The 144,179-nt window shown below is 39.3% G+C and overlaps 2 protein-coding genes across 2 annotated transcripts; both read right to left on the bottom strand.

Annotated features, from left to right (window-relative positions):
• Positions 1-29,743: 29,743 nt before the first annotated feature.
• Positions 29,744-64,959, bottom strand: LOC149314777 (cytosolic phospholipase A2 epsilon-like). Its single transcript, XM_089523519.1, has 19 exons — positions 64,881-64,959; positions 60,028-60,164; positions 57,548-57,676; positions 55,880-55,920; positions 54,831-54,873; positions 53,193-53,250; positions 52,568-52,737; positions 52,168-52,254; positions 49,886-49,923; positions 48,987-49,122; positions 42,770-42,906; positions 38,884-39,106; positions 37,491-37,605; positions 35,729-35,866; positions 34,980-35,087; positions 34,097-34,288; positions 32,218-32,387; positions 30,956-31,139; positions 29,744-29,952 (listed from the first exon to the last, which is right to left on the bottom strand). The coding sequence occupies exons 1-19, from the start codon at positions 64,957-64,959 to the stop codon at positions 29,744-29,746; spliced, it is 2,394 nt and encodes a 797-aa protein (XP_089379645.1).
• A 16,186-nt stretch (positions 64,960-81,145) lies between these two features.
• Positions 81,146-142,627, bottom strand: LOC149314776 (cytosolic phospholipase A2 epsilon-like). The gene is made up of 21 exons (XM_089523518.1): positions 142,505-142,627; positions 137,886-137,975; positions 128,706-128,778; positions 123,086-123,222; positions 117,312-117,443; positions 112,796-112,836; positions 109,639-109,681; positions 107,770-107,827; positions 104,640-104,809; positions 104,448-104,534; positions 102,238-102,275; positions 100,039-100,186; positions 97,048-97,184; positions 95,810-96,032; positions 94,419-94,533; positions 91,464-91,601; positions 90,717-90,824; positions 87,655-87,846; positions 85,138-85,304; positions 82,293-82,479; positions 81,146-81,436 (listed from the first exon to the last, which is right to left on the bottom strand). The coding sequence occupies exons 1-21, from the start codon at positions 142,625-142,627 to the stop codon at positions 81,222-81,224; spliced, it is 2,622 nt and encodes an 873-aa protein (XP_089379644.1). The 3' UTR covers positions 81,146-81,221.
• Between the last annotated feature and the right edge of the window lie 1,552 nt (positions 142,628-144,179).

Below are 144,179 nucleotides of genomic sequence, written 5' to 3'. Positions count from 1 at the left end.
CTTCTTGCTGAGTTAATTGATTGAAAATGGCTTTTCACACTTTGAACTCAGTGGTGAAGCAGACCGATGGCTTGGAGTAACCTCTGGTCATTCTGATTGGTGTGGGACTGCAGTGACCAGATGGCCTGCTCTGAAAGTGGGCCACTGGTGTGGTCCAAAATGGGCCTCTGGCAAGGAGCGCTTTTTTCATGCTCCTTTTTTCAGGTGGCCCAAAGCTGCTTTAGGTGGCCCTGGTGCAGCTTACAGCAGATCCAGAAGCATGCATCGTCTGCACATCATACCCTCAAAATGGTCAGAAGCTGTTTTTGTTTGCCCATGTGTTTGGGGCCTCAGTTTGCAGTGACTGGAATACATTGAGGACAAAAGGGGGGATGGGAAAAGGAGAGAGAAACTGGGAGTCATAAAATTAGCTGAAAAAAATGAGATGGCAGAATTAATTGGACTGCTCATGTCGAACTGTGACACTTGGAGAGTATGTTTTGGAGAACTTACATCTGGTTGCAGCTTCCAGATATGGTAGGAGCTTGGGGGTGGGCTAAACATTTGGAGGGGGGGTTGGCATTTTGTGCAAATCTTGCAGGACTCTTAGGAGCGGCAAGTGAACTTTCTTGGACATTTTTCTGAAAGTGTGTATACACAAGTGCTTGTAGGCCTTAAAAATGGGGCTGGGCATCTGCATTTTCCTCACCCTGGAGTTTAATATTGACAATTTTGTTTCACTTCCTTTCCTAAGGATTTCTAACACAATAGTTGCCCTTTTTACAACAATTACACAATAAGTCATGTTTCAGTCAGGATATTCTGTTGCAACTTGAAGAACCCTTTCCTGGTAACACATTATCAGCTCAGGCTGTGTTAATATATATGTAAAGTTTGGATTTTTTGCCTCTGTGTGCACTGCTTTGTATGTGCTTGCATGTCATTCATTTGCTGTTTTGATGCTCATTCTCCCACTTTGGAGAGATTCTTCTTGAGTTTGTTATTGTCCTGTACTGTTTTATCAATCCTATTTTTGTTGTCAGCAACTTATTTACCTTTCTGCTCACATCTAATGCCAAACAATTTATGGAAAAGTTAAAAAGTAGCAGTTCTAGTATGGATGCTGATATGTTTCCACAATTCATATTCCTGCATAACATGAACTCTGCATCCTGAAATTGCACTCATGTGGTCTGTAACCTCTTCTGTTCTTATCACAGGAAGTCTGAATTTACTCAAGAGTTTGTGATGAGGGAAAGCCTTTTCAAAGTCTAAATAAGCAACTGGATTACTTTATCTACCTACAGGTTACACTTTGAAAGTATTCTAGTATAATATCCAGTCTCAAGAAGAGTCTTCAAAGCTCACTATTATGTTACATTTTGGTTGGTTCTAATAAAAGTATATATCCTGCTGATGTGTTGATCTATTTATTTAGATGAGCCAATGAAGTAGCAAACATTATATATACAATGATTGATCCAATTTAAAGCCTTTTCCAGTCCTTTGCAGTGAATTTTTTATTTTTATTAAAAAAAACAGTGAATTTTTATACATAATATAAAGAACAGAAACAAAACAGAAGGAGAAAATAGGCTATGAACATGAGCTAGGCATATATATTAATATAACCTGAACATATCTTTATTATCTTGGAGCTGATATCTGTAGCATGCATGTTCATATGTAGCTAAAACAGTAAGATCTTCTGACTAGTAAAATGTTGAATGAGGAATATTTATCTTTCCAACCTTGAAATTTAAATCTTTTAGCCATTGTAAAAACATGCAGCATACAATCATGTTGACCAAGAGGTAAATACCAGGTACCAGGATATAATTTAAAAGTTTATGTGCATCTACAAAAGACTGATTTTCTTGTTACAAAATTCATATGCTGTATTACTTCTAGCAAGAATGAATCACCACTGAGCATACTTATATGCAACAAGGAAGCATAATCTTTATTACATCATGAACATTTAGTTGAAATAGTGGTGTCCAATATACTTTAAAAAATTTGTTGTTGTTCTTGTTGAACCGAAGATATTTTTAAGTCTGAAAGCTACAACAGTGTTCTATTGGTTGATTTATAGAGGACAATCTAACTATTTATTCTACTCAATTCTAAATTAACACAAAAGATAGCACTGTTCAAAAAACACTTATTAACTAGATTTGCTGATTTCAATTAATTCTTTTGACACAACAGGAAGAATACTAAGGCACTTAGAAGTGATAATCCATATAAAGACAACAAAAGGCACTGCAGTTGTAAATAATGAGATAGTGCACCTGTAGATAGCTGCAAATATCTGAAAAGTAGACTGCAATATTGAGAAGGGCAAGAAACCTTGGTCTGCATCTATCAATTGCTACAAAATATAATTCTCATGATCAATCCATTTTTTTTCCTATAAAAAAGATTGTTTTACAAACATTCAGATTAGGATTATCCCATAGTTCAGCATGACCATATAGAAGTAACTGTAATTACTTATTAGCGAGTATTGCAGCTAATATTTTAAATCAATATTTAGTAAATGGATGACTTTTTCTGTGGTATCCCTGTTGCATGTGCTTCTGATTATTTTTTTTTTAAAAATGGAAATGAGATAATGAAATTGTTCCACAAATAATATATTACTGCTCCTATAGCACTCTCAAAGTAAATAAATGTCATGATAAAGGCATAGGTGGCCTCCTTTTCACTATTGAGAAGCAAAACATTCAAACCCCCAACTTAAGAGGGCTTGCCAAAGCCAGCTAAGCTGGAACTACAATTTGTTGGATGGTGGTCTAAAACAAAGTCACATATTGAACTTAGTGGAAAGGAAAATGAAGAAAACGATCTAGGCAAAAACAGTTTTGATGTCTAAATGAGAAAAAAAATGTAACACCAGACATCTACAAGTCCTAGCTCAGATGTATAACCTTTAATTGTAGCATTAGGACCAACCAATTTAGTTTGCATGGGGAAGTTTCCCCTTTAAAATTAGATCATGAATATAATTAAAATCCTCCTCTCCATCTAATTATCATATATAGACATATATAGTAGTCAAATGGCAGTCAAAGTCATGGTAGTCATGAAAGGTATCAGGAGAATGCAGCATCTTTAGCTTTTGTAGAATTGTGATTTATATCAACCTTTCCACATCATTACTGAGCAAGTTGATATTTATTTGTTACTAAAGGATTATTCTCCTTCAAAAGAGCAACATCAGTTTTCAATTTCTTTAGCTTAACCAGAGACCCTATTTTTCTTATTAAGGATCTTTAGACCTCTAACCCTCCATGTAATAATATTTACAGACATGTTATGTTATAGAAAATATTCTTAACAAAGGAAGGGAAAGCCGGCCCATATGTATATTTGACGTATGTGCTGACAAGTAACAGTTGTGTTGAAAAGAAGGGAGCACAACAACAAAACCAAAACAAAATAAAGGAAGAAGAAAGAAAAGAAAAACAAAAAGGAAAAAAAGATACAGTGCAGTGCTTCCAGGCGGGATAGTGGCATTCCCATTGCATCTCATAGTCATCCCCAAACCTCCAGTCTGATCTGTCAAAAGCAAAAACCATCATTTTATTAAGAACCGTTATAAGTCTAGGGTCTTAGTGTTTGAATGTATTAGCATTTCCACAAACAAGGCAATAAGATATAAGAAAATACTAGAAAGGATACATATAAATAAAAATAAAGTAGTGCAAAGTGAGGATGAAGTGAAGTAGTGAAATCTGATCTTAATCTTTAAAAATATTACAGTATACACTCGACTATAAGTCAACCTCATGTACAAGTCAAGGGTAAGTTTTGAGGCCAAAATTGTGGATTTTGCTATGACCCGTGCATAGGTTGAGGGTAAAATTTATAGGCATATAGCAAAGGATCTAAAGGATAAAGCAAAGCAAAACAATGTCAAAGAAATTACAAAATTCCAGCAGACATAACTCTTTGTACTTACTCTTAAGACTGGATGGATGAGAGAGTGGGGGGGGGAGCGTCAATACCTCACATATTATACTCTTGCTTTTAACCAGGAGATGGTTTCTTCTTTTAAATAAGAGTTAAGATACAGTACTTGCATTGACCCATGTCAATTCTGTCAACTCAGGTTTTTGGGTTGATTTTTTGACCTAAATTTCTAGACTTATACATGAGTATATACATTAAATCTTTTCAAAAAATAATAAAAAAAGAAAAATCTAGAAACAAAATGTCTGCCAGCAGTTTGAGAATGACTTGGACACAAAAGACAAAACAAAAAAAGCCAGACCAAAACGCAGAAGGAAAAACTGCTTAGAAAATGTATGAAGGCCAATGGCACTTCTCAGTTCTTTCCTCTCATCTTTTCTTCCATACTGACTAGCCAGTGGGGTGACAGCAGAGAGCTATGCTTCAGTGCAAGATATTATTTTGAATCCACAATGGTGGCTGGGATGTTATAGGCAGAAGACCATCTGTTAGAGAGCAGAGGGCCATGAAGGACCACATGCACACGGTACAAAAATGCCTCAAATGCCCCCTAGGAACGCAGGAACTTATGCCATGTTTTTTCTCTCACAGAGCATTTTAGGCCTCAGACAGGCCATTTTTTCAGCAGGAGAGGAAGTCTCTTTGTGTTCACTTCCTGTTTATCAAAATGACCCCCCCGAACCTAAAATGGTCTTCCCCCAAAGTAGTTAAAATGCCCCCTCCCATGGTCCCTAGAAGGTATTTGAAGGCATTTGGAGCCAATGCTTATTTTCAACAAAGATTTTGGCCCCAAGGATCACAAAAAATGGCTTTCTTGGACCACATGTGGCCCATGGGTTGCACTCTGCCTACAGAACATAAAGACTAGTCTTCCAGTGCATTTACTCTAGTTTTCTGTCAGTGTTTTACAGTGATACCATGCCTGCCCAGTTACTTAGGACAGCATCTTTCAGTGTAGAAATTCTGTTCTCTACAGTCCAGTTTTGAATGAGGATACTATTGGCCTATTTAAAAGAATAGCAATAGATACCTTGGCAGTTTTTATATCTCCAGTCACTGGTTGGGGAGTACAAATCTCCTTCTTTTTTAGTTGTTCTTCAGTTTTGTCAGAAAGATGAGGTTTGAATTTTTGTTAGGTTGACTTCTCTTTTTAACAGGCTCTCCTCTTCCTGCATTTAAGACCAATTAACAAGAACTTAGCAACTTAAAACAAAACAAAAAATCCTGATTTCTAAAGTACAGGTATGGTTAGTTAATGATGTTGATGCATTCTTTAGCAGAAAATTTGGATAGCATAGGCATAGTTTTTTGTGGGTTTTTTGGGCTATGTGGTTCTGGAAGAGTTTATTCCTGAAGATGCCAGCCACAGATGCTGGTGAAATGTCAGGAATAAACTCTTCTAGAACATGGCCACATAGCCCAAAAGACCCACAAAAAACTAGGGATGCCAGCCATGAAGCCTTTGACTTCACACAGCATAGGGTTAGGTTCCTATACCACAAAATAAAGAGCAGCTGATCATGTTTTAACAAACTTTCCCTTCAAAACTAACAATATACACATGCAATATGAAACAACCAAGCCAGGCAAGCCTTGGATAAGTAAGCAAACATTTTGAACCTTCTAGAGATCATTGCTGAAGGCTTCTTCCAAAATGCATTGAGGGATGGGGTTTTCCCCACCACCACCTCCCACTTTTTTATGATTTCCATTCTGGTGGTCAAACTTATACATCAATGCTTTTTAAACATGCTGGGGGATACTGGTGAGACAGTTCAACTTGCTTCCAACTTTCTCTCTGTTTTGTTGTTCATGCATACTCAGAAAGGGATTCCACATGCAGTTTAACTTGGCCTGTTGTAGGCAGATACACACAGCAACAGTAGAATTGCCTATAGTAGAATTCCAGTCTTCCCTAGCTCAGATAGGGAGTGGATGAGAAATGAATTCAATCAGACCTTGAATCTTGACCTCAATTATTTTTATTGCAAAATGGTAAGTAATGTGTTATAATTACAGGCCACAAACCTGTGAATAAAGCACATGTTAGATAGCTTAATACTAGTCCTTCCTTCTGTAAACCTTTATCTGAATGTGGTGGTTGTAATATTGAAAGTTTCACCGTGATACAATCCAAAGTGTTTTTATCTTCTTTTTGTTCACTCATGACTGCAGAATGGAATGCTTTCTCATATCCCTTTAGACTTAAATTCATATATAGTTTCTCATTTGTGTAACTTCTCTGTTTTTTTTCTTCTGCATATACAAAAAAATAGCTGGAAAATGCTGATTAAAATGGTATGATAGAACTACATTAGTAGGTGTGTTGTGATTTATATAAAAAGAGAGTTCATAATAGCATTCCTTTACAACATTCCTCTTAGAAAATTGTTAAGAAAAGCTCTGTAAATAAACAAATAACTATTATAAGCAGGTTCTTTGAATACTGAAGTATACCACTCTAATATTAGAATGCACATATGTAGTATTCATGCACTGTATAAGAGGATCACCAACATTATTGGAGCTCAGTCTTATGGATATAAGAATTAATAGAAATATATTACCCCAAGCAAATGTATATAGAATTGCAAATGCTGAAATGGGTACTTCCATTCTGACTTTTTTTCTTCATGAAAGAAAATGAATATTTTTGAAAGATTAAGGATTGTATCTAAGGGCACATCCAGGCTAATTAAAAAGACCAGAAAGTACCAGATTCTGTTTTTGTTCTTTCTGATTTTATTTTGGAGACCAATATAAATTTTGTTTACTCCAAAATTTTTGAGCACAGAGTCCAGTCATACATGGAGAGAGAAATGCTAGAGATCCAAGTGGTTAATGAATTGTACAAAGGAATTCTAGGGAAAAAAATCAGCATGTGCTTTATAGACTACAGCAAAGCATTTGATTGTACAGTCAGCCCTTGATATCCACGGGGGATCCATTTTGGACCCTCCTGCAGATACCAAAATCCGCAGATGCTCAAGTCCCATTGTCCTTAAGGGTAACGGGGCCATGTGGCTGCACCAACACTGGGGACAATGGGACTTTGCACCCCCAGCCACCTGAGGTCCATCTCGCCAGTCTCATCCTGGCAGGGGGCTGCCTCCTCCTTCCCCCTCCTCCTCCTCCCTCCTCCTCCCCCCCACCACAGCCACCTCTTCCGCCCTCCTCCTCCTCTTCTGCCTTACTGCCATCATGGCCACCTCTTTCTTCCTTTTCCTCTTCCTTCTCCTCCTCTGCTAAACCCCCTCCCCCATGGCTTGCCATCCACAGACACTGGAATCTGCAGATGGCAAGTCTGTAGATACGGAGGGTCTACTGTATAGACCACAAAAAATTATAGACATTCTAAAAGTCATGGGAGTGCTACTACATTTAATAGTCCTGATGAGAAATCTATGCCTAGAAAAAAAAGATACTGTTAGAAGAGACTATGGAGAAACAGACTATTTCCCTGTTGGCAAAAGGTGCTCCTTCAGTGCTAAGTCGTGTGGACGCAGTGCTGGAAGAGCGCCATGATGCCATGTGCCATGTGGTGTGGTGTACATCATCATGGTGCCCTGGGGGTGGAGCCGGGGCATGCATTGTCTAGATGCTAAGCCCTGACTCCGCCCCCAGGCCGGCCCAAAGTGCTGGCCTGCACAGGGCCTAGGAATGGAACAGGAGGAATGAAAGAACTAGATAAATTCTAAACAGTACAGATATACAATTAAGCACCAAAGTCAGAATTGTCCAAGCCATAGTATTCCCATCACCATGTATGGATGTGAGAGCTCGATGGTGAAAAAGAACAGATAAGAAAAAAATCAATTCATTTGAGATGTGGTGCTGGAGAAGAGTTTCCAACACCAAATGCAAGGTGTTTGTCACATTGGCTTTGCTCTCTTGATAGACTCAAGATGTAACTTTAAGAAGGTGGATCTTATTGCATTTCACCATGTCTGGGAAGCATGCAGCCTGTTTGCAACCCTGGCTTCTGCCACATCTTTTCAAGAGTATGAAAATCCCATTTTTGAAAAGATGCGGGATGAAACGGGTTGTGTACTCCTCGGTGACGGGGAAATGCAATAACATCTTTCTTAAAGTTACATCCCACATCGATCACAGGAACAAAGCCAATGTGATAAACTCCCAAGATTCTTCCCAACTCTGTTTTACAACACTAGAATAGAATGATGGGAATTATAATCATAGAATCATTTTCTAACCCTTCTGCTTTGAATTTACCTCTTTCCCCTCTTATTTCATGCAGAAGGATATCGGCCAAGCCAGTGGGGGATTTCTCACTGTAAGAATTTACTCCAGGCAAATATGGAAACCAGACTGTGCAAGGTCATTTAAGGGATAAAGCTAGATAAATAGAACCATAAGTCAATCTGAAAGGTGTGAGTGGAAGACTTGTTTCTTACCCCCTTCTATATTTGTGCAAGCTTCCAACTCAATTCAAGGCTGCTCCCCACCTTACATTTATTTAAGATTCTCTCAATTCCTCCCCTTCTCAGTCCCAGAGACACTGTTACCTCTAACATTTAGATTCCAGGTTCAAAGACCTTGTCTCAGCCATTGGCCAGACAAATGCTGTTTCTTCTTTCTCCTTACTTTCAAAGAAAGAATTGGAGTCTTCACAGTATTCTATGTGTAAGTGCATTCAAGTCACCTGTAAATTTATGGTGGTCCCATGAATTTCATAGTATTTTCTTGGGCAAGGGATACTCAGAGGTGATTTGCCCCTCATATTCATTGGTGGTCTCCCATGCAAGTATTGACTAGGGCTGACCCTACTTAGTTTTGAAGATCAGGTAGGATCTGTTAAGTTTAGGTGCTCTGAGACCAGTAAGGGAACACATTACATGATTAATTACACATAAAAAGACAATAAAAACAATACACTGAAGAAATATATCATAGTGATGAAAGGATAATAGACTTGTTCAACCTCTCCTAGCTAGTGTGTTCTTCCTCATTAATACCTTTGTCATCTTGATGTTGCTAGGCCACATGGCTCCTGATTTTCATCTGTGAAATGTTGACAGATAATCACGATGCAAATTTTTGCTACAGGTCCTTTGGTGTTCTGAGTTCTGAAGCCAATTTTGTTGTCACTTGAATGTTAATGTTAATCCATTGAAAAGTTTGGGATTATATCTCAGCTCTAAATCATGTCCTAAAAACATGATGGCTGGGCATTTCTTTCTGGCACTATTCATCAGATTTCCTAAAGTCAGGAAATGACATGTAATATTTTGATATCACTCCTAGGTATGTCACACCCATATTGCACCTTTTAAAAATTAATTTATCCTCATATACTATTGTGAAATAAGTAAGTGAAAAGGAAGGATGAATGGACATAAGCTTTGCATACAGTTTCTGGTATTTCCAGGTAATGCCATTCATTGTAAACTGGGTGTGGGACTTTTTGGCCCTCCATATGTTTTTGGCTTACAAACTCTTATCAACCCCACCCCACATGGCAAATAGTAAAGGATTGTAGATGTTGCAGCTCAAAACATCTTGAGATTGTTATTGACAGTACTAAAGACAGATAATGGTTTGATGGGTTGAAAGAAGCTGCTTGGGTTCCTCTTCATTACATCTTAAATGAAGAAACTGTATTACTCAGAGATTAAATAAGTACATATGTGCCATTTGCCTCATACTACAGAGAACTACATGGGATTTCCCCAAGCATTATGGGAAGACTGATACGCATAACATTGGTATCTTTTTAATGTAACAGGTTCTGTGTAATCTTGAAGAACAGCCTGACAAAGAAATTAACCAGGTTTCTGTTACTGTTTTGTTATGGCAATAAGAGGAAGGAGAGGTTTTGCCTGCTGAAGACCAAAGACTAGGGCTTCTAAAAAGGAGACATTAATCCTACGGGAGGCAGCATAAAGCAAAAATAATTATTCCCTAAGTGTGAAAAACTGGTGTGTCTGCACTTGCAACCCTATGAAGTAGGACAAGCTATAAGCAGAGATTGGAAAGTTAAACAATTCAGCAGTTGATTCAGTGAGTATACTTTAGTCTATTTTAAAAAGTAAAACTAGAGTAGACTAATTGAACCAACTGTTGAAATCAACAGTTAAATTTTATTACTTCAGTGGCCCTACTCTGGAAAAACACTGCATTCATCCTAAAGTCAGTACTGGCAGTCCTGATGACATACAGCTACTTCTGGGGGGAAATGCATGTTTTTATGCCCTTAACACCTTAACACCACAATCCCAGTGTATCACAGAAATCTCAAAATGACTTCAGGTTCTTTTGACATGTGAACAGCTGGATTGGGTCCAGGGCCGGCTCTAGGTATTTTGCCACCCTAGGCAAGAAATATTTTGGCACCCCTGTAGCCCTTCATAATTATTTTTGCTCCTTGATTCCTGCTGTTTTGTTTGTTAATGATAAACATGACACAAAACTTAGGTTCCAATCTTTCGTCATGGTATTGAGAATTAATCAAAAAGCCAATTAGATTTTTACAGGTTAAAGACTTTTTTATTGCGGTGATATTTGGAATGGAGACTAATGCATACATATTCCTTTTGCACGCTGGAAGCATTATTCATTCTAATCATTCTAATCTGGATCCCATCCCCATGAATTTATGGGGTAGTAGTGGTCCATCTATGACCCCCTAAAAACTAAAAATCTTCACCCAAGGGGCAGAAAAGGGTGTCACAAGAAAGAGAAGAAAACCAGTAGAGTCACCAGGTGAAAGGACCAGGGCTGCAGTTTGACACCAATTTAGGTGCCCTTGGCTCCCACAATGACCGGCTGTCCTAACCGCAAAGGAGGACAAGGCACCGCAAAATGTAGGGCTTTCAAGTAAAATGGAAGACATGACCAAATAAAAGCTGAAACCCCTCATATAACTATAAATCCATGCTTCTTAGTGATGCTCAAAAAGGAGGAAATTTTTGGAATTCCTCCTGGATAGAAGACTGAAATGTAAGATATACCCCAGAAAAAGAGGACAGCTGGTCATCTTGCTGGTTCCATGCTATGGAGCCCTGGGATTTGTAGTTTGTTGTGGCTCCACTGCTCTCTGACTGAGAAGGCGAATTCTCCTCCAAAAATCAAAATCCCAGGATTCCATTGCATGGAGCCAGGGCAGTTAAAGCGGTGTCAAATCGCATTATTTCTGCAGTGTAGATGCAGCCCATAAAAAAAGAATGGGAATGGCTCCAGGGCAAGAAAGAAAAGACACATAGTAGGCGCAACTACCAAGAGTGGGCAAGCCACACTCTCTCAGCCTCAGAGGGAAGCTTCTCTGAACTCATATTGCCAAGGAAACCCCATGGCAGGTTTGTCTCAGGGCAGGGCAGACCTCCTCTTCTTCCAGGACATGTCCTCCATTCCAACCTTTTGTCCAGGAGGTATTCTAAAACATCCTCCATTTTGAGCATGACTAAGAAGTATGTATTTACATTTCTAGCAGTGTTTGAAGCTTTTCTTGAGTCCTGTCCTCCCTTTATCTTGAATGTCTTCCATTTTGTGGTGCCTTCCTTTGCGATGAAGACATTTGGGAAGAAGACCAAGCTTTTAAAGCATATTGTTGGAGCCAGTGTGGACTAGTTGTTTGAGCATTGGACTATGACTCTGGGTACAAATCCCACTTCAGCCATGGAAACCCACTGGGCATCACACTCTCTTGGCCTCAGAGGAAGGCCATGGCAAACCTCCTCTGAACAAACTTGCCAAGGAAACCCCATGAAAGGGAGGCCATGAGTCAGAAAGGGCTTGAACACAACAACAAACAACAACAACAAGGGGATCTGGGAATCAGAGAAAAGGGTGAGTGAGTGGGAAGGGAGGCAAAAGTGGGTGGATAGGGAAGGAATAGGGCTAACGTCTGAGAAGGAGGACGGGGTTATGGGAGGAGGGAGAAATGGGGCCATGGCAAACCACTGGGTAACTTTGGGGGAATCACACTCTCTTAGCCTCAGGGGAAGGCCATGGCAAGCCTTCCCTGAAAGTCTCTCTCTTGGCAAGAAAGAGAGGGAGAGAGGAAGGAAGGAAGAGAAGAAGACGGAGGGAGGGAGGGACAGGAGGAAAGAAAGAGGGAGGGAGGGAGGGAGGGAGGGAGGGAGGGAGGGAGGGAGGGAGGATGGAAGGAGGGAGAAGGGAGGCGCTCTGGACTCCACAACAAACTCCAACTCCCAAAATTCAATAGCCTTGAGCCAGAAAGGGTTAAAGCAGTGCCAAAATGGGTTAATTCTGCAGTCCCGGAGTTACAGAGTGCAACAAACTTCTTCCCCCCTTCCAGCCTCAGCAAGAAGCTCTCTCTCCCTGCTACTCACAGCACTGCTGGTTGCTGGCTGCTCTGCTTGCCTGGTTCTATGACCCTCTGGCTCCAGCCACTCTCTCTCTCTTTCTTTTTGGCACCCCCTACAGTTTGGCGCCTTAGGCAACTGACTAGCTTGACTATATGGACGAGCCGGCCCTGATTGGGTCTGATTCAGCCAAGAACTACACCATCCCACTTTCCCACACTGAGCAGCACAGGGAAAGGGATGGCCTATTTTTGGGGCTGCTGTCGCCGCTTACTCACATAGGCAGAATATCCTTGGAAAGCCTGCCTGGTGTTGAAGGCTTTCACGGCCGGCATCCATAGTTTTCTCTTCCAAGATGCCAGCCACAGGTGCTGGCAAAACGTCAAGAAGAAACTCTCCTAAAACATGGCCACACAGCCCGAAAAACCCACAAAAAACCCTGCCTGGTATTCCGCTGCTTCTGTTGAGGACAGAAACAGACACCTGGACTCTTGGTTGATCACATGTATGGTTGGGTGTTTCTGTCCTCAGCAGAAGAAGTGGCACACTAGACAGGCTTGACAAGGAGCTGCTACCTGTGAGAAAACAGTGGTGGCAGCTCCAAAAATGAATGGGCCAATGGAGCCAATGTGGTATTGCCTCAGCTGGCCCATGTATACAATGACATGGCATCACACTGGGTTTATGCCGATGTTTAAGATCACTATCATGGTCAGTCCAAGGCATAATAGTCTGGACTGATCCCAGGTTAAGCAGCCAGTGTAGATGCTATCTAGATGAATTTACCAATTGGATTTGGGTCATTGTTCCAAGGCTTTCCAAAATATTTAGGGGCAAAACAGACTGCCCAGACAGAGCGGCTCCACACTGCTTCTGGGAGCACTGGATCAGGCCTGTAGCAATCACACATTGTGTGCCCGATCCGGTGCTTTGTCAGCCCAAAAAGGGCCAGCAAAATGCCACTCTTTCTGAAAGTAGAGAAAAGTTACTCTAGCTGCGGCAGCAGCGGCTTTTCACTGATTCTTCAGCACAATGTGTCGAAATGCTGCACTGAAGAAGGGCCAATTACTGTAAACTTCTTTTTTTGTCTGCCAGATCAATCTGGACTCCCTTTCTACCATTGCACAAAAGGTATTCTGTTTATTATAACGGATTGCTTGAAAAAGAAATAAAAGCCTTGTTAAAACATTTGATTTGCTTACTTCCATTTTACCACAAAGGGGATATATTTAACTTTACCCATTTTGTCAGTCTTTTTAAACATCTTTCCAAATGTTTTCATAGTTGTTATGAAATAATAAACTGTTTTTTTTTTGTGGTTGTAACTCCCAAATATTTAATCATCCTTTTTTCCATCTTTAAAATTTGAAAAAATAGTTCATTATTCTCTTCTGAACTCATTTTTAGTCAGCAATTTTGTTATATCACAATTCATTGTAAACCTGTAGCATGTTCCAAATGCCTCAATTTTTTTTCAGAAGAATCTTCATTGAGTGCAATGACTCCGCCCACAGGCCAACACAAAGTGCCAGTCTGTATAGGGCCTCTGTCATGTGGATGGAGCCATTATCACAGGCTTATAGAGTTCTCTTTTTAAATACTCATCCCTTAAATCCTGTTGTTTTGTCTAATATCTCTCATCCGGGTAGCCAATCCTAAAATAAACAACCCTGTCTAGTCTCCATTTGTATTTCAATTGCTCTTGTTGCATTTCCGTTTATTAAAATCTGGGCCTTTTGAACTGAGTAAATTGTCTTTATTTCCTGACTAATTTTTTTTATCCAAGTCCATTCTCTCCAATACTTGAAATAAGTAAATTCAAGAAATATTATCAAATGCTTTCCTAGCATCTAAAAAGATCAGAACAACCTTTTGCCATTATGATTTCCAAAGAATTCAGTAATATTAAGAAATGTTCTTATAGGTTTCCTTAATTGTCTTTTTGGCATAGAACCACTCTTATTCTGGATATTCTGGGGGGGGGGGGGGGAATAGTATTTTTTGTAATCTGCTAATCACGATGGTAGTATATATCTTATAATCATTATTTAACAGTAAGATAGTCCTGTAATTCTTTGTTAATATCTCATCTGTATTTTCTTTATGAATCACTGTAATATAGACACTTCTCCATGAATCTGACCTCTGCCCTTTTTCTAACTACTCAATACACACCATTTTAATGGCTAATGTAGCTCATCTTCAGATTTCTTGTATAATATTCTACAGTACATCTTGGCCTGCTGTTTTTCTAGATTTAATCTTTTTAATGTTTTTAATACGTTCCATAGTTGTCACAGGCCCATTCAAACTTTGGTTTTGTTGCAAGTATAATTTGTCCAATTGGAGTTTATCCAAATATGTAAAGTCAAAGGCTTTCATGGCTGGCATCCATAGGTTTCTGTGGGTTTTTCGGGCTATGTGGCCATGTTCCAGAAAAGTTTCTTCCTGACGTTTCGCCAGCATCTGTGGCTGGCATCTTCTGCCAGCCACAGATGCTGGCGAAACGTCAGGAAGAAACTTTTCTGGAACATGGCCACATAGCCCGAAAAACCCACAAAAAATTATTTATCCAAATAGTCTTCCATATCTGAGATTTTCTCATTGTTGCTCACATATAATTTTCTCCCATTACCTCCATTCAGATCTAGTAGGTACAGCCAGTGTTTGGATTAAGCCAACCCTCAGGCAATGCAAGAGAATAAAATTACTCCACTTTGCAATTAAATACATTTATGAAGAACCAAGGAAAGAGACGTTCAGAAATAGTCAGTCACTTCTAAAATAAAATGAACAAACAAACAATTAGCTAGCTATGATCTTGGAAATAACTCACCAAAGCAGCTTTCATGAGAAAGACATCCTTAGAGCATGTTTCCTCCACTGGTGAGGAAAGCTGCATCTGGCTCATCCTTTTTTCAACTACAGAGCTATTAAAGGAAAGGTAATGGTATAGGAATGCTGCTTTCTTTTGCAACAGTGGCTTCTTCTTATGTTAACCACTGCATATTCATGTTTGGTTTCAGTAATGCCTTGCCAGAAAAAAAAGTGAAGAGTCAGCTTCAAGAGAGTCTGAAGCTGTCCTGCTGCCCAAAAGGACAGCAGGTAACAACAGCATCAGTAGCACCAATAAGGTTGTGGTAGTGGCTTTTACTTTAACCAGATTAGAGAAGAAGGAAAGATGGTTGCTGCTTCATCAGGAAAAGTCTGGAGGGAAGATTGGGAGGGAACCTGATACTACTGAAGTGGAGGGTTCCTGTTGTCCAAATCCATGGAGAAATGGCACTGTTTGAGATGGAAGAGGGTGTGTGTCAATGTCCCTAATTTTTTCTTGTTACTTGTGTTTTGGCAGTGCTAGCATAGCATGCCTGTATTCTGTAGTTGTTACCTTGCATGCCCTGCCATGAAGTTAGGGGTAGTATGTATTCAGCCAGCTTTCACTGGTTCACTGGAACTGTTGGTTAAAATTGTTACAAGATGCAGAGGCTGGAGAGGTTAAAAAGAGAGCCAGGAGTCACAAAGGGGAGGAGACGATAGAGACTGCAGTGGATAGAGAGGCAAGAGTGTCAGAGGGAGGGAAGGACTGGATCCTTCAGAGCCATGGGGAAGAGCTGGGATGGGAAATTATTTTGAATTATGCCACTGTATGTATGCATGTCATTTCCTACCTCACTTTCTCTCTGTATCAGTTAGTGTGAGTTTATTTGTCCTTCATTTGGTGGTTTGCAGTTCTTTCTGTTTCCCCTGTGTTTGAAGAGCTCAAGTTACAGAACCTCTCACCATGAGATTTTATGATATATTAATATTAACAGATCAGTAAACCAGTAAAAAAACTTACAATAAATCTATGTTTTTGCAAAGAAGACCCCACTGTGTGGGAGTGGCAATGGGGTGAGACTGGTTGTGGTTCACCTTCTGCTTGAAAATTCTAATTAATCTACTTGTAAAATACTCTACTGTCTCTCACATTCTCCCACACATTTGGAAGTAAGAGCCAGTTCAGATAGCCCCAATGGAATCTAGGAGGATGTGTGGGGACAGGGTTCGGAAGAAAGAGGAAGGGAAGTGAGGCCAGTTGCTCTTTCAGAAGAAGGGAGCATACATCATTTATCCAGTCACCCTACAGGAAATGAAAGAGTGGAGTGTGTGTCATTTGTTCAGCCACCCTACAGAAAATGAGCGAGTAGAGTGTGTGGGGAATGGGTGGGATTATTTTTCTTGATTGTTAGAATGAATGAATGAAAAGGGTTGTATTGGTCTGGAATACCTTGGTGTGTTAAGTGTGCAAATTAATCCCTTTCCCATACCCCTTTGCACCCTGCTTCAGTGGTCATGTCATGTAGGGAGGGAGCTCAGTTGTCATGCTGCACCTCACCTTGAACTGCCCATCTTTCTTCATAGTACCTCCACCACATGATGGCAATAATCTGTCCCCAACAGAACCAGTGTGGTGTAGTGGTTTCCTGGTGGCCCTGTGAATGAGACGTCTCCAAGCCCCTCTATTCTTTACCTCTCTACTCAGGTCCTGCATGCTCAGGCCCATGGTCTCCCTGATTGTGTCTATCCATCTGGCATGTGGTCTTCCTCTCTTTCTACTTCACTCCACCTTCTCCAGCATCATTGTCTTTTCTAATGAGTCATGTCTTCTCATGATGTGGCCAAAGTATGACAGTCTCAGTTTAGTCATCTTGGCTTCCAGTGAAATTTCTGCCTTGATCTGTTCTAGGATCTATTTGTTTGTCTTTTTGGCTGTCCATTGTATCCTTAGCACTCTTCTTCAGCACTACATCTCAGATGAATTAATTTTCTTCCTTTCTGCTTTCTTCACTGTACAGCTCTCACATATGTACAAGGTAATATGTAATACAATGGCTTGAACAATTCTCTAACTTTAGAGTTCAGCTGTATATCTTTATACTTTGGATTTTGTCTAGTTCTTTCATAGCTGCCCTTCCCATCTGTAATCTTCTGATTTCTTGACTGCAGTCTCTGTTCTGGTTTGAACGTTTGATCCAAGGTATGGAAATCTGTTAACTATTTTAATTTTCTCATTATCTAGGTTGAATTTATGTGACTTCACTGTGATCATTATTTTTGTTTTCTTTAAGATTAATATTAAGCCTCCTTTTCCACTTTCTTCTTTGACTTTCTTTAGTGATTGTTCCAAGTCTGTGATTTTTTCAGCTACTAGTATGCATATCTTACATTGTTGATATTGTTTTCTCTGATCTTCACTCCTCTTTCTGTGCCCAAGCCTGCTCTTTGTATATATTCTGCATACAAGTTGAACAGATAGGGTGAAAGTATGCACCTTTGCCTGACCCCTTTGCCAATTGGGAACCATTCTGATTATCCATATACTGTTCTTACAGTAGCCTCTTCTCCTAAATATAGATTCCTCATCAGGACTATGGTCCAAAACACACTGCAGAAATAATCCAGTTTGAGACTGCTTTAACTGCCTGGGATCAGTGCTAGGGAACTCTGGGAATTGTAGTTCATTGTGGCACCAGAGCTCTCTGACAGAGAAGGCTAAATGTCTCATAAAACTGCAGTTCCCTAGCATTAGAACAGGGCAGTTAAAGCAGGGGCTTATCACATGAACTTATAGCAATGCCATGATAGTCCTGACAGGTCCAAAACACAGTACAGAAATAACCCAGTTTGAGACTGTGAAGTTTATCATATGAGCTTTAAAACCAGCTCTAGCCTCTCAGGCTGGAGCTGGGATGCAGGGTGGAGGTGGGGATTATTACATGCTAAACCGCTGCCTGCCATCAGCCCGGGTCCAAGCCGGGTCCCAGCTGTGCTCTGCCAGAACGTTTTAGTAGCCAGAAAGCTTCTGATTTTTAAAAAGTGCTGGCGGATGCGATAATCCCTGCCTCCATTCCACATCCCAGCTCCAGCCCAGGAAGCTGGAGCTGGTTTTAAGGCTCATGCGACAAGTCTGCAGTCTCAAACTGGATTATTTCTGCAGTGTTTTTTGGACCTATCAGGACTATCATGGCCTTAGGTTTGCCATAAGTTGGAAATGACTTGAATGCATACAACAACAAAAAACACCACCAACTTCTTTGTGTCTTCTCAGTGTTTAAAGACCTCAGGTTACAGAACCTCAGACCATGAGATTGAATGGTACATTTAGTAATATTAAATAAATCTACTTAATGTTAGTTAATACTAAAAAAAAGGAAAGAAGCAAGGTAAAATCATGGTTAGTCTATTTTTCAGGTTTAGTATCATGTTCACTAGGTTGTAAGAAGTACAGGTTGGGCTGCAAAGTCTTCTGACTGTTGTTCTTCTAAGCAAAAAATGAATAATGAATTGTAATTAATAAAAACACAAATTAGAAAATTTAGTAGCTTCAGGCCTCACAATCCTAGCTATGCTTCTGCTGGAGATATATATGAACTTTGAGGGCTGGAATTAGCTCCTTCTTTCCTAATTTGATCAGTTGTACAAGCTGTTGCATAATGAAAAGGGCAGGATGCAAAAGTATCTAACTTCCAGCCTCTGAATTTCTCTTTTGTCCTTGCTTTAACCACCAACCCTACAAAAAGAGGGTCCATTGCCTACCCCCATGCCACACAGAGCCATCTTTCCAAAGAAGAGAGCAAGGGAAGGAACTGTGAATTTGCTGGTTCTTCTGTTTCACCACCTGAGCAACCATCTCAGTCAATATGAGAGCAGGAGCCAAGCCCTGGACAAGAGGCCTGTTTCTTTCATTGTCCCTCATGTGCCCATCCTCATCTACTAGGGAAAATGTGTTGCTCTGCAACAGAAACAAGAACAGAAGTGAAACCCAAACAGTGGCCCCATGCTGAATAAACAGTATTGCTTTACATAAAAGAATAGATTTTTTTTTTAAAAAAAAGACATTCCTCCAATAAAATATAATTAAACACCTGACTAAGATAGTTCTCCTATAACTAGCAACTGTAATTAACACAAGGTTTCCTTTGTGTGTCCACACCCAGAAATACCTCTTCTAGTTAAGTATCTCAGATAGAGCTCATACTTACTGTCTCCTTCCTTATGTTAATTACATATCAGGACCATGAGGTAAAGAGTAGCCAAATGCAAAAGAAGATAGATCACCCAAGGTGCAACAGTTTTACAGAAGAGGGATTTCCCCCAGGTATCTCTTGATGGAGCTGCCAAAATGAATCCAAATCTTTTTTTGAACCCACTGTCTCTGAAATGGCAGGATGGACAGAAATATTTTAAAATATCAATACAAAATAAACGGAAAGAAACAAGGCAAAATCATACTTAGTCCAATTTTCAGGTTTAGGGTTATGTTCACTAAGTTGTAAGAATGAATCAAAAAGGCCATATGACAGCAATTTAGCAGACCTGATGTTACTTCTTAAATGCAAAAGAAGACTAATGGCTGAAGCAGATGGCCCAGAAGGAGCAGCCAGAGGCAGCTCCAGCCCTGATAGAGCAGGGACCATGAAGCGGTCTGCCAGCAGGAGCAGATTAAATCCACTCCTGAAACATCCAGCTACTGCCACCTCAACATGGCTTTAGAGAGGTTTCCAGCTGCTTTGGGGGCAAGCGTTCTGAAAGTGTCCAGAAATGGATGACCAAGATGGTGAAAGGTTTGAAAACCAAGTGCTATGAGAAAAGGTTTTAAGGGCAGGATATGTTTAGCCTGAAGAAGACTGAAAAGTCATGTGACAGTCATGTTTAAATATCTGAAGAGCTGTCATGATGGAGAGAGTTTGTTTTATGCTAGAGGACCCAATGCAGTGGCTTCAAATGAAAAGAAAAGGGATTTTGACAAAATTTTAGGAAGAGCTTCCTGACAGAAAGTTTGAGACTGTGAAGTTTATCATATGAGCTTTAAAACCAGTTCCAGCCTCTCAGTAGAATAGATTGAACAGTAGAATAGATTGTCTCAGAGGGTGGTGGACTTTCATTTACTTTCTTAAAACAGAGATTAGATGGCTACATTTCAAGGGTGTTTTAGCAGTAGGTTCCTATATGGCAGGCAGTTACACTAGATGGCTCTTGCCGTCCCGTTCCCCCCCCCCCCCCCCCCCAATATTATGATTTCAAGAAGCAGACACTGACAGACAGATGAACTGTATTTATTTTTAACTGAAGCAGTACTTGGGTCATAGTGATTTGGACTGGCTCTCCTTCAAGGTGATTTGATTCTATATGCATCAAGGTAATTGAGTGCTCAGAAATAAATTCCAGATAGAGTTTAGAAGAAATGTTACTTTGGATTCCAACTCTCCAGAATCTCCAACCAGTGAGACCACTAGCCATACTGGTTCAAAGGTTTTGGAAAGTGTCATTCAGAAAATAATGGAGTTTATCACACGGGAGGAATTTCTCTTAATTTTGAATGAAAAGAAAGTGGGGCCAGAACGCATTCACGTGAATTGGCTAGTTCAGCGAATTTATGTAAATTCGAATTGCGTTCAAACTGACTTCCCATTGCCCGAAAATAGCTTGCCATTGCCCGAAATTGCATGTGATCACCTCTCACGCAATAACGCAAAACCCCATGATTGCGTTTGGACTGACTTTCCATTGCCCGAAATTGCATTTGGTAGTCTATCACACAATAACGTTAAACCCCATGATTGTGTTTGGATTGCCATTGGATTACACTTCCAATTTCCCTTGTCTGATAATGTCCAATGTTTCCACACTCTGGTTCTAGCAGTTTGAAGTATTTACCTAATGCCCACCTGGCTCTAATGTTGCTCTCTTTTAGAAACCAGGCATCTAATATAATAAAACTTACCACTTTATTAATACTGCTGTAAATGATTTTTCATTTTTTTACCATGTTCATTTGCTGGAATGTACTTCATTATCAAGAATATCTGAAGAGCTGTGCTAGATGAGATGAAACCTTATTTATTCCAGCATTATGGGAAAACCACAAGCAGGAGAAAAATGCAATAGTAACTTGGGACTTGCAACAGCACAAATGATTAACAAAGCAAAGCTAACCCACAGATATGAGGTCTGGAGAGGTTTAGGGATATAGATAACCTCCTATTGGAGTTCTACCATGTTGGCCACAGAGACCTCCACTACATACATTGTTCTGCAAGTGTGATTGTGCTGTTGTAAACTGGAGAAGAACATGGGGCCGAAGTGAGTTTGCTAGTTAAAAGATCCATTCATTTGCTGAAGATATCTAGAGTTTCACTCTGAGATAATATTGTGAAAGACATTTTTGTGTCCTATGTCATTCTTACTAGGCTGTTACGTACCAGACTGTATATCAAATCATGGCATGTTTATTCAGCAACAGTTGACACAACACACACATAACAATCCCAGTATGATGCTTAGTAGGCGTTGTTGTGACCGAAAGTGTCATTTGACCCACTATAAAAGAATTTCAGATACTTCATTTAATCTCTGTTAATATGAAAGTTCTTTACTCTTCATTGTTACTCATACTTATTTAGGGATAAAAATCCAGTCATGATGACTCAGATACTAGTAACAGGAAAAAGGTAAAGAGATTACATATTCATAGGTGTGCAAATACATCTCTGTATAATCAGGGTTGCCCTATTCCCTAGGGTTGCACTACATTGTGAGTTCGACCCCACAGGGCTCCAGATTGACTCAGACTTCAGTCCTTTTGTAGGTTAGTAAAAGGAGTACCCTGCTTGTTGGGGCCATTGGCTTAGACATTGTAAACTGCTTAGAGTGCTGTGTTCACTATGAAGCAGTATAGAAATCTAAAGTGCTAAGTGCTATTATTATTCCATCCCTTCAAAATCCAGACATCCAATTTGCATATTATTATAATTAACAGCTTATCAGTGTTACCTTTTTACATTCTAATTATGTAAATTCAGTACATTAATAGTTACATTTTTCTGCGACATTTCAGCATCGACACAATTTTTATAGTAACTATTAAAAACTATAACTAAATCAAAACTCAGAGCAATCATTTTGAGAAAAATGATACCTGTTTAATGCTGAAACTGCAGCATTGGAACTTATGGGAGGAGGAGAGTCAGGTGGGCTTTCCTAAAACAGGTTTGAACAGCACCAATCAAATTACTTGAAGGGCTCCAGGGACTCACATGCTTCATCCAAAGGTAACTGGGGAGGGGGTCATGAGGTTGACCTCCTGCCTGAGCAAATCATCCACCACATGCTCTTCTCTTTGCAGTTAAGGTAAATATTACAGATTGTAAATAGTTTAAATAAAATGGCCCTATTTAACCCAAGAACAGTGTCTGGTCTCATTATTTCTGGATGGGACAGCAATACGCCACCCCGCCTTTCATATTCCTGCTGCCAACTCTCTAAAGAAGTATTAACTTCATGAAGCTGCCAGTGCTGATTTAAACAGAGGGCAGGCACTGATCACACGCGAAGGGCAAAGACATTTCCAGCATGAGTGAATGTTGATTTGAGAGATTTCTTCCTTGAAGATCTTATCTGCCTTATCTGATGCCTTATCTCTAACTCTGCTTACTCTGTTCAGATCAAGAGTACCTCTGATGTGGCTAGATGTAGGAGCTGTTGGCAGTGACACTACCTGAAGAGACCTTGGGCATATATTCATAATTGATTAATACAAGAGAGCTTGGAAGCAACACATAATGAGTGATAATGTTATCTGTAACATGTTATTTGGGGTAACAGGCCACAATGACACACTGTGTGCAAAGTAATGATACAACTGTTAGTTATTTTGGAGGTTTTTGTTTGTTTGTTTGTTTGTTTGTTTTTTTGTAGGATACTGATTAACTTTTACTCATTATTCCTAAACCATTGTTATTTGGAGAGGCTACTTGGCGGCATTTGGTGAATTATGGTTTATTTCTTCAAAAACCAATTAAAAAGTAACGCATTATTAAAGCATCATTGCATTAATGCAAGCAACAAGTAATACAAACAAGCTGGTGTTTCTTTAAGATGTGTAATTTTAAAAATGGTTCCAAGCTCTGAAATCATAGCAAAGTACTTGACATCAGAGGAAAGAATATTTTAAGAGGCCAGGAGTTACAGCATTATATTGGGATTTGGTAGTGTTGTAAAAGGCCTGTTTAATTCTTCTCGTTCCTTAAGGGGCAGGTGGAAAATTTCATGACTCTTCTCCTTCTTCACAGAAAGAGATATTTCAAGTTGATCATCCCTCTTAGGGAAAGGTGACGCAATCCTGACAAACTGAAGGATCATAAGCAAACATTTGCTCAAATTATGTGAGTTAGCGCTAATGCCATTTGCATTATCCTGTGCCTGCTGCAGCTTTGATCTCTCCCCAATCTCTTTATAATCTCTTATTTAAAGCAAAATGTACTTATCCTCAATGGATAAAGTAAACACATATAAAATCCAGAGATATAGTACAAATAAGGAAGATTTATTGTTTTTGCTCAGAAACAATAAAAGTTAAATTTTTGAGTACAACTCTCTGAATCTCAGAGCCATTGTGCCCAGTGTGGGGTTGTATTTTTTGTGTTCTGTGTTCATACAGCTGCACATAATATGCTGTATATAATATGCTGGTGCCAAGTGGAAATTGTTAGAACTGCCTTGTGGCACCCTCCATTTGGGATGGACTACTCATCCTGAACTACCAACTACCAAGTTATCTGAGGATTATGGACTTGTAGTTCAATGTAATTGGAAGTCCCTATACTGGGGAACATGTTAGATTTTTTTGTGACACAAGTAGTGTTTTAATAGACTGTTCTTGTTTCTATGTTGTTGCAACACCACACAAAAACAGATGGCCATATTTTCCCCCAAATTTCCACCAACTCACCCTGCCTCATTTCCTCTGAATTTAGCTCTAATTGTCAAGGTAGCTCTAGGGAAATGAATCTTTCTAGGATCAGTATATTGCTCTGAATTCTGCCTCTTGTAATACCACTTTATAATGCAAACTTTACAAAAGGCCTGCTCCCAACCAATAAATAAATAAATAGGAGAAAGACAACAAATGAACAAACAAACAAACAAAACCCTGGACATGAAGGTACTGGACATGAAGGTACATGGCATTAAAAGAATATGAGAAAATAACACAAAAATTCCTGTTCTTTTCATTAAAGGTACATTAGAAGGTAACACAGTAGTCCAAAAGTTGTTCAAAATGAATCCTATGAAAAACTGCCTATTTAATATTGACTCTGGGAGACGGGTCCAAACCCTGCTCAGCCATGGAAACCTTCTGTGTGTCCCACTTTCTTAGCCTCAGAGGAAGACATTGGGAAAAAAACCCATGCTGGATGGGGGTTTCTGGGAGTTATAGTCCAAAACAGTACATTTTCAGAGTTCTGCCTAGGCTGGATTACTCAGTAAACATCCACACATCACAAAATATTAACATCAGCATCTCCTCTGTGCCATGTTTGATCATTATTCAACATGGAATTATAAGACCATCAGAATGTTGAGGGACCCAGCAGCCTTAACCAGCATGGCCAATGGTGAGACATATTGGGAGCTGTAGTCCAACAATGTATGGAGGGCCACACAGCTCCTATCTTTGTTGGATTGCATTAATGGAGCTTTAAAAAGTTGAGCTACAAGAAGAGATGGAAAAAGTATATATGGAGAAAAGTATGAGATTATGTTTTTATATGTTCACAGGAGGACTCTGCCTTAAATCTCAGAGCACCCTTGAGCCCTGGATTTGAAGAAAAAGCAGGGTATAGAAGATGATGATGAAGATGATGATGATGATGATATGACAGAAATTTATATTGCTTTTTCTCTACAGTGATTTTTTTTCTATGAACATATCCGAACACTCCCTTTAATTACAAAGTTGTATCTGGCTGTCTGACAATATTTGATGTGATGTGATTTGTTTGATATTTGATGTTTTTAATTTGTTTTTTCTTTTCTATATGGTAATTTTAACTATTTCTCTTTTAATTGTTATTATTTTAGAATGTACACCTTGAGCAGGCTTTTATATTCTCTCTAATTTTACCGACTTTTACAGCGCTTTAGAAATAAAGTTTAATAATAATAATAATAATATTACAAGAGGCAGAACTCACAGCAATATACTGGTACTAGAAAGATTCCCCGTAGCTACCTTGATAATTACATACTGTATATACTCATGTATAAGTCTAGAAATTTTAGCCAAAAAATTGTCCCCAAAAACGTGAGTCGACTTATCCATGGGTCAATATAGCTACTGTAAGTATTGTACTTCAACACTTATTTTTTAAAAAGGAACCATCCCCTGCTGAAAGACAAAAATGTAACCTGTCCTGGAATCACTGGTCCTCTATTTTTTCATCCATCCAAACTTTATTTTCAAGCACAAATAGTTGTGCCTGCTAGAATTTTGTAATTTCTTTGGCATTGTTTTCCTTTGCATCATTCTTTATATCCTTTGTTACTTGCCCCTAGATTTTACCCTCAACTTATCCATGGGTCATATCAAAATATATAATTTTGACTCCAAAACTTGCCCTTGATGTATACATGAAGTTAACTTATAGTTGAGTATATATGGTATCCTAACACTGTTCAAATTGATTTATAATCAGACAGATAGAATGACTCACAGCTATTTCTGTATCTGTTTACATGGGGAAGGGGCATATTAATATGAAATCTTCATCACATGAAAATTATAAGAACATTGGCCAGGGTCTAACCAAAAATATAGCCTGTGTCACAGAGAACCATATGTACAGTTAAAGCTATGACTGGCTTTTTCCTTGCAGCTTTTCTCCCTCTGCATTGGGAGAGGGGACACAGTTGAGTGTTTTACTCTCTTAAACCAGTGAAGTATTTGGAAGAAAAATGCTTTAAATTTTAAACTAAACATGTCTTGTCAGCAGCCCCCATATGTGTTAAGTGCTCAGTCTAAAAGCCTGTCTGAATAGTTGCTGCCTGCTGAGAGGCACTGTTTGAGTAAGGTACAATGGGCCCTTGGTATGTGTTCCGGATCCCCAGACAGATACCAAAGTCCCATTGTCCTCAATGATGGTGCAGTCACATGGCCACGCCCTGATTCGGGATAAATGGCATCCCCCCGAAGCTTGCCTTGCTGCTTTTACTGCGGTGGGCAGCAAGGGCTGCCTGTTATTCATCTTCCTCCTTTCTCTGCCTTCCCTCTGCTAGCTCCTCTTTCTCCCTGCTATTCTTCCTCCTCTGCCTTTCCCCTCCACTGGGTCTTCCTCCTCCTCCTCTTATCCCCCCCCTTTTGTCACTGCTTTTACTTCTCTTCCTCCTCCTCTCTTCCTTCTCCCCTTCATTTCCTCCCTCCTCCTCCTCCTCCTCCTCCTCTTCTTCCCCTCACCACTGCTGCCACTGCTCTTTTTCCTTCATCCTCCTCTTTGCCACCCAAGCCCCCCTGAAGCCTGCCTCATCGCGGGATCACCATGGCAAGTGGCAACAGTCAGCTTCCTCTTCCTCCTCCTCTTCTTTCCACCACCACCTTCTTCCTCCTCCTCCTCACCCCGAATGCCGCCACCTCTTCTCCCTCTTCTTCCATCTCCTCCTCACCCCACCAGCTCTTGCCGCTTCCTCCTCATCTTCCCTGCCTCCTCTGCTGCCTCCTCCCCACAGGCTTGCCATCTGTGGATGCTCAAATCCACATATGGCAAGTCTGAGGATCCAGAGGGTGGACTGTATGCAATAAAAATTGAATTTTAAATTGAATGCTTGCTTTGTTACTTCTTTGCAAATGAATATATCTGAAAATTTCCACACTTCATTGAGAAGCTGGCAGTGGCTTAGTAGTTAACACGGCAAGTCTGATGATCGGAAGTGCACCACTGGCGCTGTGCAGATGTTGCGCAGCACTTACGTAACAATGGCGGCACCCATGTATACAGGGCACCGCCATTGTTGCACCCTCATCACGTGCGAGGGTTGCGGGGCAGGTGGGTGCTCTGCCCTCAGCCAACCCCTAGCATGTGATGAGGGCGCCTAAAAGGCCCATATGTACTGGGCCATAAAGAGACTGAGAGAGAAAAATCCTGCATGTTTAGTGAACAGCAATGATAATAGATTAAGAGTCACATTCATACTTGGTAAAGCCTGAGCCATGAAACTTACCAGTGACCTTAGGCCAGTCACATTGCCTTATCCTGGCCTACCTCACCAGATAATTTTGAAGACAAAATAGGATGAGAGCTGTGTGTACTGCCTGGTGTTCCTTGGAGAAAGACAAGAAAGCTCATTCTCCTTTACAGCCTTCATACTTGTACAGTACTTCTTTTGTCTGTCAATTCTGTATTTAGCTACCAATGTGCAGTAATGCTGTCAGGGTAGTGGAAGCTAGTTTTGGTAGTAACCACTCTCTAGGGGACATTCCATCTATTTATTTATTAATTATTTTTATTTATTTATTTTACTTATATCCTGCTCTTCAGTCAAGGCTATCAGAGCAGCTTACAAATTGTTAATTAGACATTTCCCTGCCCTCAGGCTTACAATCTAAAGAGACAAGACACAAAAGGGGAAGGGGAAAAGTCCAGGAGATCTTCTCTCCCTCTGATTCCTGGACCATGGTAGATGGACTCTTACTCTGATTAGGACCAATTGGGGAAGGCATTGCCCCACCCTCTCTTTCCCTCAGAGGCCAGGATGGAGTCAGATGCCTTGTGGGGAGGCTCAGTGCCTTTAGGGAGGACTGATGGCATCTCAGAATGCGGCTGCCATGGGACCCTCATTGAGGAATTCTGGGGTAAGATAGCTACCATATGATGAACGTATTTCAAGACCATTTGTCTTTCCTCTGTCTTTCTGGCTCTCTCTCTTGTTTCCCTCTGTTTGTGATATAGACGATGTTCTCTGTGTAACCAGCACTGATTATCTCTGGAGAGATGTGATGGATGAGGCAATTTTCTTTCAGGTTTGAGGTTTCCTCTTCTTCCTATCCTGGGCTCACAATTAGGAGCAGAAAATGTCTGTACAAAGCTTTGAAACAGCAGGACCACAAACAATTGCATGGCTATTACTGGTAGATTAGCATCCACCAATTCCCACCACAATGTTTCATCTGGGAACAATACTTCATCACAACCTACTGTACCAATACTACTGTATGGAAGAGCTATTCAAGGAGGTTTGTCTGAGGACTGATTCAGGTCTGCAGCAAACTTTCAGGGGGAAATAAGAAACTGCTGTAGTTAACTGTATGCCTTTTAAAATTGGCAAAGACTGTAGCAAGAGAATTCCATCCAGCCTATGTTGACCAATTCATCAATGCTGTTTTGCCTATACTTGGAGAAGTAGGTTAATGGTTCTATATCACTTGGTTGCCATCTTTAGTATTTAGTAAGTATTGCTATGTCTTTTGCCCCTTGACAGTTTGTGAAACTTTTTAGTATTTGGTTCAAGGTATAATATAGTTGTAGTCTGTTTCCAACCAAAGTTGATTTACCTTGGCCCTTCTCCTTGCCCACATTATGCCATTCATGTATTTGATTACTTAGAATGCATATAAAAAGGATGACAAACACAAATTATTCTTACTAATATTTATTTCCACATCTCAAGAGTATAATAATGAGGTAGTGTGAAGATGAAGGCTCTTAGATTTCCTCTTCCTATTTTTGAAATGCATACTTACACAGAATGTTCATAATGTATCTGCAAAGTGATTGTTGGTTAATGCTACCTTCCCAAAAAGAGTGTCATTGACCATCACTAATAATTGTATTTATCTCATTGTATATGTCTGATGGTTTACCTTTTAATGTTGATCATTTGATCCCCAAATCATTTGCTAGAATAAAATACAGCTGGCCTGCCCCTTACGTGGGCTTGCCTTCTGCGGACTTGAGCTCACATGGAAGGCAAGCCCCAATCGAAACAATGGGGTGCGCGCACCGCAGCACACCATGGTGTGCCACAGGAGCACACTCCATTATACTGAATGGGATTTAAGCATACACTCAATTCCCCTTATGCAGGAGGGTCTGGAACAGATCGCCCGCATAAGGGATGGGGCGACTGTATATAGGAATAAGGCTCCAATCCTATATCAATGTGCCTAAATGTTGACCTGACTGAATCCAGTGGGATTTACTTCTGAGTAAACATGCACAGGGTTACACTGCAAGAGTCCATGAAAGATCACTGAATGTTGCTTCCAAATTTCAACATTGTTCACAGTAGCACCAAATTTAAAAAAAAAATGAAACTCCAAAGTTGTTCCTCTGATATAAGGCCTTGGAGCTATATTATTGGTTATGCATGATGACTACAGTATCATGTTCCTGAGTTAAGTCATATAAACAATAGAACTGGCTGCAACTAATGTGGAGAATTAATACAAAGGCTATGTGGAATGCAGATATCTAATCTTCTGACTTAGGTAAATCTCTCACAGAAGCAATGTGTATGCTGGGGAAATATGATTTATATTAATGCCCTAAATTAGATTGCTTTGTCCATTTGGCATCCTATTTTGGTTGGATCAAAGTGGAGTTCAGTTACATTTATAAGCACTTGAAGAGTTTGGGTCCACAAATTCAGCATATTATTCTGCATACAAAGGTTTTCAATAAAGCTAACTATTTCTTAAGTAGTTTTTTCCGTTCCACTGCTGTCTGCAAGGCCTGTAGGATCAGATGTTGGTTATTCAGAATATTGTATTCACTCAGATCCACTAGCTGATCATACTCTTCTTTACTGAATGTCAGTGAATATGTAGAGTAGGGGGTGCAATTACTGGAGACATCAATCTCGCCATATTTCATTTCTGACTCCAAGCGCTTTACACCTAAAGAAACATTGCAGTAAGAAAAAGCTTTTAGAATGGAATTTGCAAAAATAAAGATCTTATACATTCAAAAGCCACACAAACACTCATGTACAGGATATGGTTGTGAATGCTTTTAAACTGAAGACATTTTTAGAGCTGAAATTCCCAGTTTTTATGGTTCAATAGCATTGCTAATGGTAGTGTTCAACTGGATGCATCAAAGCTATGAAATTAGGGCCCTAAGTACATGTTGTACTTAGAGCTGTTGGACCAGTGTGGGTGGATTGATGGGTCTTTGTCTCAGAACTGGAATGAAGAGACATGTTTCCCCAATGAACCAGTTTTTCTGAGATTCTAATGTTAGTGCTTCACTACTATTATGCAGTGAATCCCACTGACCATCCCAAAGAGGAGTGTATCTTCATGGATATAATATTAGCTAGCAGTTTTGTTAAGAAAAAAATATGATGACACAAACTGACAACTGTATGTGAGCTTCCCTTATGTGGCTGTCAGCTTACACTGAAACCGTGCTACAATTAAATGAATGGCATGCACACTGTGCCATGCCCCCTTCCGTGAGGGGGGTCCATAATGGATCCCACGCATAAGGGAAGGGCTGACTGTACTGAATACCTTGCACCTCTGATCCAAGTAGGAAAAAGTAACACACTTGCGTTGAGGATGTAAAGTCCCATGAAGTTCATGCCCAGCAATAGGGGAGGGATGTGCTATTAAACCCTGTTAAAGTTGCTGGAGTCATTTGTCAAATTTAACCATTTATCAAAATATGGTATTCCTTAATCTTCCGACCTGAAAATATGCAATCACCACCCTCAAACTTATATTTCTTGCTCTACTAAGTTTCAAAATAACTCACTGAGCTGTTTTTCTAAGTATGTTGTAGTACCCCTAACCTCTTCCTTCAATTGGTAATGGCAAAATGATGCTCATGTTTCACACTAAACAGAGGGTTGAAAATGTGACATTATAATAGATAATAGTAATATTGGCCGCGTACCAGGTGCTTTATAATAGCGAAAGGTATCATTCACTTGTGGAAAAAATAGTAATATGGGTGCATCCATATTCTCTGCATCTTCAAATAAATAGCATTCCTTCAGATGGTTGTCATCTTCCTTCGGCACAATTTTGGGAAATGGGATTCCTTGTTCTGCACAGTATTTGCATGATTGCTTCAAAGGCTAGATGGGAAAAAAATAGAATGGCAAATAGAAGGTAAAGATTATTAGGACAGCAGATTGGGTGGGATAGCATGTTCTTTTCTTTTTCTTTTCATTTTTACCTTAAGTCGGTTTAGCTGCAATATGATATATCACTTACTTGTGGAGTAACATTTTCCTTTGCATAAAATAGATTTTCCTATTCCCGTTCATCAAACATAAAAATACTTGTTACTTGTAATTAACTAAGATTAATGTCTCATGCTTGTTTTCTTGTTTTCTTTGTTTCTTGACTTCCTTTGGTCTCCTTGGTTAGTGCAACTGTTAAAGTTTACTTACTGTATATACTCAACTATGAGTCAACCTCATATATTGAGGTCAGGTTTTGGGGCCAAAATTATGGATTTTGCCGTGATCCATGGATAGGTTGAGGGTAAAACTTGGAGGTTCCTTCAGTGTGTATGTGTGTATATGACAAGAGAGACTCTCATTAATGCTTTTTGCTTCATCGTTTCAGCTTTTGTTTCATCCAGACCTGCGGGTGGGAGGGGGACTCTTAAACAAACATCAGTATCAGGACTCTTTCTGCTTGGCTCCAGAGAGAAATAAACTCCTCTCCACACCGCATTGGGAAATCTGAAAGAGCTGTTATCACATTGCCATACTGACCCATAAATAAGTTGACCTGGGATTTTGGAGTCAACTTTTGGACATAAATTTTTAGACTTATGAATATATGAATATATACAGTACTTCCTATTGCTGTATTTATCTTTTTAAATAACTTCAGCTTAAAATTCATATTATTGTATGCTTGAGCTATTTTGGGGATTTTGGTAAACACTGCTTGATGGATTATGAGCTGAATCTTTCTGAACACCTTGTTTTACAATAATTTACTATCAATTCCCAGTCAGTTCTTATTTATTCCTATGATTTCCCATCTATCCAGTTGATTTGTCTGCCCATCTCTATAGTATCTAGAGCTTTCACTAACATGGGATACCATGTTCTGAGGAATTGTTAAACAACCTGTGCATCAATACAGAGTGCTTCCTGAAAAAGTAATAGGTGAAAAGCTACAAAAGCTACATCTCACCAATGATTGTGATCCTGCACTGTAATTTAAATGTAGGATTACATCCACCTTCCTCTCTTTCCTCAGTAGAGGTGCAGAGCTAGTATTGATGAAGAATCCAGTATCTTCTAGGAGCAAGTAGTCTTCTGCTTGAGTCAGCTGGTTGGGTGAACAAGAGTCTAGTACAGTATCTAAATGGGAAAACAGACAAGAGAAAAAGACTACATCTTAGTTCTCATAGACAGTTATGTCTGAGGGTTTAAAACTGTTAATTCAAGTTTTTCTGATTTCATGCAAAACCTGAACAGTTTGCATATCACCAAACACAATACTCATAGTCCCACAGTTTACAAAGGATGTGGGATGCTGCATGAAATGTTGGATTCCATCTGTGACAGCAGGTGATTATGCACAACCAAAGTATCACAACTAAACATTTGGTATACATTATATTTTCAAGTGAACTTCATATCCAGGGATAGCCATGTTGGCCATATAGCAAAGTACAATAACATCCAAAAGTGACAAAACAGTGATACCTTTATTGAGACAACCAAAATGCACAAAATACATGTTGCAAACCACAAGCCCCTTTGTTAGGTAGAGAACACTGAATTTCTCAGGAAGCTGAGGGGATCCTAAAGAGAGAACTAATGGCCTATTGGAAGTTTTTACCTCCAACAGAGATAAAACATTTTTCTTTTAAAAATGGGGCTGTATTGGCATGTTTTACCTTAATAATACCTAAAGATTTTACTGAAGTAAAAGCATAGAGGCTTCTTGAGAAATTCAGTGTTGTCTGCCTAACAATGGGGCTTGTAACCTCATAAAGGATAGAGGCAAACTGGATCTCAAAAGGAGTATCTTTTTGTCTTGCTAATGGAATTTAAATTTTATTTAAAGATTTCCAGTACACACAAGGCCAGAAGGATGAGGGATCTGCCTGCATGAATATCCCGCCATACCATCCGAACTGAGGACAACAATCACAACATCTTGACAAAATACAAGCCTATGACTAGCATCATCATATGTTTCCCTACTGTATGATTTTTAACACCTTTGCATGATGAAGAAGCCAGTGGAGCTTCAAAAGTTTGCAACACGTATATTGTGTATTTTGGTTGGCCCCCCCCAAAAAAGGCGCCAGCAGGCCTCCTTTTTTGGGAGGTCTGTACCAGGCCATAGATATGCTCTATCTCTTGCTCCAGCTCCTGAAAACCACCTTAAAAGCCAGTCAGCTGTCCTGAATGATGGACTTATGCTGCACTGATGAGCTGGTTGTTGCAGGATGATGTGACCACCTCCCTCTACCAGTGATTGATGGTGGGATGAGAAGTTGTGACAAGACCCCACAGGGGTCCCTGTTTCTACTTCTCATGCCACTGCTTCTGGAGAGAGGGGGCTGGTAATATCATACTTCAGCACCCTGCAGACCATGGCCACAGAACTCCATTTCATGGGACAGTACTGGCTTTCAAGGTGCAGTTTGGGAGCATTTAGTGACATTGCTATGGTATTACTATAGTAGACATGAACAGAAAACAGTTATATGGTCATATATCAATCTATGACATTGTAAATCACATTGTATAACAATCTGTAACATTATAACTAACCTGCTGGGAAAGTATTTTACTATTGTATTAAGCCACAGACCTGAAATCAGGCTATGTTACTGCCACCTCCTGTATTAAGTCCCATGCAAATAAAAGAAAAGCCCATAGCAGTATGTAGTGCTCGGAGAGATGCACTATACAACCATATAATGATTAGTTCATCAACTGGACATTTGAATGGAAAGTTGGTGTGGGGAGCCTTGGTTGTTTTATGCAACCTGGCCATCTTTCATTGCCTATTTCTGCCTTAAAATATCCATTTGAAAATTAAATGAAAATACCTTTCCATCTGCAGAATTTGTCATTCTGCAAGTAGCTATTATCCAACTGAAGACCTTTCACAAAATTGTGGTAATGGGCAACGGAGAGGCGATCAGTAAGTACATCTCTGAAAGCACTGGAAAGTGGTCCAGCAGGTGTGTACAGATGTGCCTTTTGCTCATGTGGCCTAGAAGGTAGTTGAGGCTCTTCATCTACAAAATAGAAGTAGGGGCAATAAGATGATTAATAGCAGTGGTGAGCAACTGAAGGTTGTGGATGGACTGCATTGCCTCCCACAAGACCATAGAGCACTGTATCCCCCAGAAACACCATTCCCCCATATTTGCTGGAGAACATTTTTTACCACAGCATGGAGCACAGTGCCTCAAGAACCTGGTCTGTGTGCGTTTGCATGCTATGAGTCATTTTGATTTATTTATTTATTGTCATTTTCATCCTTTTCATGTTTTTAAGTTCTGAACAGACTTTTTTTCTTTTTACTAAACAGAAGGTAACTGGACAGTTACAAGGGATGTACCTAATTGGCCTGGGGAACTGTACGAAGTTCATGGACTATACTTTGCTCACCTCTGATCTAGAGGATACTTATGCTGTAACATCTGAAAACAGCCATCCTTTGCAAAAGAAAACTTTTGTTACAATGCTTGCTCAACAAGCAAAAACAGAAAATAGTTTGACACTCCATTTGAAAAATATTGTTTGATTATATTTTCATGGTTTCAGCAGTCTAATATGTAGATAAATAAATCCAAAACATTTGGTCATTTTTTCCAGAAGCCTGTATTCTTTTATGGTTGGCAAAATGTCAGATTATTTTACATTGTTCACTTGTCTGTTCAAATCATGAATAATATTTAAAAGGTCAAAAGGAGAACAACCAACCAATATCAGTTATTTGATCATGTGTCCACTTGTGCCAAAACTCCTCTGAACTATGAGATAGATTCCAGAAGTACAGGAGATTTAGGGAAAATACACTACTCCACATGCCTATAAAGGGAAAGAAAAATAATAACAGTGAACAATACAGTCAAAGTCTAGCGCTATTTCATTGGTCTATGAAAATATTTTTAATTTGATCATTCCCCCCTCCCTACAATACATTGTCCTTTTACCTGTTCCACTAGCATTGAAGCGTCTGGGTCCTGCCTTTTAGCAGAGCAGTATACAATATTATTAACTCCTAAACTGGAGTATTTATGAATGGGGTGGGGTGTGCTTAGTTTTCTCCTTGTACCTAAGAGCCTCAGATTGGTGATGGTCTCTGGCCTCCCCCTACATTTTCAGTTTAAATTCTTTTCTTCTTGACTCTGAAAGAAGCATCCTAATCCGAATCACACCCTGTTTGTACAGACACAATGGTTTAAACTTTCCCTCAGCTTCTTTTATTTATGTTCACCCACCATCAAAAAGGTGGTTCAACCATTGGCATAAATGAACCCCCCCCCCCCCTTTACTCTCCACATGGGGACAAAAGTTGCTCTTCATTCCTAACAGACATCAGGACAAAGTATGGAAATTTTTTCTAAAAGATACCAGTAAGCTTTGGCCACTAGGTTTTGATCAATAAAATCAGAAATATATGCTGTTGTTCAGTTAGATATTCAGCAGATGGTGGGGGTGGTGCTTACCTTGCATATAACAGATCCGAGTCTCTGGAAGCCTCTTCATTAAGCGTCCCATAAAGAACTCGCTTCCAAAATCTTCAGCCTTCACAAAAGCCCCATATTTTATTATCCCCACTTCATAGGGTGTGAACTCCATCCATTCTTCAGAAAGAAGCATAAACATACAAAGGAAACACATCATTTTCAATGGACTACATCCATGCAAATGGACCTCTATTCACACAACACAGCCTGCCACTCATTTCCTCCTCATGTGCCTCTGCACACCCTACATCCTATCTTCTGCCACAAGTGTGTGTGTGTGTGTGTGTGTGTGTGTGTTTATAGAGGAATCCATGTTCCAGTGTGGTTGTTTAAATTAAGTTGTCTTTAGTTTGATTTATTGTTCATGCTATTTGAAAAGTTCAGAGCAAACGTTAATACAGGGATAAGTGTACATTAACAGGTGGGGATTTGGCATACTGCATAAAACAGTGTTTTAGGAAAATTTGGCTACATTTGTTCAAACTAGAATCCAGGTTCTGATGAAAAGTACATTTCAACATTCTGTTAGAGCATACTTAAAGCCTTGCACATCGAAACCAGTGTGACGTCATAACTAGTGTATTGACAACACTGCCAATCCAATGTGTGTTTCCTCAGAACTAAATCTCACTACCTCCAGCCTGCTATACTACTTAATAGAAATTTTTAGCATTGCAAACTTAGGGCCAAATTAGATATGATGTTATCCATATTGTAGTCCATGCATGATAATTAAAATATTCCTCCATACATCCACTCATCCATCTCAGGATTTGAAAGAGGAGAGCCAGCCAAACTGGGTATATGGAAGGAGAAATGGGTTTAGCTGTCCTACCCTCACACTGAAGTCCTAATAAATTTCATCAGCTCTTTATTATTCATCCCTGACACCTGCTCTAATTTTTTTTAAAAAAACCTACTACCTCCACACAAGAATTAATTTTTTAAAAAGTCATTTCCAGCATCCTCATTTGACTGATGTGACTCAAAGAATCTTATCACAAGAGAAAAGAAAGCCAAAACAGAGCAGGAGAGTAGTGGCTTTCTCTGTGCCTTTCTGCATGCCATCATAGCATTTCCAGGCAGTGGTAGTAAGTGTACCTTTTGTGGAATTGATTTTTCCAGCACAACAAAGGCATTTTTTTTACAACTGTCTCCCTGAGGAAAAAGAATGGAAGTGCTAGGATAGCATGCATAGAGGTACAGGAAAAAGCTGCTATGCTCTTGCTCCATTTCAGCTTTCTTTTCTCATGTGATAATGCTCTAACTCCCTTCCATTCTGTGATCATGCTTTTATGAAGACCTTCTTCTAGTACCTTTCACCAAACCTAAACTACCTCATAATGTTCTTGTGAATGTGAAAGGTGGAACAATGTAGGCTGTGCTTTTGAGAAGGGGTAGAGTCAGAATGTACTAAATAAACAAATGGCAATTGTTCCATTGGATTGACATTGCAACAGACCCTAGCTGAAGGTTCCAAGCTGCAAACAACAGTACTGTGAGCACTGCTGCAATGCTCAGGTCTTTCCATCTGTTGGAATAACATAATCATATCCATACACCTATCCTCAATTGCATGTATTTAATATATATATATATATATATATATATATATATCCTTTCAAACAGGTGCTCAAGGTAGCTTTTCATACATGGTACATTTCTTAATCTATTGTGGATTCACTCTGCATACTGCACATAAGCATCAGCACATGTGGCACAACAGATTGCTTGCTACTACCTTTGAAGTCCATGGTGCTGTACTTCTCTTTCACATTGATTGCAGTGTAGATTGGTAAAGGATTCTGAGCCTCATTCACAGCTTGCTGTTCATCTGAGAGTTTATGATTGTCTTTCTGTGTTGTTAAAAAAAACAAGACTGATCAAGTATAAATTAAAATGGAAGAAAACAATGTTTCACACAACTGAATGCTTTTGACAAGAGTATGCATTATCTGTGCTGGAATGAGGAATACAGTAAACAAACCACTAGTGATATAAGAAGCAAACATAATTTGTCCCACAAATGTTTCAGCAGGTCAGATGTTGTCATCTATTCTATCATCCAAATTGCTCTTTCTGGATAATTTTTCATGCCAATAAATATTGGGTGAAAAATCTCCACATTTTCTAGTAGATATGGTGATATGAAGCCACTTTATATCCATTTGCATATATCAAAATGTGTTCTTTCTTCCTTCTGTTGTATTTGCTTCTCTTTCATAATTATCGTTCATTTTCAAAAGTAATGCATTATTTTCCCCAGGCATAGACATAAATATCTGCATACATTTTTAAGGCAGCAAATACTTTCTGCCAGCCATAGATTCCACTGAGAGAAGGCAACCTGACATTGGAACAAGGAATATCTGGTATCAGCAGATTTGTTTGTTGCTTGCCTCCTCCCATGTAATCCTCCCCATACACTCCAGTTTTCTTTGAGACATTTACTTCAGTCAGCCAGGACTAAGCTGGCAACTGTTAACCAGAGGACTTTTCCTTCAGCTGCTCCCAAATTGTAGAGTGACCTGCCAGAACGTCTGAGTTTAAAAAACATTAATAGACCAATCTCTTTCAGCAGGTCTGTCTAGTTTATGAGTTTCCAATAATGAACTGATTGTTCTTAGAATGTTTCCTTTTTAAAATAATCCTTTTTTAATTGATTATATATATTTTAATTGGTGTTCATGTTTTTAATTGTGTTATATATTTATTTGTTGTTGTATTTTAATTTGTTGTTGTATGCCTGTCTCCATAAGGGGAAGCAGACAACAAACAACAACAACAACCCACATTCTTATAAATTATAGATAAAATGGCAGTTAGCTGATGTTGAAAGGGCATTTTATTAGAAGTATGATGAATGTATTTCCTAGCCTTTGGATTAGATTTGAAAAAGGTATACATTTCATTGAAATTCATTTCTAAAGAAATTTACCAACATTAAACATTTGTTCATATCTAATATGAAAATGTCAGCATAACTTAGCTTTCCCACACCAGGAAAGGACTACATTTTTAAATGTCTGATTTATACCACACAAGAATTATCATTCTTAAACATGCTTCAAAGTAGTTGGATCCATACTATTTAATGCACTAAATAATCATTTAAAGCAACAAATGTACTGTACCTCATCGTTTAACAAACATTCAACAATGAGCCCCCAAAGATCTATACAGGATGTCCTTTGTCCCTCTTCTTTCCTTTGACGCAGCTGCCTGTTGTAATACTTCAGACGCTCTATGGAAAAGCAATCCAGTTTGCTTTTAGTCACATGTCTTTTAACTTCATTGATTTGTTCATTCAGATCCTTTTTTGACCAATAAGCATCTTTGTACAAAGTGCCCATAGTCCTGGAAAAGGAAACACAAGAATATCAGCACAGCCACAGTAGATCATACCAATAGTCCATCTGGCCCAGTATCCTTTCCCCAGACAAATACCTTCAGAAACTCCAGTACCACATGATGGAAATAACTCTTATATAACAGTCAAAATATATAAATGGGGCAGAGCGACCAGATGTCATAATCCCAAAAGAGGACAAGGCACCACAAAATGTAGGACATTCAATAAAAGGTAGGACATTTATGTACTCAGCTATACTTTTCTGATGACTGAGTCATCATTTAAATACCTTGTTGGCATAGAATTCTGACCAAGCCAAATGCTTACAATTGTACTTTATTAACAACAAATGCTTGACTGAATTGACATTTAAAACATTCCTCTCATTTGTCCATTGTACTGAAATTGGGGAGTGGGTGGACTTTCAGCATTTGCACTGTGTCTTCAAGCAGCTCATTGCTTAACAATTTACAGTCCTTTCCCCCTCCGAGAAACAAATGCACGCTGTACTTGGGGGGCAAGTCTTGTTTGCTGATGATGCTACTAGGAAAAAATAACTTTAGAAGGATCCATCCTATCCCCATATTTGCAGTGAAGACAGGCTGCCAAGTAGACAAGTTTGTCAACAAACATAGTGCTACTCAATGGGCTTCCTAGTGATGCTTACAATGGAGGAGATTTTGGAATTCCTGCTGGACAGAAGGTTAAAATATAGGACATCCCCTGGAAAAGGAGGATGCTTGGTCATCCTGAACAGGGGTGAGAAACCTGTGATTGTCTAGATATTGTTGGACTGTATGCCCCATGGGCCACAGCCAACATGGACAATAACCATGGGCTGGTAGTCCAGCAACATATGGATGGCCTCAAGTGATCTGCTCCTAGTATGAACATTTAGCTTTCTTATGTAATAGTAATAGTTACATACGTATATCTAATATATAATGAAATAATGTAGTATTACTAGCAGAAAACAACAAAGACCTGGAACAATTACTGAAGAAAGTCAAGGAGGAAAGTGCTAAAGTAGGCTTGATGCTGAACATTAAAAAAAACAAGAATGAGCACAGAAGATCTACAAGAATTCATTTAGATAGTGAGGAACTTGAAACAGTCAAAGAATTTCCATATCTTCGATCAAATCTTGATCAGAATGGAGGCTGTGGTCAAGAAATTAGAAGAAGACTAAGACTGGGAAGGGTGTCTATGAAAGAACTGGACAAGATCCTAAAATGTAAAGATACAAGCTATTTTATTTCCCATCACCATGTATGGGTGTGAGAACTGGACAGTGAAGAAAGCTGATAGAAAGAAAATAAACTCCTTTGAGATTTGGTGCTGGAGAAGAGTGCTGAGAATACTGTGCACAGCCAAAAAGACAAACAAATCGATTCTAGAACAGATTAAACCTGAACTCTCCCAGGAAACCAGGATGACCAAATTGTGGCTATTGTACTTTGGCCACATCAAGACGGCACGAATCATTGGAAAAATACTATGTTGCTAGGAAAGGTAGAGGGCAGTAGAAAGAGAATACCACATACCAGACGGTTGGACTCAGTCAGAGAGATTGCGAGCATGAGACTGCAGAACCTGAGCAAAGCAGTGGAGGATAATTGGCTCTTGGAGATATCTCATCCCCAAGGTCACCATGAGCTGAGATCAACACGAGGGCAGTTAACAACAACAATATGTAACAAGTATTGATAGGTATGCAAAAAAGGATTTATGTTTGTCTGTTCTAAATACATTTGTCTGTCTACCTATATATTTAATTGGGCAATCCTAAATTCCAGAGTTATGACAGTCATTATGACCCAAACAGCATTCTTTCTTTCTCTAGTCTATACCCTACCTAATTTTAAAAAAATAAAATAAAACTATGATAATACAGTCGTCCCAGTTGTCTAGGCCCCGCCAAAAGGTTGCACAATTCAGAGAGTCCAATAAGCTGCACTTTCACACATGGTGAGATAAGGATGGAAAAGGACAATTTACCAAGAATATTAACTGAATCCCAGGGATGGTTAAAAATTTTATTTCAGTTTGTTTTTGATAATTGATCAAAATCCCTTAATTCCTTCATATTTGGGATGGAAAGAACTTGAGATAAATGCAAATTCAAACGCAAAAGAAATCAAAGTGGACAGCTTTGTCCATCCAGGCTCAGGGTTTTGAGTGTGCAACTATTAAAAGTCTGGGTTTGTATTCCTGTCTATTCAACCGTGTGAGTGCTGAATTGGGGTTGTCATACCTTTTTCCTGAGTGGGTCCTCATCTTTATAATACATGGCAGACATGTCCAACACAGTCCTCTTCAGACTGGGAAAAGGTATAGCTATTAAAATTGGCTAGTGCAGACAGGGGTTAATTTTCCTGACTCAGACAAATTAATCCATGCCTTTTTGCAGGCAAGCAAATACTTTTCTATTCTGACAGGCATTTGAATACTGATTATATAAGGCCAAAATCTTACAAAATGAGCTGGATATTACTAATTGTTGTGCAGGTGGGTATTTTAATATTTGTTTTAACTGGTTTAATTTTTTTCTGATTGTATTTTAACTTTTGGATATTATGGATATTTAACTTTTTTTAAAAAAAACTGTAATTTGCTTTGAGTTCCAATCTGGCAAAAAAGGCTAATAATAATAATAATAATAATAATAATGTTTCCCAGTTTCCTAAGTGTATACCCATTTATGAACAAGCTCTTTCTTCTTAACTCACATTGTCTGAAGTAGATTGAAAAATGCTTCTAAAGAATACAAGACTATAAATTTGTGAAGGGGAATCAGAAAGTAATCATAAGCCTAAATAAGGTTATAAAGGTGCAGTACATACCAGCGAAAAATGGCAGCCTGCTGGTGCCTGTTTTTCCTACGCAGGGAAGCCGCAGCCACCAAACCACATGGCTTCCCTGCGGAGGAAAAAGAACCCGAGAAAGGCGGGTTCTTTTAAAATCTCAGGGGCGGCGTAACAAGTGTGCCACTGGTGCACTCTTTATGTAAGTGCTGTGCGGCAACGTGCAGATGCCACGTGGTGCTTATGTAACAATGGCGACACCTGTGTACACAGGGTGCTGCTGTACGTACGTACTAGGTGTGTTGTGCAGTCCCTAACCCTAGTATCAGCCATGTACCAGGCCAAAGTTGTGCTGGAGAAAAAGTCTACTTGGATGCAGAAAATATCACAAGCTCCTAGCAATTTCAAGTTATAATCAAAAATGTACAAAGCATTCTGAGCCATGTCCTGAAACATCTTGACATATTATGCTGATAAGGATATCAGCTGGAAGACTAGTGTGAGATATGAACTAGTATGACATGCATTGTTTGAAAATAGCATTTGCTCCTTATTGGTGAGTTTTGTATGACTGTCATAGACTGTTGTTGCTCAGTTCCTTTATGTTTTTCTTTAAAAATCTATATGTCGATTTCATTGCTTGACAACCAAATCCATCCAGCACTGTGCTGTTAAAATAAACAATTCTGTTCAATCTACTAATAGACTTGGTTCATGAATCTTAACAAGTTAATATTTTTTTACACTTGACTCTGAAGTGGCTTGGCAACTCCATTTTAGATTCTGTCAAGCAGCTAGCATCATGCTGATTGATCAAACCTAATTTCTGTAACTCTGCGTATAACCTTTTGTCCATATCCTTACCATGTTGTGCCAGACAAACCAGTCAAGTAAGTAGCACAGTCTATGAGATTTAACTTCTGAAGTCCTCGTAAGCTTCCATACAGTGCTGTCATTGATCTTGTGCTGCCCCCTGTTGTCATGATTGCCACAACTGGGACCTGGAATATATAAATGAATGGACAAGGATGTAGAAGGATGAGACACAGGTTTGGAAGGAAAAAATGATATCCAAGTGGAAAGTTAGTTCTTGTTTGTTTCTTTTCTCTTCATAAGGACTTCTGGTTGTCAGAAAGCAGGATAAATAAAAAAAATATGTGTGCAGTTTATGATAAGGAAGTACTCCACATGAAGCAGACCTTTATGTCTTCTCTCCAGATGGCAGCTCTGTGATCCAATGAGGGATCTGACTACCCTGCTGTTGGATTATGGGATTCAGCCAAGTAAATCTACGGCTAATCCTATTTGGAGTTTTTTTTAAAAAACAACAACAACAACAAATTGGCAGAATTTATGAAATATGCTGAGAAGTTGTTAGCAGGAAAGAGGTAGGAAAGGATTCAAACTAACAACATCTTAACACATATTGAAGTGCCTAGAAATGTAGATGCAGGAGGAGATGGTGTATTCATTCCACAGGACATTTAATGGGGAAATGGGCATAATATCATGTCATTAGTATTCTTGTATTATATACTGCACAATATCTGTTTTTTAGCTGCTTAAGAAAACAATTCTAATGGGAAGGAGTTCAAAGGATACATATCCGCATGGCGCCTGCAATATTTTCAAAGATCTGCCAATCTTTTGCAAACAAGACAAAATAATATTTTGTATCCCCCCATTCCTCTGTGTGTGTGTGTGTGTGTGTGTGTGTTTTACTTTAAAACAATATTCTCATTGCAAGCAATAGGGAACAATTAATTAGTTGAACACTAAGACTGGTCTAAAATTCCCCCTATGCTTGGATAGATGGGAGCTGTGCAAATCCAACAGGTCCATGTCCTCTTGACATGGACAGTGAGTAGGGACTCAATGCCACACCTCCCAACAAATCTCTCTCCTCTCCTTAATATTCTAACCCAAAGTAGGATGACTACACAGTGGCTTGGATCTCACCCTTCTGCCCCACTCTCTTGCTTTCTCTCTGGCTTTGGAAGAAAAACGTTGTTTCTTCTTCTGGTCTCAGGAAGACTGTCCTTGAGGTCACAGGATCATTTTTTGATCACCAGCATTATCATTCACCACCATCATCATGTAAACAATGTTACAAACAGATTACAGTCTGTACATTGTGAATCAACCATTTTTTATATTGCTCATCACACACCCAACAGAGAGTTGGCTTTAGAAATTAGTAAACAGTTGCTTCATATTCAACAGAACAGTTGACCTATTTATTATGTAGGCATCATACAGCAGTATAGCATTCCATTATTAGGTCACTAAGATGCCAAATGAATATAGTCTTAATTCTCCTGTTCCTAAAGCCTCCTCAGACCCTCCAACTAATAGTTATGTGCTTGTTTCCATGCCATTTTTAAAACCAGATTGTCTATTCACACATCTTTTCCACTTCAACATAGTATTTCCAAACATTACAATTATATAACAATAATTCAATATCAGCATTGGACAAATCTTGATTACGGTGATGTAAAAGGTGTGACATCATTTTGTCTTGGGGAATATACATATATATGCTTCTGTTTGAAAATGTATCATGATATGAAACAATCATCATGCTTCTTATATCATGATACATGTATGTGCATATTTACGGAGATTAATACCCATGTTGTACATTTCCTTACGCTGTTTATATGCACATCTGTTCTATAGCATTCTAAGAAAACTAGAGAGAGTGCACAAAGGCTGGACAAGTAAATGAAATATGTTTGTGGACATAATGTATAACACAATGTATACTGCATTATTAAGGATAGTACGGCAATGAACAAATTTGTAGAATTATGTAAAGCACCATGTAAATTGCACGGCGCAATATAAATAAACTTTAATAATAATAATAATAATAATAATAATAGAATCTATGTTATCCATCATAATTTGGATCAGTAAATCTATAAATCAATTTTGCTTAAATACATTTGCTTATTACAAAATGCTCAGTATAAACATTAAAGGAAGTCTGCAATAATTTGCAATTTAGTAAATAAAAACTATCACTCACTGCTAAAAGAAAAGGTCATCATCAATAATACCAGTCTATCATTTTAATATCATAACCAAGTGATCCTAAGAAATAAACAAATGCAACCTTAAATCTCATCCCTACTTATTAAAACTGGTCCTTATCTCAGTAATGAACTTTGGTCTCCATGAAATAATTAATGAAAGCTTTCATTTATTACTGATTTAGCCCCATGATTTAGTGTCGTTGATTTCAGTGGGAGTTTAGCACACACCTAAATGATTACTTCACCATCTGCTTACTTAATTACATGCTTAATAGGTTACTTCATTCTAAATCCTGATAAGCACTATCTCATTATGACAAGAACTGTTATTAAATGTCATCACAATTGAAGTTTTTGAGACTAGTAGGAGTAGAAAAAGCAAGGAATAGCCAAGAAGAAGATAAGAAGACACTGAAACGGTTATCACAAAATACAATATACAGTATATATTTTGGTATACTGAATTTGATAAAAAGAGATTTCTGTTCCTTTTATTTGCTATACTTGGACCTCTGGCATTTTAGAAATGTTTCCTTTCAATTCAGTCTTCAGAGTTACTGCTGTGTTTTGAATTATAAATGATGATTAACCTTAGCTGTGGTTTGTTGAAATAAGCCGGTGCTGCAAACCATGGATGGCATCCTGTTCAGAATTTACACTGTGGCAAGCTGGACTTACAACATTGTAAATATTTGCATTTGTGTGTGTTCCCAAGCCCTCCTTAGAAGCTAGGCAACAACACGGCCATAAGGATTTGGGAGGTGTTGGGGAGCAGGATGAATGAAGGAACATTAATTCTGCTTTTAAGAGTGAGGTGCTTTTCAACAAGCAATTGCAAAGGGTTCACACGGGGATTCCTGGAGCTGTCTGTCTCTGCTCTTTTCTCTGCAAAAAAAAAAAAATTGTTTTCTCACAGAATAAGTCCCAAACAAAAATAGTCTTTGAAAACTGCAATTTTCAAAGATATCCTTGCTTGCTAAAAATTACTCACTGCTTCCTTCAAGAACGGAATTAGCAAAAAACCACGTCCTTAGTTCAGATCAACATTCATTTATACCTTTATCGAATATATGAGCTATTTCCTATTACCAAAGAAAGCTGAAAAAAATAACAATAACAAATAACAGTGGTACAAGGGAAATACATTATCAATAGCAGTCTTAATTAGGGACTGGGTAGGTTGGCCATTAAGGCTGGCCTAGCGACAGAGTTGGGTCATGGAGTCCATACGATGCATGCTCTGACCCCGCCCCCATGGTGGTGTGATGCCGCGTGCCATTCCACATGGCATGCAGCATCACAGTGTTTCTCTGGCTTTGGCCCCAATCTGGTGCAGCTGGAGGCTGCTGCAGGCTTTCCCTTAGGGGTGGTCTGCACAGCATCTTAGTTAACATATAGCTATATATATATCTCAAAAATGTTCATCCACAATACTCTCATTTACATTTCTCCAGCCAAGAAAAGTAAATCTTTAACTGTTATGTTCTTCTATGGAGTTTATCACACAGGATAGATCCCGTGCTGAAACGGGATTTAAAAATCCGGAACAAACATGCAAAACCGGTTTGATCTTCAGACAGGTTGAAGTTAATAGTAAGTAGACAAAACCTTCTCCTTTTTTACTTTCAGAAAATCCTGAAAGTAAAAAGGAGCTGGCTTTGTCAACTTTCTGTTTGGGTTAATGTTGCATTATTGCTCATTACGTCACGTGAAAATCAACCCGCTTTTGCTGTTTGGGTTATCCTCCGAGGCTGTCTGAAAATCTACCCGCTTTTGTGGTTTTTTTTTCCAGTTTAAATTCAGTTTCTGCACAGGACCCATCCCATGTGATAAACTCCTATGTAAGAATGAATCAATATTCATTCTGCCCACCGGGTGAAATTACAAGAGGTTTTGCACTTTTTTTTGATGATTTATCACATTTTATGAGGTTTTTGGGTGAAAAATTCATTTTCCAAAAAATTTGGAGAGTTGGGCAGAAATACATTTGTTGTGCAAAGTCCTGAGTTTTTTTATGGAGGTGATTCCACCCCCACCCCAGCCTCTTGAAAAATCTAGAATTATGAAAAGTCTTGACCTGGCTGGCCACTTTCTCAACCATGCATCTCAGTGTGGACAAGAAAATTTGGGAGTATTCACAAATACATTCCTAGTTGGTCAGGAAGAAATAAGCAACCAGCACAACCAGACAAGGGCTACACATATTTTCATACTATCTCCCTTAGTCAATAGGATGGCTGACAATTTTTGCAGTTTCCAAATTGTCTTCAAAGACCAGGTTCCAATGCATTGCAGTAGTGTAGAGTAGAAGTTACCAAGGCATAAACTTGGTGACAGTAAGCCATCTTCATCCATGTGAAGCTGCAACTGGCTTATCAACCAAGGATCATGTCCAGGTAAGAGACTTGGGCTACTGGTCTAAAATTAATCCAGATCTTTTCAGTTCCATGAAAAGTTCCTTATGGAGTGGTCTTAACACTGATCCTTTCAGGCAGTCCAGACCATTCTATTTCATAATAAGACACTAGTCATCTCCTTAACCCAAGTGACCATCCTATCCATCCTAAATATTACTAGCTATTAAGGACAAAAAAATCAGTACACAAGTCATCACATAGACCCATACAAGCATCTTTTTCATCTGTCCAAGCCATACTAATAAAGCTTATCCAATAAACTTTTGAAACTGATGTCTAGAACTGAGTGGGTATAAGCAATTTTGTTCTCAAAATGTCTAACATCACAGCAAAGTATTGTGGGTTCAACAACATCCTTTAGACCAGCATGTAATAGGACTTCCACTCAGAATTCCACAGAACAGTACAGACAAGATGCAAAGGAGACTGCAAGGTAAAACAGTCAGATCTTCATATCTGTGGCAGAATCCATTCCAGACCCCCAGAAGATACAAAAAATGTAGGGCCTCAAATGCTGTTGTTCATAATGGTTGTACAATGTGTGTGTGGCTGCTAGTGCAGCTGCGTATATGTGCCACCATTTGGGACAACAGGGCTTGTTGTTGTCCATGAATGCACAAAGCTGTGGATCATAAGCCTATGGATGGTATGGTCCCACTGTATTTGTTTGCCATTTTCGTTACCACCAAGGTAGGTTCAGTGGTAAGTGCGTACTAGTGTTCAGTTGCATCTGTGAAGAAATTTTTCCACCTGCTTCATTTCCCAATGTCATTGCAAATTGGTTTCTACTAAATGGGAAATGACACTGAGGAGTACTCATATCAACTGCACAGCCATCTCTATATTCCACAAACCAGTCAGTGCTTCAACAGGAACACCAGCTGGAAACTCGCTATCCCAGTCTATTTTAAAAAATCCATCAGTTTGCTAGGCTGAGCCATCTTAATGGAACCTCAGTCTCTGAAGAGGTGAAAAATCACTGAATCTCAACAGGAGGTGATCTTATCATAATAAGGCCCAAAACACACTGCAGAAATAATCCAGTTTGGGACTACTTTAACTGTTCTGGCTCAGTGCTAGGGAATCCTGGGAACTGTAGTTTAAAGTGGCACCAGAGCTCTCTGGCAGAGAAGGCTAAATGTTTCACAAAACTACAGTTCCCAGAATTCTCTAGCATTTAGCCAGGGCAGTTTAAGTAGTCTCAAACTGGATTATTTCTGCAGTGTGCTTTGGACCTAAGATCTCTCACCTTCAGATCTCCTCACCATGTCCACAGAGAAAAACTAAGGCTCTATCCAGCCACACAATGATTTGCTGGGACAGCTCAATTGCTGTAATCCTGAGCATAATATAATGAACTACTCCCAAAGGATTCAACTTGACATGTACATGGGAAAAACACTTATTTCAATGGTATACCTCTGTTTCAAATAACTGGAAACAGAAACAAAAGCTTTCAAATTCTAGTGGCCATATTGCTAGTGGGGAAAAGGGGAAGGGGAAGCACACAAGACAGGGAGAAACTACCCTTATTCCAGTAAACAATAGTTTTTCATGACATTCAAATGCAGGGATTTGTGGTAAACCATATAGTATGGACATGCAAAACTCTGTATCACATACCTCATGGTCTTGTAAGTTCTTTTCTAGTCTAAGAACTTTTTTCAAAGCGCCAGCAACGATTTTCTTCCTTTTGCACAAGAAGTCTTGTTCCTGAGAACACAGATCATATCCCAAGCGTACATCGAGGCCAGTCTGACTGGAATATGTAAAGAAAGAAATACAAATATACCTGCTGATATCTGGAATCTGTCACAGAACTATGATTATTTAACTTTTGAATCAAGTTTAGAGTCGTCTTTCCAACAGTCAAAACTGATCATTAGGAAGATATTTTTTTTAAATTGTAAGAGCTGTCTGACAGTGGGATAATTGCCTTGAAGGGTGCTGGACTCATGGTTATTAACTTTGATGATTGGGCACCTTTCAGGAGTGCTTTCATTGGTATTCTTGATGAACTAGATGTCCCTTGTGGTCCATTCTAACTCTCAGATTCTACGATTCTATGGCCAATTAATACAAGATGTGGTAGGTGAAGAGACACAGGACTCTAAGTTATTTGATTTTTCAAAGGCAGCAATATATATATATATATATATATATATATATATATATATAGTGTATTTTACACAACATTTCCTTGAATTATAGAGAGAATTAAGTAGAATGACACCACAGAGGTGTGACACACTCAGTTTTTCTGTCTGTGAAGCACGCAATCTATTCTGTAAATTTGACTTTTGTTAAATTGAAGTAAGTTACTGTTGTTTCAGTAAACATTGTTATAAGCACAGTATGCCCATACTATTTGTTTAATTTTTTCTCATAAATGCATAACACACTACTTTGAATGGCGGCACACACAAGTAATTGCCCTTAGAGATATTTCTAGAAGAGAAACACCAAAAGTGGAATAGATAAAATGGCAGCCATTACCATCCGAAAGAGGATGGATCCCTTACCAGTCTTCTGTCTTCACATGTAATACATATTTTTTACTCTAAAAATTAAAAAAAAGTTTCATTGTGTTATTGATGTTTTACCTTTCTAGGAATCAACTGTAAAACACTGCACAAAGAAGCACTGTGAAGCACTAACTCAAAAGTAAACATATAAGTTTATGCATTCCTATCTCCTGGTGGATTGGATGTATAGGCATGGTCCAATTAGACACAGATCCAATTAAACATCTAAAGGTGGATATGGTCTCTGTTCTTCCTGAGATTTTTATTAAAGTTTAACTTATAGCTGCATAAATAAGGAAGGATATACACAGGGGAGATTATCACACAGGAGGCAAGCATCCTCCTCCCATCGTCAGGGGGAATATTATCACATCCTTGCATGCTTATCTTGTTTATATCCCGTCAGTATACAGTAATGGACATGTCATTGGGCATTAACGGACACTCCCATTAATACCCAAAGACATGCCCATTACTGTTTACCGACAGGATAAGAATGGGAAAAGCGTGTGGGATGTGATAATCTTCCCCCAATCACGCGGATGAAATGATTTAACAATGAGAGGAGGGCGCTTGCCTCCTCCGTGTGATGATCTCCTATGTCTGAATTGGCCCTCACTCAAAACCACCTTATGCACTGCTTCAGCAAACATATCAGGCAAGATGCAGACCTGTCATTTTAATTCCCCTGTATGACTTGTGCAATCTTTGCTTGATGAAGAAGCTAGTAGGCTTTGAAAACTAGCATAATGTATTTTGAACCTTTTGAGTACACTACATATTTCAGGTTTGTTGAATTACAAAGATGGCTATGTCTGCTTTTTTTAAAAAAAGAAATAATATTTTTCATATTTGTAAATGATACAATGGTTTTTCTAGTCTTACAGATTTGATTGTTGATTTCTGAGATGATTTCATTAGCTTGATTTGGAAATAAAGTGAGCCCTCGGAATCTGCTAGCGTTTGGTTCCAGGACCTTCCATAGGTACCAAAATCCATAGATGCTCAAGTCCCATTATATACAATGACATAGTAAAATGGTGCCCTTATATAAAATGGCAAAAATCAAGGTATGCTTTTTTGGTTTTTTAAAAAAATATTTTCAAGCTGGGAATGGTTGAATACATGGATGTAGACTTTATTCAACTTTGTAAGCTGAAGACATTATTGCATACACACAGCAGTGTGGTTTTCTCCCTTGACCTCCACAAATAAGCTAGTACTCTTAGCCATGGGATTCACTGAAAACAGTGCAGGAGGGTGCTGTTAGGCCTGTAAATCACTAATTTGATCTTTGATTAATAGAGGCGAGTTCCAAAATTTTGTAGTTTGTTCTTCTAAACCTGTTGGTTTTGTTTCTATGTGATTTTCAGTTCTTTGTTTTGTTAAAAATTTAAACTGCCAGACTAAAAATGCTTGATTACAGTGTGACCTTGGCTTACATGGAGGATCCGTTCCAGACTCCCCCCCCCCCCCGTGTAAGCCAAATAGCATGTAAGCTCAAGTCCCATTTGATTGAATGGGTCTCGTGCTCACGGTGTGGAAGATTGCACGTGCCATGGGCGCGTGCACCACTCATTCTCCCATCGCATGGCTTCTGCGTAAGCTGGAAGCTGCATATGGGGCACCCGCCTATAGCACGGGCGTACTGTATTTGTTCCTTTTGAATAGATATCTTTAGTCCCTCAGAACAGACAAAATAATTAGTAACTGATTCAACAAACAATTCATGGCTGTTATAATTTTTTAAATGCAGAACACTAGAGAGCTCAATCTTTGCTTATTACATTCTTACACACAAGAATGAAACACTTTCAAGAGTGTGCTCCTCTGTAGGCAAGATTTTGTGCATTTTTGTTGATTTTTCACATTTTTGAAATCCTTTTACAAGAAAAAATATGAGAGTATCTTTTTTTTCATAAGAATCAGTGCGGTGCAGTGATTTGAGTGCTGGACTACAAGTCTGGGAGACCAGGGTTGAAATTCCCACTTGACCATGGAAATCCACTTCTGCCATAGTTATTGTGTGTCTTCAAGTTGTTGCCAATACATGACAACCCTAAGACAAACCCAATATTATGACTGGCCTAAGGTCACACTTTCTCAGTCTTAGAGGAAGGAAATGGCAAATCCCCTCTGAACAAATCTTGCACAGAAAAACATATGATAGGCTTTAGGATTGCCATGCACTGAAAACAGCTTAAAGGCACACAATAACTATGGGAGAAATAAAATTTCTCTTCCAATAGAAAATGTTCAAGGAATTATTCAAGTCTTACCTCTGCTAATACTATCTTCCTGTTTGTAGGAACTGAATTAATTTCCAGTTTTAGGAATCCTTCTTCTTTGTTATAAAAACATGGACACTGGAATGATAGATGTATTTCTATTAGAAAATGTGAAAAATGCCTATGCACCTATTTTACTGATATGGGGGACTAGCAATTATTTTTCCCCAATATGACCAGGGACCAGCACTAAACTTATGCCCATTTATTTCAGTTGTGTCTGTCTTTCCTGGAAACGTTCCAGAGAGCAGCATCCAATGGCTCAAGGACCACATTGGTCCAGAGAGCTACTTTGAGTAGCACTGACTTACAAAATCAGTACCAACAACAAACATAACATTGCTGGACAAATAGGAATCTTTAACAGTTAGGACGAGGCTGCTGAACATACCAAAGCATAATCTAGGTTCTTCTTTGGTAGTTTAACATCTAGAGTTGGATGTTTATACTTGATATAGTGAAATGAAGACTGGTATATGCCTCCCTCACAGAAGCCAGAAGAAAAATGAAACTCCTGTTTTTCTTCATGAGATCCTTTCACCATAAGAGCTAATGATTGTTCTAAAAGAGAAAAGGCAAAGAATGTTGACAAAAGATCAGTGATCTTCAAGGACAATCCCACATGCAAATAATTTCATTAAAGTAATTTGTGGTTTATGAGTGCCTGGACTGATTCATGGAGCTGAAATGTCAGAATCACTGCTTTTTTGCACACAGGCAACCAAAGCATGTAGGAGGCACACCCTGCTTATGAGGAGAATCACACTTCCTAGGGTCACAAATCTCCTTTGAAACAAGCTGTATACCCTACATGCCTTGTTTACATGTAAAAATGCAACAATTTCAGTATCATTGTTATAATGGCAATTAATTCAGCAACAGCAGGGAGTATATCCTCGGGAAAGTTCTGAGACTTTTCTGGAAATCTATTATTTATTTGACATATTCTTCCCCACAGTAACTGCTGGTTTAAAAGTGTGATACAAGTCATTCTATGGTTGAAATTATAACCTTACTTGATTTCTGCTTCTTTTTCTTCTCCACCTTGCATTCCAAACAGCAGATTTGACGAGACTATAGGGTTACAAGGAAGAACATTTAAAACTTCAAATTATTGCTTTCCCACCACCTGACTAACAGGACAGTATATGGGCCATATTTTTTGGGCAGTAAGAGTAATTTCTAGAAAAGCATATAGCTGAATGCAATGACTTTCCTACCTAATTAGGGCACTTAATTGTTCAGTACATTTTAAAATCTTCAGAAGCAAGTAGTTTACAATACCAATTGATCAATCAATCAATCAATCAAGTTGACTTCTGCTTATAGTGACCCTATGAATGAGATACCTGCAAGTCACCCTGTTATCAACAGCCCTGTTCAGGTCTTGCAAACAGGCTGTGGTTTCTTTGATTGAGTCTATCCACCTACAATCCTGACCAGTTCCCTTACATTTATACATATTGTATGCTCAGGACACTAAGTGATGTATAAAAGTCATCAGTGCAACATGAATTTATTTCCTTGAGAGAAGAATGGAATATGCCAAGAATATCCATGAGGGGGATTCAGATAGTGGTAGTTTTATGTCAAGAAAGTAAACTGCAGAGTGTTTACATTGTTGTTGGGTGGATGGGATACAAATCCACATCCCAGCAGATATACCAAATATATTACAGTGGGCCCTTGTTATCTGCTGGGGTTTAGTTCCAGGTCCCTCCATGGATAAAAAAAAAAAAATCTTTGGATGCTCAAGTCCCATTAAATACAATGACATAGCAAAATGGTGTCTATTATATAAAATAGAAAATCAAGGTTTGTTATTTGGAATTTATACTTTTAAAAAAATATTTTCAAGCCGTGGATGCTTGAATCCATGGATAAAAAATCCATGGATAAGGAGGGCTGACTGTATTAGCTGAGCAGACAACACACCAAAAACAAAACTCTTCAACAAGTCCATACTGATGACATTGCTTCATTTAGGTCCAGTCCACACTGCAGAGATAATCCAGTTTGAGACTGCCTTAACTGTCCTGGCTCAGTGCTAGGGAATCCTGGGAGTTGTAGTTTATTGTGGCACCAGAGCTTTCTGACAGAAAAGGTTAAATATCTCACAAAACTACAGTTTCCAGAATTCCCTAGCATTGAGCCAGGGCAGTTAAAGCAGTCTCAAACTGGATTATTTCTGCAGTATGTTTTGTGCCTTAGTTATTAAAAGTTTATACAGAAACTTTTCATGGCTAAATGAAACAATTATTCATGTTTGTTTGTTCATTTTTAAGTAAGAGGGAAGAATAAATTACTACACAGCCTCAGTTCACCTACTCACATAATTTGTTGCTGTATAATTTATTTATGTTTACAGGAAATCAGATTACAACTGTACTTTTGGGTATTATCAAGTGTAGGAGGTAGGAAAGAACCTTAACTATGAGGATCAAAAGATGTTTGAAGATGCTGTGTTTACTTTAGTGGAAGTCTTAGGCAATTAGACATCCAAACAAATAAAAATGTCCTTAATGGGATAGGAATAATAGGAAAGTCCTATTGGTTTCTTTCTGTTCCTCCCTCAAAAGAAATATGAGTTGCAGACTTTGATCATCTTTTTATATTACACCTAAAGTACAAGAAAGAAGATATATAAAAATTACCAAAAGAACTCCATTCGTAATGATTGTTTCAAGAACGCTTAAACTAAAAAAGCAAATGGAATAGAAATATTTTAAAATTAATTAATATAATAGAGTGAAACATTACTGTTAGATTAAAAACATAAAAAGAACTTTGCTGGATCATACCAGAGGTCTATCTAGTCCAAAATTCTGTTCTCACAGTACCCAGTAAGATGCCTATGGGAAACCCACTAACAGACCAGGACAATAAAAACATTCCCACTATTTTCTTCCCAGGAATATAATTCTTCACTAAGTTTCTTATCAAAGATAGCAATGAGTAATTTCAGCAATTTCTTTCATGCAGCAAGAAAGTCTTCAAAAATAACACGCTCTTCAAAAGCTATTTCCAATTCGGGACTCATTCTGCACAAAATTCACATGGCGTTGTTTTGCGCAGAAAACAGCATTTTCGGTACAGGAAGGAGCAATTTCTGCATGGAAAATAATATTTCAATGCAGAGATATTAATTCCTGCACTGAAAATGCTGTTTTCTGCACAGAATATACTGTTTTTTATCTAGATCAACTATGTGTGAATTTTATGTAGACTAAATCCCGAATTACAACATTTTCTGTGCAGAAAACAGCATTTTTGTATAGGAATTGATATTTCTGCATTAAAGTATTTTTTTTAAAAAAATGCAGAAAATACTGTTTTCTGTGCAAAACAATGACCTGTGAAGTTTTTGCAGAATAAGTCCCAAGCTGTGATGATTCATATCTTTCTGGGATTCTTATCATAGTTTCTCAACGTTCAAAAAACATGTTTTTCCACCATTCTTTGAATATTCTTTCCATTCCTATGTCCTCCAGCAACGTATGTTTCATATAATACTGAAAAACAGCATAGATAAGTAGCAGCATGGGGAATCTAAAATACACACTTTCTTAGAAGAATAAACTATTTCTTGCTAAAAAAAATTTTTAGTACTGATAATTCAATTTATTTTGTTTATCCACATTCTGGTTGGAAAGACAGTAAGAGATGTTGCTTTAGACATTCCATAATATCCAATTTTACTCACCTGTTCCTCAACTCAAACTCTATTTCCAGTTGCTCATGATCCTGAAGTAAAACAAAGATAACTGAATTAAATAATATGCTTTCTAACCACAGCCTCTGTGTTATTGTTCTGTTGCATACCTTCTGAGAGGGAGCTCCAGCCAGCATTTGTGTCAGCAGGCCTTTCTAGCCTTATGTTTCAGGCAGAAGCTAGGAGGAGTATGTTGTTGTTTTTGTTGTTGTTGTTGTTGTTGTGTGCCTTCAAGTCCTTTCTCACCTATGGCAATCCTAAGGTAAACCTATCATGGGGTTTTCTTGGCATGATTTGTTCAGAGGAGGTTTGCCATTGCCATCCTCTGAGGCTGAGAGCATGAGACTTGCCCAAGGTCACCCAGTGGGTACTCATGGCCAAGACAGGATTTGGACCCTGGTCTTCAGAATCATAGTCCAATGCTTGAACCACTACACCATGCTGGCTCACAACACACCCTCATAGGGAAATGTACCAAGGTTGGAATAGGAAATTTATAGAAGGGAATGACTGAATGAGTAAAAATGGAAAAGCCATGGCTATTATTTCTATGTTTAGGACATTTTCCTCTTACATTACATGAATATCAAACTGTTATGGATTTCACTGTAAAATGATTTGTACTTTGTATTGTTGAACTGAGCTGATTCAGGAGCATTTGCGTAGAAACAGCTGTGATCTGGGCATGCAGCCCTTTACACAAAGCTGACTGGGCAGTTCTTTGTAAGAAAGGATAGATGAGGGACCAGCTCTCTGGAAACTGTTTGGCTGGAGGTATAAACTTCCCCCACCAGTGTTATACATGGTTACTCGAGAGCAAAGGTTTAAGGACCAGATTCCATGCAATTATCAGAACTTGTTAAGTCATTATTTATATAAGTTCCATTGATTCAATGTTGCTAGTCCAACTGGGACTAGCAATTGGATTTGGGCTTTAGCACAATGTGGTAAAAAGAATCCAAAACTGAGGGTGATGCTACACTGAGAAATCATGAAGTTTGGCACCACTTTAACTGCCATGGCTCGGTCCTACAGAATCCTGGGATTTATAGTTTTGTGAGGCATCAGCACTCTTTCGCAGAGAAGACTAAAGACTTTGTAAAACTATAAATCCCAGGATTCCATAGGATGAAGTTACAGCTCTTAAAGTGGTGTCAAACTACATTATTTCTACAGTGTAGATGCACCTTGAAAGAGCATAAATTCCCATCAACACATATGTAGATAAATCCAGACACCAGAAAAAGGACAAGAAGCATCTAACCTGGCCTCAGTGCATCTCAACACACCCCTGAAATCAATTACTGTTTGGACTGTAGGAGACAGAGTTGCACCTAAGCATCGTGTGGCAGATAATGTACTGCCTAGCAAAACAGTTGCATAAGTAATTACTGGATACCTCCTTATACAATTTTTTGAAAGTCATTCTGGTAGCGTAACTAGTGATTATGCTAGTGTAAAGCCCAAAGAGGATTTCAGTCTATGTTTTTAACACAGCTTGCCATGTCTCTTTGAATTCGTTGGTTCTTGCTCTCCAGTGAATATGTAGGACTGCAGTCTTAACCCACTTACTGGGGAAACAATTCTGTTGACCTTAAATTTCTTAGTGAACACTAACATAAAGAAAACTATGAAACACTTCCTTCTGTTTATACAGACCTTTGGATTGGAGTTAAAGCACATAAGAACTTTTTCATTTAATGGGAGCCCAGCTACATCAAAGCGCACAGTGAAGAGGTGTTGATCTTGGCAGACGTCTTCATCATAGACACCCAGCTCCAGCACATTCTGATAGAAAGAGAAAGGTCTGTCAGCAGTTTGCCCTCTGTTTTCCTTGTCTGTGCATGTGCCTTCAAGTTGCCTTTCAACTTATGGTGACCCCATGAATTTCATACGGTTTTCTTGGGTAAGAAATGTTCAGGAGTGTTTTTGCCAGTTCCTTCCTCTGAAATATAGCCCACAACACCTGGTATTCATTGGTGGTCTCCCATCCAAGTACTAACCAGTTTAGCTTCCATGATCAGACAGGATTTGGTGCCTTTAGGATATTTAGGACTCTTGCAATTATCCCTATCCCATATGAAAAGGGTAAAATGTACAAACGGCATAAAAGGAGTAACTTCTGTGAAAAAAAATTAAGTGAATGGATGTTGCTCTTCTGTTTTAGTTTAGCAGAGTCAAATAATATGAATTAGTCATGATATGCAAATGTATTCTTCTTTCTTTGCTCTTACAGAAATAGGCATGTGGGTGAACCAACCTTTGAAACAGTTCTGTGGGCTTAGAATTCTAGAAAAATTGATTTATCTCCTTGTCATTTGAATGGTGGAAGCTCCTTGCATGGGACATCCAAGGGCTCTTCAGTTGTAATGGAAATCACCTCCTGTGGCCATGACAACTAAAAGAACCCACATGCCAGGTCATGCATAGAAAACATCCTCATGCAAGTGAAATATTGTCTAGGCAGTGGCTGCAGTGGTGTGCAAATATTGCATGCATGTAGTCAACTATATGGATGGATAAATGCTTTTTGTTGGCTTTGATAGTTTTGACAGAGTTTAAATCAGTTCTGAAAGCCATTTCAGATATCAATAGAAGCACATGATACAGTTCTCTTAGATCTGAACTCTTGATAGCTGCTTTAAATCCAACCAAACCTGGAATAGATTTATCACCCCAATTACATGGGAGCCACCAGTTGACACTGTCTGTACAACCTTTATACTGTGCATTGGGAATTAACCATTTAAAATTATCTCTGCACCAAAATCTCCATGCACATGGCAGACTCACATATTTGGGAGAAGATCCTGACACTCTCATACTTTCTACATGCATTTTAGCAGTGATTTGTCTGATGATGCTGTAGGCAAATATTAGAATAGACTCGATGCCACAGGAGCTATTGTAACACCAGTTGTACCTTTTAAAAAATTCTACTATAATATTTGCCTTGTAGAATAGGCCTTTATAAGGTCTATTATAGAACAAAATAACCAACAGGATGATTAAAATTATGACACAAATAGCACACTGCTAGTCTAAAATCAATATAAAAAGAACCATGAGAAACAAATAATCTATTCTGTGAGATAACAAATGATTTGTTCTGTGAACTAATAGGACAGTAATGTGGTGCCTCTTAAGAATAAGCCATATATTTGGGAAAGGAATAAAAGCAACATTCTAATTTGTGATGAACTATAGAGGCAAAACACATAGCATATTCAAAAAGCATATGATGCCACTGTTTGGCCCCTGCCCTGGTTCTAGCTGCCCCAAACATTTGTTGGATTCATAAAAGACAGCTTGTTGCTATTCCTATGGCAGTGCTGTAGGTATTTGGTGCTCCACAATAGTGCTGGCACCTCTGCTAACTGCTGTATTATCCTCTGCATACTCATCTTCCTTGTAGTCCCCTTTTCTAAATCTGTATGTGGATTGCCAAACCACTGATATTTTTAGATTATCTATATTAATATTCTAGAAGGCAAGGGTAAACCTTCTAAAGAGTATATTAGTTAATTTATTAGTTTGTTTTTTTATTTATATCCCACCTTTTCTCAACCCTGGCATTCAATGTGGCTTGCAAAAGTTAAAACATACAACTAAAAGAACATATCTTTGTTGTTATCTGCCTTCAAGTTATTTCCAATTTATGGTGACTCTAAGGTGAACATATAAAAGGGTTTTATTGGCAAGATTTGTTCTGAGGGGATTTGCCTTTGCCTTCCTTTGAGTTCCTCCTATGGGTTTCCATGGCTGAGCCAGGAGTCGAACTCTGATTTCCAGAGCCACAGCTCAAACCACTACATCACATTGGCTCTTACACATCTTACAAAATATAGTATATTATTGGACTATCAATAAAACTAAAAACAAAACTCCAGTAAATAATAGCTAAATGTTTCCCCTTCTTTACAGAAGTACATTTGAATAAAGTGAGATTCCTTCTGTATAGAAATTGCGGGCTATTAAAAAATCAAGATAATTTTCAGAGGTGGTGTTTGCTGTTACTGCTGTTGTTATTTTAACATTCTTTTAATTCCTCAGATTCTTCATCTGAGGTATTTCAAATACCTGAAATGTCAGTTGGAAGATAACAGCATTCTGCCCTATCAGTTTCAAGGACTGATTACCTTTGCTCTGTGTTGAACCATGAAATGAAAGGTTTCATTCCAGACTGGGTCTTTGCAATTTTTAACAGTCTTTGTTCGGAACTGGGCAGAAGAAGCCGTCGGCATCCACAGGATCAAATAGCAATCTGAATGGTTTACTATTGGCAAGAAGAGGACATGACAAATAACAATGTGAAAGCAGATAAGAATATTCTTTGCAGCTAGAACTGGCAGGGATGTATAACACAGGTAAGGCATGCAGGCTTATGATCCTGGCATAAGGACAGATCAGGTGGGCTGTGGCTATGTGTGAATGTTACTCTTTCCAGCCCAGCCTGTGACAATTAGCATTTGAGGTTGTGGCACAGTGATATTTCTTGCAAGGGTGTATGCTGTAGAAATAATGCACTTTAACTGCCATGGCTCCATTGTACAGAATCCAGTGATTTGTACTTTTGTGAGGCACCAGCACACTTTGGCAGAGAAAGCTGAAGACCTTGTAAAACTACGGATCCCAAGATCAAATAGGATGAAGCTACAGCATTTAAAGTGGTGTCAAACTGCATAATTTCTCGAAAGTAGACGCAATCTAAGAAGAAATAAAAATGAAAAGTAGCAGAATGCTCATTGTATCCAGTTGGACTCTATATTATTATTATTATTATTATTATTATTATTATTATTATTAATATCATTTCCCACCTCTCCCTGTGGATCGAGGCAGGATTACAACCAATAAAATCAAACAATACAATTACACAATACCATAATACATAAAATAATCAATTAAAACACGCCGAGATGCAATACAATCATACAATCAATACAATCATTAACATAGCCAAATGCTCATCTGTTTCAGTACTGTTGAATCAGGTGTAAAAAATTCTATAAGATCCACTATAAAAGATCAGGTGGATAGACCCACCAGAAGAGATCCGTCTTAAGTGCATTCTTAAAGGCTTCTAAGGTGGTGATGAGACGGATCTCTTCCGGTAAGTTGTTCCAGAGTGTGTGAGCCACGGCTGTGAATGCTTTACAGGAAGTTGTAATTAGTCTGGTCTTTGTATATTCCAATAAATTCTTCTTGGATGTTCTGAGAGTGCGGGGCAGATTGTGTAGGGAGAGGTGTTCCCTCAAGTAACTCGGACCCAAGCCATGTAGGTCTTTAAAGGTGATAAACAACACTTTGTATTGCGCCTGGAAGCTGATTGGCAGCCAGTGTAATGATTTTAATATTGGAGTAATATGGTCAGATCTAGATGTACCTGTGACCAATCTGGCTGCAGCATTTTGGATCAATTGAAGCTTCCGAACGTGGTACAAATGTAGCCCCATGTAGAGCGCATTGCAGAAGTCTAGACGAGAGGTTACCAGTGCATGTACCACTGTTTCAAGGTCCCTCTTGGCTAGGTAGGGACGAAGTTGGCATATCAACTGAAGTTGGTACCATGCACTCCTGGCCACCGCCTCCACCTGAGATGACGACTGTAGAGACGAGTCCAGGAGCACTCACTCCCAAACTGTGAACTTTGTCCTTTAGGGGAAATGTGACCCTGTCCAGGACTGGTTGACAAATCTCCATCCCAGGACCAAGGGTACCTATAGCAAGCACCTCCGTTTTCTCTGGATTCACTTTGAGTTTGCTTTCCCTCATCCAGCCCATTACTAACTCAAGACTGGCATTTAGAGGAGAGATGCCATCGTTAGTCACTGCAGCAGTCAGAGAAATAAATTTGGGTGTCATCAGCGTACTCATAACACATTGCCCCATGTCTCTGGATGATCTTGCCCAGCGGCTTCACGTAAATGTTAAACAGCATGGGAGACAGAATGGCACCCTGGAGGACGCCAGATGTCAACTCTCTTTTACGAGAGAAGCTGTCTCCCAGCATCACTATATGGAATTTGTCTGAGAGGTAGGAACAGAGCCACTGGAGTGCAGTGCCCCCAATACCCAACTCCCTCAGGCGTTCCGGAAGGATACTGTGGTCAATGGTATCGAAGGCCGCTGAGATGTCCAAAAGCACGAACAGGGTCACACTTCCCCTGTCCATGCCCAGACAGAGATCATCGACGAAGGTGACCATGGCAGTCTCAACTCCGTATCCCGCTCTATGTCTTTAAAAATCTTGTTTACCTATTTATTATTTAAAATATCTGTATCCCACTCTATATTATGGGATATCAACAAAGTCTGTTTTAAATAAGTTTAAAACAATCCAGAATTTAAAACAATAAAAATAATTTAAAAATAACCAGTTAAAACAGCTTAAGGTTAAAATGGCTTAAAATGACATACATGTACATTTTGGTAAAATCAGTTAGGTCTTTCATTAAAAAAATAGATTTAAAAAAAACTTAGCAGTGGAATGAAGCTAGTGTCAGTATCAATCACCATCAAGACCAATCAGTCTTCAACAAATATGATGTCCCACCAAAAAAAGGTCAGAACATGCAAATTATGGGTAGGGATATGAGTGAAGGAGGCATAATCCATACAGCTATGTTGGGTGCAAAATAAAAGGATGATCAGGTGGGACCACTGGGTCTCTCCCAATGGTAATTCCCTTTTCCTTTTCAGGAAACTATGAAGGATGGAGTTTTCACATAACACTCTGCTTTGTAACCATACTAAAATCCCCGAAAAAGATTTATTACTGAGATACTCAAAATCTCAGGTAGGCTCTGAAAGGAGTTCACTTCCCCATGATGCCATGGGCCATTGGTAGGAGAGTAATGTGATGGACTTGCTCAAAGGCTTATCTTCAGCCTGGAGCCTACAAGTGGCAAGGAATTGGTCTTGGAGAACATATACTGTCTGATGCTCATCCTTCCAATCAACATCTACTTTGTAAAACTGTAGACTCACAATGAACCAGCCTAGTATAGTGGTTTGAGTGTTGGATTAGGACTTTGGAAGATTAGGGTTTGGATCTCTGCCCAACCATGGAAACACACGAGGTGACCTTGTGCAACTCAGTCTCTCTCAGCCTTAGAGGAGACAATCACAAACAATCTCTGAACAAGTCTTGCCAAGATAGATTCACCTAGGGTTGCCATATGATTTCTTCATCATGCATGTCTTTACTTTGTATTTCTGTATTAACTTCATATCTCATCACAAACCAGTACAGTGGACCCTTGTTATACGCTGGGGTTTGGTTCAAATATCCCCCGTGTATAACAAAATCCATGTATGCTCAAGTCCCATTAAATATAATGAGATAGCAAAATGGTGTCCCTTATAAAAAATGGAAAATCAAGGGTTGATATTTGAAATTTATAATTTTTTGGAACATTTTCAAACCGTGGATGCTTCAATCCATGTATAAAAATCCATGTATAAGAAGGGCCGACTGTAATAGCTTCTTGGTCCCATTTACCTTTTAAGTAGTTCACAATATAATAATAATATAATATAATGTATTTATATTTCTCCTATTCCTGGAGGAATCAAGGCAGATTACAAGACATAAGTTACAATAAAATAATGGGTTCCGTTCTAATTTAATGACTTGAAGGCACAGAGCAATAAACTTTTAGTCCCCTGTTGCCTTGCAGCTTGAAAGCATACAAACAGGGAATGATTTGGGAAAGGGTGGGATTTATTTGCATCTGGGTTCCCCACCTTAATCTTCTACTGTGAAGTCACCCTGCCATGTTCATGGAATTTTATAAGGGGCCCAGACTACATTATCTCCCATTTCTAAATCTCCATACATTCACACACTTTTCTCTCATTAAGGAAAAAAATCAACCAAGGCAAAAAATAAATAATAATTTCACAGTGTCTTTTTTCATGCAGCACTAGGGGATGTCTGCAAGAAGCACCCTCACAGGAACTGTGTCTTTTTGCACAGGGGGAGGGAAGCAAATTGAGGGTGCTGCCCCCATAGAAATTCCACCTACGATTTTTTCCATCAGTTTCCAAATTTCTAGCATCACAAAGAGTGAGAAGTTGAAAAAGCCCAGAATTTTTACATTTCCTGTGTTCATATTCCCTTGGTAAATTTGCCTGCTCTTTTCTTTGGATGCCTAAATTGTATTTCTAAATGGTCACCTGAAGAGAACTGAAGAAAAATTCATTGAGAAGAGGTCAGATTCTTGTTTGGGAGGGGAAATACCCTCATTTTGCCTCCCTCTGCAGCTACACTTGTATCCTGTATACATTCTATGAAAGCAACTCTCTTTTCCACAGTAAATGCCTCTGGGTGAAAACTTCAAATAGCATGAAATGTAGAGCTTGGAAACCCATTTTCAAAAAGTAATGTTTTAGTATTATAGTTCAAAGGCCACCCAACAACTTACCCAAGTAATGACAATTTTTAACAATGTTTTACTTGCCCACTTCTCAGACAGTATTAAAATTTTCATTTCTGTTATGTTTTAATAAAAATATAAGAATGCTGCAAGCCTGCAGTACAAAAGATCCTCTCCTGCTTTTGTCAGTTCAGCACCTCAGCAACAGAGCATGAAGTTGGAGCACTTTGGACTATGGAATATAAAATTTTAAAGTAACTATAAAGTTAGCAAAAAGGTACAGTTACACATCAAAGTTAAGTTATCTCAGTAAGCTACATTAATTCAATTTATGCCTATTTATGCCTTGGTTATTGGAAAAGATAATGCTTTTCAAGTATGAGGAAAAGGCCAAAGTACAATAGTAATTCCAGGTAGTATTGTAGAAACGGGGGCAGATATAGCTTCTTCTGAGCTCAGTTTCCCCTTTAAAATTTATTGTGTTCCAACCCCTGTTTGTCTTTGTTTCTGAGAAAATTAAGCAAGGCCGTTCTTCCTCTGTGCTGCAAACTAAGCAGCATGATCCCCCTAACAGACCAATACTCTAGAAAAGTAATGGTAAAGGTACTCACATGTATCTCCTCGTCTGATATTCCTTGCTCTGATCGCTCTTACACTCAAGAGATAACAAGGTGATGCTTCCTCCTGCATGAATAATGGCATGCAAAGGAGACCATTACAATGTGAATCCTAAGTAGGACATTGCAGTAGTTGGAAAGGAGAAAAAAGTGAAAGGCCATAAAATGGAGTACGAAGGTGTTAAAATCCCACTCATCACCACACATTTTAGGGTGAAAGTAGCACCCAAAATAATTCACAGCATCCTTAAAAAAACAGGTACAAATAAATATACAGATTGAGTTTCTGCATCATCAGGCATAACTGTATGATGGAGCTCTTTAATTGCACATATGATTGATGATACCAGCCCTTGGTAGTGCCTCAAATGAAAGGTTGTCAACATGTTCTAGATTGGAGCATTGGGAAATGACATCCAAAGCACTCTTCCAAGAGTAAGGGACACCAAGAAGAAGCAGCTGGAGAGAGCCCTTAGAGTTCTGCCACAACAGCTTGTCTGGGAGAGAGCTACAGAACAGAAGTTCTTCAACTGAGGAACTCTCAGATCGAAAAGGTATGATTTTGGGGACATGTAAATGTGAATGCCCATTTATTATAAGTCCAACTTATGATCTAGTAACTACTGAAAGGAAGCCAGACATTATTAATTACAATATGAAAACACAATGCAGACATGATTAAATTAAAAATTAACTTTAAAACAGCTTTTAAAACACAGTTTCAAAGTAAAGTGTGTGGGATGTGTTTGTATCATACATCCCTCTGGGTGTGATGAGGCCCTTTCACACTGCATGATTATAGCATTATGGTTCCAGTATAATTGCCATGGCTGCATTCAAATTAATTCAACTGGAATATGTAGCACTAGCTGATAATTATAAATACTCCCCCCATAAACTACAAATCACAGGATTCCATAGGGTGCAAGTGTGGCAGTTAAAGTGGAATCATAGCACTATAATTGTATAGTATCAATGGACCCCTGTTGGGAAGAATTGTGATTACTTTTAATGAATAAATAATTTAGGTGCCACCATAACTGGAGACATGTGGAAGCCTCTAATAAATAGACCAGGAGTTGTCTCCTTCATGTTCTGTGCCTCAGAGCCAACCAGGGTTGCTGTCTGGCCTCTGAGGATTTCTGGTCTGTAGAACAATTGTAGTACTCCCTGGACCACTTGGCTGCATAGTTGACTGCATCTTAGCTACCACCCACTTCATTCCTCCCTCCCCTGTGTTGCAATCAAAGGGAGGTTTCAGGTCAATGGGGGGAAATGCTTACATAATATTCCTTCCTCTAAACTGTTGATGTGGAAAAACCAGCAAGGTGGTTTAACAGGAACAGTCTGCCCATGATTTTCTGAAAAACTACTCCATGTTTTATCAGCATATTATTTATTGCAATACAGAGATAATGAAGTGCTGCTTCAAAGAAACCAAGCCCTCATGTGCCTTTTTGTTCTCATACCATATCTTGGAGTAAATCACAGGAGTGGCAAAATGTAATTAATATCCTTGTCTTTCAAGAAGAGTTGTCACTTGGCTCACTAGATCTTTGTTATGTGTATCCTTCAATGTAAAACTAATTAGCATTTTAGAAATCCATTTGACCAAGAAAGAAGCAATGAGAAAAATGTGCCTGGTTTGAAATCTCTGCAACTACATTTATCACATGCTCTTGTAAATAACAATTATAATTATTTCTAAAACATACTTTACAACAAGCCAGCAACATTTCTCATGGCATTTAACCAGGTGTGGGGAAACTGCAGCCCATGGGTCACATGCTCCTCCAAAGACTTCTTTTGTAGCCTTCAAAGCCCCCCCCCCCGATGACCCCCAAGACCCCCAAATTAAAAAAATCAATGTGGGGGTGATCTTTTCATTTCAAAACTATCTGAAATCCCTGCAAATGAGATCTCCAGATCCCCCTTCCAGATCCTCTCCCATATTACCAAATTGTCAAAAAGCCCAAGGATTGGCCAAAATGACACTAGAAGTGATCTGACGTCACTTACAGTGTGCCCAAAGATGGCAGTGCAGCACGGGGGGGGGGGTGTGTGCTTAGGGGTGAAAATAGCCCAACCCACACTCTTGCCCACTGTTCCACTTAACAGACAAAATATTAAAGCATTGGAATGAGTGAAACAAGAAAGACTCTGAAAACTTCATAGCGTTAAAAGACGAATGGAAGGAAACCCACAATATCCATGAAACGCTTTTAGTGAATTATCAAATCTGAAGCCTCCAAAGGGAATATTTTTTATTGTTTTCTTAAAACTTTCAAGCAAATAACCAGCCTAGTCTACTTTGCACATGAAGGTAGACACATCTATTGCACCCCATGATTAAGGCTATCTGGATGGAGTACAATGAAAATCAAAAATACCAGACCATAAAATCCATACATAATATAAACATTGTATGATGGTGGGGGTGCTTTGCTTGTGTATTCCTGTGTGGCAGGAGATGAACCTGATGGCCCTTGAGGTCTGTTCCAACTCTATAATTCTATTATTGAATAGTGGAGATGCTCCTTTAGTTGTTCTGTACTGAGACCAGTTAGATCTTTAACTGTGGAATACTTGTGAGTGTCTGTTGGGAAATAAATCTCACTAGGTTGATCTTACTTAAGTGTATCTATGATTGTACTATTGTCACAGAGTGACCAGAAGACCTCATTTTCCAGGGCATGTCCTACATTTCAAACTTCTGTCCAGGAGGAATTCCAAAAAGTGCTCCATTTTGAGCATGACTAAGAAGCAGATGTTGAAAGGGATTTTTCTGTAATTTCAGCACAATGGACAAACAAAATGAATAATTCAAATGTAGATTCAATCAAGGGTTTATTGCTGGTAAAGTACCATCTTAAGCCTTTGTCTTGCTCAGATTTCTATCAGTCTATTGCAAGCCAGCAAGGAATTTTTTAGAAAGATAAGTTCATCAGAAAAAATACAGCTGAGTACACGATAAAATACAGTATATGTAATATAGCTGTAAATGAACCATATGAAATTAATTTGTATCTATGGCCCAGTACAGATGGGTGATTAGCAGTGTCCTCACTGCGAACTGGGGCTAGATGAGGCTGGGCATTTACATGCCTGGTACTCTAGTACGCGAGGAGGCCACCATCATGGTTTGCCCCCGTCTACATGGGCGGGGCCATCATGGCGTGAGTGTGGTGTAGCACCCAAATTGCGCTAGCTGGAAGTGACGCGAGCATGCCAATCGCACCCCTTCCAGGAAGCTGCTTTGAGCAGCTTCTTTTTGCTCCTGAGAAGGAATGCATCATTGTTGCACCTTTTGGTTGCTGGGGCAATGATGCGGGGCAAAAACGGGCGGCACAGAGCCACTCGTCTGTCTAGCCCCTATATGAGTTTTTTAGCTTTTATTTGGTCATGTCCTCCACTTTCTTTCAATGTCCTACATTTTGAAATGCTTTGTCCTCTTTGGGTTAGGACACTTGGTCACCCTGCATTGATATCACACTCCAGACTAGTACTTTGCATTAAGCATAGGAGCCAATTAGAACGAATGCAATTCTGTGCACTGAAACAATGCACACGTTTCAGGTTTCCATCTGTCCTGATTGCCCTGCCCTCTTGTTTATTTGTTTGTTAAATGTGAGGTGTATTCTCTCTTGCCATAAATAATTCCTAATGCAATGATGATAATAAACTCACAAAATATACAATTTACAATAAGCCAAGATAAAAGTGTTAAAATGAAAATAAGCATTTTTGACTGTGCATGCCTTGATACTTGAGGTGTATCTACCTACAGATATGAACTAAGTTAACAATCATGCTTTTGGACAGGCTTTTAAAACAGAAAGTTCTTAAAGCATGCTATGGCACTGTATTAAAATATTTTTAGCATTTTTATCTTTTTAATTGTATTTGATTATTTTAGTATATAATTTGTTTTATAATTGTAACTATTTAATTCTATTATTATGTACTATTTTTATGTGCTTTTAAATGTATTGTTTTTTTAATGTTGTGAGCCGCCCTGAGTTCCAGTTTTTGGGAAAGGGCAGGATAATAATAATAATAATAATAATAATAATAATAATATCTTCTCCTGCCAGAAATCCTGGAAACTGTAATTTAGAATCTCTTAACACGCAATTCTCATCCATTGAAAGTGCTGTGCTGGGTCCTTTCTAGGTCAGCACCTTGCTTCTCATACTGTCCAAACCTTCTGAGATGTCCACAAATGGGGCCTGAGTGCAAGCCACAAGTCATTCCTCCGGTTCTAGAGGAGTTATATGGCCTTCAATTCCATGAATTTGTTCTTCCTCCTTCTAAAACAATCCATTTGAGTGGCCTTAAGCATCACATTAGGTAGTGTGACAACTTGTTATTAAAGTCCAGTGTCCTAATGTCTTATAGAAAGCTGTAACTGTTTTTCAATTGATAACTATTTCCTCAGTTTATTGACATTAAAAAAACACACACACTACCACATTTAAATATAGATGTATACTTACAAATAGCAATGGAAAAGAACACCCTAAACCTATTACAGCTCCACCTATCTGCATTGGAATATATAAGAGGCTTACCAGATATGATAAAGTTCCACACGGATCCATTGCGTTGTCTGTGCAAGTATTTGAAGGCCAAATGTTCTTGATGTTAGTCCAGGATAACACTGTAAATATTTGCACATGTTTACAGTCTTTAAACTAGCCAAGGTGGATAAACATTCATTTCATAAATGATTCAGAACCACACCCCTTCTGAGTTTCTGAAATTAAAAAAATTCCCACCTACCTCTTCAGATTGTGAATAAGTGCTAAGTGAGTAATGTTTTAAAATGTGACGTGGCTGATGGCATGAAGCAGAGGTGCCTTCTTCTTCCTAGCTCCCCCTACATACACTAATTTTCTTTTGCAATATACACTTTTAAACCCATTCTTTTTTAATCACTCTGTGTTATGCATGTCTTTTGTTTGCAGAGGCTTGAGTAAGGAATGAATTGCCAGTTTCCCATGATAAATTAACTGCACTTATGAGTTCAACATGAATCTTTATTCACTGAGACACACCAGAAGCCTCTGGTTTTTAATATATATATTTAATTTTTTAAAAAATATACTATTTTAAATTTATTTTTAAAAGCAGCACATTTTACCAAATGTCCACTTTAATCACATGGAACTAGGTAAATGCATTTAGGCTGTGGCTATGATATTGCAGTGATGGTTTTGCAGGAAGACTCTATACATATGGCTCAACCACTATGTTTAAAAGTTGATTTGTACACATGCTATATACTAAATGCATGGGTAGAGAATGAAATTGAAATGGCCTTAACTCTGATTTTGTGGATCCAGAAGCAAATAAAATGAAACAAATCATTGGGTCTCTCTGAAGTCACTGTTTGGTCTTCTTAGCCAAGCTGCTGCACAGAGATGTGGGAAGATATGGGAAGTTGGCAAAGTAATGACTCAGTATTCCCCAGTCAGATTTTTCCTCCTAGAGAAAACTTGATTCTAGTGTTCTGATAACTCAGCAGGCAGTGGCAGTTTGTGATTCATTTGACTATTTTAGGGTGGGGTTTTCCCCAAATGGGAAACCTGGGACAACCCAAATGAGACAACCAGAAGCCCATTTCATTCAGTGCACCTATTGAACCCCTACTGCTGACATGGATGATGAATGTGGGGAAAGGGTGGAATGTGGAATGTTGCCCTAGGATTTAAAACCTGTTTAAAACAGCCTGGCTTATTAAGTACATTGGCTTCCCCTCTCTCATAGGAAGGTGTCAGCCAAACTTGAAGGCTAAGAAGCACAGGTATCAGGGAGGTAAAGGGTGTTTGTTTATACAGACAAATTTACAGCATCATAAATACTGAAATTCCAGTTTATAGTAGTTGTACCATTACAATGACAGAAAGGATCCCCAAAAGTCCCTCAGTCCAAAAAGGAATATAATTTGATGTTTTTTTCTAATTGTCTCTATTATTATTATTATTATTATTATTATTATTATTATTATTATTATTTATAGCCTGCCTCTCCCCGGATGATCAGGGTGGGTTACAATCAAAATAAAATATAGTAATATAATAACACAATCCCTAATCCACAATTTAAAATACAACAGCATAAAAATCAGTTATTAAAATCGCAATAAAAATTATAGTAAAAATTTAATCCCCATTGCAATGAGGTGGTTTAAGGGAGAATCAAAGAAGGCATAGTTGTGGGACAGTGAAGAGGGCCCATGTATTAGTCCAGGATTGCCCACCAGAAGAGATCTGTCTTGATGGCTTTTTTAAAGGCCTCAAGAGATGTTATGTGACAGATCTCCTCTGGTAGGTCATTCCAAAGTTTAGGAGTGGCCAGTGAGAAGGTCCTCTGGGTAACCACAGCAAGTCTGGTCTTCTTAGTCTGTAGTAAATTTTTCATTTATTTGTTCGTGTAATCTATTGTATATAGGAAAATGCTCCAGACAGGTGAGGGCCAGAATGACTGGAGTTGATTGAGAATGGGAGCCAGAGATAGCTCATTATATAATCATTTTCATCAAGCAGGTCATAAATTTGACTCTTTCAGGTTTTTTGTTTTCAAGTAATCAAGCCAGCACCATTTCAAGATGTTCAGAATTTGTTATCTAATCAGGAATGTTGGTAGATACATACATTACATACCACTTTTCCTTATGGCCTGAATGACAAACAAGAGTGTAGTTGTTTTCTTTAAGAACCTGTATGAATGTATAACAAGATCCTAAAAGTTTAAGAGTGGCCCTGTACAGACAGGCCGCGTGCAGACGCCTCTCAGCAGAAGCGGCATCATAGGGCTGCGTCACAGCCCTTATGATGGTGCAAAAAAGGAGCCATCTAGAGTGGCTCCTTTTTGAATGTACATCTGTGCAGCCACCTGTGGATGCTGAGGCACAGCTGTGCAGCAAAGGGGACCGGCGTTTCGCCACCCATGTGTAGTGGGCCAATATCAAGCATTATAAATTATCACAGGCATTTATTCATCTCTTGTTCTGGGGTTAGTTACATGCCATTTCATGCTGTAGCTTCAGTGGTGTAGGCATCACGTGTCACTAAAATGCTGTAAGTAGTTGTATGTTATATTGTGTTTTTTTTTTTTTGTATTGTTTATCAATTGGATATCATTATTATGGTATATATGTATGAATGTGTATATCTGGTAACATAATAAGGAGGCCACTAAAGAAATCTCTCTCAGATGAAACAGAGACTAGAATTTTACAGGGTCTCTCATCCTACTATTCCTCATCTTTGATTTATACACACCAGTTATCTTCTATGTGATAAATCCAAGAGGCAGGAATTTGGAGCTTTATACTTAGGGGAAACTAATGATTGTTTAAGGATTTACAGACTGTGTAACACAGCTTCACATTTGGACATTGCTGCGGGGCACCTCCCACACACTTGTTGAAAGTTGGACTTTGTATTGTTCACTATTTGGTTTAATAAACGTCTTGGTTATTTAAGTTCTCTAATATATGTTCTCTAACACAGAGCCTTGCTAATTGCTCATATAAAATCATAACTTTTATAACTGTCTATATTACATACCTGTTTCTTGTTTTGGTCTTGTCGTTACACTGTCAGTGAAGTGGAATTGTATTAATGTGTTCTTCCGTTAATACAAAATGAAGGGCAAGGATGGGAGAATTACACTTCAATGATGGGACAATGACGGGATAAGCGTGATGTCATGTGAAAGTCTTTCACATGATCACGGTCAATTGCAATTTAATGACAGGACACTGATGGGAACAGTGCGACATCATATGAAAATATTTTCACAATCGTGCTATAAAGACAGGAAAAGGATGGGACAAGGATGTGATATCCTCTGTCTGATAACCTCCTTAGTCTCTGAATCAGTAGAAAATAAGCTTACCTCATCCTCAATATGACAGCCATTCAAATATTTAAATATTTAAATATGGCTATTGTTACCCTAAAAAGTGCAGGGGGGTGTTAGAGGTCCCCACAAGCAGTGTCAGTCTCTTCTTGGATTGTGGGGAAATTATAGCTCAAAAGAAGGCTTTGGAGATCTTTTCACCTGTATATATCAGAACTAACTGCCAAGAAACTTTGGTTTCAGTAAACAAGGGTTTTATTTAGAAATAAGCACAAGTGCATGCAAATATACAAATTCAATACAACATTAAGAACCATACAAGGCTAACAAAAAGAAAGATGTGGAGGTTTGGATAGTGAGAAATTGGGACTTATTGTTGATAATTACCAGTCCTGAAGAGGTGTGCACAGAAAATGGAGAGTGGCTCATACAGCATCTGAGGGTTGTACAGAGTGAGCGGAATGCTCTGTGCACACACAATCTGAAAGCACAGAGTCTGTGAGATGTGCCTTTATCTGTGAATGGAATGACTATGTCTGGGATGGATATTTATATCCCATTTCATAACCTTGAGGGATGTTTGATGTTACCACATGGTGTAACAAAAGCTTTGATTGTTTTCTCATGAAATAACAAAATGACAAAGGGGATCCAGAACAGCTGCTGGCTTTTACTTTGGAGTGATAAGACATTGATTGGATTTGAGACAATCCCTGGATAGTCAGATGGGAAGATTGAATAGGAACACAGCCTGAGGATAGGTGGAAGGTATAGTTTTTGGCTCCTTTTGTGATGGGACTCATTTTGTCTCTATTGTGACAGGAAATGTGAAGAGCTGGGTGATCAACAAATCAATTCAGCATTTATTTTAGTTCCATCCAGGACTCCTGCATATCCTTAAGTTAGCATAGCTCCATACATGTGTAACTACCTAGTCTCCACAGTTCCTTGTAACCTCTCAAAACATACCTGACACTAGATATTAATTATTAAACCCTATATCCAGTGTGAGGTATGTAGAGTATGCTAACACCATCATATCACCTCTTCTCCAGGCTAAACATACCCAGTTCCTTAAGCTGCTCCTCAAAGGGTATGATTTCCAGACTTACAGAATGATTAAACTCTGATATTTAACTGGGAAAATACATACTTGTGTCATACTTATTTATTTAATTCTCCACCCTCCCCACCCCTACCCCCATGTAGGACCCAAGGCGACTATTAATTATATACTAAGAATCAGTGCCACCCCAACTCTCTTCCTTACACATTGCTATGGGAGCTGTGTTACCCTGCAATTAGATAATTACTGTGCAATAATTTCCATTGACATCTGAAGGTCAATGCTTAGTGAAATGGACCACTGTGAGGAACAACGGATGTACTAGCCTGCTTGCGGTATGAAGAGCTTCAAACAAAATCTTTTTAAAAAATAAAAAAGAGACAATTCTCCCTGAACAGCTCAATAAGGACATTATTGGAAGTGATAGGGATGCCACTCAGCTTACCCTTAAGACACATGTGTTTGCAGGGGGTAAGTAGCAGATAAAGAGTTAGAATTCTTTGGGTTACTCAACCATCCTTTGCTCAGCCTGTTGTCATCTTTCCCACTTCTCAAGCCTCTGAGGACAAGATACCTTGGTTTTGTTCCAAGAGGAAGAGCAAGAGTATCTCCCTGTCTCCTCTGTCTAATACAGGGGTAGGCAACCTGCGGCCCGCGGGCCGGATGCAGCCCGGCGAGGCCTTGGGACCGGCCCCAGCCTGGTCCTGCCACCGATTGCCGCCAGGGCCTTTGGCATCTCGTGCAAGGGGCATGGTGGGGCAATTGTCTATAGAAGCCTCAGAAACATGCATTTATCTTAACATTTTTTAAAAAAATCAGCAAATTTTTTCGCGTGTCCTCCATTTTTATTAAAAAAGTGCGCTCCATTTGAAAATTTTGTCCTACATTTGTCCCGGTTTATTTATTTATTTAATTTTAAAAAATTATTTAATTATTTATTTTTTGGCTTCGGCCCCCCAGTTGTCTGAGGGACAGCAACCCGGCCCCCAGCTCAAAAGGGTTGCCTACCCCTGGTCTAATACATTAATTAGAACCAGAGCTATCATACCTTTCTATATCATTATGTTTTTTCTTACTAATCAAAGAAAGCAGACTCTAGGGAAATAGATAACCTCTTAAGTCTGTGTGATATTTCATAGGGCTCAATCCAAGGTCACGTTGCTCAATTCACATTCTGCTATCAGGCAGACCATGCTTAACGCAAGCCAACACCTACAAAATATTTATTGTCAGGTGGAGTAGAAAACTGGTGCTCCAAGAAAGAAAGTGGAAGTAAATAATCATCTCTTGACCTTTTACAGTTTTCTGAATCTCAAGACCCTATCGCATGGGGTAAAAAAGCCAGCTTACCTTTCCCAAATTGAATTCTAATTTGGGAGGCAGCTGGGTCCTATCATATGTAAATTGCAAGCCAGTTATAGCCTGGTCCCCAGAGATGTCCAAAGGAGGGCGACTAAAATGGTCATAGAATCATAGAGTTGGAAGAGACCACAAGGGCCATCCAGTCCAACCCCCTGCCACCTGGAATATTGGGTCCAGTTCTGGGCACCACAGTTCAAAAAGGATATTGAAAAACTGGAGCATGTCCAAAGGAGGGTGACCAAAATGGTAAAGGGTCTGGAAACCATGCCCTATGAGGAAAGACTTAGGATCAACAGAGGGATATCAGGGTTTTTAGTTTTAATTGCTGTTTTTATGCTGATATTGTGTTTTTAATATGTTATACTGTTTAATATTGTCTTAAGGGGGGGAGGGATAAAGTGTTTTTAATTGTTATATTTTATATTTTACTGTTGTTAACCGCCCGGATTGGTTTGCCACAGGGCGGTATATAAATAATTATTATTATTATTATTATATTATTATTATTATTATTATTATGTTTAGCCCAGAGAAGAGAAGGTTAAGAGGTGATATGATAGGCCTGTTTAAATAAAGAATGTCATATTGAGGAGGGAGCTGACTTGTTTTCTGCTGCTCCAGAGACTAGGATCCAGAGCAATGGATGCAAGCTACAGGAAAAGAGATTCCACCTCAACATTAGGAGGAACTTCCTGACAGTAAGGGCTGTTGGACAGTGGAACAAACTCCCTCGAAGTGTAGTGGAATCTCCTTCCTTAGAGGTTTTTAAACAGAGGCTGGATAGCCATATGTCGGGGATGCCTTGACTGAGAGTTCCTGCATGGCAGAATGGGGTTGGACTGGATGACCCTTGCGGTCTCTTCCAACTCTAGGATTCTATGAGTTCATGGAAGTGGCTGCAACATTTATTCCAACATTTAAGTAGGTTTATTGTTAATCCATGGCATATTATACAATATATTCCTTCCTATTCTCTTCTCTTTCCTTTTCAGCATCATTATGCTATAATTCATCAGTGAAATAGAACCTTTGCACCATAACTATAACTTTTAATTATTATTCTTCTTTTAGAGAGAGGACAAAAATTACCCTTCAAACCATAAGACTACCTCAGCAAACCATGCTGCGGTGTTTTTGTTGCTTTAAAAGAAACCAATAAAAAATCCCATCACCCTTTGGGTAGATACCTAGTGGAGATACAAGACTTTGGTATAAATAGATCCTCCATCCCCAAGGATCAGAACACGTGGACATGGAAAAGACAGCAAACAAAAAATCCCATCAAAACTCATGTTGATGTATCAGGAGAACTTGTGGTTCTTTAGACAGACTGGAATAGCCTGCACACTACTGGCTCTAAATGAAGCTGGGTGGAAGAATTGCAATGGAAGTAAATAAAATGCCAGCAGTCTTGTGCATGCTTTGATTGCATCCACTGCTGTTGCTTCTTCTGCCACAGTAAACGTAACTCAGTGAACATTAATTCTTTACCTTCTGTAATTCATTCTCTCATTAGCTAATAGTTGCCAAATGATTTTGAAAAACTAGGGCACAGAGTTTAATCATAGGATCCTTTCATGTCTGTGCTGCAACAGCAGCATTTTGACACATGTACTGACAGATATGTTCCATAATTATCACTGCTACTAGTGTAAGAGGTGTGGCATAGTTGATATTGATAATAAATGGACTCAGTTATTACCATATTCAAGATCTTGGAAGGTTTGTATATACATATGGTATATAAGATTGTCACTCTGTACTGTGTGTCTTTTTAAGTGAACTTCAAAATAAATAAATAAATACATAAATAAATAAGGGAAAATGCTCATATGTCTTTCTGCCTCAAATGCAGAATAACTTAACTTTCTAGCACTAGGTTTCTTTCCTTCTTTCTCTACAGCAGTCTATGATGTTTCATGGATTTTCAGGAATGAAGAACATTACTATCAAGACAACAGATTTTTGTCCTTATTGATACATGTTCCAGATATCTGACATAATGATTTACTGGCTTCTTATGGTTCTAGCAGCTTGCTGCCTTTTAAGTGAGTGTCTGTGTTTAGATATGTTATTTTATATATCAGTAGATCAGGATGGGAAAATGCATTTCTTTTGGCCTTAGTACCATTTCTGAGCCCTCCCCAGAGGCTCCCTGGTGCCCTCAAATGTGTCAGTTCCTGTCACTGTAGATGGACAGAAATATAGATAAATTTCTTTTGTAAATAGAACCAGGGGATTTATATCTGAGTATTCAAAATTAATTACTGTACATGCTTTTCTTGAAATGCTGAAAGAAGATTTTACAGTTTATCAATTCAGCAGGTTAGATCTGGAAGAAGGAGGAGAGAAGACCAGAGGAAGGAAGATCAACAACCTAAGACAAATAGATGACACCATAATACTTTCAGGAAATAACAAGGACGTGGACCAACTACTAAGGAAAGTCAAAAAAGAAAGAACAAAGGCATATTTAATGTGGAACATTAAAAAACAACAACTAATGACCATGAAGGATATTCACAAATTTAATATAGATGAGGAGCTAAAGTGTTCCCATACCTTGGATCAATCCTTGACCAGAATGGAAACTTCAATCAAGAAATCAGGAGAAGACTAAGACTAGAAGGGCAATTATGAAAGAACTAAGATCCTGAAATGCAAAGACATACAGTGCGCCCTTCTTTTACATGGGGAATCCATTCCGGAACCCCCCTCCCCATGTAAAAGAAATAGTGTGTATGCTTGAGCCCAGTTACAATGGGGCTTGTGCTTGCGGGGCAGTGGAGTGCGCATGCCATGAGCACACGCACCATTGTTTCTTCAGGTGCGCGGCATCGCTTCTTCCACAGAGAAACAACCAACAAACAAAGGGAAGGGAAAGGTGTAAGAAAGGATGAATGTGAGCATACGCATTTAGATATTTAACCTTTGGTTCAGTTATAGAAGAGGAGTAGACTTCCTAGAAGAAAATGTTTCTGAGCTGGTATTTTAATAGTAGAAATAATGTGTCATGGATTTTCTGGAAGATGCTACAAGCTCTTAATAATGCTAATTATGCTGCCAGTAACCACATTTAGTCATCACTTGTCTGGATTAAATCAAACAACTCCAGATATCTTTATTTAGCTAATATAATACTTTGCTTCTTGTTCAACTTGTTCATTTCTACAGTTTGCCTTCAAGTGTTTTCCCATTTCCTTAATGCCCAGTGCTGATGATAGTGCTGTTTTGAGCATTCAAGGAGGTGACTGGGTTGTCTTTAATCAAATTTGTTGTTGTGTGCCTTTAAGTCTTTTTTGATTTATGATACCCCTAAGGGAAACCTATCATGAGGTTTTCTTGGCAACATTTTTTCAGAGGGCGTTTGTCTTTCCCATCCTCTGAGGGTGAAAGAATATGACTTTCCCAAGGTCACTTGGTGGGTTTCCATTGCTGGGCAAGGATTTGAATTGTAACAAATATGACTGTGTAAGTGTTATAGTTTCCTGTGGGACAGTGCTGACAACTCCCATTTCTCTTCTGCCTATAGTTTCATGCCATGTGGCATTTCTCCTCATCCTATAGTTTCATGCCATGTGGCATTTTATGATTATTAAAACTTTTTGTAAGTACAAAAAATACTGGGTTGTATACAGAATTAGTCATGCTTAGAGCTTTTATGAGTTATTTTCAATTATTTACGTTTCAAGGCATGGCTGAGTCTGACTTTTACAGATTTAGGATGTACTCTTAATATTGGCCATCTGGACTTTGAATGCACTGGCTCTTAGCTTTAAGACAGGATTGGACAATCTTTTTCACTGCAAGTTACCTTTTCCCTCATGGATATTTTTTTAGGTCAGCTCTGGAACACATTGAACCAAACAAATTACAAGTAAAAAGATGACAAGTGAATATTAGGAAGAAATTCCTGATGGTAAGAGCTAGTCAACTATCTGCCTCATGTATGGGACAGGGGTAGATTCTTCTTTGGATATTTTTGATCAGAGGTTGGAAGGTCATATCTTGGGAGTGCTTTAGTTGTGCATTCTTATGTGGCAGGAGATGGAACTAGATGGCCTTTGTGGTCCCTTCCAACTCTAGGTCAGCAAGCCAAAAGCACTATGTTCCCCATGAGTCTTTGTGGGAGCCTCCAGCATCAGTAATCTCTGCTGCTGAGCAGATGGACCAGGGTCAATCTCCAGTCCTGTATGGAGAGCGGTAGGTTTTTCACACCTACCCACTGCCATGTCCTGGACCTACTACATCCACATGGGGTACCTGGCTACACCCACATAGCCAGGCACTCCCTTTCCACATGAGAGGCTGTGCCAAAAGATGAATGATAAAACCATAAAAGCATAGAGTTGGAAGAGACAACAAGGGCCATCTAGTCCAACCCCCTGCCAAGCAGGAACTCTCTATCAAGCCATCCCTGACAGATGGCCATCCAGCCTCTGTTTAAAGACCTCCAAGGAAGGAGACTCCACTACACTCTGAGGTAGTTTGTTCCACTGTCAAACAGCTCTTACCATCAGGAAATTCCTCCTAATGTTTAGGTGGAATCTCTTTTCCTGTAGCTTTCATCCATTGCTCCGGGTCCTGTTCTCTGGAGCAGCAGAAAACAAACTTGCTCCCTCCTCAATATGACATCCCTTCAAATATTTAAACAGGCTATAATATCACCTCTTAATAGTCTCTTCTCCAGGCTAAACATAACCATCTCCCTATCTTGTTGCTCATAAGGCATGGTTCCAGACCCTTCACCATTTTAGTCACTCTCCTTTGGACACCCTCCTCCTTTGGTCTTCACAGGAGAGGTAATGGTGGAGTCAGGTAAGGAGCATACATGACCATCTGATTTGGCAGTTGTTGCCACAGTTTCCTAGAAACACCACAGAAAACAGCGCTAAGGCCCCCTTGAGCTGGGTTTGAGCTGGGACCACTGAATTGGCATTCTGTCTGCCTGACCCCATTCTGGAGTGACTGACCTGTGTCATTTGAACAGGAGGACCTGAGGCTGGGGGGAACGTGGGTCTTTTGTGCATACAGCCCCTCTGAAAGCTATCTCCTTCCCCTCCTCTACAGAATCTGTCTGCCCTTCGGAAAGATTGAATTGGCATTGGAAAGCAGAGGAGCAGGATGACTAGAATGATCTACTCTGACTGTATATATCATGTATAGGTCTAGAAATTTTAGTCAAAAAATTGACCCCAAAACCCTGAGTCGACCAATCTACAGGTATTTAACTGTATTTAACTCTTATAAAAAGGAAAAGATAAAAGGAACAATTTCCTGGTAAAAAGCAAGAGCATAATAATCAGTCCTGGAAGCTCTGACAGCTCCCCCATCCCCCCCACACACATCTGTTCTCTCATCCATCCAGTGTTTAGGATGAGTACAAACAGTTATGCCTGCTGGAATCTTGTAAGTTTCTTTGGCATTATTTCCCTTTGCTTCAACCTTCAGATCAGTGATTCAGTGTTTTGGACTTCAGCTCCCAGAACCCTCAGTCAGCTTGGCCAATAGTCAGAAATTCTGGAAGCTGAAGTCCAAAATATCTGGAGGGTCTGGAAATCATTGCTTTAGATCCTTTGTTATATACTCCAAAGTTTTACATTCAATTTATCCACGAGTCATATCAAAATCCCTAATTTTGGCCCCAAAATCTGTCCTTGATTTATACATGAGGTCGACTTATGGTAATATGTACGAAGTGCCACCTGTGATTGCTATGTTATAGTTCTTATAAAAACTGTGCAAGATAATGAGCTCTTAAAATTCACTGTTTAGGGTAATTTAATATTAAATATACACAAAAGTGAGCTTTTGCAGCGTACAGTGCATCTTACTTCCCTCACATTAAAGCCATCTACAACATTAAACAGTCATCATTTCAAAAGGTGAAATCAATCCCACTAAGGCCTTCAAATTAACCACTATCTATAGATAATCTTTTATTTCAATCCTGACCTGCCTGTTGTATTATGAGGATTAAAAACAACAAAACACACACACCATCGATGTGTATTTCACACAAGAGGGAATTAATGTGTTCAGCAATGTTGCTGGCGCCTTTTCCGTTCCACAGCTGCATGCAAAGCCTGCAAAATCAAATCTTGGTTATTCAAGACATTGTATTCACTCAGGTTGACTAGTTTATCAAAATTCTCATCACTGTATTGAAGGCAGTACGTAGAGTATGGAGTCTTCCAAGTGGAAACATCAACTTTTCCTGCATCCATCTCAGCATCAGAACAACGCTGTATACCTAGGATAAAGGAACAGCAGATGTTATTCCTTTCTTAGTTCAGAAAAATAAATGAGTGTTTTTCTAGAGAACTCAACTCTTGGTGTTGGGTGGTCAGTAAATTTAATAGGAGAACATATTGTTAAAAGTACTTCTATCCACCTGTATTTCTGCCATGAATATTTAAGCAGCCTATGGAAAAACCTGAGGTGTAGCTGCACTAAACAATTATATCAGTTCAATGTCACTTTAATTGGCATGACTCCATCCTGTGGATCCTGGGACATGTAGTTTAGGGAAGTATTCTAGTGCACTTTTCTAAACTAAAGCACTAGAATTCTTTGGCAGAGAATTCTAAATCCCAAGATTAGAATGGAAATATTTGCAATTAAAGTGGTATCAAAGTGCTATAATTTTGTAGTGTAGGGACACTCCAAGAGAAATATTCCACCTCCAGGAATATACCAGGCACTTTGTAATGTAATTGCCACTAGAGCTGTTTGGGAATCTCCTGTAACTTCTGGTACTGTCCTTCAGCAGTTTTCAATAAGATAAGAGGCTGTAGTTTATCCATAGTGGCCCTTCCACACTATTCCACACATACTAGTTTATCACATGGATAATAATAATAATAATAATAATAATAATAATAATAATAATAATAACAACAACAACAGTTCTATTATTATTATTATTATTATTATTATTATTATTTGTACACTGCCTCTCTGTGCAGCACAACTGGAGTGGCTTACATGTTTAAAAATACAATCAAATCCCAACTGGGCTGGAGCTGGGATGTGGGATTGAGGTGGGGATTATTGCATGCTAAATCACTGCCCACCATCAGCCTGGGTCCTAGCTGTCAATAACTTACCAGGAGCTCTGTAAAATCGGAAGGTGTCATTCACTAAAGGAAAGAAGACTAGGATTGGACAACCTGGGACATCAGTTTGATTGAAGTAGTAGCATTCTTTCAGATGTTTTTTGTCTTCATCTGTAAGGACAACATCTGGGAATGGGATTCCCTGTGCTTTGTAGTACTTGCAAGCATGTTCTAGAGGCTACATTCATAAGGAAGTTAAAATACAAGATTCTTGAGAATTAAGGACAAATCATATAGAAGGCCAGAAATTGTACAGTGCCTTAAATATTCGATTGCATAAAAATTCCTTCAGACAGCATTTAAAAATGTATGAGAAAGCCTAAGGTTTAGGGACCTAGGGATTCACTGAAATCAAATATAAGACTTTGAATATGGTGAACAGTATAATTGTCACAAACATTAAAATATAATATTATGAACATATGTATACACTAAATTCTAAATATACTAAATACACTATAGTATAGTGATAAAATAAAGATTAACATCTAATAAGAGACATAAATGATGTATATATCATTATACATGAATGTGGGAGTTCATGGGGTCCACAGAATGAGCAAGACCAAAGGCATATGCATGAACTGGTATGAACTGGATTGATGAGATCTTGGCTTCACCAAGAGATTGTATTTTCCCTGTTAGTTTTCTTTGGAGTGTGCTTTCCTGCATCTGTTAATTAACGGGGGGGGGGGGGGGTGCAAAAACTGTGCAAAATTCTCACCACTGTGTTATTCTCCCTGAATATTCTTTTTGTCCCTACATTTGGGTGTGATAATGTGTCACTGGGACTGAATTTTAAAAAATTATGTTTAGAGATATTCATACATATCAGGGACGTAGCCAAGGGGGGGGTTCTTGGGGTCTGGACCCCCCCTTCAATTAGAAAAATGAATGGTGCGTGCTGCTGCACCGCCACACCCAAGCCCCATTATAATGGTGGCACTTAGTCTGGACCCCCCCTTCCTAAAATCCTAGCTACGTCCCTGTACATATCTACAATAACAATGGGAGAATTATTCTATATGAGCACCCTTAAGCTTTGCTTTGCCCAGGAAATATATTGCATTGTTGTTGTGTTCTTCAAGTCATTTCTGACTTATGGTGAGCATATCACAGGGTTTTCCTGGTAGAATTTGCTCAGAGATAGGTTTTGCCTTTGCCTTTCTCTGAGACTGTGACTTTCCCAAGGTCAACTAGTGGGTTTCTATAGCTGTGTGGGGATTAGAACCTTAGGGCTTCGACAGACTGCCCCAAAAGGGCAGGCTGGAGCATCCTGTTTTTGCTCCTGAGGGAGCCCGCAGCAACCAAACTGTGCAGGCTCCCTCCACACCAAAAAGAACCCGCTAAAAGCAGGTTCTTTTTGGTGTACACAGCCACCACCATGTGTGCACCATTGGTGCACTGTGGCATGTTGATGACACAAGCATGGTGCTGCAACATGCAGAAGCTGTGCCATCCTTACGTCATCATGGTGGCCCCCATGTGGATGGGAGGCCACCATGATGGCACCACCGCTGCGTGCTGGGACTCAGGAGCATGCGGATACTCCCCACTCCTGAGCCCTAAATTTGGCCCCAGGGTGCCACAAAGCACCTGCTTCTACCGGGCCTTAGTCTCCCAGTGTTTTAGTTCAACATTCAAACTACTATACCATGCTGGTTCTCTTTACTGTTTACTCTTTTACCAGAGAAACCATACTAAGACAAAGTCAAAACAATGAGTCCTCATTGCTTTAGCCCACAGGTTCTCAAACAGTGGGGTGGGATCCTCAGGGGAGCATGAAACTTTAAGTCCCTGGTCCCTCCTACTCCTCACTTCCCAAAACTTTGCTGTCCTGTAGGGGAAGAGAAAGGCAAGGAGGGTGCTTGAAGCCTTTATCTGAAGGAGGAGAGCTATTCCTTTATAAGTATGAATATTTATGAATATATTAATGAAAATGCTCACACTAAACAAAAAAAAAGTACATCAAGTGAGGGGGCATGATGTTTGGATATATAGTCTTTCCTTCTGATTTGCGAGGAATGCATAGCCCCCCACAAATTGTAAAATACACAAATATTTTAGCCCCATTGTTTTTAATGGCTGCGTCCTCCTACGTGTGGCCGCGCACATGTGCCAGAGGCGTGCATGCCATTTTGTCCCTCCTGGCTTCCCATCTTTGAAAATTCAAAACCATGAACAGGAAGTCAGTGAATCTGGAGGGATGACTGTAGATGTAAACGTGTGTCACAAAGGTAAGCCACTGCTTTAGCCCACTGAGTATCACTGTCTTAGCCCATTTCCAGGATTTGGGGATTCAGCAGAAGGCTTTGGGTCCTGGTTTCAGACTGGTACAGAGGTGAATTGGGACTTAGGACTTCTAGTTTTCCCTCCAGACCAAAGTCATCAGATATTCTGACCAATGATGGGAAAGGAGCACATAAATACATGCAATGCAATTTACAACAAAAGCAATGCACAACAGATTTCTAGGATTGTATAGCCAAGTAATATATTTTAAGGAAAGCCCTGTACAAGGGGTGAGAAAGATGTCTGGTGATTGCTATAATACAAATAACTATAATTATGTTTTCATTGACAAGCACGACTGTGGAAAACAGAATTATACCTATTTGTATTATAGCCATTACTGCACGTCTTTCCCATCCCTTGTAGAGGGCTTTCCTTAAAATCTATTACTTGTTATACAATCCTAAAAACCTCACCAGTTTACATCAAGCCTTGCCACTTATATATATTCTGTATATATTGTATATTGTAGCTTCCACAATGGTACATGCACATATCTTTTGATAGAGAAAAAACATACAAGCAAATACACAAATTGTATTACCAGTGTCTGTGAGCCTGCACTATAACTGAAATGCACAATGACATCTACTTTCCTCTCTGGCCTTAAAAGTGGTGGGCAGCTGGTATTGATGAAAAATCCAGCATCCACCATTCCCAAGTGGTTTTCATGTTCTGTCAGTTGATTGGGACAATGATCCAACACTGTCGCTGAAAGATAAAAGTATTTGTATCATGGGCAAACAATAGTCATTCCTCCTTCTTTTTTTCTTGAACCCCAATGAATTAAAAAGACATTGGACATTGTCACCCATGCTACATTATGGCTACTCTCCCTTGCCATTTACTGAGGATAATTTTAATGTATAATTATTTATATATTGAATGTCTCACCTTTCTCCCAATACAGGATCCAAAGTGACTCAAAACATAGATTAAAAGACTAATGTACATAAGAAAAATAAATTAATTATCCTATTAAAAACACTACTTTAAAGGCATTTAAAAACTTAACAGTGAGGACAAAAAGTACAGCAACCCCCAATAAGAGAACAAGCTGTTAATAACCAACAGCCAGCAGAAGGAAAGCAGAGAGGGCACCAGGCTAATTTCCAATGGGAAGGAGTTCCAAAACATAGGAGCAATCACTGGGAAGCTCCTTCATGCTCCCTCACTAAATGTGCCTGTTAAGATACACCAAATTCAGTGAAGCTTAAGTTATGATATATCAGTACCTGGGTTTTACTTTTCCAAGGAAATAGTTGGAACATCTTACCAGCTATGCTCAGATCCTTCGCTATGTCTATAGTAGCATTCAGGAGTATGATGTGAGGTATTAGTTCTAAGTACACTCACTAAAACAATGCTGCAGTGAAATCAGAGGTAGCCATTTTCAGTCAGCTATGGTTAATATTGGGGTGTGGTGTGACTTCACAGACACAGTTCACATTGTTACTGGTCTTGGTGGAGGTGCTTTTAGATTATAAAGCAGAAGTGGACAAAATGTGGCTCACAGGCTACATCGAACCCTCATTACCATTTTTGTAGCCTGTATTTTTTGCATTTTAAAAAAAACCTTCAGCTTTCTATGGGCATGGGAACAATTTTGCCACGTCCCCCAGCCCAGTATAGGCACAGGGGAGGTCTTTATTTAAAAGAGGAGTGACTCCCAGGTCAGTTATTGTTGTAAAAGAACAGTCCTCTTTTTGGCATAAAATAGCTCTAGTGGCATGATGAAAATGTCCCCATGCCACCTAGAGGGCATTTGGGGGCCAGTTTGTTTTAATATATGTGGGGTATATTCAGGGGACAGCCCTCCAAGATCTCCTGGGGAGACAATCTAGCCCTCTAACACCCACAGTTGCTCATCCTTGCTTTAAATTCACCTTTTGCTCCAAAGGGATTTAGAAATGTTAGCTTCATTATGTTTACAAAAAACTTTGTTTTTGCTCTGCATGTTTACTTAGGGCTTTACTGCATGAACCCCAATCTCACCGCAGTTGTGCTTGTCAATGAAAACCAAATTATACTTTTTTGTATTATAGCCATTATACCTTTTTGTATTATAGCCATCACTACACAGCAACTGCTGCCTTTATGCTCTCTTCTGTACTCCCCTTTAACCCCACTTCCCTGCCCTATGGCCTACCCAACATTACTTCTTTTTTTAAAAAAAATAAAAAATTAATTTTTATTTTCAATTTTCCCACTTTATTTTCACTTTTTCATACAGTCCCAGAATTCTGCTACTGCAATGTAAGGGTATTTAAAAAAAGAAAGAAAGAAAGAGAAAAAAACAACTAAAAGTAAATCAGTCTTCTTGGTAATAGCAAGAGAGAGGAAGGACAGGCAGGGAAGAGGTGAGACTGATACCACCTGACTACCAATATCACAATGGTGCTTCACATTTGAGGACTAGCATGATTGAAAGCTCATTGATGAGATTTCTTCATCAATGAAAAGGGGTGCTGTAATAACACTTCAGGGATGCAGTAGTTATGAACTGGAGATGGTATCATGTGAGAAGTATCACCAAAGCCACTTTTTTTCCAAGTCTAATTGTGGTTTAAAAGCCATGTGTAGTAATCTCCTTAGAACTGTACTCCACTGTGTTCAGACCACATACTGGAAGTTGCATAGGATTCCAGCCTTAAAGACATTTCATAGTGATGACAATATGACTCAGTGGATGCACATGGTAGCACAATATCATAATTATAAGTGGAAGATGAATCTCCCAACCTTGACATTTATAAGGATATTTGCCATTCTCTCATATTTTTGAAGCTTGGCCATCACAAAAAATTGGAGAGAAGTACTGTTGGTACCTCATAAATATCCACTCATCTTTGCTTAAGGAATGACAAATATCTAATTAATCATTACTAATTTATTAATTATGTGTAGGCCCATCATTTTCAGATTCAGCACTCCAAAAGGTATTTGTTTGTATATGAAATGACTTTGGTTATTTCTTTTCCTCACCCCTCACCATTCCTCCCCCCCCCCCATTTTGTGTCCTACTACTGTGGGAAAGACAACTGCATGCTTTTTTTTTTACCTTGCCATCTTTGAAATGATTCATTCTCCAAGTAGCAGTTATGCAGCTGAAAACCCTTCAGGAAATTGTGATACTGGGCAACAGAAAGACGATCAGTCAAGACCCCTCGAAGTCTGGTGGCAAAGGTTCCAGCTGGCACATACATATGGCTCTTTATCTCATATGGTCTTGTAGGTAGATTAGGCTCTTCATCTGCATTAAGGCACAAACGTTTTCTGCTTAAAATAACATTAACATAGATATAATTTGATGCTGGCTAAGCAAGAATGCTGAAGGAGACAACCAGGTTTTCCGCCATTGGCTATGCCAGCTAGGGCTCATGGGAGTTGCAGTCCAACAACATTTGGAAGGTCTGCACATTTCTCACTTCAACGCAACAAGATGATGGTAGAAGGTCATCTCCAAGTATGTTTTCCTGGACATAAGTCTCAATGAATTTCAAAGTTTTGGAATGTAGCTCCTAACTTGGGATAGTAGCCTTATACGCTGTATGTGTATATAACAGTCCATGAATTTCATATTATTATAATTATAATTATTATTATTATTATTATTATTATTATTATTTCCCGCTTCTCCCTTCGGATTGAAGTGGGATTACAGCAGTAAAAACATCATGAAATACATACATAATTCAAAAACATCAAAGAAATAAAAATAAAAGGGAAAAGGAGAAAGTTGCTACAGTGTTACTCCATCATAAAGATCGAGTAATATATTCAGATGTACAAATCAGATTAGAGGAAATCAGTTGGATAGGCCCGCCGGAAGAGACCTGTCTTCATTGCCTTGTTGAAGGCTTCCAAGGAAGTGATAAGACTGACCTCTTCCGGTAAATTGTTCCAAAGTCTAGGGACCATCGCAGAAAATGTTCTACAAGAGGTAGTTTTCAACCTGGTTTTGGGGTATTCTAATATTTTTGTGCCAGATGTTCTAAGAGTGCGGGGCGGATTATGTAGGGAGAGGCGTTCCCTTAAGTAACTTGGGCCCAGGCCAGGTAGGGCTTTATAGGTAATAACCAACACTTTGTATTGCGCTCAGAAGCTAATCGGCAGCCAATGTAGAGATTTCAACACCGGTGTAATATGCTCTTATCTCTGTGTCTTGGTGATCAGTCTGGCTTCAGCATTCTGAATCAGTTGGAACTTCCGAACTTGGTACAAAGGTAGCCCCATGTAGAGCGTATTACAGAAATCTAAACGAGAGGTTACCAGTGCATGTGCTACTGTTTCAAGGTCCCCCTGAGCCAGGTAGGGATGGAGTTGGCATATCAGCCGTAGCTGATACCATGCACTCCTGGCTATCGCCTCCACCTGAGATGTTAACTGTAGAGACGAGTCCAGGAGCATTCCCAAACTGCGGACTTCATTCTTCAGGGGAAGTGTGATCCTGTCAAGGATGGGTTGGCAGATCTCCCCCCCTGGACCAGGGGCACCTATCATGAGCACCTCCGTTTTCTCTGGATTCAGCTTGAGTTTGTTTTCCCTCATCCAGCCCATTACAGACTCAAGGCAGGCATTCAGAGGAGAGATGCCATCCTTAGCCACTGCAGCAGTCGGAGACATAGAGAATTTGGGTGTCATCGGCATATTGAGAACACTGCGCTCCATGTCTCCGGATGATCTCTCCCAGCGAATTCCTTCGTCAATGAAAAGGGATTATATAACCTTGAATGAAAATTGATAGTTTAGATCCAGATTAATTCTGGATCATTCTGGAACAGAAAGCATCCAAACTGTTTGGCAATCCTGTCCTGGCACAGTACAGCTATACCTCAGTTAGTGAAATAGATGTGTCCCTGGGTATTACTTCTTTAACAGAGGTGTTTAACAAATAAGATTGATACCAGAGAAAAGAATAGAAATAGGTTCCTACCCTACAAAAAAGATGACCACTATTATTTTTTTCTTTCACTAGCCTCCACTTTTCATTAAATTCCATTTTGGTGGCCAAATTTATAGATTTAAGGTGCTTGGGGTAGCTGGTGAGGCAGCCTTATCTGTTTTCCTCTTTTCTTTCTGTTTTATTATTTGTGTGTGATCAGTAAAGGATTCTGGTGACTGCTTCTGTTTACTTTGCCTTCTGTAGGCATACATAGCAACAGTTGGATCCTCTCATTTACAGCTCCAGCTTTATTACATTGTTTATTACAAACATACTGCTGCAAAAGTCTGTGTTTCTCCAGCCCCAGTTTGCCATCCTCCAAATACTGATGCTGCTGAGGAAGAAAGAAGTCTGGCCAGGCATTAAAAGATTTGTAAAAAGGAGCTTCTTTGTCAGTTAACTGTGGAATGCCTATGATTATCAGGGACAATGGAAGATATTTTGCTGCATGAAGCAAAGAGCAAGATGGCATCCCTTCTCTCTCTAATGTACGCAAATCATCTGGAATTGCATTTCAGTCTTACTTTAAAACTTGCAATGGAAGAGTGTACTAAAGTAGAATCAGGTTAGAGCAGGTGGCTCAAGACTTGTGGCAAAAGGACACAGCTGTAAATAGCAGAAGGAATAGTTGGAAAAGTTCACAAGCATTTTCTCCTTCCTAAGAGTTGTGTAATGGTAGAACTGGTCTTCATGACTACATTTGTTATTCAGGATGGACAGAGTGCTTGTCTGAGGTGAATCAAAGGGAAGAGTTTTTCCCCTAAACACACACACATACACACAGCCTCAAAATTTGTTGTGGTATTGTATGCCTTCAAGTCATTTATGGTGACTCTAAGGCAAATCTATCACGGGGGTTTACTTTCCTTATGTTTCAAGCTTTGTTGTACATGCTCTCCTTATCAGAAGCATATCTTAGAAATGTTATTTTGTCTGTTGGCATGCCACTATTGGATGTAAGGTTTTAGGTGGTGCACAAAGCCACAAACTGTGTTCATACTAAATTATTTAGAGTAGCTATACAAACTGGCCAACTATGAATCTTGCTAGATCTTCCAAACTGACCCTCAAAATGCTAATGTTTTGCCAAATGCCTGTTTTTTGAAGTGACACACAAGGAAATCATGAAATTCCCATTTCACATGAGAGGAATGGATAAAACAGAAGCAAATACTCACCAATGTCTATTAACTTGTCTTGAGTCCATCTATGCCAGAATTCTTCTGAACTGCTAACTCTATTCCAGATATACAGCAAGTTCACTGAAAATATGCTACTCCACATACCTAAGAATAAGGAGTTCACAAGGAATACATTTAAGAAACAGATTAATTGAGAATTGTCTTTCCTTGCAGCTTCTCCAGATCACTTTGGCTACTAGATTATCAACATTTGCTTTTGAATGTTTGAGCTTATTTTATTACTTATTTATTTATTAAATGTATATCCCAAATGTGATTGTATATACATCAGGGATGTAAATTTACCAGATGAACAAATCTGGAGGTTATAGCACATGGCAATGCCTGTACCACAGTTTAATCCTACACTGTGCATCAGTTAAAAAATTATTTTTAAAATATGAAACAGATAAACAAACAACCTTATGTATGAGAAATAAATAAAATATCAGAGTGTCAGAGTACTACACAGTTGTCTCAAGACCACTGTATGTCTCCTACAACAGGTCTTGATGTCCAGATGAACTTGACTGCAACATGCAGAAAGATGGCCCAAGAATAAATTAGATCTGACTCAAAATTTAGGCAAAATGGTTGTATCTTTGAAGTGTTTATCAATGGAATAAATTTTGGAAGGCTAGGGAAAGAGAATAGAGAGGTAACAACAATAAGTACTCCTACTAATGGATTCTTAGGCACTACATTCACACACACACATACACACACAAGAATTCAATACATCACCATGAAGGTAGCATATGCGACTTTCTGGAAGCTTATTTATCAGGTGGCCCATGAAGTATTCACTTCCAAAGTTCTCTGTGGGTATAAATGCTCCATATTTCAGAAATCCCACTTCATAGGGAGTAAATTCCACCCACTCTACAAACAAGAACATAAGAAGAATCACACTGGATCAAACCAAGACCTATTTAGTAGTCCAGCATTCTATTCACACACTGGCTAAAGAGTTGTCCATACAAAGCCCCCAAGCAGGATATAAGCACAATCTATTATGAGTAGAAGTTGTCTGTGGGAAACTCACAAAGTAGACATGAGTGCAAACCAGCTCATATTTGTACCGTGTATTACAAAATCCAAAATATTCCAAAATTAAAGTCTTGAAGTTTTATATCAACACTTAAAAGGTTTCAGATTTTGGGGTATTTTAGATTTTGGATTTCCTGATAAGGGATACTCAGTCTGTAGTTGTATCCATTGCTTGATCCTAACCTTTATGAATTTGTGGTGTCCTCTTTTACAGCTGTCCAGCCTGGCAGCGCCCACTTGTGACAATGCATTCCACAGTTTAGCTATGGACTATGTATACAGTAAGAATAAACAGTCTAAATTTAATTATTAGTGAAAACTAAACTAGTACCATTGATCAATCAGATTTATAAGTGCTGATTTATTCAACAGATAAACTAGATGGATATAGCTGGGATTTAGGCTTTAACAGGATACATCTAAATATAACGAAATTGAACTGAATGTCAAGAATTCAACAATACTATGGCGGGTTATAGACCGCCGCTTTGAGGCGGTCCGCCGCCGCCGCCGCTTGCTCCATGCGGGAGTCGTAGCAGCCACACCGTGCAGCTCCAAAATGGAGCTCCTTCTTGCGGCGCCTCTATGATGTCGCGAAGCGCCGCTGGCGCATTCGCGACGTCATAGGCGCCGCGACACGTTCGGACGCTATGCGTCCGATACGTAAAGATGGCGCCGGCCGTGTGGAACGGCCGGCACCATATTGTACGGACAGAGTCCGTATTAGACCCAGGGGCGTCTAGACGAGACGCCCCTTTTTTAAAATGGGATGTCCTGCGGACATCCCAAGTGCCAGTCTGTAACCGGCCTATATCAGAGAGGGAAAGGTAACTATCAAACTTCCTGCAGCTGCTTTCATATACTGGTGAGAGAGGGAAAATGCAAGTCTTCCCATAAGTTCACCACAGAGATTCATATGCCTGATTGTGTATAACAAGATGTGCTCTAACTGATTACTTTTATTACATTAAGTATTGTCAAAGCCTTGGCCATGTCCAATAAGATTATGTTATGAAACATAAGGTGTTTTTGAAAATCAAAGGCTGACAACCTATGCAGAAACACAGGAGATTATCACATCAGCTTTGCTGCTGTGATAGACCCAGGATGTAACTTTCTTCAGACAGATCTGAGTGCCCACACGTCATCTGTACAGTGCTGCTCAATAATGGCGCCACCCGCAGGTCATAGGGCTTGGTAGCATGCGGTAAGTGCACAGTCCCAAGCCCTACTATCGCCACCAGGACGCCGCTTCATAGCATTGTGTATTGCACCACTGTTTGATTTTGCAGCCACCAGAGCTCCTCATCAGTCCCTCAAAAGCTCTCATTCCACCCCATTTTGAAAAGAAAAGAAAATCTGCATGATCTCTAGGCAAGGTTTGCTCTAAAATCACACAGAAAATTCCTCAAATGCATAAAAACATGAAAAAATACCCCACCTGAACTAGCAGCCCAGAACCCCATACTATCTCAAATAGTGCCATTTTCTTTTGCAGCCATTCTCACATTGGTGACAAGAAAACAAAACATGTCTCATCCTGTCACCATTTTGAGAGTAGATGTCAAATAGGTACAGGAAACATTGAAAAGCAACTATTTCCAGTATTACGGGACAGAGTACCAGATATGCTTGATTTCTAGTGCTAAATATGATGGTAAATTTCTGTGATCCAAATATTATGGATTTCATATAGATTCTATTGCAGACATCATTTCATTTTCTTAAAAGCTAGAAAATGTAAGTTGCTTTCCCAATGTAGGGATGGAATGAATATTTGAATATATTTCAAAAATGTTCAAAAAATGTGTTTGTGTGTATCAAGAAACCCTGATGGAAAGAATTCTGGGCTGATGAAAATCTTCACAATTCAGGAATTATTCTGTGCAAAATTTGCAAGTGGTTGTTTTGCACAGAACGCAGCATTTTCTATGTAAGGAACAGTTTTTTCTGTACAGAAAATAATATTTCTACTTGGAAATATGATTTTGTGCACAGTTGGACACGTTCTATGCAAAACTTGCACATAGTTGATTTGTACTGAAAACAGCTTTTTTTGCGCAGGAAGCAGATTTCTCTGGGCAGAAAATAAAATTTCCATCCAGAAAAGAAACTGTTTTATGTGCAGAAAATGCTGTTTTATGTGCAAAACAACCATGTGTGAATTTTGAGCAGAGTAAATTCTGAAGTGTGAATAGGGATCAGAAACAGCATGTTTGATATTCTTCCTTGCAGTAGAAAGAAAATTGACAAAATTACTCTATGGCAGGATACAGACCGCCTCTTTGGGGCGGCCTGCACCTGCCCCTTTCGCCAACGGATCGGGGTCTCAGCTGCCACAGCGGCAGCCCCGGAGGCCCTGATCCGCCGCTTTTCCTGGCCTCAGGGAAGTGGCAAAATGGCCATGCCATGCCGTTTGGACGCGACGCGGCCATTATGTCAAAATGGTGGCACCCATGTAGACAGTGCACCGCCATTTTTACGTACTCAGTACGTACTAGGGTTAGGGAGCATCTAAAAAGGATGCTCCCAGGCAACCCTAGCACATACTGAGTACGTGCTTAATGGCCCATGTAAACAGGGCCATTGTTTGTGAAGAAACTTAGTGAAGAATTACATTCCCACCCCAACCACAAGTTTTCACCTCACCTTTGAAGTCTTGAGTGCTGTACTTATCCTTGATGTTGATAGTTACATAAATAGGCATTGGGTTCTGAGCATCTATCAAAGCTTCTCTCTGGTCAGAGAGCCTGTGATTACATTTCTAATTGTGAAGGGGAAAAATGTTATCTGCAAAGCCATGGAACAGACACATAAAATGACATCAACTAGAACATCATCCTGATGTTTAAAACTAAACCTAACATTTTTAATTGCTCTTGATTAAGGCCTTGCACATGACTGAATATACCAGGAAGTGATATAAATTTATCTGGATATAAGTAATGGCACAGTCAAGTCTTTGTTCATTAAAACTTAAGGGAAGCCTGCAATTAAACTTTAAAACTACAGAGTCCTGTGACACTCCACAAAGCAAAAGGCTGTGTATTACATCTTATGCTGTAATAAACTCATAAATCTTTTTAAAGAGCCACAACACACTTTGTCATTTCAGCTATGATAGACTAATACAACTTTCTTTGAAAACTGGGTATAAAGGTGTTACAGTTCATTCTTAAATGTACAAATTTAACCATGACTTAGGGGCTGTGCAGACCGCCGCTAAGGGATGGCCTACAGCCACCTCCACCTGTGCCAGATCAGGGCTGCAGCAACTGCATGCTGTGGCCCCAATCTGGCCTTTCCAGGGCGCAAAAGGAGTTGCAAAAATGGGCTCCTTTTTGTGCCCTGGAAAGGGTGTGATAGCTGTGGCGCCGTGGCTTTAAAGTGCTCCTTTGGTGCTGTGTCATGTAAACACAGTACCAGAGGAGCACCATGATGCGGCACGCCATATGGAGCAGCGCACAGCATCAAGCCACCTTGGGAGCGGAGTCGGGACATGTGTTGTATAGATGACACACCCAACTCTGCCTCCAAGCCAGCCTTAATGGCCTGTCTACACAGGTCCTTAGTTCCCAATTTTGAATTATCTTCAGATAATACCTTGGGACACCACATTAAATACTGGCAGTCCAGATTAACTGGCAATACAAACTAACAATAATTTAGCTTTATTTATCTGACAAAAGGCTGAATGCAATTAAGGAGATTATTGAACACCAAATCCACACTGGGACAGATGTGGGTTGTCACCATCACCACTGGATCTTACTGCACTACCTGGGCTTCTCCTGCAGCTTTTCAAGAACAAGATTTTTCAGTTCTTGAAGAGCTGCCAGAGAAGCCTGGCTTGGATACAGGCTGCCTATTGCCTGGGCATGAGGCAGTATGATAAGACTGGTCAGTGACAGTTACAACCTGCTTCTATCCCAGCACGGATTTGGTGTGCGATAATCTCCTAAGAGTGTCCCATTATTTTCATGCTTATAAAGAGAGTATCTGCAGTTCTTTGGGAGAAAAAGATATATTTGATATTCTACCCCATCATTTAACAAATATTCTATGATGAGTCCCCAAAGATCTATAAAAGTTGTCTTATGTCCTTCTTGTTTCCGTTGATTCAGCTGTTGATGATAATATTTCATACGATTCATAGTAAGCATTTCCATTTTGCTTTTGGTCACTTGTTTCTTAGCCTCTTCTATTTTCTCACACAGATCCTTCTGGGACCAATAAGCATCTCTATACATGTGTGCCATGGCCCTGAAGAAGGCAATACAAGACAAAACCAAAGAGTAAGCAACTAAGCATGCAACAGGAAATACATAAAACACTGTAGCCACTTTTCTAAGATTCAGGGCCTGAACAGACAGGTCAAAATAAAGCTACTTCGGGTCACTTTGGAAGTATGCTGTTTAAAATGACACGTGCATCTTAAGAGGCCAGAAGCTGTGCCAAAGTTGTGCTTAAGTCCTTAGGACTCAAGCATGGCTTTGGTGTGGCTTCCAGCCTATTAGGACACATGTGTCATTTAAACAGCACACTTCCAAAGTGGCCCAAAGCAGCTTTATTTTGGCCTGTCTGTTCGGGCCCTAAGTCCACAAGGAAGAGTGTCTGGTGCATTCATTTTTCTCCCTTAGTATTCTCTGACAGAAGTTGGCAATGAATTTATCAGCAAACACAAAGCATCAGACTGCGTCATTTATCTGTCTCAGTTCCATACTTTTTAAAAATAGAGTGACTTCAAGTTGTTTTTAACTTACAGTGACCCTAAGATGAACCTAAGATTTGTTCAGACAGGGTTTACCATTGCCTTCCTCTGAGGCTGAGAAACTGTGACTTGCCCAAGGTCACCCAGTGGGTTTCCATGGCTGAGCCAGGATTGAAATCCTGGTCTTCAGAGCTGTAGTCCAATGCTCAAACTATGACACCATGCTGGATCTTACAAAAGTGTAATTAAGAACAATTCCAAAATCACTACAGCAACTTAACATACCTAATAATGTCAGGGCAATAAATATAAAATCCTAAAGTAGGATTTCTTTTATGGACTAAAAGTTGTTTGAATCAAGAATGTCATTAAAAGAGAAAAGAAAAAACATGTTCTTCCATAACTTTGGTAATACCACTGAGAATTTCCACTCTCATCTCATGGAATATTCAATATTCTAAGTGTGGTCATACCATAGATTTGTATGTAGATATTATGATATTGGCAACATGTCACTTCTCTGTGCATTAACTGTTCTCTCAAAAATTTCACATGAAACTTACTTACCATGAAGTGCCAGACAAGCCAGATATGTATGTTATGCAGTCTAAGAGATTTAATTTTTGGAGACCACTCATGCAGCCATATGTTGTTGTGTATGATCTCGTACCACCTCCTGTTGTCATGACTGCTACCACTGGAACCTATAAAATACATATACATTTTAAGAAATTGACAAATAGTTCATTGTTTCAACTATTACCAAATAGAGGACCAAAAAAGCACATAGAAGAAACAGGGGATTCCACCGGACAGTGAAACATTTAGCCTATCACATGTGGCTTTTAAACTGTCATAAAAGTTTGATAACAGAGCCTTTGGTGATACATCTCACATGATACCCTCTTCCTCTTGTTGCTGCCTTGTCCTGAAAGTGTGATTAGCCTGCACCTTGCCATTGATGGAAAAACCTGTCAATAAAGGTCCAACTGTACTAGTATAGTGCTAGTCTTCAGGTGTAGTAAATTATTTCTGTGGCAATTCCAAGATTGTTCAGTCATATGGTGTCAGTATCACTTCCTTTCCACATCCCTTATCCCCTTTGCTATTCCAAAACAACCTTTCCCCCTTACTTTTGTATATTTATGTATTCATTTTGCACTCTCTCTCTCTCTGTGTGTACATGTGTGTGTGTGTGTGTGTATGTATGTTTTGTTAAACCATACTGTTATAACTCTGAAATTGTATTTAAAAGCAAACAAACACATACATACAAGTGAAAGGTATACTGGTAAGGCATAGGACAGGAAGGTGAAGTGAAGGGCAAGGGTGGAAGAGAACATGCAGGACCATCAACAGCTCGGTGGGACTAATGATGGTAGGGAGTGCATCCAAACCAGTATGTATGCACTTCCCTTCATTAACATGATTGCAGCAAGGAAGGGAGTTGTGTGATAAAGTCCTATATTTAGGCTGACTGAACCATAGACTTCATTTAGCAGGTGGCCTTTTGCAGCATATGGAGGTGAGATAAGAGCACAGCCAGTAGTCTCTGATGATGGTCACACAGTATGGCCCAGGGAACCATTTGGGGATATTTCAGTGATCAGCTTCTTTGCTGCTCACCTCTTCTGTAACTCCCTGGATTCATTTTGGGTGGCTAAAAGTTGTGGGGACTTGCTTCAGAAAAGAAGATCCTTAAAAGAACATTGGATTGGCATTACAAGCCTTCCTCCTAGCTTGGGTGACATGCTGTCTCCTGCAAATCATAGCCAATGCAGGATTATTTTCACTTTCCCCTCCAACATTTACAGACTGAATGCCTGTAGAGGGCATCTAGTATTAAAAACAAGTAATTTGAATAAAGCTGCAGTGCATCTGGTTTGAATGTTGGACTAGGACTCTAGGAGACCAGGACTTGAATACCTGTTCAGTCATGGAAACCTAGGAGCCTATCACACAGCTTTCAAAAGCAACTTTCCACTCCTGAATTGAATTCTAATTTGGGCTGCATCCTGGTCCTATTGCATGGCTTTTGTCTCCAGATCTGCCATCTGAGTATAGCCCAGCTGCAGCCTGGGTCCCTTAATATGCTACAGCAGCCATTTTTCAAAGTCAGGAACTTTCCGACTTGTAAAAAGGCTGCTGAAGTATATTAAGAGATCCAGGCTGCAGACGGGCTGTACTCGGATGGTGAATTTGGAGACAAAAGACATGCAATAGGACCAGGATGCAGCCCAAATCAGAATTCAATTTGGGAGCAGATGGTTGCTTTATAAAGCTGTGCAATAAGCTCCCTAGTCATAAAAACCCTGGGTACATCATCATACTATCTCAGCCTAACAGAATGTCAATGGCAAATTTATTCTGACTAATTCTTGCCAACAAAACCTTATGGTAGCATTCTCACAAGTCAGAATCAATAATAAATAATAATAAACTGTTTATTTATAGCCCGCTTTTCCTGGGAGATCAAAGCGGGTTACAACAGAGTACTACACAATGTACAATTTACAAACAGTATTCATATAAAAACCACAACAGTACATCAGATTAATTAAAAACAGAGTAAAAAGTTACAAGATAAAACCAAACAAACTAGCATAAAGTGCTGGTGCAACGGGGAGAGAGCAGAACTCATAGCATCTGGGGGAAAGCCTGTTGGAAGAGGAAAGTTTTTAACTTCTTCTTGAACAGGTCAAGGGAGGTAACCGAGTGGAGCTCACTGGGAAGAGAGTTCCAAAGCTGTGGGGCTGAGCTAGAAAACGCCCTCTGTGCATTCACGGAATATCTCATGTCAGGAACCCTCAGGAGTTGCTTCCCGGCCGACCTGAGAGCACGGGGCAGATTATATGGAGAGAGGCGGTAGGCAGTTAACAACAACTCACATAATACTTTGCAACAACAAAGCATATTGCCATTTAAGTCTTGGAATAGATTGTTTTTTTGAACAACAGCTCTCAGAATTCCCCAAACAGCATGCTGGATTGGGGAGTCTTAGAATTGTAGTTCAGAAAGGTAACTTTCTGAAACTCTGCAATAAATCAGTTCTAGAGAACAGTCGAGCAAAAAAAGCCTGCTTCTGGGCATTATCAGTACACAGCGTTTAGATGCCTCACATCCCATTGATAGCCAAATGCCAGTTTGAAGCTGCCTGGCTGCCCAGACGTGGATAGCTTGACGATGCTCCGACAGCACACCGTTTATATGTTGTACATCACCAGAGTGTCTTAAAGCCAGCTTCAAGCTGTAGCAGGGCAGGAAAAGCCAGCTTTTTCCCAGCCAAAAAGGAGTGGATATTATCTGCTCCTTTTTTTGCTGGCTTCAAGGTGGCTTGGGGCCACAGCATCTGTTTGCCATGGCCCCAATCTATCTTCTGAAGGGGCGGCTTGAAGCTGCCCCTTCCTGCCCATCTGTTTCCCCCCTTATGTTCTAAACAGCTACCTCTTCAAACCATGAAGGGGGGATATATGTCTTGCTTTTTTCTGGTAGTAAGTAATAGAAAAAGACACAACCTTGCTTTTAGATAAACATCAGTCAGTATCCCATTTCATATACCTCATGATCTTGGAGATCATAATCTAGTTGGAGAACCTGCTTCAAAGCTTGAGCAACTCTCCTCTTTCGTTTCCATAAGAACTCTTCTTCCTGTGGGCACAGATCATATCCCAAGCGCACATCTAGGTCTTCTGGACAGGAACAATGACTAGGACACAGAGACATTGTATTTTATCTAAATACATGAGGAAGCTAACATATATTTAGGGGTTTATCAAGTTGAAATGTCATTTGAAAATATCAACATCTTAAGGGTTTATCAAGCAGTTAGTATTCATGCACAACGTCCAGAAATAATTTTAAAATGCATCACTGACATTATACCATTATAGAATTTATAAAAGACACTGTCAAGAGCTGCATCTAATGGTCTACCATAGTGAAAGGTGTCCTCCCCACATTTTGAACAAAAATACAAACAACCCACTCCACTACTGAAGTAGTTGTTGTTGTAGTTGTAATAAATAAATCCATCTTGTAACAGTACAAGATGGTATCACTATTACAGAGCTTGGATTATAGCTCCTAGAATTCATCAGTGAGCATAGCCACTGGAGGTTCTGGGAGCTGTAGTCCAAAAAGTACTTCTTTGGAGCTCTGAATTACATTCTTATTCCTTAAGGTAATTATGGATGGGGTGGTGGTGGTGGAAAACAGGGGGTGCTTTTGGTGGTACTAACTAGAGAGGTTCACCTGGAATGTATATCATTTTGGGGCAGGCACCATGTTTAGATTTCTCTGTTCGAGACTTTTTTGGTATTTTAATATACTTTGGAATGTAAGAACTAGACTGGAATCCAGTTGATTGGTCCTAATTAGAGTAGACTCATTAAAGCTCAGGTAAATCCGGCTGATTTAATGGCCCTATTCTTGTTGAGACTCATGCAATGTTGGTATGCTGCAACACAAAATTGTATGCAATATTGACATTGATTGAGCTGGTGTGTTTTTATTATGTTATGAATGTTTTAACTGTACAATGCATAGAAAGTTATGAAGCATTTATTTATTTTATTGGGAATTTCACAATGTAATGAGTTCAATAAATATTGTTGGACTTAAAAACAATAGCTAAGGTGGTGTTGTGGTTTGAGTGAACAACAACTTCAAGTCCCCATGGAGCCATAACACTCACTGGATGACCTTAGGCTAATCTCTCTCTCTCTCTCTCTCTCTCTCTCTCTCTCTCTCTCTCTCTGTGTGTGTGTGTGTGTATGTGTGTGCCTGATCTGCCTCACAGGATTGCCCTGCAGATAAAAGTAGGGAGGAATAGTGTCATATAAGCAATCCTGAACTCACTGAATGAAGGATGGAATATAAATTTAATAAAGAAAACAAATAAATATTCAATATGTAATCTTCTGCACCTTGACTTTGGATTAAGTCCCACTGAAATCAGAGAGGTTTCCTTCTGTGTAGGGCTATGTAAGACTGTACAGTTAGATACCATTTTGTGTATATTATATTGCCAGAGATGTCTTATAGTTGTTATTGTGTGCCTTCAAGTTGTTCCCAATATATGGTGGCCCTAAAATGGGGTTTTCTTGGCAATATTTGTTGAGAGTTGGTTTGCCTTTTGCCTTTCTCTGAGGTCGAGAGAGATTGACTTCCCAAGGTCACCCACTACATTTCTGTAGCTGAATGGGGATTTAAACCCTGATCTCCAGAGTTGTAGTCCAAAACTCAAACCACTACACCACACTGGCTGTCATGTCTTATGGTTGGCAAAGAGTAGCCCAAGACTGTTTTTATGGCTCTCAATCCCTCCAAAGTCCCAGAACAGCCCATTTTCTGACCATTAAAAGAGTGAAGTGTTTCTCCTGGAAACATCCAAGGGGAACAAGTCACCTTTTCAAAGGTTTCAGGAGCCCAGTGCTTTATGAGAAATATATTTAAAACCAGAAATGGGCTTCCAGCCAATTATTTTGTTTCCCAATTTTTGTCATTTTTTGGTAGTCAGTGCTGTCCTCAGAGGGCAGACAGCTGGGCCCCAGACCCAACTATCTGTTCGCCCCAGCGTTATAGGGAGAAATAAATAAAATATTCAGATCATGCACAGCTTTCTGGCAACTATTAGAGACCAAATGTGGAACTGAAGTATCTGATCAAAAAAGTGAAGAGTATGCATAAAAACATGAGGGCTGTCATAACTGGAATAATCACTAAAAATAACAAAAATGAAATGTTCAAGTCTCTTACCACTCATCCACTCTCACATGCAAATTGTATTTTTTCTCCTGAAAAGGAGAATATAAAAATTATACAAGGCAATCTTAATTTAACATTGTTCCACGCATTCAAATCAGGGGAGGGGAGAGTTCCTGGTTTTTCAAATACGTCTCTGCCATTAAAACCCACAGGGAAATCCTTTTAGTTTGATATCTTTATCCTAAACACAATTACTTGCAAGTATATCCCAACAAAATGTACTTTACATCCATATTAAGTTACAAATTCTTTAATTAAAATTCTGTTTACTGTGAACACAATAAAAAAAAATAAATGGCACCCTAATTACAAAGATAAAGGGCTTAATTAGAGTGTAAAATAATGGGGCCACAAGGAGTGGCACAAGGGAATGATGGGGTCATGAGGAAGGAAAAAAGGAGCACAGTTTTCTTAGTGTTAGCCTATATACAGGAGGCCATTTTAAATTCCAACACATGGAACACATACATGATATGATGAGCCAATCATAAAATTCACTACATAGGAATAATAGCTCCTTCACTTAACTTCACAAACTATGTGGATAGTTTAATGATATTTTTATTTTTTGCATTTGGTGCTAAATTTTTGCATTTGTAGCTATGTCTTTTCTAACTGTGGTAGAATCATAGAATCATACTGCCTTGAGTCTTAGAATGGGGAAAGGTGGGATATATATAAATACCATCATCAACATCATCATCATCCAATCCCCTACTATGTAGAAATACACAACTAAAGAACTCATGAGAGATGGGCATCCAACCTCTGTTTAAAAAAACAAAAACAAAAAAGGAGAGTCCATCACCCTCTGAAGCAGCCTATTCCACTTCAAATAGCCCTTACGTTAAAGAAGTTGGCATAATCATATTGGGTAGTTAGGAATGAGTAACTGGAAGTTACACATCTGTGACTGCTTTTGATTCACAATCCCTACATGCCTCGCCCCCGGAATTTAGACAATACAGTTGGCCCTTAGTATTCGTTGGGCTTTGGTTCCAGAACTCCCTTCTGGATACCAAAATCTGTGGATGCTCAGTTCCTATTGTATACAACGTAGTAGGAAAGTGATGTCCCTTATATAAAATGGCAAAATCAAAGTTTGCATTCTGGAATTTTGGGAGAGGGGATTTTTAAGCCATGGATGGTGGAATCTGTTGATGCAGGATCTATGGATGTGGAGGGCCAACGGTACATAGGAACCATGAAAGGTCCACCAGTCTCTATTTCCTGGTCAGCAGACACTACAATCCCACTGTTGCTCAGGAAGTGGCTGATTTATGTCCTCCATCATGTAAGTGATCTCCTCTGGTGGGGAGGATTGTGACTGGAACCTTGTTTCTGCCTGTTGCAACAGATATTGCTCATGAGACAGAGTGGGAACACTAGTCAGCCTCTTTCTGAGTGACAGGGAACAGGCCCCCATTGATTGTAAAGGCTGCTGAGTAGCAAGGGGGGCTGTTGTGGGTCATCACCATATAGCTACATAACTATTATGGTTACATAGTAATACAGTGCTTTGAGGATTCTGGCTGTTCTTATGTCCTAAAAAGTTTTTCTTTTCTTGTAATTTGAATCCATTGGTTCTACATTGCCTATAGACCTGCAGTCTGAGATTAACTTCTGTAAGAGATGAAATAGTGTTTGCAGACCAAACAATGCTTTTTGTCTTGAGACAGCTTATAGGACTCAGTGATGGCACCAGTGATAGCCAGCAATGTCCCTGTCAATGAGACATTGAGTCTGCTCCATGATTTAGTCTGAAATGCAATAGAGTCTTCCAAGGTGTGGCACCTCTAACATAAAGCTGCCGTGTTGAAAATATAATATGATCCTTCTTCCTAGATCTAGTTTTTGTTTATGATTTCATTTATATCCCACCTTTCCCCCCAGTATGGGATACAAGGCTGCTTACAGCATATGTTTTTCTTAAAAGGGCTGAAACACGTAGTGCAAAAGTTTTAAAATGTATAAACAGGCAATTATCCTTACTGGTTTAAAAATTTCAAAAATGCTTAGGAACAGGTAAATTAAAATTGGAAAGATAGGTAAAGTGGTAAGAGTAAGGGAATAATTAAATGACTGTTTGTATGTTGGATTCATGTAACGCAACTGTGTAAAGAGGAAAAACTTTAATAAATAAAAAAAATTAAAATTAAAAAATGCTATGCCTTTACTTCAAGTTGGAAAATCATGCTAACCTCTATTATTGGCACTTTCTCTCCTACGGGCAGGGAATTCAGCATCAGAGGTGGAACATCTTCTTTGGTGCTATAAGAACAGGTACGCTAAAGAAAAGAAAAGAAAAGAAAAAGTTAACCCTATCAAAGACTTGTCCTGATTAATTATGCAGAGAAGTTTGTCTTGTTATTTTTATGATTAATTTGATGTACAGGATTATAACGTGGCTTCGTCTTTGGTAGCATCACATCCAGCGTTGGTTCCCTGTACTTGATGTAGTGGAATGCTGTGGGACATGGGGGTGTGACGATGGCATCTGAACCCAGCTTAAACAAATGATGGCCTTCACAGGATCCTTTTATGGAAAGTGAAAGATCTTTCTCTAAAGACAAGAAGCAAAGAATGGTCAGATATCTCATTATTACATGTGTATCTACAAAAACAAAAAAACAGACAAACAAAAAGACCCAACTAACATTATTAGTTTTAAAAACTCCACTTTGAATCTAGGAGATTGTGCCATGCAATTTTTAAACTGCGGTTATAGTCATAAAATAGTGATATTCACAATACTTTTCACACAGTATCACCTCTAGCCCATAGCTGCTGTGTATGCCAAGTGTGGTTAGGGCTTCTTATTGAATAGCTCCCAATTGCAGAGTGCTCCCAGTACTCCTCATGTGTCAAACATTGCTGCTCCAGAAGCTGCAATATTGGTAGTCAAGTGGTATCACAGTCTTCTCTTCTCCCCCTGTTCCTCCTCCCAACAGCTTTTTTTTTATTAAAAAAAACCTTAAATCGCTAATAAATATATTCTGTAATGGAGGGAAAAGAACAAGATTAAATAAACAATTTTGATATAAAACACAAAGAGAGGGAGGGTTAGGCCTTCCCAATATAAGAGGATATTATGAGGCTAATCAATTGAGATATGTGATAGAAGGCATGATGGGTGGGATAGATTTAGAATGGCTGGAAGTAGATACAGAAGAAATAGATATGAGACTATGGAATATTTTTTAAGAACTTTACTAGGAAAGAAATAAAAATTATTGGAAACCCACTTATGAAAAATATAATAGAAATATGGTATAAACATAAAAAAGAATTAATGAATGAAGATTCAATAATAACGCCAATAATAATGGAAAATTTCATGGTTTCACTATATGCAACTAGAACAATGGATTACAAATTGGAGGAAAAGGAATGTAGAAAAGAAAAAGTATACACAAATAGTTCAGAAAGGAAGAGAAATGGAAGAAAATGAGAATATAAAAGGAACTACTAGTAAAATGTATAAAATGTTGATGGAGAATAAAGGAGGAAAAATAAAAGTAAATACTTTAAAGCAGGGGTCGGCAACCTACGGCCCATGGGCTGCATGCGGCCCACCGAGGCCTAAAATCCGGCCCCAGCCCGGCCCTGCCACAGATTGCCACCGGGGCCTTTGGCCTCCAGCGCAAGCGCGTGGGGCCTCTGGCTGCCGGCGCAGGCACGCGGGGCCTTTGGATTTTGTTTTGTTATCTTGGAGATGATGTCTACTATCAGACCAGAACTTATTTATTTTGGGGGGGAAACAAGACTGGAAGCTGCATTGAAGAGATTAGACAAATGGGGGACCAGATATTCTTTTAGGATTTTAAGGAAATCACTTGTTAGTTCATCTGGACCAGGAGAGTGGCCTGCTTTTTCAATTTTGCATTGCAAAATTAATTTCCCACTCCATTATGGGTCCATTTAAGATGGGCTGTTTTTTAAGATTTAGAGAGGTGACAAAATCATTGATATCTACATCTTCAGAAGACTCTGAAGAGTATATCCTGGAATAAAAGACTTCAAATTCTTTTTAGTATGGAGCTCAATTTAATTATAATTTTGCCTTTCTCAGCAGTGATGCTTGGAATCAATTTTTTTCTGCTCTCTTTTTTACTAGTCTGGCCAATAGCTTGAAAATCTTATTATTATCATCATAGTAGTACACTTTAGTGGAGTGCATTGGTGTTTGTATTTTCTTAAGATCTAGTTCATCTAGCTCTACCTTTTATTGCAATAGTTTGTTAAGTGTATTTGCATCCTGAGATTGCTTATGTGAATGTGTTAGCATAGTAAGTTCAGTCATCAAAGATGTTATTTTGGCTTCTCTTATTTTCTTTGGCTTTGCTCTCTCCTGAATAAAGAGCCCCCTCAGAGCAGCTTTTAGTGTATCCCAAAGTAAAGCTTCAGAGGTGTCTGGAGTTTTATTTATTTTTTATAAAAGTTTTTATGGCTTTCTGAATGGTTATTTTAAAAGGTTCATTTAGCAGTAAGTGGGGGTTAAATTGCCAAATTGTGAGGGGCAGGATGTCTGTATCTAGGATCCAATCTAGGATTGCGGAGAGTGATTGAAGTAGAGTGTGGGCTTTATGGCCACGTCTTTAATATGGAGTAAAAGTGTCTCACTGATGAAAAGTGATCAATTCTTGAGCTGCCTGCCACAGATGCTGGCAAAACGTCAGGAAGAAACTCTTCTAGAACATGTCCACATAGCCCAAAAAACCCACAAAAAACTATGGATGCCAACCATGAAAGCCTTTGACTTCACAGGGAATGATAGGTCATCTGGGGTTCGTCCCCCCCCCCTTTCCTCCTCTATTCAGCCCATGTGCCATATTAGAACTGGATTGTCCTCATCTTTTGATGGTGACATTTGCTGCCAGGTAGAATTCTGTTATGGACAGATCTGCAAACCTTTTAGCTCCAAGCATCTGGTTCTGTTGTTTGGAAAGAGATTTTTGCATTTTATTTTGCTCCAGGTAGTGAATTCTGTGAGGTGACAGCCAGCCTGTCATTTATGCATCCGCCATGATCAACAATCAGCCATGCCCTCCCATAACTGATTTTGAATCAAGAAAGAATTTGATGTCTCCAGATCTTTGATGTATCAAAATATACAGATGGTCAGAGCTTGGAAAGGTTTCATGACTCAAATGCAGGTCCAAGAATCTTCTAGATTTCTGGAAATTGTATTTCAAAAATAACTTTTCCAATCTGTGCAAAATGCCGACAAAAGCACAGTCAACATTCCATGGATTTTTCTTCCCTTGCACCCTAAAGTGCTCCCCTACACAGAGAGTGGGGGACTCTCCTGAATTATGTGGACTATAGGGAGAGCCTTCCAAACTCAGTGTCACCAAGACCACGTAGGTAATAACACAAACTGTATACATTGCATTTGACACTGAAGAACAACCTTTTCCAGACTTATTTGTATTCATTCCTTATAATGAAATCTGCAGTGCTATTCAACACACAAATGTAACTGTTCGGTTATGAACAATAAATGCTTCCACTCAAACTCACTTGACTTGTGCCGTTTCTTTTGATCCACTGCAGCTTCCAGTTTGCAAACCTCACGACACTGTAGTAGAAAAAAAGTCAGCACACAACACAAATAAAGGTCCATCATCCTGCATTTTGGGCTCCTTTTGTTAGATTATTTTTGAAATATGTGATCAAGAAGCTCCTCAGGAAAGATTAAGGTGAGGTATCCTTTTAGGAAATATAGATATTACTGAATAGAGCAAGGATGGGCAACTATGTCAGGTGCCCTTTAAGCATTACACCCTTACTATTGCACCATAGTGGGGGGGAAATTAAAGGGCTTTTAGCCCCAAATACCTCCAAACACCTAAATACCTACAAACACTGAGGACATGGGGGAATTTTTGCTATGTTCTTGGACCTCCACATACTACTTTAGGTCCAAGAGAGAACTTCAGGAAGTTACTAGAAGAGACTGAAAGGGACAAAGCATGGCAAAAATGCCCCCACAGTACCTAGACAGGGCATGTGGGGGTCATTTTTGGAAAATAAAATTAAAAAATAACCCTTGGGGGCCACAAAAGTAGCTGTAAGGCCTTATGTGGCCCACAGGCCACACTTTGCTCATGCTGGAATCATTCTGAAAGGTCAACTGGAGTTTCCATCAGACCCAATCCCATGGAATAAATTCGATTTCCCCTGCTGATTGAGTGTACAAGTGTGGGAGGAATAGATTGAGGGTAGGGCATATGCTTTGTATGCAGAATATCAATTGGCAAGTCATCTAGGGAGTCATGGAGAGTAGCAACTATCACCTGTGTTCTCCCCTGCTAAAACGATAGTAGGTAGTGTTAGAACTGTGTATTGTGTGTACATGAAGACTAGTAGTTTCTAGCTATTGCTTCCAAAGAACCAAACATTTATATCAAGGGATTTATATCAAGGTGAGTCTGAAATATATTTTATTTTAAGTGTCTCTATTAAAATAGTTAATATCAGAGACATGGTACAGGCAATACTGAACAAGGGAGAGAATGAACTTGAAGTTCCATTGATTTGTATTGATTGGCAGGGTTTTAACTGCTTAACTTTGGTTCAGCCATGTCCTAGGAGAGGAAAACATGAGGATTTCCAGATCTGTATTGCTTCAACCCCCAACAACCATAACTAGCATAAGAATTAGTGAGGTCTGATGGAAGTTCCCGTCCAACATACGGAGGGTCACATGTTCCCCATCATTGTGCTGAAATCATTGGGACAGTACTGGGATTTGTGTCATATAACTTTGGCCTAGTCCTGAAATTTAAAATTCAGTTCCATGGAAAACTTGTCATTTAAGCCTGTAAAGCAGATTCCTTAGGGCAGCTCAATTTATACTCTCTTAAGATGTGGCTTTTCAAAAGTATTATGTGTCAAGAACTCTTCCCACACAGGTTAAAAAGGGAAGATTTATAGATCCTAATCTTAATATTAGAAGGTTCATTGAGTCAGTCAGTCCCCAGATGTAATATTCATATGTATGACTAAAGCTGATTTTTAATTCAGTGGGCATTAATACAAAACACAGCAGAAACACAGGAGAAAGTGAGTTGGGCTACTGTTTCTGTTGCTTGCCTTCAAGTTGTTTCTGACTTATGGCAATCCTGAAGTGAATCTATCATGGGGTTTACTTGACAAGATTTGTTCAGAGATGGTTTGCCATTGCATTCCCCTTGGGTTAAGAGACTTGCCCAAGTGAGTTTCTATGGCCAAGTATGAACTCAAACCTCTTGACTACCTGGTCCTATACACAAGCCACTACACCACGCTGGCTATGTTGGTCTGCTACAATTCATATTTTTCTAAGTTACTGCTGTATTATTAGCATTAAGAAACTGCAGAAATGTCATATCAATAAATAAAAATTACCACTAGAACTCCATTTGTAATTATGGTTTCAGGAGGATCTGATCTAGAAAATAAATATAAACACACACATTTATTTTCAAATGGTAAAACATTATTCTTATAAGGCAAATAAAAGTTTCTTTTCATTCTGACCCTAAAAGGGAATGGGGATTTTTTCAAACGAAATGGAAGTTTAGTATCTGGTTTATACTTTGTAAGCTTGTAACACTACTTAGGCTTCAAGAATTTCAGAATTCTTAATTCTTGTGAACAATATGGCTGCCACTTCCCCATGGCTTCATCCCACATTATTCTAGTAATATAGGAAGGAACATTATGCAATACATGGTAGGAACAGAATCAGGTAGGAAGACTAGTGTTGATGCTGCTTTCCCTCCAGATCTCTGATGTTACCATAGTTATTCTTGTGTTGCTCCACCCCTTCGCTTGTGCAAAAATACAGAACCATAGTATTGGGCTGGTGTGGGATAGAGCTTTAGGGGAACACCAACCACACTACTCTCATAACAAAGAGGAGGCTTTATGACTTTCAATCACATAGTCCAAACCTCAAGACAAGTGTTTAAATTCAACTATTTGCCAGTACAAATTTCATACCTAATGTCAATGATGCAAAATATTCAGTTTCCAATATTGGGGGGAAATAACATTTCAAGTAACACATGGATTTTAAAGAAATCTCTTTGTGAGATGACAGTATTGGTCATACTAAAGTTGCATTTCTTTATGTAGTCTATTGATTTCTTTCTTCATATTAATAAAAATTTCCAAGTGTAATTGCTTTGATGAAGAGATAATGTCAGTCTTTGTGTCTGCAATGATGACTGTTCACCAGTCAGATGACTAGGGACCTTATCACATGAGATTGAAAGAGTGGCTTACCCTTCCTGAATTCAGCGTTAAATCGGGAGGCAGCCGGTTTCTATTGCACCTAAATCACCACCAAATCACTGCCCAGGTCCTTCCCAGTTGCAGTCAGTGTCATCTAAGTTGCTATGGTGGCCGACTTCTAAAGCTTCCGACTTCTAAAACTGGCCATGGAAGAGGCTTAGACAACCCTGGCTGCATCCAGGACAGACCCAGGTGGCAAGTTGGCAGCAATTTAAGTGTGATAGGAATTGTCTGCCTCCCGAATTAATACTAAAGTCAGGAAAGGCAAGCTGTTCTTTTAACCTTATGTGATAGGGTCCTAATACTGGCCACCCATTTAAGAGGTAACATTGTCCTTTAAGAAAGTGATCAGCATAAACTCTCTGTTTATTAGAACAGGATGTGCGCCATCCATCCCACAAGGAACATATCAATTATATTATTGGGATTATAATAAAGACCAACTTTTTATTTTTATGTATTAAAACATTTATTTCATGCCTCCATCTAAAAATCTCAAAGAAAAACACAAGAAGCCCAATCTGACTAATTTAAATACAGTGTAAACAATAATAATGGTTTCAAGAGGTTAAAAATACATTTAATGACAATTTTAAAAGGATAAATTAAAAGTCAAAACGGTTTAAATTAGTTAGAGCCATGTATATGTGAGAATCTGTATAAAATGAATTAGGCCTCAAAAGCTTTAGTGAACAACCATATTTTCAGCTGGTGTTGGAATTACAGTTTGTTGGTGCCAAGCAGGACTCCTAGGGGAGGGTAGTGCATAACTGTCCATGACTGGGGTGCCACAACAGAAAAGGTCCTCCCCATGTACTCCCATGGCCTATTGCTGTAACTGAAGGAATACAGTGGAGGACCCCTCCAGCAGATCTCTGGCAGGTATATGTACAGAGAAGTGCTCCTTCTAGTACAGTGGGCCCTTGTTATCCACTGGGGTTTGGTTCCAGGACTCCCCATGGATAACAAAACCTGTGGATGCTCAAGTCCCATTAAATATAATGGCATAGTAAAATGGTGTCCCTTATATAAAATCAATGGTTGCTACCTGGAATTTATACTTTTTAAAAAACATTTTAAAGCCATGTGGATAAAGAATCCATGGATATAGAGCACCGTATTGATGTCCCAAGCCATTTATAGTTTTAAATATCATTATCATTATCTGCACGTTGAATTCAGACTGTAATTACTTGACTGTCAATACCAGCACCTTGAATTCAGTTTAGACACATTATGCATTTGTAAGAAGCACAGGCTCAGTTCGATGCCTACTAGCATTTTTGTATACCAAGGGGCTCAACAGACTGCCCCAAAGGGGCGGTGGGACACCTCTTTCCTACCCAGATCGGGACCAGAGCAACTGCACACCACAGCCCTGATCCAGCCTTTTGAGGGTGCAAAAAGAAGCCACAAAAAGCAGCTCCTTTTTGCACCCTCGAAAAGGTGCCATAGCCACAGTGGTGTGGCCATATGGTGCTCCTTTGGTGGTGCGTCATATGGACACAATGCCAGAGGAGCAACATGACACGGCACACCGTGTGGAGTGGCATGTGATGTCATGGCACCCTGGGGGAGAGTCAGGGTGTGTGTCATCTGGACGCAATGCCCCAACTCTGCCCCCAGGCTGGCCTTTCAGGCCAGTCTGTACAGGGCCAAAGAGAGGCGGGTTACAGACTGCCAAAAAATACGTAGTGACTATGTATTAGGGTTAGGAAGGTGCGGTGCTTCCGCACCCCCCCTAACCCTAATACGTAGTCACTACGTATTTTTTGGCGACGGCCGTTCCAGACGGCCGCCACCATGTTTACGTCTTGGACGCATAGCGTCCAGATGTGTCGTGGCACCTATGATGTCGCGAGTGTGCCAGCGGCGCCTCACAGCATCATGGCTGCGCCGCAGAAAGAAGCTCCATTTTGGAGCTTCTTTTTTGCTCCGTAACGGAGCCACGCGGTTTGGCTGCAGCGGCTCCCTTATGGAGCAAACAGCTGCGGCGGCGGCAGATCACCGCAAAGCGGTGGTTTATAACCCGCCAGAGTTTATTTGTATTTGAGTGATGGTAAGGATAGTGTAATGAGTCCTTGTATTTCCACTGATGTCAGGAATTCTGATAAATTCTTAATGATTTACCATTGTATTGATTTTGCATTTGAAAATGTCATTAAATGATTGATTGGTTTAATCAGTTGGTTTTTAAAAAAAAATTCTATTCTTCATTTAAAATTATCACAGCAGTGTAGAAAGATAAAGAATTTAAAATACTTACAAAGGCTCCACTAAAAATTCAATTTCCAGTTCTTCTTGTGCCTACCCAAGAAAACAAAGGAAAGAAAAAAATGAAATTGAAATGGATACATTATTTTTCTTTGTTATGAAATAAAACAACACGGCATTATAATGTTGTTAATGTTGTTAAAGGACATACACTGAAAAAAAATATTCTAAGCATGAATATGACAAAGAGGGCAAACAGGCTCAGAAATTATGAATAACAGTTAGTGTGTGTCTTTTAAATTGCTGTTTTAATTCCTTCTGAGCTACAAAGCTAAAATTGTTGATGCAAATGAAAAGATTTGCATGAATAATTCTAGTTTTGTGGCTGAGAAGGAATTAAGACATCAATGTAACTAGTCCCAGCTACAGTAAATCCATTGAATTCACAGAAGCAATGAAGTTTCCATTAATTCAGCAGATCTATTCTTATTGGAATCAACAATTGAATATTGCTTTAAATATTATGATAGCATTCTTGATTATGACAAGCTGCTTTACCAGTAGAAAAACAATTGACAGTGTTTGAATTTGAAGTCAAATGAAGAGATTTCCCATGATGTTCTTGATAGCGATAGCAGCTTCATTTATATACCGCTTCATACCACACTAAGCAGTCTCTAAGCGGTTTACAACTGTAAGCTAATTGCCCCCAACAAGCTGGATATTCATTTTAGTGACTCGGAAGGATGCAAGGCTGAATTGACCCTGAGCCCCTGGCAAGGATTGAACTCACAACCTTGTGGTTTGTGAGTGAGTGGCTGCAGTACTGGCATTTCACCACTCCACCAGTGGAGTAGTAGTGCTCCTAAAGACATAAAAAGTTTCTGCTAATTCTCCCTTTCCCCCATTCTCCCAAGTGAGGCTCAGGAGAACTGACTGACCCACTAACACAGAACAGGAAATGATGGTGATGAGAGTCCCAACAAAAGGAGGCCCCACTGGATTTTACCTCCTTCTGTCCACAGAGAGCCAACCTTTTAACTCATAGAATCATAGAATCATAGAGTTAGAAGAGACCGCAAGGGCCATCCAGTCCAACCCCCTGCCATGCAGGAAATCCAAATCAAAGCATCCCTGACAGATGGCCATCCAGCCTCTGTTTGAAGACCTCCAGGGAAGGAGACTCCACTACACTCCGAGGGAGTGTGTTCCACTGTCGAACAGCCCTTACTGTCAGGAAGTTCTTCCTAATGTTGAGGTGGAATCTCTTTTCCTTCAGCTTGCATCCATTGTTCCAGGTCCTGTTCTCTGGAGCAGCAGAAAATAAGCTTGCTCCCTCCTCAATATGACATCCTTTCACATATTTAAACAGGGCTATTATATCACCTCTTAACTTTCTCTTCTCCAGGCTAAACATCCCCAGCTCCCTAAGTCGTTCCTCATAGGGCATGGTTTCCAGACCTTTCACCATTTTAGTCGCCCTCCTTTGGACACGCTCCAGTTTCTCAACATCCTTTTTAAATTGCGGTGCTCAGAACTGGACACAATATTCCAGGTGGGGCCTGACCAAAGCAGAATACCATGGCACTATTACTTCTCTTGATCTAGACACTATACTTTTATTGATGCAGCCTAAAATTGCATTGGCCTTTTTAGCTGCCACATCGCACTGTTCACTCATGTTCAACTTGTGGTCTACTTGGACTCCCAGATCCCTTTCACATGTAGTTTCCTTCAGCAAGGTGTCCCCCATCCTATATCTGTGCATTTTATTTTTCTGCCCTAAGTGCAGTACCTTACATTTCTCTGTGTTGAATTTCATTTTGTTAGCTTTGGCCCAGCTTTCTAGTCTATTCAGGTCATTTTGAATTTTGATCCTGTCCTCTGAAGTATTAGCTATTCCTCCTAATTTGGTGTCATCTGCAAATTTGATAAGTATGGTCCCAATCCTGTCATCCAGGTCATTGATAAAGATGTTGAATGGCCCCAGGACAGAGCCCTGTGGGACCCCACTGGTCATTTCTCTCCAGGATGAAAAGGTGCCATTGTTGAGCACCCTTTGGGTTCGGCCGGTCAACCAATTACAAATCCATGTAACAGTTACCTTGTCTAGCCCACCTTTTACAAGCTTGTTTGCAAGAATGTCATGGGAAACTTTGTCAAAGGCCTTACTGAAATCAAGATACACTACATCCACAGCATTCCCCTCATCTACCAAGTTCGTAATTTTATCAAAGAACTCTGATTTAAACAAGCTGAGATTGTAATTTATAATTAAGAAACTGTATTGATAGGCATTGATCTACAAAATGATAGGCATTGATCTACACCTTTTTAATATATCTAAATTATAATCTCTGGCCTGCATCTTGATATCAAAAGTGCATCTTGACCTGAGCAGCTATATGGCCCTAGCATGTGATCTCCCACTAAAACAAAGGGGAAGCCATAAGTTTTGATATGTAAATGAATTTCCTTTCCCAGCCCTGGAAATGGATGAGATTATGCAAGGAGCTGCTAAGTGCTCTCAGGAAAGATGCTATCATGTGTCTCAAGGAAGTGTCTCTCTTTGTGATATAGGGGGAGCCAGGTGAATCAAAAGAATAACATTTGCATAGCCATTTGGGTCCCTGGTCTGTCGGAAACTTGGGGAGATGAAACATTTGGGGGAAGATGTGAAATACACATCAAACAGTCTCCTTTGATTACCCTCTGTCTGGAGATCCAGTTAAACCCTTAAAGGGTCTCCCAAATTTGGAGAAAAGCTGCTACCAGCCACTCTCAGCTGCTACCAGCCACTCTCAGCAGCAGCCAGCCATTCATTGCTGGCAGCCAAGAGCTATGTCAGTTTAAAGTCAGTCTCGCTCTCTGACTTGTCTGCTGAACTAGACCTGCAAACCTATACACACAAATTGGACCCACCAACTTCTACGTTAGGTGAGTGTCTCCATTAGAAAGCCTAATATCTATCCCACATTTACTACATTATTTCCTGAGTCTTGTATGAATGTGTGAGCGTATGTGCCTGTATGTTTGAATCCTTGTTTCCAATAAAAGAGACATTGCCTCTGCCTCATTTCTGGATTTCTAGTTCCTGGTATACAGATCAAAGGGGCAATCCCTGAGGTGTGGTAACAGGCCTCCTCTTGTGACCTTGAGCTAATTAAATTCCCCATTGATAATTTGGTCACTGTTCACTGTTACAGTATTCAAAGTGGATCAAAAACTGAACAAGGTATTAGCAAGCAAAATAACTGGGCCAGAAATGGGCAAGACTTTTGTTTGGTTCATTTTTTGATGGGAAGTTTCCAACATTTTCAAATTTGTTCAAATATATAATGGAAAGAATGAGATTTAAAAAAAAAAGATTTGGATGTGGGAGGGGAAAAAACTTAACCTTTACTCACTCAGTCAGAGTGCCTAGCATGTATATCATGCATGTACACTGGGCCCTTGGTATCTGCTGGGGTTTGGTTCCAGGCCTCCCTGTGGGTACCAAAATCCATGAATGCTCAAGTTCCATTATATATAGCAAAATGGTGTTACCCTATATAAAATAGCAAAATCAAGTTCTGCTTTTTGAAATTTTTGGAGTATTTTCAATCTGTGCATGGTTTAATCTATGGATAAAGAATCCGTGGATATAGAGAGCCAACTGTACAATTATTGCTATCATGCTGAATTTGGAGGTGTTTTGTCTTGTTTTACTGACAGGCCATCTCATATTTAACAGTTATATGGCAGGGAATTAGAACATAATTCTCTACATATTGAGAATAATTGGTGTTTTTTTTTCCCAACTTGGCAGTGCAGAGAGTTAAGAATTTAGGTTTTTTTTTTCATGGTGGGGGGGGGATAAGCATATTCCAAAAATTGTGCATTTTTTTATAAATCTGATGGAAAGAGCTCCAGATTATCATAATGTGGGTAAAAACGAAACAGACACATTCATTCATTCCCATGGTCAAATGACAAGTGGCAGCTGGGCATTATTAGCTGAACTGTTACCAACATGAGTTTTGCTCAACAACTACCTGTGAAATAGAAACAAATGGGCAAGCACATCCCCCCAGACAAATAACTGTCCCTCTGCTTGACTCCTGTGGAAATTATAATGGAAACATGAATTAGAAATTAAAAGAAAGCTTAAATACTAAACATGATAGCCTGAAAATAAACTCTGTAAAATATTGATTAGACTTTGGGGATGGCCGGAAAATTCCATGCGGTGGGACAGAGAATTCTTATTTTTCTGAGTAGTGCCTTTATTTTGCTCCCCTTCTTCTCCCCTTCTTCTACTTAGACCAATTGGTTTGGTTGTAACTCTTATTTATCTTCTATAAATCTAAAATGTAGTATCAGAGCACACAGAGAGATGACAGATCAAGAGAGAGATATTATTTTTTGCTTCTCAGGAAAATACAAGAATCTGTCAAGCCCTGGTCAATCATCATACACTGCTGGTGGGATGTGTTCAGCTTCAACTGGAAACATTGCAAACTATTAGGGCCTGCAATATAATATACTGTGCTTTTAAAACCACTTTAGTATCATATTTCAGATCTCACCTTTGGGTCAGACTTAAAATACATGAGAATTCTTTCACCAACTGGAAGCCGAGCAATATCAAAGCGGATAGTGAAGAGGTGGTCATCTGCACTGACGGCATCCTCATCGTAAACAGCAAACTCCAGCACATTCTGTGTGGAGTGAGAAATATATTAAATGCTGCATATGATCTGTGCCTATAAAATCAGTGAATTACATGGAATATTTCTTTAGTCTGTGGAAAGAAATGATAGTAAGGAGGTATGTGGAACTGTAGAACTACTATGTGGGAAATATTAATCTTGGCTGCATCCACACTGCAAAAATAATCCAGTCTGAGAAAACAATAATACCAAGAAAGATGGAGGGAAGTAGAAAGAGAGGAAAGCCATATGTTAGATGGATGGATTCTTAAAGAGATCATGAGTATGAGTTTGCAGGTGCTGAGCAGAGCTGTGGAGGATAGAGGATCTTGGTGATGTCTCATCTGCAGGGTTGCCATGGGTTGAAAGCAGCAGGTAACAATAACAACAATGTAAACCCACTAGATCAATTAGATTTGCTGCCTCACCATTCAACAGTTGACTCAGTGGGTCTGCTCTCCATAGGACTAATATAGTATTCAGGTACAGAATTGACAGTGATGGGTTTTTAATGGTGCTATTCTGACAATTTTTATAATATCTTTTCATGAATTTCATTTTTTATCACTAGAGATTGTTTTCAAAACAACTTTTTATATTTATATTTTATGGATGTTTTTTTATGATTTTTAATCCATGTTTCTTTTAATAATTTGTAAACTACCTTGAGTACCATTACTGGGGGAAAGGTGGGATATAAATGAACAACAAGAACAATACAGTTTTCAAAAAGGTACTTATTCTAGTCTGCTTCAGTGTAAAAAGGAAAAAAACCCTTGTGCCATTTTAAGAGTAACACTATAATTCACTATGCCTTATGCTAAAATTAATTTCTTAATTTCTTAAAATTAAATGAATTAAAATTAAATGTATAAAAAAGCTGCTAAGACCCTTTTGATGGTCTATCAGACAAATCAAGGAAAAATGCAGAACCACCAAAACAGCCTTTCCCATTGACCAAAGAAATCAGGTGGCCCCTCAAATCACCTAAATTTTGGAAGGCTTTGTATACTAGACACATATGCATATAATAAAATGTAACGAGGCAGGACTATTCTTAATGTTCCTTTGTAGCAGTGTATAGTATGATTATTAATGAAATAGCTCTCCCTAGTGGTATTACCTCCCGAGGCATGGCTTCTTTGCTGTTGCTGTGTGCCTTCTTTAGTACTGTTCTGTAGGAGTCTAGAAAATGATATTTTTTTGCTCAGCATTTTGTTATTTTTGTTTTAGGTTGTTAAACTCTGAGCTGGTGTTTTAGTTGCTGCTCTTTTTAAGTAGTTGTTTTAGAAGTTTTTCTTGCATATGTAGCTATGAGACAATGCAGTACCTACTATCAAAGTATTCATTGTTCATCAATATCCATATTAGGATTTGCTATAGTCCTTTTATTTCCTTTATAGCAGGGGTAGGTAACCTGCGGCCCACGGGCCGGATGCGGCCCGGTGAGGCCTTGGGACCGGCCCCAGCCCAGTCCTGCCGCCAGGGCCTTTGGCGTCTCGCGCGAGGGGCATGGTGGGACAATTGTCTATAGAAGCCTCAGAAACATGCATTTATCTTGACATTTTTTTTAAAATCAGCAATTTTTTTTGCATGTCCTCCATTTTTTATTTAAAAAGTGCCTTCCATTTGAAAATTTTGTCCTACATTTGTCCCGGTTTATTTATTTATTTAAATTTTTAAAAAAATATTTAATTATTTATTTTTTGGCTTCGGCCCCCCAGTTGTCTGAGGGACAGCAACCCGGCCCCTGGCTCAAAAGGGTTGCCTACCCCTGCTTTATAGTTTAGTTTATAAATGTATTTTCATGCCTCCAAGATCAAAAAAAGAAAAAAAAGTATGAGTTGAATTTGAGATCCACCTTCTGAAGCTGGAAGGCCTCCATTCATGGAAGGTGCCTCTGTCCTCTCTCTTGCCATACCACAGCTGTATCACCACTGAAACACATTGCTTCAGGGGTCCCAGCAGGGGTTGGTGGAAGTGGAGAAGTCCATTTCTACCTGTCCAGTTGTTTGTGACAACTTGAATCAACCCAATGGCATGTAAAGACTTATACATTTATGGCTGCGTGGGTTTTGTATGCAATAACGCACCTTATCTGATGCATCTTAAAGAGAGCTTTTGACTGTGAAAGCTTATGTCACAATGAATGTTCTGCTGCAAGACTCTTTCATCTCTATTATTATAGTTGTCACATCACATTTATTCTCCTCCCTATCCTAGATCTATGATCAGAGTGTTTTTATAATGTTGTAAATTATAATGATAATGTGGCATTCATAGTGCAATATTCCTATAGTTTTACTGAGCCAAACCAGCCATGAAAATTAATCTGCACATCCACCAGAAATTCACCAGCACAGTATAAGGATCAAAGTTCGCTTATCTAAAAAAATGTATAATTTTCAACAGATAGGTCTAGTGGCTTTGTCTTCAAACTGGAGGGTTAAATTAATTGTTTGTTTCCCTACCCCCACTCCATGGTTTTCCACATATGTGACAATTTGTAAAAAAAAAAAAAAAAAAATCACACACATCATGGAGGTATTCCTAGGCAAGAAACCTACAGCATGTAAAAGGGACAGGCACCAAGGATAGGGAATAATATGTAGAATTTTTAAAACTTTGTTTTCTGCTCAGTTGGCAACAAAATTACAGAATGCATAATATATAAAAGTGACTGGTGTGACTGATGTGAAACAAAAGAGATTAGCGCACAGCTTTAAAAAATGACTTGCCGCTGTCAAATTAAATTTGAATTCGGGATATATACGGATTTTATTGCATGGATTTTTGGCACTGCCTCCTAGTGGGTGCATCCCAGGTAGCATCTGGCTAGAATGTGAGTTCTGCCAGACTCTTTTCAAAGCTAGGAGCTTTGCAAATCGGCCAACTGAGCTTGGATTCTAGCCGGATGTTACCCGGGATGCACCCACTGGGTGGTGTCAGCAGCAAAAATCCATGCAATAAAATCTGGATGTATCCCAAATTCAAATTTAATTCAGCAGCGGCAAGTCACTTTTTTTAGCTGTACACTAATCTCCATATAGTGGAAGAGGTAGAAGGACTTGAAAATCCAGTATTTTCCAGTATTTTCTCAGCAAAAATTCAATGCTCTATTTTCCCAGTTCCCAGAGACGTAACCAAAACTCTCCTAAAGTTCTTGTTCGGCATAGAGATCAAAGAATCAATGAACACTGAAACATTCCTGCAAAAAGTTAAACTCTTCTGGAAGATTCATCATTACTTCTCAAAAGCATGGTGACTGGAGAGTCCTAGTAAAGACATTTTGTGATGGAGCTCAATAAATGGCTTTAGTAGTCTGGATCAGTATGCAAAGAGACCTTATAGCATCTCTGAGACTAACTGAAATTGGTAGCATAAGCTTTTGTAGGCTCTACTTCATCAGATGTTGGAGCTGGCAGTGATAAATACATATTCCCTTCTCCCTACCGTGTTAAAATATGGTATTCTTGGGCTAGAAGGAAAAGTACTTTCCAGACACACATTGGCCAGCATCCTGTTAACGATATGCACACATGTTGCAATACACATATGGTGTGACTTTTTTGGACAATGCACAATGGTCATATGCAGCTGACATTGTCACAAGCAAAGTTGTGGATGTGGGACTATTGGTGCATGTGGTAAAACATTATAGCTCACAGTGTAGTGAGTAAATGCATATTGCTTCTGTGTGTTGCATTACAATTTCACAATGGATGGTCAGTCATACAGACTGAGCTACACATATTGCACTATATTGTTATTCTGTATAGGAGTTGTGTAATGTAACTCCACCAGCAAATATTTACATATTTAGTGAAGTGATAGTGGATCTCAGCCACTGTCTGTATCTCTGTCTCCTTCCAAATCATGGATTTCAGAATTGGTTTCAGATTCAACCCAATTTGGAGTACATCTATTCAAATTTCAGGCATCTTCTGAATCTCTCTGACCTGGCTCCATTACGTTTTGGATTTGAGTTATAGCAGATCTCTGTGCCCTGCTGGTGCTGCTTTTGAAAAGGAAGGAGAAACAATTTGGATGGTGAAGATGTGACTGGTATTTGCTCAGAGGGAAATGAGGGTGTACTGAAAGATGGAATCCACCCTCTTTTTTCTTCTGCTGAAAGCCCAGAGTAGCTAGCTGCATGCTCCTGGTCTGAGTACTGCTTCCTGCTTCTGTCCCGTCTCCCCATTATTAAGCAGCAGAAGCAAGGGCCCTTACCAAGTCTAGACAATAACAAGACTTGGGGGGGGGGGGGGGTTGGCCAGAGCTGAAAGGGCTAGAGATACTTATGCATGTGCATGTCACGAACAAGATGTCATATTTAATTTCCTCAAGAAGAAACTCCAGGGACATACTACTTCACTTCTTTTAATTCATTGGGAAGTCATCTTATTTGGCAATATTAATAACAGAGAAGGGAAATACTATAAAAGCCATTCCCAAATTGGTCCCTTCCAGAGGTTTGGAGTACAACTTCCATCATTCCATTGATTCTTGATGAGAGTTGTTATCTGGAGAAAAGCAGGTTAGCAAATACTGCTTAAATGTCAGTGGTATAAAACATTAACTGAATACTAGCTGTTTGGAATGTACTCTGTGCTTTGTTACAAAGATGCTGCAATTTATTAAGTTTATTGCACAGCCCCTGGGGACATGATGGGGGCATGATGAAAGGGAGCAGGATGGGAACCGGATGGGGCAAAGAACGCATTTTACCGCACAAGAGAACGCCGCCGCCGGATGTTCCCATTGCATTCCACATCCATCTCAGAGGGGGCAATTTTTAAGAACTATTCAAAAGTGTTCTCAAACATTGCTCCCTCTAGGTCAGATGTGGAACACACTGAGAATGTCCAGCAGCGGCGAAGGTGCTGTCCTGTGTGGTAAAATGAGTTATTCACCCCATCCGGTTCCCATCCCACTCCCTTTCATCACGCCCCCATCATGTCCCTGGGGGCTGCGTGATAAACTCCTATGTTAGCAGCAAGCATACAAGGTCCAATTATATGTGGGCCCATTCACCTGAGCATCAACCAGTGCAGGAAGACATGGATAAAGTGATACACATGTTAGGTGTAGGACAGAAGCGCAAATCTTGTTAAGAGAATCTGGTGGAGATGGAAGAGAGAAGGGCCCACTATTTTGTCTCAGTCCCAGCACCTTTCCAGACACATCTGGAAGAAACACAGAAGAAACCCTTTTCAAAGGCTACTCCTAAGCTTTAAAACTTTGTTCCTAGGGAGGATAGCTCCCTGTTTGCTCTCCTGTCACCAGTAAGTGAAAGTTGTTCATTCCTGCATGACAAAAGGTTGGACTAAATGTCCTTGAAGTCTCTTCCAATTCTGAGGTTCTGTGATTCTATAATTTTAAGTGAAAACATTTCAATTTTGCAGTTAACTGATGTAATGCACTTTTAAAGGTATGCTATTGCATCAACTTCTGTCTACTGTCTTTTTAATATATGTGTTTTGAAAAGTTTGTAATCTGCACATAGTTTACTTGCATTTTAACAATAGATTGTCCTTGTATGTGTTTTTATCTGTATTTGTTTTGGTTTTTATAAGTTACCTTTAGTCCCAGTAATAATAATAATGTGTCAGTTTCAGAAACAGCTGAAAGAAAAATCTCTCAGTTCTTACCTTCACTTGTCTTTGAATCCTGTAGTAAAAAGTTTCATTCCAAACAGGATTCTTGCAATTATTAATAGTTTTGGTCCGCAGCTTTTCACATGTAGCAGTTGGTAGCCAGAGGGTCACGTAACAGTCAGATTGACTTACTGTGTGAAAAAGAAGATTAAAAAAGATTAATATAATTGAGGTTTTGAATCAGACCTTTTAAGAGCAACTTGATCTGGTGCTATTGGGAGGGGATTATGGTGTCCTGCGGATTTCACTATTCTCTTAATGGGACATAACCAGACTAGGAATCTTTCTTCTGGCTAGATGAATACTTTAACCATGAATTAGGAGGCATTTGAATGTCACTCAGAAAAGAGAAGAGAAGTGCATGCTAATATCTCTATTGACTATTGATTGGTATGAAAACAGACCCATCATTTGCTATACTATCCATATCTGTGATTTTGTAATCACCATCTTTTTGAATATTTTACAATATGCTTTCCATCCATTGCCTTGGGGGAAAAAAGATCATATTACATTAGCCATCCTTGGACTAACAGTAGCACATAACATATCCATCAGTAGTAGTGTATCTTGTGTATTCACTATCAATAAGTGTATATAAATACATAAATATATATATAGATAAGATATATCTTATGTTCTTTGGGGGAAGATCCTCTCCAAAAAGCTTTACATTTGTGTCAACAGATAAAATCAATGTTTATTGTTCTGTCTGAAACCTTGTAGGTACAATTATTGTACTTAAGCTATCATAAAATATGTGACAGAGACAGAGACAAAATGTGACAAGCCAATGTATGACAGTGCTATGGAATCCACCCTAACATTAATACAAAGGAGTTTAAACAACAAACAATCACAGAGATATGCTACTAATTATGAAACACCCCAGACCAAAAGGTATGCTAATTAACCAACCCGCCATTCAACTCCAACCTTATATAACCTGTTTTGATAGAGTGAAGACAGATATACTTGATACCCACCTATTCCCTTTTGCAAAACTGACAATTTTTAGGGATCTTTCCAATAGTTGCTCCAAACAACATTTTTGATTATTATTTTTAACAGTTCCAAATGGCCCGGTCATGTTTGTTCTTGAAATGGAACAGAGATTTAGATATTCTCTCCTCCATATTGTATTTTGCTAGAGCAGTAAGAATAGTGGCTAGACTACAAAGGATACCCAGTAGAAACATATATTGATGGAACTCATCAGGAATGAGGTGATCTTCTATCTTCACTTCAGCCCAGTAGCAGCAGATGGTTTCCATGTCAGTTGGTGATTTTGCTCCAGGTTTTAGCTCAAACATTAAAGGAACAAATACACTGAACCTATCAGGGGGATTGAGTTCAGCCTCTTAGATATCTGTTTTAAATCTCAGAGTAAAACCTAGAGGAACTTTACCAACCCACTGATATGAAAACCACCAAGTGCTGCTACAGCAACCTTCCACCCCACCCTATAAACCCCCAAAAATAGCTCTGGAAGATTGTGAAGGGATTGGTTTTCACTATTCTTCCTGGAATGTAGGAAAGACAACGTGGTTAGAACTGGAGAAATCTGCTTATTTCTACAGCACTTTATGTGAGTGAACATCCCTACTAATCTCTGTATCTGTTCAATCCCCCTTAAAATGATTTGACTGTGACTGTACTGCATAATTCCCAATCATCTCTTTTTAATACCTTGATCAAGAACTTTTACTTAAGTCTCCAGTCCACGGGTTCCCAACAAGGGCTGCCCTCAATCCTGGGGGGGGGGGGGGGACAAAATAGAATTTAAGTAGGTGCGACAAAGATATTATGTGAATCTGGATTCAGTTCTCTTTTGTCAATCAAATCAAAATCTAGGAATTGCTTGAATCCACAGGCAGACCTGTGTTATGCAACCAGCAAGAAAGATCCACATTTTGACAAAATCATGAATGAGAAGCAGGTGCAAATAAGTCATTGAATTTTATGTTCACAATTGGGATTGATTTTACTGTTTACAATTTTTTTCTAAATAAATTACAATCTAATTGTTTTTTGTGGGTTTTTTGGGCTATGTGGCCATGTTCCAGAAAAGTTTCTTCCTGACGTTTTCTGGAACATGGCCACATAGCCCGAAAACCCCACAAAAAAACTATGGATGCCAGCCACGAAAGCCTTTGACTTTAAATTAGAATCTAATTGCTCAGTTTAGATTTGCATTTTATGCACTGGGTTAAAAGCTTATTTTTTTAAAGTTCAGTTTCATCACCTGCACTATTGTATGTGATTCAATTTCATTATTGTTATGTGATTCAAAAATTGGAAATTAGTCTTCTTCATCTTCAAATGTGATATTACTTTGACAAGAGGAATGAATATTAATCAAACATTTCCCAGAGATGTGGGGCATAGAAAAGGTTAAGAATCATTGGTCTAACCAGAATCCTCATTTAGAGCTGAAATAAATTTGATTTTCCAAAGTATCTACACCCAAGTATTCTACTGGATGTTGAATATTTGCTGGATACTTTCTAACTTTTATCTGAAGAGTCACTTTGATTTTCAAGAACATCTGATTTCAATATTTAACAATTATATTCAGTTTCAATAAATTTGCAATGACATTGTGTGGATACCTCTTGGTCTGTGGGTTGTGTAGAGTCCTCCAAGGCCATTTTTCCAGCTGACCCTCTGGTACCCGCAAAACTGTTCCACTGATTTTAGTGGCAGATCACATACACAAAACAAGTTCTGCTGGTTTAAAATGTTTTTTTGGTTTTCTGTCTAATTTCAACTATGCAGTTTGTTCTTATGTTCCAGCAACATTTGGTGATGGTGACAGAGGATGGCCCTCAGCAAGTCCTTGGGGAATCAATCCCTGGATACACCCAAGTTAAGCCCAAAAGCCAAAGCGGGGGAAAGGTGCTTAGAAAATGAATTAGCAATAGCAGCTTCATTTTTTTTCCAGCACCCCTCAGAAAACTACATTATTTCTGCCTCTCTGTCTCGCCCCTGTCCCGCTCCCCCAACAATAAAGCCATCTGCTCAACCTGGCCTTGGGGTAAATGTTACTCATGAAATCTCCTACAATTTCTTTTAGCAGGACAGATATCAAGAAATAGGTCTAAAATGGTCCCTAATTTTTGCAAAATGTGAAAACATTGTTCACTTGTTTCTGGCTAGACTTAGTCATAAGATTGAATATGCCTCTTGGAATTAGGTGGATTCCTTTTATCCACAGAAGGCTACTTATCTATTTAGGGAAGCCAACTGGTGGAACAGGGAAGAAAACAACTCCAAGATCAAGGTTTCTTCAGTATGGTGCAGGAAGAGAAATCCACGGAAATTGTCTCTCTTCTTCTGATGGGTCTTTGCTCATGGGGCATTCCTTTGGTCGGGAACAAACTACAGATCCAACTCCTAGAGTATACAATTATGTCTTTAATACTGCTGGAATCCTGTTAGTACCCTAGCTGTAGTACTTGCACTTACTCTAGTTTCATGCAGTGGTGAGAAGGAAAGCAGACAAAGAATTAAGGAATCTGGCTTTCAGGCAGTCTGTTTTTAGCTATGACTGGCTTTCCTTCACAACTGCAATGCCCACAATGGCTGCCAGATTGACTAAAGGACAAGTCTCTTGTAGCTCTAATAGTTTATGGATCCTCAATCAGGAACAGGTACCATAAAGTTCTATCAGGTGGAACTAGAGCATGTCACCTCCTAAACATACCTTTGATTTGTTGCTTCCCTCCCCATATGGTTATTTACTGACTGACAGAGAGCAGTAGCATGTGGAAAAGCATTCAGCTCCTTTCCTGTAGCTGGACACATAGCAATAACATTACCTTTAATGCTCTGTGTGCAGCTACAGGGAAAGAACTGAACCCTTTTGATAGAAATTTATCATAGCCTTAATCCAGTCTTTTTCCTCCTTTTACTACCACTTACAAATTTCACTCTGCAAATTGGTGAAATCAGTGAAATATAGTATATATTAATCAGGAAACCCAATTAACCCAATTACCTCTGTGCAAATGAGTTGAACTTCTCCCAGTTATAACTTGAGCCTGAGCAGAGATGAGCAACATGTGCCTGCCCCAGAAACTGTTGTCCTGCAATTCCCATCATCCCTAGCCAACAAGGGCAATGGTGAGAGAGTTTCAGTCAACAAAATGTAAAGGATTACTAAAAGACCACGAAGACCTTGATTCTTAATTCCACGCAGATCATCTGCAACATTAATTTGTGTTTAGAAAAGGGTTTGTGTTAGGATCTCTAGCTACTGAACTTCAACGGAACACTCATTTCCATCTCCAGTCCCAATATTTGTTTTTAGAAACTGTTCTGCTTCAGTAGCCTAATGTGAATATGTGTAGGTGTGAGCAAACCAGCCTTTGTATTATCTCACCTGTGCAACCTGTTTCTACAACCCTTTATTTATGGTTGTATCTCACCATCTCATGCACATGTTACCTTGTGAGCTCTTTGTGTATTTCACAAACTTGAAGAAAGTGGTAAAAGCAGTGTAGCATGTTACAGTTTCAAACTTTATCCTGTCCCCAGACTCAGGTCTGCATTCTTCTTCTATGTGATAATACATATTGTCTTTGTTATTCACATTACACCTTTTCTGGTATAGTAATTTAGCAGAACACCACTATGGTTAACAATTCTTTCACTGCCAGTGCAATAATTTACTAAAACCTTCTATCATGCTAACTAGGGGCCAAAACACAGAGGCAAAATAAAATGGCTTCCATCCACTTTGGCAACGGGGTGTTTATATGATGCATGCCTTGAAAGTGGGTGGATACTGGAATGCAGCTAGGCTCCAAGGCTAAAAACCAGAGCAAAAAGAGGCCAGGATATTCTGGCTTAGTGTGGAAAAAGTGCATCTTTGCTCCTGCATAGAAACAGCCCAGCGCCAGTGTAGGGGTGCGACAAAGCAAAAAAATGAACATGCAACATCTCCAGTGGATGTAATTACAGCATATACAAACCAGACAGTCCAGCAAGGGCCATGGAATGAAGGAGGGTGAAGGGGGCAAGTATGGGAGGCCCCATGTGCATCTATTATTCAGTATACCAATGCAACACTGCCGTGCACTGCCACAGCATCACTCGTGACTGTGTGGCTGATCAAAGTTGCAGCCATTCAATGGAATGGCATCTGGGCAGGATGCAGGAGGTCTTTGGAGGTCGCAAAAGGTGAGGTTATGCAACTCTATACATGCATGGTGGGAAGACAACTAAAAATAATAATCCCATGGTGCAGCTTGATACCGCTCTGTGCAAACTGCCCATTTATTGGCAGACTGCCATTCAGTCCACCTTTGAAGAAGCCAGTGCAGACATTTTGTCCTGTTCCACATTTTCTCAAAACCTTTCACAGAAAAACATCACTTCACATGCAGAAAATTCCCCTTTCACTGACATACAATTCAGGTATGTCTCTCTATCACCCATCTTGAGAATTGAATCACTAAGCTGTAAACCATATTTGAACAGTGAAATACATAGTCTCTTGTGCAATAATTTAGCCAGTAACAAACTCCTATAACAGATGTCTAATAAACAACAATGACTGTAATATATTCACTTCATAAACAATGTGAAACAGCAAAAGAAGACCACTTACAGGCATCAGCTTGGCGGGCATTCCTCATACGTATGACTCTTACACTAAGCAAGTTGCAAGGAAATCTTTCCATCTGCTGGAGAACAACATATAGAAGGAAAGATTAATGTGATGTTGCATGCAAAGGCATAAACAGATTCTGGTCAAGTATAATTTCTTGCACTCTGCGTTTTGCCTGTTGCACAGGAACAAGCTGAATCATTATTAGGAGTTCTGTAAAAGAACTTCTAAGTAATTATCTAGGTTGAAGAATGAAAGAAACATGAATGTGAAAAAGGTGGAATATAAATCCTTAAAATAAATAAAATAAATAAAATAAATTTTGCTTCTTCAGACCACTAAACATCATTAATTTTCAAGGAGCGGAAATGAGAAAGATACTATTAAGCAGACAATAAAGTTGACCACTTCTATTGCCATGTTACTCTGGATTACTAAGGAGAGAGATGTGAAAAACTTTGGCCCTTGACAGACGGGCCCTTTAGCACATCCTGGCGACATGCTAGGGTTGCCTCGGGGCGCCATTTCCAGACGCCCCACAACCCTAGGATGTCACCAGGACGTCATCGCTGTGTGGCGGCGGATACATGGTGCACACATCTGTGACATCACTGCTGTGTGCCATCCAGAAGGGCGCACGTGGCAGCGATGTGATCGCATCGCCACAGGCAGTTTGAGGTGGCGCTAAAGGAAGTCACTTTTCACCACTTCTTTTCTTTCCGCATAGCCGTGCCTTGCAATTTGGTGCAGCTATGCAGAAAAGAGAGGTGGCTCCTGGCCACCTGTTTCTGGCGGTCTGTATCCCGCCTTAGTTTCATGGCATTTCTCCAAATCCCTCCTTCATTCCCATTCCCATACTTTGTTCGTAGAATTTTTTTGAATTTTATGCACATTTATCAGTTAATGATGTTAAGCTGATATCTACAATGTACAGTGAGTCCTTGGTATCAGCTGGGAGTTGATTCCAGGATCCCCGTAGATACCAAAATCCATGGATGTTCAAATCCCATTAAATACACTGGATAGTAAAATGATGTCCCTTATATAAAATGGCAAAATCAAGGTAGGTGAGTTATGACTTTATAGATTTTTTAATAAAGTGATGTACCATTGGTATTTAACCCCAGAAAAGTTTTCTTAGAAGTTGTCCGCACAGGCCAAAAGGCCCATGTTTTCCAGGCCTTGCATCTTCGAGTCAGATGATGCAGGCCAAAACCGTGATCCTGGTCCTGCCAGACTGGACCCAGATCCAGTGGATCTGATCCAATCCCAGTTTAAACAGCTCTTGCCCCAGGTGAATGTTACCACTGGTTTGGCACAGAGTTTCCTGGAATCTCCATGTCAAACCCTACTGTTTACATGGTACCCACCTCTCCTTATATTGCCATGCTGTTGCTGGTATTGAGAAGTCTCCTTATTGCCATATCTGATGCTGAAATGGGGCACCTGGCCATGTTAGTGCAACTAGACATCCCATTTTTACAACAGACATGGTGATGGGGGCTTCTCAGTAGGAGCACTCATGGGTAGCAGATCCAGAGTCAATGTGGGAATGGGTGTGTAAACACCTGACAATCCCCAACCAACCCAGGACCAGGATAGGAGAGGTTGAGCCCATGCTATCTTGCCCTTTGCTTAGCCCCTAAGATGTATGAAGGTTCCTTGAATTTATGTGGAAATGTCATAGAAAAGAAGGAACTTTTTTTCATATGTGGTGGACTTGTGACAGTGCTAAAAGCTTTTAGACAAATCCATAATTTTGAAAATTAAATTTCAGTTAGATTTTGAATTATTCTCATCAGGACTTCTAGATGATCTCTTGGAGAAGACCTATGATAAAATGCTCCATTATATGATAACATGAAGAGTGGTTGTTAAAATTATATGATTTAGTGGAAATGGAAAATCTGACTGTGTTAACACGTGAGAAAACTTTGGATAATTTTAAGAAAGAGTGGAGGATGCTGACTGAAAATAAAAAATAAGACAGGTTCTGTTATGGTTTTAGGTTTCTAAAAGAATGATATATAAAGTAGACTATTTGTTTAAAATTTTTTGTTAGGTCCTTGGTGAGAACTTTTATTTATATTATAATAGCATGATTTAAAGATTATTGTAATCATTGTATTAACTTTTGAATAAACTAAAGGGAGCTAGATAATTAACGTAAAGGTGCCTTAGGTATGTTTGAAGCCATTGTTTTCCTGTTTAGTGTGCAATACATATATACATATAAAGTATCATAGTGTCATAAATTGCACTTACTGTTAGTTAGGTATGGTGTTTCCTTGTATGATTTTTAAATATAGAAAATTGCTGTGCATTTGTATATTTGTATTGTTGTGTCTATAAAAATATTTTAAAAGGAATTTTAAGCCCATTTTCTATATTTTTATATAACTTCCCCATTAACAATATCATGTTTGTGCATAGGTTTGAACTGTATTATTGTAGTACTTTTCATTTTTATAATGTGCACATAATTTTTTTGCATCTAAAATGCAAATGTGTGAATTTCTGACCCACAGTGCATTTTGTTGTGCAGTGAGGTACAAATGGATTATTTTTGGAAACAAGGTAGAACCCATTCAATTTCCCACTGAAATTCCTTGTCATGCCTACCAAAGGATGAAATGTATTTGGGTAACATCTTTTCATTGGGTTGAGTCCAAATTTCACCTTTCAGAAAAAGAAAGTTTCCTTCATTCCACTGAAGAATTTTGATTCACCAAAGGGAATCTATTGGTGGAAATGGAGAAAAAGTAATTTTCACAGACTCCCCTTATAAAAGCACTCATTTTCTATTATTCTAGAAGGTTCTCTAAATCCTCTAAATCCTCAAAAGCATATTTGGAAAAAGCCAACTCCCCACTCATATTAATGGGAGTGTCTGATACGGTGATATTTCTCACATATAAGAAAGGAAAATTGCAGTATCTATGGCAGGTGAGATTATGAGAACCTTGTGATTTTGTTTTTGGATGATTTTTTTTTACTTTTTTTATTTTTGTTTGAAAAAAATCATTTTCAAAACAACAACAGCAAACCCCCCCCCCAAAAAAAAAAACCCATTGTATTTAGCATGAAATGCACTGCTTTCCTCTTTAAAATTTCAAAATATTGTGGGGAGGGGTACAGCCTCAGGAGCCCACGTCTACTCACTTCTCAACCCTAGTCTAAATGACCATTATGAACAATGCCTTCCCTAAATAAAATCTATTTTAATGTTGATAAATTCAAATCCATGTTTATATTATATTTCTTTTCATATTCCTCTGACCATCATAATTTATAATGTTTAAATATTTAAGTGCAATGGAAAATTGGGCAGTTATCAAATACATGTACATGTTATTCATTTTCTGTTTCCTGTACTGTGAAGATACTCTGATACTAAGCTGTAATCCATGGCAAATACCAATCAATGAATTCCATGAAACTGCAAAACATGAATCCTCCTAGTCGTTATCATTACAAATATCAGGATACACAATACAAGGAGTCAGCATATTTCTTTATCTTTCTAATTCACATAACTTGCTGGAAGGTGCGATTTAATCCCCAACATGACAGTAGTGTGTACTTTTTAATGATCGTAAAAAAGGTGTTTCTATTTCTCCTTGGTTTTTTTTTAAAAAATGCTACCAATATCTAGTCATGCTGTTGAAATGAAGCACCGACATTCATCATTTCCTGTAACCAAGACATTTGATGATAATCCTCAATCATAGCAGCAGGTATTATTTCTTTGCTTCCTGTGGGTGTGGCCCTGAGTGCACAGAAGTCAGTGGGTAGGTTTGCATTAACCTAATTATCACTTTTCATTTGTTGATCATTTTAAATGGAGAATTTACATTATAGTCTCTATTTCATGTATCTTCATAAAAATTCCACTAGATGGGCCACCATCTAATATATATGAAGACCTGAAGGCCTAAGATGATGCTTTGCCCAAAGCTATCTATCCAATATGCTTGCAATCATGCACCCCATGAACCCTAAAAAATGTATTCAAGAAATCTGAGCAAGTTATGTTCAATGGAGAAGGCTGCAAGTGGTAGGGACTAAAATTCCAAGTTTACTGCATGTCTCACATAAATTCACAAGCAAAGGTCTCCCATGTTTGAGGCCAATTCTCTGTCACCTTGTCACCCAGAGTTCTCATGCTAGACATGATTTTAGAGCAAAGGGAACAAAATATGATTTTACTGAATAAAATGGAAATGTAACCATTAGATATCAGAGAGAGGCCTATGCACATTAAGTATAAATATGCATGGCGTGAAAAAAAGAAATGCACAAACACCCTGTGCAGCATGTATTATAGCAAAAGTATGTGTTGGGATTCCACAATTACTGTTTTACCACTGGAATCTGGTAATACGATTGCTAGTTAGTGTCTGTTGTAGCTGGATAATTATAACTAAGTGATTCCCCAAGTGGACACTGGAAAGATCCAGGGGGAGGGACAGTGAAGGAAAGGGGGTGGTAAGGGGGTGACAGTCAAAGTACTGGTGTGCGAGAAAGACAAGGGGAACCAGTAGCCTTTAGGACTACAGTGGACACAAGAGTTGCATGAAACGTTTCTTTTCAGGATCCCTCAAAACAACTGCACAACCTTGTTGATTGCTTTGTGTGATGGCTTCTCCCACTCTTCACTCCCTCATGTGAGCTGCCAAGTTGGGGCAGATTGACAGAGTGGAGTGGAAAGTGAAAGCACATGACAGTGAGGGAGAAGTGGAGGCAAAAAGGAGTTTTTACATTTGGGACCCTACCTACCTAAGCTTTCTGAGCTTTGCTGGGAATTGGTTGGCAGGTTGGAACTGTGCTGCTTTACCTGCTTCATTTTATTGGACAAGCTGAGAGAAGAGATTCCAGAAGATACAATGTGTGTGTGTGTGGGGGGGGGGGAGGCAACTCAAAGCTGTGTGATGAAGGCATGCTTCTGGGAAGGAGGGGGAGGGGTATCCAGAATCAATTCTTTGAAAGAGTCCTTTGCCTCTCTCAGATTAAGAGTTGTTCCTTACTGGAGAAAAAGTGAGAAGGACTGAGAGTCCTTCCTCACTGGGGAGAGGTTTCTCCCATTGCACCCAGTCACCTTTGGAGTAGAAATGGAGAAGCCTCTTGCCCACCCTGGCCTTTGCTGCAAGGCCAGCATAGATGATAGGCTTCTCAGTTGCTGCTCAGCCAGCTGCTTGATTGCTGTTCCCAAGATGACCAGGTGCAAAGGGAACAGCAACCAAGTTTGGTTATTTTCAGTTTGCACTACAACAGTACACCTAATATGAAGAAATAGACACTGGGGATGCTAGAGTTGTCCAAGAGGAAAGAGGGCGGTAGGCCAAAAATGTTTGGGGCCTATTTATACTATTGTACTATACTATTGTAAATTAAAGTGTGCCCTTGGTATCTGCTGGGGTTTGGTTCCAGGACTCCCTGTGGATACCAAAATCCATGGATGCTCAAGTCCCATTAAATATTATGGCACAGTAAAATGGTGTCCTTTATATAAAACGGCCAAATCAAGGTTTACCTATGGGAATTTGTATATTTTTAAAGTATTTTCAAGCCGTGGATGCTTGAATCTGTGGATAAAAAAATTACATGGATAAGGATGGCTGACTATATTATTAAGACAATTTCATTTGCTGGCTTTAGAAACAATGACAATAAATTTTAAGTGCCACAAAAAGTTTCACAGGAAAGAAAAAAAATGAAGTGCTGATCATGACCTATAAAGTACTATATGGCTTAGGTCCAGACTATTTAAGAGACCATATCTCCCCATACCAACCTGCCAGAGGTTTAAGATCTGCAGAAGAAGGCTTTCCCTCAGTCCTGCCACCATCACAGGTTCTCGCTCTCAGGAGAAAGCACCTTCCACCCTTTGGAATTCCCTTCCATGGGCGGCTAGCCTAGCCCCCTCCTGTTTTCCTTTTGCCAGCAAACAAAAACATTTTTATTCAGGCAAACCTTTTAATATATAATCACGAGAAGGTGGCTTTTATATGGGGTGAGTGTTTTAAGAGATTATCACACAAGCGTACATAACATTCCAGTTGCATCCCAGAAATGCTCTGTAAACTAATGATACAGGAACAGGTATTACTGCATTTTATTCCTAAGTGTGCAATGTTAACATGATGACAATGAATACTATTTCACATCCTTTGCTGTTCTAGCAGGAATGGTGCTCAGGTCATTCATAACCCATCCCTTTTTTGTGCATGCATACACAAATGTTATGATGAACTGTTATATTGTAAATTTAAAGGCAACACAATGGCTTTTTCATATCCAAAAATACCATTTTCTGCTACTTTCAATTTCAATACATGGGGAACCCAACCCAATTATATATTTATAATTTAAAAACTGGGGAAAAAATAAAATTATCTGTGTCACCCTCCTCATGTCACCACCACAAGAAGAGTAGAGTTTGGGGGATGTTCTAAGAGAGGAGGGAGTCCCGACCAATCAGAACACAAGGGAAGTGATCATGATAACTATGAATGGAATTTTTCCATTTTTGACCAGGAATGGGAGAAGGCCAGACTAGGTGTGGGATGAGTACTGCATGAGAATGGAGCTGTGCAATAACATTAGTTCCATTAAGTTTACATCCCGTGCCCAGCCCAGTAGGAAAACGCTGTGTGATAATCTCCTTAGTTGTGTTTCTAACTTCAGAATGTTTTAATGTTAATTTTATACTGTTTTAAGTAGAAGACTTTATTTTTTTTAATTGTTTTTAAATTTTTACTGTAAAGTTATAAAAATGTTTTATCTTGTCAGCTGCCTTGGGTCCTTTTCTGGGAGAAAGGTGGCATAAAAATGGGGGGGGGGGATGGAATGATGGTGCAATGAAATGAAAATAAACAAAAATCAACAAAAATATTTATTTGACCTGGAGGAAAATTTTCTCTTACACTGCTGTTATGTGCTTTCTGCCATTAATTGCACAAAATTCTTTCCTCTATGATCGTTGTTGGAGGCACCACAAAGCCATTACCATATAGTCCGCCATTGGCTTATGCGGGTGATCCATTCTGTCCCCCCTTCCCCCCCCCATAAGGCAAATACCGCGCATGCTCAAGCCCCATTCAAGTGAATGGGGCTTGTGCATGTGGCAGTGCGGCAGTGCACACCCCATTCATCCGAATGGGATGAGCTGCCTCACACGCTCCCGTGCGGCTTTCAGCATATGCTGAAAGCCACGTATAATGCGGGCGCACTGTACAAACATTCACTTGCTGAAAGAGCAGCAATCTCTTGTGTTGGATTATTAACATTTTATTGCCCTAGAAGCCAATATGATCAAACTGAGGCTCTCATATTTTGGCCACATCATGAGAAGGCACAATTCATTCTGATTTTACCCCTACACATGCCTGCTATTTCTTTGAATTCCGTTTTTGTGATTTCCCCCTTTTCCCATTTCTTATACATGTTTCATTTAAAACTTAGCTCAGTTGAAAGTTCTTTAGTCATCCATCCTGGTTTCTTGAGACATCTCCTATTTTTCTTCCTCATTGGAACTGTTTGAAATTGTGCCTTCAGTATCTCCCTTTTGAGAAAGTCCCATCCGTCCTGAACTCCCTTATCTTTTAGTATTTCTGACCACGGGATCACCCTCAATACTTCTCTAAGTTTATTGAAATCCGCTCTCCTAAAGTCTAGAATGCGTGTCTGACTATGCCTGGCTTCTCCTTTCCATTGTATAACAAACTCCAGGAGAACATGGTCACTTCCACCTAATGATCCCACCACTTGTACCCCATTAACCAAGTCATCTTTGTTGGTTAGGATCAGATCCAAAATAGCTGACCCCCTTGTTGCCTCTTCCACCTTTTGGACCATGAAATAGTACTTCAGGCAAGTGAGGAATTTGCTAGACCTTGTGGATTTGGCTGAGTTTGACTTCCAGCAAATATCAGGGTAGTTGAAGTCGCCCATCACTACTACATCTCTCTTTTCTGACTGTGTGGTCATCTGTTCTAGAAAGATATCATCCAATTCCTCAGTCTGACTTGGGGGTCTGTAGTAGACTCCCACCGTAACATCCTCCCCTTTGATTCTTATCCATATGCTCTCCACCTGGCTTCCATGATTGATGTCCTGGATCTCTTCACTGGTGTAAATATCTCTGATATAGTGCTATTCCTCCTCCTTTCCTATTTGGCCTCTTTCTCTTAAAAAGGTTATACCCCTCTATTTCCATATTCCAATCATGAGACTCATCCCACCAGGTTTCAGTGATGCCTATTATATCATATTTGCTTTGTTGTACTAGGAGTTCAAGTTCATCTTGCTTATTTCCCATGCTCACTCTATGCATTAGTGTAGAGACATCGCAGACCATGGGTCCCATTTACTTGCTGCCTGTGCAAGTTTTTTGCCTCCCATTGTTGGGTCCTTGAACTATTTGTCTTGTTTCCTCTATGTCACTTTGACTATTTTCTCCAGCCCTTTTGCCTTCCTTAATATTGTCTCCCTCCCCCACGAAACTCAGTTTAAAGCCCTCCTGATCAAATTCTTGAGACTGTTGGCAGAAACGTTTCTTCCAACTGAAGGACCATATCTCACTATATGAGCTTGGCCAGAATTTAAGAATGTCTGCTAGGATGAATTATCTGTTCATATAGATGGCCATTAGTTCTCTTTCTCTCTCTCTGACATTTGTTAGGGCTTCCAGATCTGCAGGAAAGATGAGCTGTCCACATAACAAGTACGCACAGTGGGCTGATACTAGCAGCACTGTCTGCACACTTCCCCCTCCCGTAATGGCTTCGGTCCTGTTAAAAAGCAGTGTACACTGGAGTAACTGTGTGTACATGAAAGTGACAGTGCTGTGGTGGGAATTAGAATTGCCAGATAGGAAGACTTCAGTGGATTTCCTCTTGACCTCTTCCATCTGCCCATCAATGCTCTTTTCCTCATCCCCGTACTGGGTACAAAGTTTGCATGCTCAGGGAATTCTCTGAAGTTTCTAGCCTGATTTGTAGCCAATGTTTAAGTCTGGAGAATCATCCTGGAATGTGAATAGAACCTGTGTTTTGCCTGTTTTGGTCCAATACATCATCTAAATAAGTCAATGTGGGAACAGGGTAGGAACATTTCTTTTCCTCCATCTATCCATGGCCTAGATCTCAGCCTTCCTGCAATTCTTAATGTTTGCAGTACCTTGTATGGAGAATTATACTGTACTTCATTGTGCTGGATCACTGGTTTGATTTCCGTGTTTTCCACAGGATATGCTTTTATAATGACGTCCTGAAAGGTACAGAACAGTACTTTTATAAAAAAGATAAAACATGTAACCCAACAAAATTATCATGTTGTAATAGTGTGTGACACAAAGAGAAAGAAATGTTGAAACACATTGATGCAGAACAGTTGGTGATTAAGTACTTGAGTGCAACAATTGAGAGCCAACACTCAAAAGAATCAATAGCTATGACCCGAAGAAGACGAAGCAAAAGGAGCGGCTACTGGCCACTTTGGGGGCATGGCATGTAGGTGACACATGCCCCTGGACTGGCCAGAAGTCACTCTGAGGCTGTGTAAGGCAGCCTAAAGCCACCGGCAAAAGGAGCAGTAAAAAAACCACTCCTGCTGGTGGGTCATTTGAGAATGGGCCATCCAGTTGCCATGGTCCTGGTTCAATCGTGGCCCAATTGCAGCTGGAGTAGCCAGAGGCCACGCCGTGCTGCTGGTCTGCTTCACCCCATGTAACTTTTTTACCTACATTCTTGAATGGAAATGCTGAATTGCATGATAAAGATGAAAGAATGTAAATGACATCCTTCCATTTCACATAATGACATATTTTCAAATTAACAGCACAATCTCATATATTGTTTTGAGTGGAGTTTCCTCTCAGGTAAATGTTATAGAATTCCAGTTTATGTGATTCATTATTTATTTATTTATTTCATTTGTAAGCCATCTTTCTCCCAGAAGGGACTCAAGGCAGCTCGCAGACAAAAAACCATGTTAAAAACATCACAATAAAATTTAAAACAATTAAGATAATCTAAAAACATTATAAAATTATGTTAAAATATATATAAAAGTTAAAAGACATAATTAAAACACTCATTCTAAATAAAGGCCACCCTGGTATAATTATATGTGGAATGCCTGCTTAAATAAGAACATCTTAGCCTGACACAATAAGGCGGCCAAGGAGGGGGCCAGCCTAGCTTCCCGCAGAAGAGTGTTCCAAAATATGGGAGCAGCTACCAAGAAGGCTCTCTCTTGTGTCCTCACAAGCCTGCAATGGTGGTGGGACTGAGAGAAAGCCTTCCCAAAAGATCTTGCGGGTTGTTCCCACTTAAGATTTGAAACGATTTAAAATACAACGTTTTTAATAAAATCGATTCAAAATAACACTGTTCTTATCCCGCTATCCGAATCGCTTTGTTCATCGTTCCCATCTGGTTATTTAAATGGAAGTTTTTACCTGCAAGCGTTCCTACTTGGCATGAAATTGGTGTTTAAATAAAGCGATTCTTCTCCTCCATACCTTATTTGGAGCTGTCAATCAATAGTACGTCAGAATGACGTAACGTTAATCTGGAATATTTGGAAGCGATTTATCTTTTGGCATCGTTTCCATTTCATTGACAGCCAGGGAGAATCCCTTCAGAGAGCACAGAGATCAATGAAGGAGGCTGCTGGCAAAAAGCGAAGCTCTTTCCAGAGGAACTATGGGATAGGTTTTGGAGGGCAGCATCCTTTCTCCCAAGAAAGCCAGGGAGAATCCCTTCAGAGAGCACAGAGATCAATGAAGGAGGCTGCTGGAAAAGCAGGGAGGGAGCACTCTTCCCAAAGATTCTCTTTCCAGGGTTGGAGGAGAAGGCAGATTCCATTTGAGAAATGGAGGGAGAAAGGCTCTATTCCCCCCCCCCCCCATTGATCAGAGCCCTTCCTTGCCTGGGTGAGATCAGATGCCTCCTCGCGAGGAGCCTTCCCTTCCCTGTCTGGGCGAGATCAGTGCCCAAGCGGGCAGGGAATGTCTCCTCGCGAGGAGCCATCCCTTCCCTGCCTCTCCTCCGTTAGAAATGGGCTCTCCCCACACAGAGGGGAGGTTGCAATCCACCGGGGGAAGCCTTGAGCAGCCGGGACTTCAGGTGTTTAAAGCGCTGAAGAGATTAAGCGCCTGTAAACCATTAAAATAAAAAATAAAAATAATCCTTATCTCTTATTGAAAGACCACAGCGGACAAAGGGGTGAGGGAAGCAAAAATGGCGACAGCCAGACGGATGGGGACAGAAAGGGCAACTCCCCCAAGGACAGCCCCATCGCACTCCGCTCCTCCCATTCATCTAACGCAATTTCAAAGGCTGTTGTTCCTATTTAAATGCTCCGGTTCCTAAATCGAATCAATGGAAAAACGTAGGTCAGACCCTAGTGTTTTTTTAACACGCGTTAAATGAGGAAAACTCGAATCAAAATTTTATTCCGCTCTACAATTCGATTTGTAGTGGAGACGATTGCGGGTTGCTCTAGAACCGTTCTAGGTTTAAATCGGATCCTAATAGGAACGCCAATCCTTGGATTCGATTCAGAACGCGGGGTTTCACCTAGTGAGAACAACCCCTTAGTGTTCTGGCAGGTTCATATGGGAGAGATACAGTGATCAAAACTTGAGGGCCTTCTCCTGTTCATTACTACTGATCAGAGTAGACCCACTGAATCAACTGTTGACAGGTCAACACTCTCAGAACAACTGGGAAGAATGTGTTAGAACCACAAATGTCTAGATTAACAACAACTTCCCAAAGAGCCTTCACTGCAGCTGTTCCTAAATTGTGGAATAGTGTCCTGGAGGAGATCTGTCTTATTGCCTCCTTGGAGGCATTTAAGAAGGCAGTTAAGATGGATCTCTTCTGGCAAGCTTATCCACCTGATCTTGTGTAAGAAAGATTGTCTCCCCTTCTGATTATTATATAATTGTACTGTTAGTGTTAATTGATGATAGTGTACGTTTTAATGTAATAACTACTGTATTGTATTTTATGGATATGTTTTTGTATGCATTTTATTGGTTGTATTCCCACTTCGATCCACCTGGGAGAGGTGGGAAAACACAAATACATAAATATTATTATTATTATTATTATTATTATTATTATTAAGTAAATAGATGTAATCTGTTAGAGACTTTTTTTAATTGATTTTTGTACTAAATTTTTTCCTCTGTGATAGCTGTTCATTCAGTTTACACTAGTGAGGGTAGGAGAATGAATGAAGCATAACCTGGAGGAGATGGTATATATATCCAACAATGTCACACTGATCAAGGAGTTATTACACACTGTGTTCAATATGTAAGGTGCACTTTCTTTCTTTTCTTTTCTTTTCTTTTCTTTCCATTCAAGCATGTTCCTAAGTCCATACTGACTGAGACCATTGCTGGGACAGGTGCTCCTCCTACTCATCTTCTTTGTGTCAAAATCCTCACAAATGGAGGTGCTAAAAATAAATACATACCTTCCAACATTAGACAGATGAAAACTGGGGCATATGTGGACAAATAGGGTGTCATCAAGTTGGCAAAAAGTTATTATTCATGAAAAATACACAGGCTAGGAGAGGCTGCAGCAGTTTGCTTTTGTCTGAATCTACTGGGAAGGGCAATATTCCTTTCCTTTCTCCCTCACCCACACCCCACTGAGTTAACTGACTGCAAAGTACTTTTGCACTTTGAATTCATTTTGCAGCAACTGAAGAAAGCTAAGGACAAAGGGGAAAGGTGGGAGGAGGAGAGAGAAACTGGACATTTTAAAAGCAGCTTAAAAGTGGGATGGCAGAAGTTTAGTCAGAGGAGGTGGAAAAAAAAGACTGCTTTTTGCCAGTCTAATGACAATGAAAAGCCCATCCTTGATTCCAAGACCAGCTGCTACTGTACTTCAATCTCAGGCCAGGAGAATGGGCACCAAGTCCCATTCAACTAGTGCCAGCAGGAATCAAATGTCAGAATTATTTAATCAATACAAAGCTCTACCTCCACACCAACTATCATAGAGACACGGAGTACATCTGGACATTGATACCTGCATGCCGCCCTGGGGTTGCATGGGAGAGTGCAGAATGTTTTAAAGCCTGGATTCACATACTGTACATCTGTCCGTCCATCCATTCATCCATCCATTCAATCATTTGTGTTATGCCCTGCCTTTCTACCTCAAAAAAGCGTTCAGGTGTCTAACAAATATTTTTTTAAAAAACCTTAAAGAAAAATTGTGACTAAAACATAATATAAATACAAATAAATATATCATTAAAATACACCGAGACAAGGGGTCTAAAAGGTTATTTTTCCAAAGTCTGGCCAGCACCTAAACTGGCAGGCCACTTTCAACATTCTGTCAGCCTGAAAACTGATGGCTTGCTTGAATGAAAAAAAGTCTTCCATTGGAAAGAGAACAAACAGGGAGCTGAGCTAGTTCCCACAATAGAGAGAAACAATGTCTGGAAGCAACCAACCATGAGGTGGTCTCTCACCTCTCCATCAAATATGCCTTCACTGTCAGAATCAAGAGAGGATCTGCCCTTAAAGATCTTTTTAAAAACCTAGGCAAGCTCATAAGGGTATTCCAAATAGTTTGTTCCCAAGTCTTTAATGTTATAAATCTTATGGACTTTATAGATCATAACCAGCTTTGAACTGTGCCTCCAAAGAGACTTCTCTTTTATCTTTTGAGTGTCCCAGATATCAACACAGATAAATAAGAAAAGAAAACAAATTATAAGGTTAATTTCTGGAAGCTGTTTTATCTGAAAGTGTTCCTTACCTGACATGAACTTGAGCATGATGCAGTTTTGACTAAATTCAAGGCATGTGCAGCTTCCACAGTCACTTCAGTTGGCAGGTATTCCTGGAACATTTTTAGAGCTGTAATGCTGCCAGGAGTCATTGAGAAGGTGTCTTAAAATTAAATTCAAGGCCCGCCCTTTGGGATTTCAGAAGAGAAATGGATCCCTGCCCATTTTCTCTTACTCCAGTGGGTGAGGGAATCTGAAATGAAGAGACACATTGCCTAGAGGAAACAGATTGTGAAAGATCTCTTTCTCTCTCTCTCTCTCTCTTTCTGCCTTAATAGGTTTGCAGAGGAGTAGCAGATACCTGGGAACTTCGGATGTATTCATGCTGTATAATTAGAGCTTGAGCAAAGTTTACATTTCTTTTTCTATGAAAGGATACATACTTATATATTTTAAAATATTAAACACAAGAAGTCCAAGTAGAACATCAAGCTATACTCAGGGGAGCTTAGGTATTTATAGAGAACCAATTATAAATGTCCAATAAAATGCTGTACTAAGGGTTCTACAAGACATTTACTGAAGAAACCTAGGGCAGTGGAAACAAAAAAATCTTCAATGGTGGAGATTTATTTATTTATTTATTTATGAAATGGCATGACAGGGCTTACATTTAATGACAAGAGGCAAGACTTCCCCCACTTATTGCTCTTTATTTTAAAAAACCTTCTTCCCAACCACAGCAATTCCCAACCTAGACAAGACTCTTGATGAAGGATATTAAAACAGTATAGTGCATTCTTCTAATGTGCTTACTGAGAAACCATTTCCCCCCAAACAAGACTCTTGATGAAGGATAGTAAAACAGTATAGTGCATTCTTCCAATGTGGTTATTGGGAAACCATTTTTTTTTCAACAATGTTCCTGAGAGGACACTAAATCTATGGGAGAACACTAAATAGCAATTCAGTGTGTGTGCGTGCGTGCGCGCGGCACACGCACGTGCATTGTTGTTGTCGTGTGCCTTCAAATCATTACTGACTTATGGTAAAGCTAAGGCAAACCTATCACAAGGATTTCTTGGCAACATTTGTTCAGAAGTGAGTTGCCTTTGACTTCGTCTGTGGCTGAGAAAGTACGAATTGCTCAGGATCACCCAGTGGGCTTCCATGGCTAAGCAAGGATTCACACCCTGGTCCATAGTCATAGTCCAACACTCCACTGCACCATGTTTTTCTCCATAGAATATGTAATTCCTCCACATTACCTGAGGATGTTAAATACCAGGAGAAAATTACACAAAATTCTTACTGGTCTATTATTTTTTGTAAGACATTTTCTAGACTGTAGGAAAATCTGGATTTTTTAAAACCTCTGAATGAATAATTACAAATATTCTTTCCCTCCATATATCACACTTCATGAAATATAAGTCCCCAGTGCACATTGTAGAGTTGATGAGTGGGAGTTATGTCACTGATATGAGTCCCACTTCCTTCTCCAGACCTCTAATCCAAGTGAGTACTGGTTTGTGTTTGCACATTATGTTGGAGAGGATGGTAATACTGCTGTTCTACTGTCTAACTGTTCACCAGTAGACTTCAAAGTCAAAGTAGTAGAAGTGGTTTGAGACTTGGTGAGGAAGACACTCAGGATGATGCTCACAGCGACTTCAGCATCCATGCCAATCATCTGAAAACCAT

This window comes from Sceloporus occidentalis, unplaced genomic scaffold, assembly GCF_023333645.1.
Source record: "Sceloporus occidentalis isolate IW3139 unplaced genomic scaffold, rSceOcc1.0.p SCAF_4, whole genome shotgun sequence".
NCBI lineage: Eukaryota > Metazoa > Chordata > Lepidosauria > Squamata > Phrynosomatidae > Sceloporus > Sceloporus occidentalis.
Note: the sequence above shows the minus strand (reverse complement) of the source record. Positions and strands in the feature narration are given on the sequence as shown.

Coding starts and splice junctions, on each gene's coding strand:
- LOC149314777 (XM_089523519.1), bottom strand. CDS start 64,959: ATGCAGGAGGAAGCATCACCTTGTTATCTCTTGAGTGTAAGAGCGATC. Junction 32,388..34,096: donor CAAATTCTGCAGATGGAAAG/GTATTTTCATTT, acceptor TTTCCCATTTAG/ATACTGTACTAGACTCTTGT. Junction 29,953..30,955: donor TCGCTATTATAAAGCACCTG/GTACGCGGCCAA, acceptor ATGTTTCTTTAG/GTGTAAAGCGCTTGGAGTCA.
- LOC149314776 (XM_089523518.1), bottom strand. CDS start 142,627: ATGACTCCTGGCAGCATTACAGCTCTAAAAATGTTCCAGGAATACCTG. Junction 128,779..137,885: donor AGTATAATTCTCCATACAAG/GTACTGCAAACA, acceptor GTTCTCCAGCAG/ATGGAAAGATTTCCTTGCAA. Junction 104,535..104,639: donor CGAAGCCACGTTATAATCCT/GTACATCAAATT, acceptor TCTTTTCTTTAG/CGTACCTGTTCTTATAGCAC.